Source organism: Pholis gunnellus (assembly GCF_910591455.1).
Source record: "Pholis gunnellus genome assembly, chromosome: 17".
Classification (NCBI taxonomy): domain Eukaryota; kingdom Metazoa; phylum Chordata; class Actinopteri; order Perciformes; family Pholidae; genus Pholis; species Pholis gunnellus.
The window spans coordinates 19129472-19271410 of NC_136544.1; the positions used below are offsets into that span (position 1 = coordinate 19129472).

General features: G+C 44.9%; 8 protein-coding genes and 2 long non-coding RNA genes across 18 annotated transcripts; 5 read left to right on the forward strand and 5 right to left on the reverse strand.

Moving 5' to 3' along the window:
* Window positions 1-14809: 14809 nt before the first annotated feature.
* On the forward strand, window positions 14810-17128 carry b9d1 (B9 protein domain 1). Its single transcript, XM_079177901.1, has 7 exons — window positions 14810-14949; window positions 15035-15103; window positions 15331-15442; window positions 15657-15753; window positions 15906-15968; window positions 16417-16484; window positions 16863-17128. Exons 1-7 carry the CDS (start codon window positions 14887-14889, stop codon window positions 17015-17017), a joined length of 627 nt encoding a protein of 208 aa, XP_079034027.1. The 5' UTR covers window positions 14810-14886; the 3' UTR covers window positions 17018-17128.
* A 210-nt stretch (window positions 17129-17338) lies between these two features.
* On the reverse strand, window positions 17339-72908 carry epn2 (epsin 2). Of its 3 annotated transcripts, none has more exons than XM_079177560.1 (10): window positions 72783-72908; window positions 29027-29772; window positions 28224-28378; window positions 24508-24620; window positions 23965-24069; window positions 23507-23633; window positions 22959-23111; window positions 22499-22591; window positions 21157-21390; window positions 17339-20804 (listed from the first exon to the last, which is right to left on the reverse strand). In XM_079177560.1, exons 2-10 carry the CDS (start codon window positions 29455-29457, stop codon window positions 20503-20505), a joined length of 1713 nt encoding a protein of 570 aa, XP_079033686.1. In that variant the 5' UTR covers window positions 29458-29772; window positions 72783-72908; the 3' UTR covers window positions 17339-20502. The 3 variants fall into 3 exon arrangements, with proteins under 3 accessions (XP_079033686.1, XP_079033687.1, XP_079033685.1); XM_079177561.1 differs by lacking the exon at window positions 72783-72908 and adding an exon at window positions 35705-35850 and having other exon boundaries at window positions 22562-22591; XM_079177559.1 differs by lacking the exon at window positions 72783-72908 and adding an exon at window positions 35705-35850.
* grapa (GRB2 related adaptor protein a) lies at window positions 42364-68915 on the forward strand. Of its 4 annotated transcripts, none has more exons than XR_013767464.1 (6): window positions 42364-42640; window positions 48201-48298; window positions 49354-49473; window positions 60307-60475; window positions 67664-68553; window positions 68592-68915. XR_013767464.1 is itself a non-coding variant. In XM_079176897.1 (5 exons), exons 1-5 carry the CDS (start codon window positions 42563-42565, stop codon window positions 67847-67849), a joined length of 651 nt encoding a protein of 216 aa, XP_079033023.1. In that variant the 5' UTR covers window positions 42364-42562; the 3' UTR covers window positions 67850-68915. The 4 variants fall into 4 exon arrangements, 2 of the variants coding, with proteins under 2 accessions (XP_079033023.1, XP_079033024.1); XR_013767465.1 differs by having other exon boundaries at window positions 67664-68561; window positions 68592-68620; XM_079176897.1 differs by having other exon boundaries at window positions 67664-68915.
* A 188-nt stretch (window positions 72909-73096) lies between the features above and the next one.
* LOC306709427 (uncharacterized protein) lies at window positions 73097-85896 on the forward strand. The gene is made up of 5 exons (XM_079177558.1): window positions 73097-73570; window positions 74773-74940; window positions 79191-79315; window positions 79576-82714; window positions 84522-85896. The coding sequence occupies exons 1-5, from the start codon at window positions 73115-73117 to the stop codon at window positions 85065-85067; spliced, it is 4434 nt and encodes a 1477-aa protein (XP_079033684.1). The 5' UTR covers window positions 73097-73114; the 3' UTR covers window positions 85068-85896.
* Window positions 85897-98656: 12760 nt separating this feature from the next.
* On the reverse strand, window positions 98657-110336 carry sphk1 (sphingosine kinase 1; the record flags this gene model as incomplete). The annotated part of the gene is made up of 5 exons (XM_079177331.1): window positions 98657-99566; window positions 100149-100264; window positions 100474-100568; window positions 103385-103534; window positions 109916-110336. 5 exons carry the CDS (start codon window positions 110334-110336, stop codon window positions 98657-98659), a joined length of 1692 nt encoding a protein of 563 aa, XP_079033457.1.
* A 1181-nt stretch (window positions 110337-111517) lies between these two features.
* On the forward strand, window positions 111518-112820 carry LOC306709715. The gene is made up of 5 exons (XR_013767484.1): window positions 111518-111644; window positions 111831-111892; window positions 112081-112133; window positions 112326-112390; window positions 112562-112820. It is a non-coding gene; the product is annotated as an uncharacterized lncRNA (long non-coding RNA).
* A 15-nt stretch (window positions 112821-112835) lies between these two features.
* Window positions 112836-122099, reverse strand: fbf1 (Fas binding factor 1). Of its 3 annotated transcripts, XM_079177974.1 has the most exons (32): window positions 121939-122099; window positions 121740-121767; window positions 121464-121511; window positions 121316-121361; window positions 121170-121236; window positions 121040-121090; window positions 120810-120951; window positions 120615-120695; window positions 120456-120503; window positions 119856-119999; window positions 119627-119753; window positions 119254-119408; window positions 119065-119146; window positions 118514-118981; window positions 118376-118429; window positions 118216-118283; window positions 117651-117818; window positions 117494-117540; window positions 117357-117404; window positions 117133-117267; window positions 116922-117022; window positions 116549-116755; window positions 116091-116198; window positions 115448-115587; window positions 115191-115309; window positions 114947-115069; window positions 114679-114855; window positions 114366-114542; window positions 114139-114276; window positions 113949-114048; window positions 113729-113859; window positions 112836-112969 (listed from the first exon to the last, which is right to left on the reverse strand). In XM_079177974.1, the coding sequence occupies exons 1-32, from the start codon at window positions 121939-121941 to the stop codon at window positions 112886-112888; spliced, it is 3615 nt and encodes a 1204-aa protein (XP_079034100.1). In that variant the 5' UTR covers window positions 121942-122099; the 3' UTR covers window positions 112836-112885. The 3 variants fall into 3 exon arrangements, with proteins under 3 accessions (XP_079034100.1, XP_079034101.1, XP_079034102.1); XM_079177975.1 differs by lacking the exon at window positions 120456-120503; XM_079177976.1 differs by lacking the exon at window positions 117651-117818.
* A 1448-nt stretch (window positions 122100-123547) lies between these two features.
* Window positions 123548-124906, reverse strand: LOC306708883. Its single transcript, XR_013767463.1, has 3 exons — window positions 124836-124906; window positions 123822-123852; window positions 123548-123734 (listed from the first exon to the last, which is right to left on the reverse strand). It is a non-coding gene; the product is annotated as an uncharacterized lncRNA (long non-coding RNA).
* A 1310-nt stretch (window positions 124907-126216) lies between these two features.
* On the reverse strand, window positions 126217-131300 carry LOC306709967 (cytoglobin-1-like). Of its 2 annotated transcripts, XM_079178303.1 has the most exons (5): window positions 131257-131300; window positions 131099-131137; window positions 130778-130920; window positions 127227-127458; window positions 126217-126940 (listed from the first exon to the last, which is right to left on the reverse strand). In XM_079178303.1, the coding sequence occupies exons 3-5, from the start codon at window positions 130918-130920 to the stop codon at window positions 126776-126778; spliced, it is 540 nt and encodes a 179-aa protein (XP_079034429.1). In that variant the 5' UTR covers window positions 131099-131137; window positions 131257-131300; the 3' UTR covers window positions 126217-126775. The 2 variants fall into 2 exon arrangements, with proteins under 2 accessions (XP_079034429.1, XP_079034430.1); XM_079178304.1 differs by lacking the exons at window positions 131099-131137; window positions 131257-131300 and adding an exon at window positions 131014-131078.
* A 1636-nt stretch (window positions 131301-132936) lies between these two features.
* On the forward strand, window positions 132937-139358 carry tbc1d17 (TBC1 domain family, member 17). Its single transcript, XM_079176846.1, has 17 exons — window positions 132937-133020; window positions 133742-133837; window positions 133916-133993; window positions 134084-134195; window positions 134288-134471; window positions 134583-134694; window positions 134901-135071; window positions 135198-135323; window positions 135450-135553; window positions 136022-136116; window positions 136215-136331; window positions 136729-136829; window positions 137156-137255; window positions 137596-137693; window positions 138189-138305; window positions 138404-138490; window positions 138635-139358. Exons 1-17 carry the CDS (start codon window positions 132994-132996, stop codon window positions 138797-138799), a joined length of 1890 nt encoding a protein of 629 aa, XP_079032972.1. The 5' UTR covers window positions 132937-132993; the 3' UTR covers window positions 138800-139358.
* Window positions 139359-141939: the final 2581 nt, after the last annotated feature.

Sequence of the window (141939 nt, forward strand, 5' to 3'; positions counted from 1 at the left end):
CTTTCTGTAAACAGCCTCCACGAAACAAGGTTTGGACAGATGTTCGGCTCAAAAGAGCCAACACGCGCTTAAAAATAGCTCCGGCATAACAAACCGAGCTGTGGTCAAACGGCCACCTGCACTGATTCTCAGCTGCTTTCTTCCCGTGTTTAACTGGACTGAACACGCAGCTTCTCTATGTTTCACTAAACTCACATTTAATTTAAATCTCATCACCACAAAGAATGTCTTAACCTGGGAGCTGAGTTATCAATCCATGTGAATTTAGTTTCCAAAAACCTGGTTAAACACAAAACAATAAGAGGAATTCAACTTTTAGAAGGCCTACGTTCACTCTGCATTGATTGATTTTTCTTTTTTAGCACAACAAGCTGCAAATGCAACATTGACATATTGTCGCCTTATAAAGTTGATATTGCTAATGAGCTGCCAATGACTAAAACAATGAGCTGAAAGGTGCTAAAGTGCTCCGTAGGACTGTATCCAATGTTTATTCAAGAAATATTGGAGGCTACAGCTTTTAAGATTCACAATATGAGAATATTCATTTAGAAAAGCAGAAAATCTATGAAATAACATGTCAAACGGATTTTAGAACGTTTTTTTTTTTACTAAAAACAGCTGCATCAACTTAAATGAAAGCAGTGGAAGTGGACCAAAACTGTGAAGTTGTGGTAAAGAACACAATAAAGCGACTGAGTCGGGTGATAATACTCACTATGTGGGACACCTTTCACATACAAGTAGTTCAGCAATTCATTGTAGATTATAGCCGCTTCAAGTCACTCATTAAATAAAGCGCCAAACACCGGCTGCTCCGGCTGCTATCAGCATTAGCTGAAGATGTTACGGTCTTTGGGACAGTTTGAGTTATTACGTCGCTATGTTCTCCACAGTGGGAAAGGCTCCACATCAGAAACATAACGAAATATAATCATGACGCCCAAACGTATACGCTGAGTCATTAAAACAAAGAAGGTGTCGTAAAGTGCCTTTTATCTAATGCGCCTGAATGCATGCAGAGCAGCGTGGCGGACGGTATTAGCGTCCCACCAATCCCGCTTCCTCTGGCAGGATTAAACTTTTTATTAATGTTTGGATTTCTGGGTCATAACCAGCGCTCTGCTGGCTGCACAGTGAGATACCGTATTACAATCAGGTTTATCCAAATCCCATCTTCTCATATTGTTCAATGCATAAAACTGGGCACACACTGCCACAGCCAACGGGGGGACATTCCCTCACACACACACACACACACACACACACACACACACACACACACACACAGTGTCACATCTGTAAACGCACAATTACACCAACAGATAAGCCTAATCTGGAACCACTGTTGTGTGGGTTTGCCGCTCTGAACGGTGTCACGATTACTGTTCAATATGGAGATGATGCCTCCGGGCTGCATGTGTCACACTCACACACACACACACACACACACACACACACACACACACACACACACACACACACACACACACACACACACACACACACACACACACACATCCATACATCAGGGCGGTATCTTATCCCGGTGACGGCAGCAATAGCACCACATCAGGAGGCTATTACGGCACTCAAGTGCATGATAAAACGCAGTTTTACAGCATCTGTTAGCACAGTGAATTATCCGTACTACTTCAGCTGCAGGGGCAAATGATAAAGTTCTGCATATTTCTCTATCTAGGCCAGAGGGGGGGGGGGGGCGGGGGGGGGGGGGGGGGGGGGGGGGGTGATGTGATTGTCAAGACATGCAGAATTCCCACTTTGCTATCCAAGCAGAGAGAGAGAGAGAGAGAGAGAGGTAAAAGAGGGGATGAGGGGATGAAGGGAGAGAAAGAAAGCTGAAGATGAGCGGGGCAGACTTTAAAGCCTTCACTGATATTCACAGTAAAAAGAAAACACATCAATATTCAGCCACATTAGGGCTGCAGGCCTCTCTCTCCATCCATGATGCTGCAGAGCTGGGAGGAGGACTCCATCCTCTCTCTTCCTCTTTCATGTGTGGAATCCATAGATAACAGGCGCACACACACACACACACACACACGCACACACACGCACACGCATGAATGACGCGGTGTCGTTTTAAGCGGGGCGGCGCACTCCAGAGGTGAGACGTGTGAAAGAATGTTTTCAGGTTACTCTGTAGTTCAAACGCTCACGCGGAAGAAGGAGGGGGGGGGGGGGGGGGGGGGCTGTTGCTATGCGACCAGACTGCGCCGTTTGAGAGCATAACCATCCACGCTGCGATGAGTTCATGCATGCCCGCACGGCAACACACACACACACACACAGATGCATGCACCCACGCACATGCAGGAACGGTGGGAATCCGCAGTGACAGACACAAACACTCCCGCTGAGTGTTCAGACGCATCTATTGGACGTGTGTGTGCTCGCGTCTCTCTCTCTCTAGTTGTTGTATTAATCTCTCTGAATGTGTCTGTAAGAAATGACGTGTTTTGCGCTGCCGCCCATCCTCAGAGGGATCCCTCCCTGAGGTCTCTTCCTTTTTAAAGTTGTTTTTTTTGGGGGGGGAGTTATTCCTTTTCCGAAGCGAGGCTCCAGAAACAGAGGATCTCGTATATGTTCAGTGTGCTACATACCTTGATTGATCCCCCCAAAAGTCCCCCCTTGGCACCCTTGTGAAGCCCTCTCGGGCAAATGTTGTATTTGTGATATTTGGCTATAAAAACCCAAGTGAATTGAATCCATATTCATGTTCATGCTCCTGCCTTCACTGGCTGGTTGACTGATTGGTAATCATGGACGGGGTCCCTGCTGAAAGCACTCAGAATAATGCCCCTTTCATGTGGCGTGATAGGATGTCCCTCCAGAGATAAAATAAAAGTCCTAAAGCGTATCATTCAGCAAGGCCGTCATCCCGCTCTCTTGTGACCCAACAGGACAAATCATAGAAATGCATGAATACCTCGTATTATTCATTTCTATACCGCGATACCCCGACTTTGCATATTTGAAAGAGTCTCATTGTCGCTGCTCAAACATCCACACGAGCTCATGAAGTTATTCATGTATGCGGTATTATGAAATGTTTTGACAACTAAACATGGAGCAAACCCAACACCGGAAGAAAAATCAAAGGTCAACTATAGTCGGAATGGATGTGAATCACACTGTTTAACATCAAGCTGTGTCTGGAATGTTTTCGTGGTCCGCTCTGATACTTCTTACATGCAGCTTTCACATAATCTGATATTGACATGAGTAAAACTAATCATCCATACACTTCTAAAGAGTAAATCAACACCAAGGCTGGAAAGCAGCTTCGCAGCTCTCTGTGGTTGAAAGCAGAAGAGAGAGAGAGAGAAATCTGAAGAGTGAATCAATGTTGAAGTGTCCTAAACTTACACTCTCTCTACTGACCAGCAGGGGGCGGCGACTCTGAGAAAATGACCCGACTTCTCTCTTGATTTATTCAAAGTGAGAAGTGACAAACGAGAGAGTGACGGACAAAATGCCAAACCTTCAAATGACCGAAGTCCACAAACCAACGGGTGACGTCACGCCGACTATACGCCCACTTCAGGTCACAGCCCGTTCACCTCTAACCACTGCTGAGGTGGGGTCAGGGTCAGGGTCGGGGTCAGGGTCAGGGTCCTGGAGTCCACCTGTGCGTCACTGCAGCAGAATAAAAAGGTCAAACCACTGGAGGTCAGCAAAGGTAAGACTTGCACAAGGCGGTGAGTCACTCATACAGCAAGGACAACATGGTGACGTCCACTAATACTTTAACGACACCTGTGCAGAGGTAATGTTTGAGAACATTAACTCCAACAAAGACAGACGCTGATAATACAACGCGCATATTAACAACCAGGAACTGTATCAGCTCAATAAACACCCGTTTCATGTGATATTTACTACTAGTACTAAAACGATACTGCAGGTCCTCGTGTCAACATTCTGACTGACGGACTGAAGTCACAGGTCAGCTTCCAATATCTGCATTGACATTTTAAACACTTACAATACTTCACACTTTCTATTTTCAGTGGTGATAAAAACCCTGTGACTGCTGCACAGGACGGAGGAAGAGTCAGTGTGTTACTGTAGGAAGTACAGCGTGATGACTAAGGCACGAGGCATCAGGGCGGACCATAAAAGGAAGGAGTTAGCTATCACCGCGTCACATCAGAGCGCACATTAATCCCCAAGAGTTTGTTTATTGAGCTCCTATTTGATTATTTGTGCCGCTTGTAATGAGTCTCGTGTTCACAGCGCTGGATTAAAGAACGTTCCGGGACAAAGAGACAGTAAACTTCAGTAAACCCTGGATGTGATCTGAGCCCTCGTTATAGTGAGTCAAGCGGGGATCTGTAGACGATGAAGGGGCCAGTCAATACATGAAGCATAATGTCCGTTTAATCGCTCTAATAATTTGCTGAACGATCACGTGAAGGTTTTTCTTTTCAGCTGCGTTGCTTCAGCAGCACTTCCTCTTCACAAAATGTGTCATATTCCCCCAGTCCATCTCTTCCCCTCCAGTCCTTGGCCTCTACTTCCAACCTCCTCTCCCCCGTCTCCCCCCTCTCCCCCCCCTCTCACTCCCATCACTCTCACTCCGGTCTTCAAAGCAGCTCTGCAGCTCTTGAAATATAGATTGTATTGCCGGTGGGACGTTGTCTTGCTGCTCTGTACATTTCTGACGCAAAAAAACCCCACATACACTCACAGTGATACAGCCGTGCACACCTTTTCTCACACACACACACACACACACACACACACACACACACACACACACACACACACACACACACACACACACACACACACACACACACACACACACACACACACACACACACACACACACACACACTCACAATGTTCCTCCATATGTCGTTCTGTAATACAGTTTGTACTCTTGCAGAGTTCGGCTTTATGAGCCCATCTCTGAGGAATGAACTGCAACCTTTACCAATATCTCTCTCGCCTCCTCCGCACTTCTGTATCAGGTCTCTAACACTCTCACTGCTGCTGACTGTCTGTCGGCTCGCTATGTAATTATCTGTTAAATTAAAATGTCCACCTGATGATGGGGGGGCTAGATTAATATCATCTTTTTTTCACCACCATCCTCAAACATAATGTCAACCGTAATGTAATTGCTGGCCGTCCCGATTGGAAATATACATTATAAATACATTATTTCACTCATTTGAAGTGATGCATGGCAAAAATAACACACGATGGAAATTATTACATTTTTAATTAGCCTACATTTACATATTCATTGATTTTTTTCATATCACATGCATTCAAATCATAAAAACAGACGGAGGGGCCAAGAGTGTGGTTACTGTTTTTCTATTTTTTTTAATTTTTCATTGTCCCTGATATAGATATCTATATATATAGATATATATATATATCTATATATATATATATATATATCTATATATATATTTTGGTCCCTGAGACGACAGGACGCCGTCCAGTTCCAGCCCTGATTCCTGGTCTGGGAACGATTAACATGTGAAATATTCCATTAGTCCATCAAACACTTGTTGAGATGTTTGAGTCTGGACCCAAGTGGTGGACGGACCGACGGACCGACGGACCGATATTTAGTGAGATATAAACATTTACAACTCATCCTTTCTTACCAGTTATAGGCCGCCGCCAATCAGCCAAAGTCAATACGTCTCGACAAAAACAAAACTGACCTTTTTGCTAATGAGTGGAGGATGTGTATTCCCTGCATAGACAAGAATGAATCGATAGTTCAAGCAAAGTCAGTGAAAGATGCTGCTGCTCTCTGAGCGGTGGGAACAAGCTCCATTTGGTTCTGATTGGCCAATAAAGATTTGGAAAGTCTCTGATTTTTAAAATCACAGAGCGGGAGAAGCACAGAAAATGGTTGCAGCAGAAACTTTGACTTTCTTTTTTTGTGAAAAAGTTTATTCATGTTCTCCGCCTACTTTATTGCAGCTGTTAGTCTGGATAATTATTCCCTCTCTTCACTACTCTACTTTTTCTCTTTCTACATCCTCGCTCCTGTCACTTTAGATCCATTTGACCCGAACTTACAGTAAATACGAGCGAAGTCACAAACACATCTTAAGCACTTCTCTGTCGACTCCTAATGGAACAGATCGTCTTACCACAGAGATGCTTTTCGGTATAAAATGGGCCTGTATAAGTCCATTGTTGGAAACAACTCTCGAGGGAGGCTCTCTCTCCCTCTCCCTCTCCCCCTCTCTCTCTCTCTCTCTGTCTGTCTCTCGTTTTCAGCCACATCGTCGTTTCCCCTCCAGTCTTTCTCACTCGTTCTGAGCTCTTTCCTTCACTTCCCATCATCCCTTCTTTCATTATTGATCAGGTCAAAAAAAACCTCTCAGATCCCAAAGAGTAGCGCCGCCCAAGCTGAGCGAGTGTGTGTGTGTGTGTGTGTGTGTGTGTGAGACTTCGGCCTCCACTTTGCTTCGTTGACATCAGCGGTTGCCGGGTGTGTTCATAACTATGGGGACCCTGTTGTCTGGGCGACCGCCATTATGTTGTCACGGAGGCACTCAGGCTAATGGAGGAGCCCTATAAATGATGGTGCGCTGTCCCTCCACGCTCTCTTGCTTCTATTCCTCTGCACACGCATACAGATGTATGCACACATTACTAATGGGCTCCCATAATAAATGGCTTCCTCGTTCCTCAGACGCCAGCCATAAATCGATGACACTCTCACCTGACCTGCTTTCCTCCGCTCGCTGACGCTCTGTTTACCCGAGTCATTTCAACCATCGATTCAAGTTTTTATCGAGGCCAGTCGTCATCTGTAAACACAAAGATGCCGACGTCTGCCATTTTGACAGACGATGATCTGTGACACACACACACACACACACACATGCACACACATGCACACACATGCACACACATGCACACACATGCACACACATGCACAGAGCAGATGGAGGTGGTTATCAGTCATAGCATGATTTTTCTCTCCGTCAGGGAAATGCTGCCAGAGACACATGCTAAAAAGATGACAGTAAAGAGCAGCCGTGTTTGTATATTTGGGCGAGGCATGTGTGTGTGTGTGTGTGTGTGTGTGTGTGTGTGCTCACATATTTGTTCCTGATTGCGGGTACCAGTACAAGTGTGTGTGCGTGCCTGTGCTTGAGTCTGCCTGGCTGGAGGTAACAGCTGAGTATGTACGTGTTTGTTCTCACGTTGTGTGGCTAAATGGATTCAGCTACTCAGCAGGTAGTGTCCCTGTGTGTGTGTGTGTGTGTGTGTGTGTGTTATAAACCAGTTAAACTGCATTAGGTCTGTGATACACAGGTGACCCCGAACAGCGGTCTAGAAAATGCAGAACACACAGCAGCACGTGGCTTCGTACAAACTCTTTTGTTTCCAGAACACATCTGCTTTAAGAAGCATGTCTGCTGTTCAGACGCCGCTGCCTTTGGGCTCTCCAGACTCTCCTAAATCATCCAACAAGCATCTCTCCAGACCTCTCTGCTCCTGTAACTGAATGTGGGCCGTGACTGTAAATGAGAACGGGTCTTTAAACGGCTTGTCTGGTTAAATGAAGGTCAAAACAAACCCACTGTGGCTTTTAGAGTCCCAGAGTAGAGCAGAGCTACAGGGGAACGGGTAAACTACACAACCCATCGCTTCCCATTAAGCTTCAATGATGTTTGGATCAGGTGGCTGGGGAAGCACCTGCAGTCATTTGAAACCACTTGCATCAGTTTAGCGGTGCGTTTTAGGGCGTTATTGCCTCAGAGTACGGGACGGGACCGTCTGCGTTCCCACTGTGGTGTAAAACGATCTTGTAGTACTTGGCTGTTTCAGAAGGACCCTGAGCGTAACGTAATCTAATGATTTCCTCAAGACGGCACGGACAGCTGAGAACACACGCGGGCTGAAAATGGTCATTCAGGCCATTTATCCCACCGTCTCCTGTCAGCTGCTTGTGTTCAGGGTCAGAGGGGGCGGGGAGGCCAAACACCGCTTTAGTTTTGTATTGCTCAGGCCTGCAGCTTGGCTATCCTTACACTAGCTTTGTGTTAGCATGGACTGGGCTTTAACACTGAAGGCGATCTTTCAGCCAGCAGGCAGCTGTTTGATCCGCATGTGAAGCGAGAAGTCACCGTTTATGTTTCTTGTCACTTTCCTAATGAGTAACAGGACTTCCGTGGTTATTTCAGCCCCAAACGACCATCTTTTCCTGAACCGAACTAAGTAGTGATGTCACACGCTAGTGTGCACTTTGACACAAAAGCACACAAGCTGGTGTTGCTCTTCATTTTTTCATATTTCCTGCTCTCCCTTCTATTGCAAATTTCCCAAAAATAAGAGTCCCAATGCCGGATGCGTGCCTTTTCTAAATTGTTCAGATCTCCTGAGCTGCGGATGTGATGGAGTGTCTTTACATACACGCAATACTGCCCAAGTGTACTGGAGTTATGACTTTAAGCTCATAAGGACGGCGCTAGCAAAGCTCTAAATAATACATCAAAGTCAGTGATCATTACATATGATCATTACATATGATGGCTACATCCAGTGACCGCTAATGATGTTGGAACTGTACACATCTTTATCTTAACGCCTCCTGAGACCTCAAACCTCCCCAGACCTACACATTGTCAAGCAGATGCAGAAGTTAGTAGATCGGCTCAGTGTCTTTGATAACGCTGAGACACGTATCAGTGAGGATCAATGTGCCTCCTGGTCTCCGGTCCTCTTCTGGTCCCTGACCAATTAATGTTCAAACCAAATGTCACGACGATCAAACTATAATTCATGCTTTTCTTTTCTCACAGTTGGACTGTTGTAATGGTGTTTTAATCAGTACGAAGCAGAAATTAATGAACGGAATCCAAACCGTGCAAAGGAGAAAATAGAACACAAATATTGTTTTAATAGCAGGACACATGCTGCCCATCTGTTTCAGGAGGATTAGATTTGACTCAGAATACGTGTGTGACCTGGTGTGTGACCTGGTGTGTGACCTGGTGTGTGACCTGGTGTGTGACCTGGTGTGTGACCTGGTGTGTGACCTGGTGTGTGACCTGCCGTCCCGTCACCGAGGTGCTCGGGCAGCTCTGAGCGTTCCTCACACTCACAGCCCGGAGGAGGCCGAGCGTTAGATGTTTGAACTCTGGATGGCTTCATCTCTGACTTTATTCTCTTTATCAAAAGACAACTTTTAGATATTCTTTTTTTTCATAATTTCTCCTTTAATTAGAAGTATAGTTTTTTTCATATTAAACTACCGAGTTATGTTGTACTTTATTCTTGACGTTGAGAGTAAAGTACAATGCAATCAAGTATTGCTTTTAAGTTTATTCCTCTTTTTATTAAGCTTGTCTGATAATTCAATATTATTTTGATTGTATTGCTGTGTTTTATGCGTTTGTTGTGAAGGTTTTGATAAGTAGCGATACTAAAAAACTAGAATTATTATTGTGATTCTATCACACTTTCGTGGAGCAACACAGATCTAGAAAAAGCTTTGATCCTAGATCAGCCACATCACAAGAGGACGAGTATTGAAAAGAAGCTTCAGCGTGATCAAGTATCAGTGCTCGTAAAGATCCAGAGGAGATTCATTATGTACATTAAACCAATGTGACGCAGAGTACACACGCTCCTATCTGACAGGCTGCAACAGATCAAAAGCTCTCCCTGGTAGCCTGAACCAGAACCAGAGCCACCAGCGTGATGACTTATTGCTCCAGCAGCGGGGAGCTCAGTAGACCAGGCTGACCTTAAACACTCACTCCGGTGATGAATGTATAAATAACCTCCCCTCCGAGTTCTTCAAACCTATCGCTCTATCGTTCTCTATCCCCCTCGTCTGCTGCAGGATGTTATCCCCCCATCGCCCAGTCCTTAATGGTATTCCTAAAAAAAAAAAAGAAACTAAAAGAAATATAGCTTCCTCCTTTAACTGTCCTACCACCTCGTCCCCTCCCCCTCCCCCTCCCTCCCCCTCCCTCCCCCTGCCATGTCTGTCTCGGTGAAGGACTGCGGAGGTTACAGTGGTGCGTGGCGGGCAGGAGAAGCTCTCAGCGCAGGAAGAGGAGGTCGATGCTGCCCGGGAAACGTCGGGGCCTCTCTCACCAGCCGCGTGCCCACCGAGCCCCTAATAGCTGATTTTTAACGTCCGCTAAATGCATAGTGAGATTTGTGGTGAAGCAGGGCGGCCTGGTGATTAGACAATGGATGTCATTTTATCCACTCAAGAGGCAAAGACGACTGTTAGATGGGTTTCCTGTTTACTAACAATCAAGGATGAGAGTGCAGCTGAGGGGAGAAAACTCATTTCCACAAAGTCTCGACAGCTCATATGTGGAATGGACTTTCAGTATCCCATCGGGAAACAATGAAACTTCTTGGAAACAAGTACAAAAAAATAAGCTCTGAACAAGACACATATTGCGGTGAGAAATGGCAGCTTGGAGCAGTGATAACAATAACAGAGTGCACAACGTCAGATCTACAGGCAGTGAGAAATAACTCCATAAAAGCAGTTCATGCTTCAGGTTTCTGTGGATACAACGTGTTCATTTGGGAGATTTAAGGGGCTAGCAGGCAGATTTGGTTACAAGCTAGCTGTTTCCAGCATTCATGCTAAGCTAAGCTAGCTGCCCGCTGGCTGTAGATTCAGATTTAGTGGTCGGATATTACATCAGTATTAATCTTTTCATCCAACTCTCAGCAAAGAAGTAATGTGTGATCATTTCCCAAAATGTCGAACACGTTCCTTTAGAAGGCTAAAACTTGTTGACTTGAGAGCGAATGAAGTCTGTTCTCTACTGGAGAAGCGTCTTAACGATCACGACTGTCAAAACAAGACCAGAACCGGTTCTGGACAGATGGGCCCCCGGGAGCCAAGAGGACTCTGAGGGATCGAGAGGCAGAAAGACATGTGGGGAGAGATCGGTTTAAAAATATGATGTGGAGTTTTGGTGCCTCTCCCAGAGGGAAACAGAGATTCAAACTGGGCCAGAGACACACACACACACACACACACACACACACACACACCTCCATGCATGCACCCGACTGTATTCAGCCCAATAGAAAGCCGTCCAGGTTAGGCAGACAAGAAGACGACTTGGACAAGAAACTTCTGCAGACAGTTTAGCAAGAAACAGAGAGAGACAGACTCCACAGAGGAGACAGCCGGGGGAACAGCTCATTAAACTGAATGTGAAGGGTTGCAACAGACAGGCTGAATGTCTCAACTGTTGCAGGTGTCATTACACAGATAGTTGTCCTCATAAAGCCCCGGAGACCGGCTGCTGATTAAAAGGACCGCTTCAATAGAAGTTTAGTTTAGAAAAAACAAACAGCATGTTGGTATCAGCAGCAATGCGATGCTCAGGGAATATTTCTGCTCATCATGATTCCTTGTGGCGCTGCGATCATAGACCGTGTATAAGCGTAGTTTATGGACTGATGTGTTGAAGTCTCCAGTTCGGCGATTTGGCCGTCGCCATCTTGGCTTTTTGCAACCAATGAAAGAAAATGACCATATTTGGACTGCGGAGGAGTGACGTAGAGACGTCGTATACGACTCTGGTAGCAGCAACCTGTCAATCACAGTAGCCCCGCCCTAAAGCATCCCCTGCTTTATGGTCTGTTTGACTCTAAATGGACCATCATTTACTAAATGAACATCATTCTGTATTGAAGAAGACTTGAAACTAGAGATTGAGACCATAAACTCATGTTTACAATGTTTACTGAGGTAATAAATCAAGAGAGAAGTAGAGTCATTTTCTCATAGACTTCTATACAACCAGAGGAGTCGCCCCCTGGTGGTCAGTAGAGAGAATGCAGGTTTTAAGGCACTTCTGCATTGGCTTCAGTCAGAACCGGAGGTTGCTGCCTGGCTGTAAACCAGTTTAGTAATCCAGTGTGATAATAGTGGGCCGGCACGCACAATACCAGAGCTGTGACACTGAAGCAGCTAAAGGGCATTCAGCCTTCATTCATTTGATCATTTCCACCCGACAGATGCAACAAAGTGAAAAGGAACGTGAGGAAAATGTCAATCAAGTGCCGTCCTGAGAGCGACGCCTCCTTTTCTGCCAGTTTACAAACCAACTAGAAAAACACTTTCCGTACTTCATCTGTTGCTCTTCCGCTTCTTCCGCGTCCCTAATGTTGTTATTTATTCCCCAGCTGACTCCGTCTGCAGGTTAAGTGTCGGGGTTTTCTCTTAGGAGCACAGATCTGTGAACCAGTGGTCACGGACCATTAGTCACACACAGTTTGAGACATTAACCTCCATCAGCTCATCTCACTTCTAGCATAAGCCTATTCTGTGTGTGTGTGTGTGTGTGTGTGTCTGTGTGTGTGTGTGTCCAGCCATTTGTAAACTAGATACATAGGACTCACAGAATGATGCTTGTCATACATAATGTCTTGTGATTCTGTGTATGAGCGGAGTCTGTGTTCTTGGTGAATCACTTACCCAGGAGACACCTGTGAAGGACACTTCAGCGAGACGTCTCCTCCAAGAAGCCGCCGCCTCCAGCACAACGAGATCATTATGAGCTCTGTGACATAAGAATGACATAATAAAGGACACATGTAGTGTCTCTTTCAATCACACAGGGAGCTGTGAAGGGCACTGGAGTGTGTTCTCGTGTTCTGTGATTAACAAACAATCCCATTAAGGGTGTTCTGCCTCCCATAGAAGCTTCCAGACAGGAAAAATAAGATGTAACATTTGACAGGATGACGCCTGATTTGTGGGTTTCTGTTTGGAAACAGGTTTTCATGATTTGTGTGAGTTTTCAGGTAAAAAAAAAGTCCAGAGAAAATGAGATCCCAGATGACCGCTTTTGGACCGGCCGCTCTCGAGCGGCTTTAAATGGGCCGCGAGTCGTGAGGCTGTCTGACTCTAAATCAGGCGTTTGGCAGAGAGAAGCAGGGCTCACGGAGACGGAAGAGGAAACTAAAAAGGGGGTCAGAAAATTGAGGGGGGGGGGGGGGGGGGGGGGGAGAGACAGGAAGGACGTGGGAGGAGGAGATGAGACGAGTGAATGAGAAGGAGATAGGAGAGGAACAAAGAGGGAGGAATGTTACGATGTTAAATTGAGGAGAAGGAGACGGGGAGTCGGTTGTGAGGAGGAGGAGGATGAGAAGAAGAGAAAATAGCCAGGACGTTGGGGAGAAAGAGGCGCGAGATGCTGGCGAGAGGAGAAAAAAAAAGAAAAAGGGAGGCGAGTGAAGATGAAAACGGGACGGGGGGGATTGGGGGAGAGAGGTGGAGAAACAAAAAGACACTAAATTGGCAGGTGGAGAGGGTGGGGGGGGCGGTGAAGTGCTGGGAGGGAGAGAGGGAGATGGTGGGATGGAGATCAAAAGTGATGGGGTGGTAGGGGAGGGAGGGGGAGAGAGGAAAGAGATGAGAGAGAGAGAGGGGGGGAGCTGAGGGAGTCAAAAGGGGGCGAAGGGAGGAGCTGGAGGAGGGAGTAAAGAATCAGTGAGAGGAGGAGAGGTGTCATAGAATCACACTTATTATATAACATGAATATCTCTGAGACACTGAGACTTTAGGATGGCTGCCGTCTGTCTGCTGACAGTGTAATGGTGGCCTGTTCACTACTACTACTACTAATAATAATAATAATAAGTCATTTCTTCCCAGACTTTATTGTGGAAGGAGAGGACGAGTCAGGATAAGAGAGACGGGGCTAAAAAAATAATAACGTTACAAGCTTTGAGGAAGCAAATGAGCAGCGTAGTTAAAAAAAGATGGAGGACGGAAAGAGAGCTGTTTGGGCAGAAGTAAAAGGTCAGAGGGGGGGGGGGGGATTACTGGTGTGTGTGTGTGTGTGCGAGTGTGACAGAGCTGGTAGAAACAGTTGATTTCTAAAACATAATTATCCGAACAAAGGCAGTAAATGGATACGCAGCCTAATCACCCTTAAGTGTATGTTATTTAGAGCTTCCTTTATAAGAGACCTCCCTCCTCTCAGCAGGGCGGCGGTGGGCCTTGTGGGACATCACACTGTAATTATTGTTTGCTACAGAGCAGGTCACAAAGATGTCTCAAAGATACTGTGGAATATAAAAACACCAACTCTTACTGGTTCTCCTCAATGGTTCACAGCATTGGACAGAGTTATCCAAAGTGCATCTAGTTTATTTAACTTTATTTGGTTATTTTGGGGACTTGAGGATATGTGTAGCTTTGAGTGTCATACTAGTGAAGATGCAAATATTAGTTGCAAATAAAAATGTTATGCCAGCTTTATAAAATCAAAACTTTGTATGATAACATGATTGAGTTGCATTAACAATGTGACAGAAGCAGCAAAGAGACTGTAACCAGTAAAGAAAGTGTCTTATTGTCAGTGTTAGCGGACTGTTACCTCTCCTATCATTGCATGACAAAACACCTCAACATAAGGTCTACTTACGGTGTTGTTTCTGAAGCTTTCAACCACATTTCGTGGCCTTCTTCAGAGGGCGGAGTTGCTCCGTTGTCATGCAATTTGATTAATAAAGAGCTCGTCATGACGTTTCTATCTGAAGTCACGTTGGTTTTGATTGAAGTAGCCATCTGTAACAATGATGAACACCGTGTGGACGTTAGCTTCCGGTCCAGGTGGAGGCATCATTTGCTTCAGGTACGATTGAACCCTGAACAGCGTGGGTTGTGGTTACTTGCTACACTGTTGCCATCTTGCGGATTACTTCGCTAACCGCTTCGGCGCTTTCCGTTCGACATGAGCCTCGCAGGGAGCCGTAGGGAGCAGCAGCCGTCGCCCTAGCAACAGATAGGGTTTGGGTTGTTTGCTGTCAGGATTCTTCTAAACTGGCTTCAATTTGACAACTTAAATCTCCAGGTTGCCGACAGAAGCCGCGATGGCTACGAGCAACCCGTCCGTGTTTCTTCTAACGGTTAACGGACAGATTGAGGGAGCAAACGTGAGTGTTAGCCTAGCCTAGCAGCTAATTTAGCCTAGCATAGCAGCTAATTCCAACCATATAAAGGCATTGTTTTTTGTTTCAGTTTCCAGAGTACGACAACTTGTACTGCAAATATTGTTTTGTCTACGGACACGACTGGGCTCCCACCTCGGTGAGTAGAGGCTTCTTTATATCAGGAATGATTATGTTCAGAGTCACTGAAGTATTCTCAAGTTTAAAGTCTACTTTAACTTCTCTACATACCGCTGGTTAGTGTATTAAACTCATGTAGAAGCTCCTCTGCAGAGCAACAAACTACGTATTATCTCTGAATTATACTTCATAACTTCATGTCTGGTTATCATCCTTCTGCTGTTTACTGTGACTGTTTCTCTGCAGGGGTTGGAGGAAGGCATCACTCAAATCACATGTAAAGGCAGTCAGTCTTCACACAAGTTAATATGGAACTTCCCACTGGAGACAACGTTTAAGAGCACGAACCCCTCTGGATGTGAGACACACACACACACACACACACACACACACACACACACACACACACACACACACACACACACACACACACACACACACACACACACACACACACACACACACACAAGGCTGTTTGGAAGCTGTCTCCTTTATTCACAATGAGGGACCTTTAGATATCATATTATGTATAGATTACGCTCTGAATATATGACTTCTCTTTTATTCCCCAGGGCCTCAGCTGGTGGTGAGTGTGTACGGTCCAGATGTGTTTGGCAACGACGTGGTCAGAGGCTATGGAGCAACACACATCCCCTTCACACCTGGACAGTCAGTATTACCTGCACCACTTATCTTTATCTTCTTTTTTTTTAACGGACGCAGACCCAAGACACATATTTCAGTCGGACTAGTTTTGCATTAAAGTGGCTGGAACTTGTCTACTGTCCGTTTTGAGAAGAACCTGTCATTTTATTTCTCAGACACAGGCGGACCGTCCCCATGTTTGTCCCAGAGCCCACGTGGAGACTTCAGAAATTCACGAGGTACGATGAGTGGACCGTTTTGTGTTTGTGTTCACTTTCCTTGTTTCCATCACAGCCGCTGTGGCGCTGCAGCTGATGAGTTGTGCCTGCTGGGAGGAAGCAGCCGGTATCTGAGCATTAGCAAATATTTACAGAGTCTTACTCAGGATATAGTCTTATCCACATTAGTGTGTGTTGTATTCCCACTGCGGTTATCAGTGTTTTGAGACACACACACACAAAAAGGTATTCACGGCTCCTTTCAACTCCCACCAATAGACTGCTATTAGAGGCAAAGGTGCACATCTGGACCTTTGGATTTCCAATTTAGATGCAGATGTTGTATTTGATCAGTGAAAGTGTTACAAGTTGATGTGGGTGGCGCTCTCTGGCTCATGCACTCTTCCTAGTTGTACTCACACATACATTAACACTATAGGACTAATACTTCTCTCTCTCTCTCGTGTAGCTGGCTGTTGGGGCGGCGGCCTGAGTACACAGACCCTAAAGTGGTGGCCCAGGGTGAAGGCAGAGAAGGTTTGTTGTGCATTTCTCTCGTCTGTATTTATTATTTTTACATTGTTGACAGTGACTTACAAGTTCCACAGGAGATCTCGGCTCCTCGGAGAAACACATGTTTGAACGTGCTCCTTGAAGCAGACATTTTTAAAATGAGTCACTCAAAAGACGATGGGTTACTTTTAAGCTAATTTGGACCAGTACAACATAAATACCTGTAGTGGTGGTCTGAAAGCAGACCTGCTCTAATAAATAGCTGTGGATGTATATATGATAATGTAAAGTATATTTACGCTACAAAGATAGTACTTACAGCACATCAGGTTCAAATTGTTTCTATCTTTTCACGTAGTTAAAATAAACATGAACTTGCCCTACTTTCTTGGTGTGTTGCAGTGACGCGGGTTCGTTCCCAGGGCTTCGTCACCGTCTCCTTCCACATCATCACTAAAGACATGAAGAAGCTGGGCTACGACACCGGACCGTCGAGTCCCACCAACACACCGTCCGCCACATCTGGCTGGTCGACAGAAGAACCGCACAACGTGTAATAACACGAGAGACTAAGAGACAAATAAGTGGTGCATTTTGGGATGTTTAGCCTCCACCGATACTCATGTTACACGTTAAATGACTCTGGTCCGAGGGGCAGCTCTGACCAATCAGAACACACACAGTGAGTCCTTTAAAGGTTTGTTTTTAGCCATAATAAGTGTATTTGAATATTTCTTTTGATGTATTTTCTGATTTTGTACTTTTTTAAATAAATACACTACCTCTGACGTGTTCGTGTTTGAATGCACTGAGCCTTGTACATTGTCTGGACATGTGCTTCAAAGGAATACACGACGCAGACACTGGAGTGACGGAGCTGAAGTGATACACATTTTATTTTTGCAGCTACAGTCGTCCTCATCCCGCTGCGCTCGGTTGTTTAGATGCCGTTAAAATACCACGGTGACTTTTCCTACAAAAACCCATTACACAGAATAATAAGGTATACAGAGGAACAGTATGTTACAATAGTACAAATGATAAATTATATTATACAGTTATAATGCCAACAGGTTGAGCACGTATCCGATAAAAAAAAACAAAAAAGCAGCCTGCTCCCAGTACTATGTGAAGGGTAAATAGACAGACATGGAAAAGGTTAAAGGAGGCTGTTTATGCATATAAAGACAGTCAGTTACTCCTCTTGATAAAAGCATAGTGAATACATAGTAACACACAGAGGAGCTCGCTACACAGCCCGCATGTTCACTGCACCAGAGCCACGACTGTGAAACTGCTGCCGGGGACCGAGAGACAAAGTGTTCCACCGCAGTGACGTCCGACCGTTCTCAGGAGTGCTGAACTTGTTTAAAAAGACAGGAAAGTTCTCTTTTTGTTGTTGTTTCATTGCATCCATAACGACCTATTTCACAACCGCTGCAGTAACGTTTAAAAGGTCAGGCCGCAGTGAAATCAAGGCCGGTGAGAGTGACACGTCTCAGCTAGAATATCATAGGAGCATTTCAATAAACAAGACTTTATTAGCAAAACACATCAAGTCTTCTCATGTTTTTTTTTTTTTACTTTTTCAACTCCCAATTTTTGCATATATTTAGTCGAGATTAAAAACGTTTGCTGGTCTGCAAGGAAGTGTCACATGCATTCATTCAGGACCCCCAAGCATAGAAGTCACCACCACCACCCTTCAGCATCCTCGTCCTCTTTAAAAAGCATACACACGGGTGGGGCTGCCCCTCCTTTTGCCTGAGAGAAATGACGGTCTGTGTTCAGTGGATACACCAAAAGGGTCCTGCGGTGTCGCTATCATACCACAGCAGACCAGGAGGGGGCGCCAACTCCCACCACAGAAACAAAAACACCTTCCACAGTAATAACACTGGCAGTGATATCAACAGAACCGGAGAGAAGGAGAACAAGTGACCTAAAGAGGAGAAGTGTCGCAATTCATCAGATAGATTTCACCAACCAATAGAAGACACGGAGACGCTCGGCTCGCTGTCGGTAAATGTGCCGATATTCAGCCAACAGTAACACTTTCTTACACAAACTCCTGAACAAACTGTAAAATAGCTCTGAAATATAAAATGTTATAACAATGGATCCATAAACAGAAAAATAAAACATCAGTGAAGTGTGACCCTACTGTTCAAACCCTCAGAAATCACAGTCGCTAGGACTTTGGTAACAGTTGTGCTTCTAAGAGAAGAGTTACATCGCCTACCCATAGGGTGAACAAAACAACTACAATGACAGAAAACAGACAAAAGAGAATGAAGATGATACACGGCTCCAAAAACTCTGAAAGGCTCGGCTATGGATTTACATCCAACGAGAAAATAACAAGAAAAATGTACTGCTGTTTACACGTCTCACTGCTGTTTGCTGCGGGACTCCCTGTGCTATCAATAGACCCATCCTGGAACAACCCTCTGTGTGTGTGTGTGTGTGTGTGTCCGTCCACCAGGTGATGTTCTTGTGGGTAGATTAGCAGTAAATCCACTCGGGAGGTAAACTCTCTTCAGGATGCCGAGTGGCTGACATGCTCTTTAAAACCAGGAAAACCCTCCTTGATATGTGGTTGCGCGCACACACACTCTCACACTCTCACACACTCTCTTAAGGCTACATTACCCCCCAGTTTTGACTTAAATCTTCAGAAACTACATTTTTTCTAAGTTTCCACTTCGCTGAGTGAGAAATGGAAGAAAACAAACCGTGCTCATTAAAAGTACACTTGGAAGCTAAACGTATCTCTCATGCAAACACACAAACACACACACGCCCCACCTGCTTCCCTTTGATCCTAGAAACAAACTAAAAATAGAAGAAAAAAAAAAAAAACTGTCCCATGATGCCTCACTGCATCCATATGTTCAGATAGCAAAATACTGATGCCATCACAGCTCATGTCTTTTTCTTTAAAACACAGTGGGGGAGATTTAGTGACAGTTACATTAACATGTGGCTGTTAGTATCCGAGCAGTAACAGTACACCTGCGTGTGAGCGCACACACACACACACACGTACAGACAAAAAAAATTGCAGTTACGCATCTTTTCAAACCCCCGTAGGACAAGTGTTCATTGTTAGTCCCGTGACCCCTGGAGGTCAAAGTTCACGTGGAGGGTCGGGGGGGGGGGGGGGATAGGAAGTGACCAGACGAGAGTTGTGACTGAGTGGTACCGAAAGACGAGGCAGTGTGTGGTGTGAGCCTCCCTCCCTTAGCTAAGGTGTAACGGTGAGCCCAACAGTCGCAGACAGAAGACGGAAAAAAAGACAAAAAGTTGTGCAAAATCCCTGCTTAGTAACACACACACACACACACACACACAGACACACAGACACACGCACACACAGACAGAGTACAAACACATCTGACCATCGCTCATCCGTACTCCAGTGTGTATAAGTAAAACCCACTGGAATATACACAGTGTAAAAGTACTGAGATGTGCACACATAGACAGACACAGACACACACGCACGCACTCACACACCGGCTGACAGGGCTTATAAAAGATTAGCTCTAGTGAAGAGATAAGATCCTGGCGTTAGTATGGTCAGGACTGTCTCGTCACTCCACCACAGAAGAAGAATAAAAAGAGCAGGAGTGAGGGAGGAGGAGGAGAGTGAACACGAGAGGAGGACAAGAGGGGGGGACTGGCTCCTGGCTCCTGGCTCCTGTCCCGCCTCTGTGGAAAAACCTGTAAACACCACGGCTACTCTGAGTCTGATGACATCAACATCATCGTCAGATCAGTATGGAACACGGGACTAGGCAGCTTGTAGCACTGAGACAAAGAGACGAGGGAGGGAGGAGTAAAGGAGTGTGTTAAGGTGGGGGGGGGGGGTCAGGCTGGGACTACGACCTGGCTGGGAGTTGGTTATGAAGGGATAAATGGGATAAGACATCTCCTTGTTCATTTTGAAGCTTCTTAAGGAGCCAAAGTGAAAGAGAGAGAGAGGGAGGGAGGGAGGGAGGGGTTACTCTGGGGCAAGTCGTCCCCCCGTCACCCCCCCTCACAAAAGGAAAGGGTTGGTGGTTCCGCCGGGCTGCGCCCCGGCCTGGGGTGGCATGCTCATCAGGGGCTGTGGGATGGACATGGAGGACGGGATCGTATTCATCCCAACGCCTCCGATCCCCATTCCGGGCATCGAGCGGACCAAACCCGCGACGGGCTGAGCCGGCACCGAGGAGACGGGCTCCACCAGGCCGAAGCCGGAGGGCATGGGGCTGACCCGCATCTGGTTGAGGGTGGGCGGTGCTGGCTGGGTCACCTGGAAGGGGTTGGCGTGGGCTGCCGGAGCCGGAGCAGAGCCGCCTGAACGAAAAGGAAGACAGCTGAAGTCACTGAGCTCACAGAGTACTTTGTTACTGCTCACTAACATACAGTTTAAACACCGTGCTGCTGCTGCTGCTGCTATACTGACATTTTATGACTTCAGCTATGACTCATCCCTCTGCCCTCAGTGTTCACCGGTATAGACGGGGCCGGGTAAATGATTCAGCATTGAACTACGTGGCTGGGCGTGTTCACGCCTGCACGTCCACGTCTACCCGGCTTAGCGACTACACTTCCTGGCTAATTACACACAATCTGCCGTCTATTCAGTCTGATTAACCCGTGTGTTGTGCCGTTTGTACGTGAACATAAAATAACTTATTCCTCCCACCTGTTGAAGCTAAGAACGGGTTGACGACAGGCGGCGGCTGGGCTGGTTTGGTCACCAGAGAGTCCAGATTGACCAGGGCCGCATTGGGACCCAGGAAGGACTCCGGAGTCTTTCTGGTCGGGTTCGTCATGCCGGACATGGACATGGAGCTGGGCAGCGGGTCGAAGAGGTCCAGGCTGCCGCTGCTGGCGAGACTGGCCTGGGAGGGGATAGAGGAGGCCACGCCCCCGTCGCCTGGGAAAACAGACAGCAGTTGTGTTGATGAAGAACTGTTACTGAACGTCTCTTTGCGGAACAAAAACATGATAACACAACGCTGAGGCATCAGGAAGAGAATGTTTATCTTCTGACTCAAGGCTGGTATGAGAAAGGGTTGTTTATATTTGTGATAATGAAACTAAGTACACTCACATTTTGAAATCTAAGAGGTCAAATGGACTATTCCTATTCTTGCCTTGAGTAAACTCTCTCACTCGTCACCGGCTTGTACACTAAACCGGGTTGATGCAGTAAAATGATGAGAAGATGCTTTCATGTGAGGTTTGTTTCTTCACAGCAGTGGAGACGTTCATTAATGCACTCACACACACGAGCACGCCAGCAGCAACATACACAAGAGGAAAATGTCAAAGATGAAAACTGTCTCCTCAGAACAGAATAGCAGAGCAGAGCCTGAGAAAGCCCCGTACATCCTGCAGATTGCAGCTGATTCAAACAGCGACTGGAGTCCGTGTCCTCTTCACACCGTGTGGTGTGGATTGTGTTTGTGTTCCCTCTCACCTTGTCCTTGACGGTATCAGAGGCGTTTGTGTGTTGAGCTGGAGCAAAAAGTTAAGATGCCAATGTCACCCTCCCACACCCACAGACAGCATGACCACGTGGTTACAACAACACACACACTCAAGACCAGAACCAAACCGTTCACTGGAACCCTCTCACACCAACCTGAATGGAGTTGTGGATGTTGTATTTTAGAGTATCTGTTGTTGGTTCAGATGACAGCAGATCTAAAAAAAGGGATTCCATGAAGTGGATGGCACCGGTCTAATAATGCATTTAGCCACAAAAACATAAAAGCTGCATCACATTTCACCACAGTGAGAGGAGGACCAGACCAGACCGGAGCAAACAGCGATTCTTTCCACCATTTGATACGATTACGGCAACATTTGATCGCATTTTTGCTCCGGCCTGGTGATGTTTACACAAAAAGACAAGACATGTGTGTGTGTGTCTGTCTGTGCCCCCGCAGAGATAATGTATCTGCAGACAGGCGGCATCATTTCAGACACCGACAACACAGACTCTGTGTCATTAGAGAGACGAAGACAAGGGTGAGTACCAGTGGGGACAGAGGAGGAAGAGCGCAGGCTGTCAAACTCTGAGAAGTCCTCTTTAGACGTACCGTTGGATGCATTGAACAGGTCAAAGCTACCTGAAAGGGGACAACACACACAATCACACACACAAACACACACACACACACACACACACACACACAGATGGAAACACAACACACAAGTATGAATGAGTATGGATAATTGGGTAAACTTATGGAGAAAAATAACCACAATAAGCAAGTGAAAGCATGCAGATGTGCTTTTTGACACTGCAAGTGTTCGAGACACGAGTCAGCTGTTTATTAGACAGAACTCAAAGAGTGCCAATGAATACTTAATTAACAAATCTCCAAATATCTTTCAGACTCACAATCCTAATTCGCAGACAAACTAAGTGGCCAAACAGAGTTCCAGCTGGCTGGTGGATGTCGTGAATGTCCTGGTGACTGAAGCGACGCTCACCTGGGTTGGAAGTCTTAGGGCGGGTGGCTGCGGAGCTCCAGGGGTCGGCGACGGGAGTGGAGTTCGATGCCCAGGGATCACTGCTCTTCATGGGCGGGACAGAAGGAGTGGCCCCCCACGGGTCCACTGGGGCTGCTGGCTTAGGTGCAGACCCTGGGGACAGGTTCACAGTGGGGGGGTCAGACAAAGCATGCAAGACGTAAGGGTACATTAGAGGAAGAAGAGGAGGAGGGACTAGAATAAGATAAGTGGTTTAAAAACTACTGCTCATCTATCCACACCCTCCTTTCTCCGTCTACCTGTCCTTCCACACTCCTTTCCTTCACTCCCTCCTCCCTCTAACATTCCCCCCCCCCCTCCCCTGCAGTAATGCCGCTGAGCCAGTGGAGCAGCATTCCTACTTAACAAAGAGTCACAGTCCTGTGAGCTGCAGGTGGAGAGCAGAGACTCGTCACACGAATACTTCTCAACGACCAATATCAGTGTTTAGATGTCATGTCATGTGATCATCCCCAGTGCAGAGTGCATGTGTGTGTGTGTGTATATACCGTAAGACTGCCAGGGGTCCTCTGGTGTTGCGGCGGCGGCGGCCCCGGCTCTGGCCCCCGCACCCCAGGGGTCAGCAGTGGCACCAGGCTCTGGGACGTTCATCAGATCCATCAGAGAGGACTGAGGCTAGAAAAGAGACGGAGAGAGTGACCAAGAGACGGGAGACAGAAAGAAGAACAAAGAAGGCAGACAGGAAGACGAACGGGACGAGTTAGGATAGAGAGAGAGCCATTACAACATGAGCCGTACTTCTTCACTTTAGCACCGAGCGCCCTCAAACTCCAGCCGGCCGGCTATTCGGCCAGAATAATGATGAGTAAACTAGCTCGTCTGCTGCCAGTTTCGTTACTGCTCATGAAGCAGCAGACAGTTTCAGGCAGAGAAATAGAGGATGTGGAGAGACCGTGATAATGGAACAACTGAGTTGCTCTGTCTCCATGTTCCTGTGTGTTTTTACCTCTCTCTTCTTCTTGGCCAGTTTTGCTGATTCTGGACCTCCTTTCTTACTCTCCTCCAAGGCCATCTGTAGTCGCAGGTCGTCCCCTCTGCGTATACGGTCCTCCTAAACACACACACACACACACACACCCACAGAGCACAGTTGGCATAAAGCAACACGTGCAAATTCTCACAAAAGATCACGACAGGCACGGCTTCACGCTCTGACCGTGTTAGCGCGTGTTAGCGCGTGTTTCTGCGTCCGTGTGTTGGCTTTTCTGCGTGTTGGTGTTTCTGCGTCCGCGTGTTGGTGTTTCTGCGTGTTCGTGTTGGTGTTTCTGCGTGTTCGTGTTCCTGCGTGTTTGTGTTCCTGTTCCTGCGTGTTAGCGTTCCTGCTCCTGCGTGTTCGCTTTACTGTGTGTTCGTGTTGGTGTTTCTGCGTGTTCGCGTTCCTCTTCCTGCGTGTTGGTGTTTCTGCGTGTTCGCGTTCGTGTTCCTTTTCCTGCGTGTTCGCGTTCCTGCGTGTTCGCGTTTCTGCGTGTTCGTGTGTTGGTGTTCGTACCTGATCTGCGGCCTCTCGGCTCATGGCCAGAGCCAGCTGCAGCTGCAGCTCCTCCTCTCCGCTGGTCTGGGGTCTGGCCTGCTCCAGTTCTGAGCCCGCGTTGGGAGACGTGGCTGACGAGACACATTCAGAAACACATGTTAACATCGCCGCCACACGAGACTCCATCACACACTGTGTGAAATACAGTTGTGCCGAAAACCTCGGGATGGAAATTCTATGTGTTAATACTCCAAAAGCAAGTTCTGGTGGGAAACATTTGAACTGTATAGAAAATAAAGTGAGTGTGTGTTTGTTGTGTGTGTGTGTGATTAGAGGCCTTCTGTGAGCCTATAAGGGACGACAGGTCCATTCAGCTTATTGGATTAGACCGGGCCATGTGGCAGGGGAAGAAAACACACGTGGCGCACACAATCTGTTCAGGAGAAAGACGCTCAGAAGCCAACAGTTGAGGTTCATTAAGAGAGAAATTTTAAGTGTGACCATGCGTCTTTGAGTTCGGAAAGACCGTAATGTTGTTCTGGTTCTGTTATTTAAATAATAAACAGAGCGTTTCTCTCTAGCCGGCCCCACATATATACATTTCTTTGCGTCTCTGACCAGTCATGACGTGCCCCGCTGCCGACGGGGACGCTCCCAAACACTCACTCAGATACTCATCACACCACGCTGACCTCGTGTGTAACGTTCCATCCAACGGGTAGAGAAAGACACAAATTCAGCAGAGACAGACAACAACAACAGTGACACAGATGTGACTCGGGGAAACACTCATGGTTAGTTTCACTATTTGACACAATTAACTTTGACGAACATCCTCCTGCCTTCTCAGGAAGCACACGTCACATCAGCAGTTCTCTACAAACAATACAGAGTCACTTCAAATCAGATGTTTCCGTGATGAGGTAATGGTACAAATTCTTTGTAAAAAGGAACATTTCCTTTTCAGTTAAAAAGGTTCGGCCTTCCTCGAAATGTCTGCCAACTAAATACTTCATCATTTGGGGGATATGCAGGTTTAATAACAGCATACTGAGTCTATTATGTGATGATTAAGCAACAGCGTTCCAGCATCATTTCTGCATTTCTCAATACTTAATTCACTGCTTCTGTCTTGCAGCTCCGGCCTCAGATCTGAGTCGGCCTCCTCTCCTCCCTCCTTGACTCCTTGCTCACTACTTATCTGCCATGTCTCCAAAACTCTGTGTCCAGACTGTGCGTCTCCGGGGGAAAGTGACCGGAGGAACAAGGGGTGAAGGTGTGTTTGGTTAGCTGGTGGGACGGCTACATGTCTGCCCTAAATGGAGAGTGAACCCAGTGGTACTGGAGCCTACGCAGAGACAACGTAACGCTGTAAAATAGGATGAAATCATATCGTATTAGTGACATCAAACCGCAAGGCACCAAATGTGTACTACTGCACCGTTTAGCAGCAGAAGGTCCATTTAGTCACTCATTTCTGACACAAAGTAGGGATGGATGATGTGGCCATCTTGTTATTACGACATGTATATCTTCAGATGATTGATGTCAATTATCAGGATGTATTAAATAATAATCATGCGTTACAGTTTTAAGAGTATTCTCCTTAGGACAGAATAGCCCTACGACATAGTGATGTCTTTCTTACACAGTTGTCAATATCAAAGCTAAAGAGCGCTCGTACAACAGTTTTCCACTAAGTCAAAACCAACACAACAACACACGGCACAACACTTTTTAGAAGCGAGTCAGAAAGACAAATAAACTGAACTCAAAGCCAACTAAAACACAGCAGTTTGTCGCCCAGCACTGTGGGAATGGACCATATATGGATGATCATTATGTCTTGGCATTCCTCACAGACACTCTGCCTGCTCGTAGAAAAACGCATTTCAAAAGTTCATTCTTCTCCCGTGTGAGTCGGCTGTTTGGTCCAGTTGTTTGTGTTTTCATCTTAAATCACTGTGCTGCTACGTGGAGAACACAATTCAAGCTCTGAACGGAGAGTTTAGGAGAAGAGCACTGGTGTCAGCTGTGCTGGAGTTATGTGGTGATTATGAGGGTTAAATCCCACAGTGTCAGCCAGACACACAAGAATGAAGTGAAACCTGATGAGGAAGGCAGGTTCTTAAATGTGGTTTCTCATATTCTTCAAACACTTTCAAGACATGTTGTGTTAAACTGTGAAAATGTACATTTTCCCGACCTTTGTGGGAAGCTCCTCGGGCAGGAAAGCACCGTCAGGAAGAGGAGACGACTGAACTAAACACATCTCCTGTACTCACACTTTGGTGCTCAACGGAGAACATACTCCACTCAGATTAGACCAAACACACACACACACAAAGTGTTCATTTGGAGTAACTGAACTGCTGAACATTCGATGAACTTGAATCAACTCATGCTGATCTAAATGGCATCACTGAACTAGAAAGAAGAAAAAGAGCAAAAGCTGATTTCACTACTCGCTCGTTAACCTCGGGGATCTACAGCCGTAGCATATGTTCAGGGTCTGTCAACGCACATAGACACAGAGGTGTGTGTGTGTGTGTGTGTGATGAAAAGGTAGATATAAGTTTTAAATAACTAAATGTAATCACATGGCAGTGAATCAGGACACTTTGAGGCCTCGATCCAGCACATATCAGATACTGTGGGGGCTGATGGGGGATATTCTAGGTGAACACCGTTCCTTCACACCCCGTCCGGACAACAATACTGGGAAAAGAGTTCGACTGGAATCCCAAAAATCCCACAGCGGCGAGCCCCCCCCGCCTCGCTCCCATTGGCCCGTCTCTCCTTCAGGTTTCTCAAGTGATGACTCAGCAGCTGGAGCTCCCGCCTCTGAGCCACAAACACAACGCACATGCAGGAATGTGATGAACACACACTCCGTGCAACACGTAGGATCCACGCAGGCTGAAGCACACACACACACACACACACCCTGCTGTGCACAAAGGACTGGGGGGGGGGGTCAGAGGATAAAAAGGATAAGAGGCCGAGGTTCACTCTTTCATTTAAACTTCTCCATTCTTCTCCTCCATCCCTCGACACGTTACCCCACTTCCTGACCCGGATTTCTGTTTCTTTTCAGCTCCTCCCTCCCTTCACGTGAACTTTAATTTAGTTTGAATGGGCTGGAAGACATGAGCACCGAGAACAGAAACGGGAGTGAAGACTTATCACTTGGTGAAGATATGTTCTACAAACGCACATTATTTCTGCTGAATAGACTGATAAGCATTCATGAACAAAGAACAGACAGGTCATCTGTTCCCTCGTATATTAATGGAAGGTCAGTCTGGTTTCCATGTCATGGATCTCTTCTTCATCTGTCCACGTCTCTCCCTCACCGTGACTCTGGAGGAGCGAGCGTACCATTGAAAAGAGGAGCAGATTCCTCCGTCATGTGGATGATAGAAGCTGGAGGGGGGTGGGGGGGTGAACTCTGCTTCCTCTTCTGTCTGTCTGTCTGTCTGTCTGTGTGTCTGTCTGTCTGTCTGTCTGTCTGTGTCTGTGTGTGTGTGTCTGTGTGTGCGCTGAGGAATGCAGCCCTACTGCGGGACTGCAAGCCAGAGACAGAACAGGGGGAGGGGCAGGTTTTTCAGGATGTAGGCCAAAGTTACACCAACTGGGACACAATACAGTATATTCTGTACCACGTATGGAGCTTAAATATATGCAATGAGCTGTGTGTGTGTAGCCTATGTGGACAGTAAGATAATACTCACAGCCGTGGTAGGAGGCGGGTGAGCCCTCCGACCTGCCGTACTCTTCGCTGTAGGAGGTGGAGAGGTTTGGCTGAGACGAGCCTCGGCCAAAGCCCATCTGACTGCTCCCTGTGGACACCTGGGCCATTCGCTCTTTGGTCTTCAACGCCTGAGACCTGGTAGGACAGAGAAAATATAACGGCATGTGATCAGTCATCTTGACTCAAGTCACGATTCTTATCATCGTTAGAGTGACGTCCAAAAGCACAACATAAGCATGAGGTTGAAAATAAAAAAAGGGCAACTGGTCTACGGAGACCTAGAACGAAAAATAATGAGATGAAGTCTATTTCAAAAAAACACCCTGAGAACGGAGCTTTTAAATGGTTTCCAGTTCGAAAATACCAGAGCAGAAGCATTCATTAGAATTCTACATGCTGCCAAACAAACGAGGAAGCCCCCCCCCCCCCCCCTTTGCATAATGTGGAAATGATGCAATGCTCTGATTTAAAATCAGAAAAAGAAAGATGGATGAACAAAAACACAAACTAAATAAAAGTAGGAGAGCATCTTATTCACTTTCTAAAGTCAGTTATTCAGCAACATCTTCAAGTGCAGTAGAGGAAGTGGTGCCCGGGTCTGGTGTGGTTCGGTCAAAAGTCATTAACATTCAGGCCACTTGCTGTCTGCGTGTGTGTGTGTACGGGCCATCTGTCTCTCTTTAAAGTCACGATGTTGGACGGCGGCGTCGTTAAGCGGCCCAACCCTAACATGCATAAACACAAGGTGACCCCTCAGACGATGCTGTGCATCTGTTCTCTTACCGCTCTCCTTTGAGGCGCTCCTCGTCTTTGAGGAGGACCACCAGCTGCTTGCTCTTCTCTCTGACGTTGATGCCCTGGTCCTTGCCGTCCCGGTCGATGTACTGGAAGTCCTTCAGGGTCTGGATGGCGAAGATGTTCTCCTTGCACTGCAGCGCCACGCGCTCTGAGCCCGTCTTGATCAGGTAGTCGAGCAGCGTGAGCGCCTTGTAGACGTGGCGCCAGTTCTTGCCGTGGTCGTTGAGCCGCTTCCAGATCATGCTCATGATCTCGCTGAAGGCGACCACGTTGTAGGTGAGGTCGGCGATCTCGGACATGAGCGAGGACGACGGACCCCATGGGTCGTTGGAGGTGGACTCCCGGACTTTCTTCTCGGCGTCGGAGTAGTTGTTCACCATGTTCTTCATCTGCCGGCGGATAGTGGAGCTCGGCATGGTGGCGGTGAGGATGGAGCAGAGCTAGGGACGTTTTGGGTGGAAAGGCTGACACACAGAGAGGGTGTGTATGTGTCTGCGCTTCAGGGGAAGCTAGTGCTATGTGCGCCCGTGTCCTTTCTCAAGGCACGGCGGTGGCGGATTGTGTGTAAATCTTTTAGTGTACAGGTGTGTGTGTGTGTGTTGTGTACGTGTGTGTGCTTGTTTATGAGGCTTCTCCAGGCCAGTGCAGTGTTCCTGAGTCCTCCAGAACGGCGTCTGTTAAAACCATCTCCACACACACAGTGCTGGCTGCACACATGACCGCGCCATCACCTGGGACAGACAGACAGACAACAGGTTAGTGGCAGGAAGAGAAGAAGAAAGGCACATTTTAGGGGAAAGGGAACAGAAGAAGAACAGCAGCCAAACAGAGAGCAAACGCCACAACGCTTCCTTGTTGGAGTGCCCACATGTGAATACGCCAACAGCTCAGTATTCCTTTTAGCACCGAGATAACATCACTAACCCAACTCAACTAATTCCTTTCCCCGAGTAGTCACTGTTGAAGAAAATAAAACAACTTTTCACTCGTGAGACATTGCAGAAATAAATCAAATTACATTTTAGACGCTGTTTTGACCTACCACGAAAACATCTGGCAGCGTCGCGGGTCTAATCAGATTTACTTTGTTAAACGTGTTTTTGTAATCCTGATTTCCACACCTAAACAATAAGACTGAGAAGATGAATTTGTATTTATAGGAGCAGCTGCAGTGCCTTCCCTTTTGAAACTAGACAAAACAACATGTTTCATACTTTCATGCTGAGATAAGTCGTTTCCATTCGCTGACAGAGAGCCGGCCTCCTCATTATGCAGGGCCACGGTGTGACCAAGAACTGTGTTTCCACTTCTGTGTTCTCGCTTGAGTTTACAGTAACCCGACTCATTTGCTAATTAAGTGTGTGTGGCGGTAACGTTGTGTATGTTGGGTGGGCTTGAAATAGAAGAACAAAAAACGCTCACAGCAAACGCAAGATCAGTGGGAACCCATTAGAAGATCCATGCCAGGAAAAACGGCTAAATGCTAATCAATAAGACACAATCTATTTTAAGAAGGTACGACCCGTGTCTCACAGGATGACAGTGTCCTGGTCACAGTCTTTCACTGCATCACAAAGGTCTACAATACTCTACCAACAGGATGCTTTTTAATAACTGGCTTCAAAGGATGTTTTGTTGTTGTCGGCTTTGTGGATAAATGCCCCAAATGTAAGACTGCTCCGATCAATCAGCCACCGACAGTTATCTGAGGATATTTACTCTAAATAGGTTGATCCATTGTCTCTATTAGTGTTGTCCAAAATAGCGATAAGAGCCGAATCGGCGTTCGTGTAAAAAGGGAACACGTCGGGCCAGCATGCATCTTAACAAGAGAGCGTGGAATATGTCGTACATGGTGCCTTCCAATAAATAAACGGTTGCCAATTCATGATACTTTATAATCTCATAATTTCAACATTTAACATACAATGTTAAGATATAAAATACATAATGCTGTGATAAATAGAAGGCTTCAAATGACATCGGTCATCGGCCAACACTGCTTCAGGAGATCGGCTTCAAAAAACGTGATGGAGGCGCCGTAGCACAAACTCTCTGTTCCATTAGATCTTACTCAAATCTCAAAACAATGTGGGTCTGCAGGAGCACCTACTTATTATGTATTTCCCAAAATGACAACTTCTGCAGAGATATGTTCCGTACCAAAGTAGCACACAAACAGCAGCTAATTTTAGCAGAATTTCAGATTGATTTGAGCATCATTCTCAAACACTTTACATGTTACCGCAGCGTTGGTACGGTAGGCCGGTATTCCTGTGAGGGAAGCCAGAACAATGAGTAATGACGTGTTTCCACCCTCTGGTGGGTGGCAGAGGAGACGAACCATTTCCAGTCTGAAGATGACTACAGGAGGGACCGATGACTCCTCTGTCCTGTTTCTAACAGCCCAGCTGTTCATCACTTCCTGACACACACAAGTATGGAAAGTGTGTGCAGACACACGGCTGTGTGCTTTTCACATCTATAACTACATGCAAAAAGTCACTTTAGTGTGTGAACTTACGTTATGAAACAGCCATTTACCGTTAATTTGCCTTCTGTTTACCAAGTAGTGTCTTTATTATGTTTATGTGCTCGAGCTGCTTGGAAGGAAAAGTCGATTTCAACGAAATACGATCTCGTGAAACGGTTTGAGCTCAGATGCAATCAGACCTCAGAAGGATGTCCTCGGCTTGATCATTCAGACAGATTATTACATTGATTTATCCACACAACATTTCCTGAGGGTGCACACACTCTTACCCCCCCCCTTACTGTCAGTCAACACATTGGCATCAACTGCAAACTTACTAAATTGTATTTGAAAAGTTGTTCTGGTAATAAATAGCAGCTTAGATGTTCCTCTGGGGAGCCCCAGGATGACTTATTCAGTAATCCGATCCGTGCACCGAGCGTGCACCGACATGCCCCACAACCTAATGCCTTCACCAACAGAGGGGGAGTGTTACAACTGATCAGCAGTCTGTGCAGGACTCTGTGTTCAATGCAACAGTTCAACTGTTTCACTTAAAAAAGAAGCGAGATTGTACTTTTACCGATGCGTTGGTATGAGTTTGTCTCCTGCCTAGCAATGCCATGGAAAGACAGCTGGGAGGGCGCGAATGTGAGTGTATGTGTCGGGCGGGGGGGGCAACTTGGCACATCCCCTAAATTTAGTAAACGCAAATGAAATGCGAGTCTTTTGGAGCATGAACCCCCCCCAAAAGGTTCCCTCCTCACCCTGCATCCCCATGAATGCAGCTCAGACCTAATGACACATCTGCTGCTATAATCACCTATTCACCAATGGCAGACAGGAGGAAGAGAGGAGAGTCTGTCTTGTCCATCCCATCCCATCCCATCCCCCCCCCCACACACACACACACACACACCTCCTTCACACCCCGGAACAACCCCCACCACAAGACACCACTGGCCCGCCTTTCTTCAGCCCGTCTGTGCTTCTATCACTCGAAGCTCCAAGGCCCAGAAGAGATGACACACAAGACTTGTGTGTGTGTGTGTAGAGATATATATTCATGTGTCAACGCAGGTTCATTATGTCTGAGTGACTGTCCATCTTGTCAAATTGCCACGATGCCTCGTAATTGCTAGAATAGAGGGATAACTAATAAAATACGTCAGTCTAGGGTCTACCTCTTGCAGCTTCAGACGAACTCACACGCTTATTAAACTATCCACGGCCACCTTTACAGCCACCTCGTCTGTCTGTCTGTCTGTCTGTCTGTCTGGCGGTTAAAGAAAATGTTGTAAAATGTAAAGAAATGAACACTGGTTAAATAACGGCATCGACTCATTCCAGTCCTCTTCTCCTCATTTATAATAATACTCTTTATAACTCAATCAGTGGTCCTGCTCATGAATTATACTTGTAGATATTTTTGCAATAATGGCAATCCTGGATTCACACTGGCTTTCATTCAACAGGATGGATTTACACTACATCCTCCACCAGCATCAGCAGAAACCCGACGGTGCCCACACAGAAGAGTTGGGCTCAGTCAGAAGTCAGTCAGAGTTATTCTGAATGTGTAAGAGAAGAGAAACTACCTCGGAGACAGACGTCATTACAAAACATCAACCGCGTAATCTGCTCAGTGGATTAAGACGACACAGCTACGTGCATCAGAACATGCAAAGTCAGAACGTTCAAACTAAGCCCAACGGTGGAACCGACATTATCATCAGATCTGTGCCTCTCTGGGAATGGATTGTAGCCACAACAAAAAGCAAGACAATTTCACGTTGTGATGTTTACAATTCAAAAAATAACTTTAAAAGTAGCTGCAGGAAAAAAATATATATATGGCTGATTACTGCAAAATGCCAATTTTACTCTACATGAAAAAGAAAAGTGATCTAATCTGCTATGCAAACCTTCTAGCAGCAGTAGTCACTCTCTATTAGAAAGTGAATAAAAGAGTATGAAACATTATTATTTTAAGCATATAATGAATGCATGGAACAGACCATCTAATATTGTGGTGTTGCTGCTCATCAACAGGTGAAACTCCTGGTCAATCAATTCCTTTTATTTATTTACAACAAAACCCGATCTGCAGGATTGTTATTGGGGCGGATCGCAGCGTTCTTTCCCCGCCTGTACTTGTATAAAGCGCTGGAACCTCACAGCGAGGTGAACGCATTACCTGCGCATGAACTGTAGAGCACACAAATAGTCGATGATATGACCGTCAGCAACTATACAAAAACACTAATCATATCCGGGTCTGTGGAAAAGCATGAATGTGGCTGAGCAGAGGACTCTCAGCAGCTGCTGTTGTGCTGGTTTCAAAGTGCTGCCAGGATAGAAAGAATGTAAAAGAGACTGAGAAAGAGAAAGCGATGCCATAACATACAGGAGTTTGTCAAACACCCCAAAGGCAAGAACACAACAAGTCAAACCTACTCAGCATGTGCCGGTATCTGGGTGTGTCTTGGCTAAACATAAGTAAACTGTGATTAGCATTAAGGGTTGAGCAGCAGCACACTGAGAACAGGTCTACCTTGCCAGGCCCACACAGGAGTAAAGCTGATCTGTCTGGAGATAGAAGGCTTGCACAACAAGGTGCCTGACAATATCTGTGTGTGTGTGTGTGTGTGTGTGTGTGTGTGTGAGAGAAAGAGAGAGGGAGGAGGAAGCATGTCCAACAGTGTGACATCAAGTTATCCAGCCAGTTCCTTCACCGTCCACTTCTATTGAGCTCCATTTGAGTGTAACCACCAGCAAACTATACCAGTGATTAATCCTCAACCACTCAGCTACTCTGGGATTAAGATCCTTTAAACCAAACTAACAATCATATCGACCCAGAGAAAATAAAAGCACAACACACATCTTCCAAAAAGTCTTTAAATGACCGTGAGAGGACGGTTACGATGAGGAAAAGACACCTTCTGGAGGGGCACGTCACCACTGTCTTTTGTCTCCTCCCTGACCGCCTAGGAGACAAAGACAAGTCAAGGAAAGGGAGGAGGACGGTGAGGATGCATCTGTCACCCACTGTGACTGACAAACCATCCTGACAATAGACAAAGGCCACGTTTATATGAGCTCAGTGCGGCTCTGACTGCAAAGCTAACATCTTAACACCACGATACTACTCCGAGGTTATACCCAATAAAATAGATACACCCACCCTACCACTGATCAGTGTCTGTCAGTAGAGGGTTTGAGCCTGCCTACGAGGAAACAGACAGCGCCCACACTGTGGAGATTTTCCCTAAAAATCTCAATAAGTAAAAGGACGTCAAGTTTGAGCCGCGATGACTCACAATAGTATGATCTCATTGAGCAGTCTCCACCTTCAAAGCATGTTATATTGATAAAAGGAAATAATTAAGTTGCTCCTCAAAAACAAAAGAACAAATCACGGCGTTTCATTGAATTGATAGCACATGAGCTAAAGTAGCTTTAGCTAACATTAGTGAGGTAAACTGCCGTTTTGAATTGCGAAATAATGTACTGGGTGTAGTAGAGATCTAAGTTTGCGCACGTCACTTTAATACATCTTGGTTGAATAGCCTACTTGCTACTAACGGCTACTAACGGTTGCCGCTAACGTTAGCAAGTTGAGTGCAAACTTGCGGCAAAGAAGTTGTCATTAGCTAGCTAACACAAGCTAGCGAACAACGTTAACTTGCTTACGTTAATTTATAGTTGACTTCGACGGTTGGAAAAGTGTACAACCCATCTTGTAAAGTGTGTTTTTATTGCATATTATGTAACACTTGGTTATGTCTCTGATTTTGATTTTTGCGCTCCTAAATACAACCGCTGACTAAAAGTTCCCATTTCGGATACGAGATCAAAACTTAGCTTTAAAAAAAAGTTGGATGAAGGCTAGCAAAGCTTATGTTGGGATAGCCAGTGGCAGATAAATAAAACAGGAAAAATCAACTGTTGAATACGAAGCTTGCCATTTATTGGAGCCACAGCTTATACGCAACTATTCCGGTCGGCTCCCAAAACGTCTTTTCAGTGCTAAGACGGCCAACTAGCATGCTAAGCTAGTTAGCTAGTTAGCGGTCCTTTAAGCTAGCAGCCGAGACGGGTGCTCGGTGGAGACATCACTGGATTAACAGGACAACCATGGAAAAACAAAACAACTCGTCTGTCTTTGAAAGCCGACGTTAACTTACCATATCTTTCGGGCTAACGTTACGTCGGGTTCAACTGTTAATCCAGCGGTACAAACACATACACGAGTTTTCCAAGGGGGGGACAAATCAAGACAAGAGTACTTATTTTTTGGCGTTCGGGGAGCTTGTTGCGCCTCCGCCTATAGCTAAGTGTTGCTAATGCTAAGCCAGCTACAGCCAGGCTACACGTATCTCCTCCTCCAGAACATGGCGGGCAGAGCGGGAGGGGGGGGGGGGGGGGGGGGTGAAGGGTGTGACCAAGGCGGGCAGAAAGACCAAAACTATATGCCTTGTCATGTCACTCATTAAGTCATAAATGTACATTTACAGCAACAGACCAAGAGTCACCATCATGATAATTCATATGTTTGATCCCAAGTTTTAACAGTACATGCAACAGGGTGGGCCGTATTTCTGGGAGAGTGGGTTTATAAAATATATCACAGTGCTGGTTCAATGTCTTTTTTAGGATTGCAAATTACAAAGACAATCCTGTTTTCAGACAGAGTCCCTGTCTCTTTTGATTTAGCTGTTTGATGTCCGTCTGAACTGACCTCTCAAGGCCACCACTTGTGTAATTTACTTCCTTTTTAATGCAAGTTGTATCAGCAACAGGGAATAAAATGCTCAGGCTCAGTATCATGACATGCAAGTGCAAACATAGTCAAACATAGCCTGATGTGTGTGTGTGTGTGTGTGTGTGTGTGTGTGTGTGTGTGTGTGTGTGTGTGTGTGTGTGTGTTACAGGTGTGTCCCTACAAGCCTTAAACATTGCAGGACAGCATTCCATCACTCAAGACTTTTCCACTGTGTCTGTGCAACCGCCTCATCATTTAAAGACAGGTGGGGCATACACGCATCATTTGTTCATTCAAATTCGGCTCTATGAATAGAAAAGACTCCTCGGAAAGTGTACAGTGCGCTATGAATAGACGTCTACATGTGTAGATGGGGAGTGCGATGCTTAAAAATAGAGGTAGGGATTAAAACGTCACAGTCTTACAGCACAGGTGGCAAAAGAAAAGTTGATGTCTGTAAACTTTATTTTGGCTCACTATGAATATGCTGTACCTCCTGGCTGGCAGGGACATTTTATTTTGGTATTTCTCTTCTTTCATCATCTCACATGGAGCTTCACTCTCTCTAGGCTTTGTTCAGAGCACAGGATGAGCTGAAGAGAGCCTAAGCCAATTGTGTCGGCCTCTGCGTGAGAGAGAGAGAAAGAAAGAGAAAGAAAGATGGACTTGGACATCACGGTGCAAACAGACACACAAGTTTTATAGCTTGACATAGATTAGAGCCGACATTTGCAAGCCAAGATGCAACCAAAACACTGATTACTGATTATTAACTATTCAGACCTTTACCAAATATTATTTCTATACTGTTTTTTGAATACTGATATAACCCAAAACCTTTTCACTAATGGATCATCTTTTTGTTTTTTTTCGGTATGAATTCAGTTGACTGTTTTTCCAGGAATCTGACTCATCATCGTAGACTTAAAAGCCTCCGCGTTAACAGCACAACTCCTGAAACACACGGAAAGTCAATATTTAGCTCGGATACGATCCTGTTCAGAAGAGGATATGAACCAAAGCTGGTTTCTCCAACAACACCAGAGGTGACATTGTGTCTACAAAAAAAATAATACAAAAAACAACTGGAATTTGTTAAAACAAGTGTGATAAAAAGCTTTCCTGTGATCACAGATGACCCTGACTGTGAGGTTTAAGAGTGGGTCAGATCTTTTATTTTAGCAAACACGTAAAAAACAAAATCAGCATCCAAAAGTTTCTCATTAACACACAAAATAATTTACCATTTCCTGACATCACCTTGTTTCATAGTGCTTTGTTATCACATGTCCCCTTAAGGGCTTTATGGTTCAAGCTAGTGCAAACCTGGACTGTGCTTATTCCGCTGAAGACAACATATTTGAAATTGCCAGTGAGTGCAGTGATGGTCAGCTATGTCTGCCAGTGTGTTGGTGCCTCCTGCAGACCGGATGACATCACTCCTCTGCAGGTTTCATGTCAGCCAATAGAGGTCAGCAGCGTGCTACTCTTTTATTATAAGCGGTGAGATCATATTGTAGCGTGAAAGTAACTCGGGAGGTCCTGGCAGCTGATCCCCTGCAGCCATGTACGTCCTTTAATATGTAATTAGCGCCTTAGCTTGAAAATTCATTAAAGCTAATTAACATTAAACACTGCAGCCTGCCTGCTTTCATATAATTACCCCCATTCACAACACTCGTACCCTATTAGAGACTCATTGGGCCTTTAGCTTTGTTGTGTGCATCCTCGGGTCCAATGACTTGGTAGTGGCTATTCCTGGTCGTAGTACAGTCAGTTACATGAACACCAGCACAGAGTTACAAGGGAAGCAAGAAGCATGAGGTTATCTGATAAGCAACTCTGCAATATCCACAGCATTACATATCTTTATTACTGTTATTATATTACCATTGTTATTCACTGATAAAACCTCGTCGTTATTAAATTATACATCGTTTTATCACACGTCGGCATTTCAGGCCCAGACCGCAGAAAATCTCAGCTGCAAAGGCGGCGAACACATGTGAGTCATGTCTATTTGAATACCATTCAGCATGCATGTGTGAACTGTTCACATAAGGAAAAACAAAACCTTCCCTGGTAGTCGCCGCATTAATTACTGGTGCTTTTCAGTTTTCAAAAACCTGCAAAGTTATGTAATTTGGGAAAAAAAGGGGGGAAAGACTGGCAGAATTCAGTGTGTGGCCTGCGGCGGAACACGTGGTTCCAGACGGAGCCGAAATCAGCAGAAGAAGAAGACAGAAAGCGTGAAACAGGATGATGTGTAATACCTGCCACTCCTGCCAGCTTATTAGCTGAATCTTTACAGACGTGCAAATGGTGTTATGCTTGCTGAGGGCTGGTGTAAAATCCACCTGTGAGCAAGAAGAACAGCTTTTTTTTTTTACATTTGCACATTCGACGCAAGATCACCTCTGTGAGTTTAACTTGAACCTTTTAGTCACCAATCAGCGTCCATGTTGACAACTCTGATGAGGGAAAACAGACCAAATTACATCTTTAAATCTATAATTCAGGCACTCTGGGAATCGCTCTGCCTTTTTGTTTGCACGCCACGTTGTCGTTTCCAGCCTATCGCTGTTGTTAACCGGCTCTCTGGTGGGTTTCACCATTCATCACAAACTTAATGTGAACCAACAGTTACAGAGGAAAACATTAATAATAGACTGTGTTAATCTTACTCAGCTGCAAAGAGTCGTATCAACTCAAACACTGACGGCTGTTTTCTCTGCACAACTGGAGGCAAAATAGAATTTTTTAATTCACTAGAAATCCTGATAGATTTGCACCCGACATGGTTTGAACATCACCGCTGACACTTTTAAACTTGTGAACCTGCTGATGCAGATATCAAGAGGTTTCCACATTAACACAAACCACTGATCTTATCCACGGGCTGTGAGTAATTGAGGTTTTACTTCGTTTTACTCTCGCATCACATTTGAATGAAAATTCCTTCTCTTTCTCTCCTCATTATGTTGACTCACTGATGAAATATGTCACTCAAACATGAGCAGAAGAGCGGGCATCTGCTCCATCTGCTCATTGTTAGAGGAAATCCAAAGGTTTCTCACCGAGTTCACAGCATTTCTTTTCAAGCCAATTTACGACACCGACGGATTTCTTACAGAAGCAATGAGAGAAGTGCAGAGAAAAGGGGTGAGATAAAAGAGAGAAATGGGAGGAGAATGAGAGGGGGAGATAATCACTGGACACAGGGGACAGATATTTCTTTTCTCAGAGCGTGGAACAAACTAATGAGAAGCTGGGCCTTCAGAGTTTTCGTTGTCTTTGAAGGGAAGTTGAGAGACTTTGTGCCCACCTGCTTTTCCGCCGTTGCCCACTTGCTTCCGCTGACACACACACAAACACACACACACAAACCTACACACACACACACGCCGCCCTCTGCATCAGTGCCCCCGACAGGAAGAAGTGTTTTCATCACTCAAGCAGAAAAGCTCGAGCTCGCATACTAGGTGAGCCTGTGTGTTGCTGGTGACACAAATGCACCACAACTGAAGGATAGTTTCACACAGACGGTGAAGTGTAAGTTTCACAGTTCACCCATTAGTTCATGTGAGGATCATAAAGTAAAAATAAATCATCAGTAATATCACAAGACGTGTCACTGGGCAATTTGATGCATTGCGACGATAACAAAAGCCACTTGGCTCAAAACATCCGGGCGCTGCCTTGCACTGGAAATGGACACAGGAAGTGATGTCAGTGCATCAGCTGAGTGAGCTGAACAGAAGGAAAGGGTCTGAACGCTGTGAGTGGCTGAGTAGACAAAGAATAGAACCACCTACGTACAGAAAATCCAACTTGACGAACAGAACAACAATCAACAACAAACAAAAGTAGCGCCCACGCTGTTTGTTTGAGAAGCGCCACACAGAAACACAACGGCGATGACCAAATAGCACCAATTAGCTTCACAAGCTAACAGGCCGGACGCCCATCTGTGGATGTTGCGTTGCTTTCTAAATCCTCTAATGCTCAGTGATCTTCTACTTACACGTGCATGGCTTTGATCCTGTTCAGCATTTATATATCTATGCAAAAACAAATGTATGCCATACATGCCCTCGTGGGAAATCATCACAAACACAAGAAGGGGGGGGGGGGGGGGGGGGGAGATTGTGCTTTTGGCCCTTGAGCTGAAAGGCAGTTCCACTTCCTCTTCCCCTCTTCCTCTTCTATTCTTCCAGCAGCCCTCCTCTCTTCCTCCTGCAGTCCCCCTTCTCAAGGCTGAGTCAAGAGACCAGCTGACTGGGGACTTCCTGGACAGGTCATGCTATTGAAACCGCAGTCCGTCCATGACTTCCTGCTGTTCTGCTTTGTCCAGGTCTCATTTAGCTGTTTGTTTTTTTAACTATTCATCTCGCAATTTTTCTCACAACATGTTGGTTTTAAATGACATAAGAGAAAAAGAAAAGTTGCATAGAGAGAGTCAAGAATATCCACACTTTATCCTGCACTGCAGCATCATTTCATGAAGAATAAGCAAGAACACATTGGCGAGGATTCCAAAGAGCCGGAGACAGCAGCAACATTTCTCATGACATATTCTGACGAGGCAAAAGGGCAAAAGCTCTCTCATTCTGTGACAGCTCGTGGCCTCAGCGTGCCGCTGAAATGCATACGTTGTCTCTTACACCAGGAAGAGAAGCCGTTGTAGAGCATCGTATTTGATGTCAGTGCTGATGCAACTGTTGGTGCAATATTCTGCAGTTTGCATAGCAAGCATCAGTGACCTTTTAGGCTAACATCTGAGGCCATGACTGAACATGGGACCGTTGTGTGTTGTGCATGTATTTACGTTCCGTTGTTCATGTGTTTGCAGTGGAAATGGCTTAAATAAGACAAGCCTTATTGAAGACTGTTAGGAATCACAGTGTGTGCTGTCTCCACGTTGACTTGACGTAACAGTTGGAGACCTTTAATGTACTTTGACAATATAACCATCAACATATGTTCTTTATATTCTGATCAGCATTTGTCCTTGAAACCGATGGGTCACCCATGCATTACCTCACTGGAAGAGAGATTTCAAGTTTTCTCTCAAAGCTGCAGACTTTCTGTTTTGGTGAGATCTTACAGGGGAAGAGTTGCATTTAAGCTTCATTTACACCCACAGTGTGTCAGTGTGATTGTCTGCCTTCACTACTGAAATGAAAAGCTCTTCCCTGTTTTCTACTGCCCACTATTTCCAACTTTACTCCAGGGCACTTTTGGCAACAGTGAATGCAACTTGGAAAAATGAAGTTGGGATATATGTTGCTGCTGTCAACGCTGGATATATCCTCCATCCTTTTTTCTTACACTTGCAAAGGTTCATCCAGCTGCCCAATTACCCTTTCTGCCATGCTGGTTGTGTGACTGGAAGACACAGAAACACTCTGTTGCTGTTCCACATGCGCTCCTGGACGCCTCGCGATTCTTGACCGCAACCAACGTTAGTACAAGGCAGTTTAACAAGAGGGAGAAATCAAGCCCTACTGGCTGCTGGCCCAACAACTACACATTGAAACTGAAATATGTAATCTTGCATGAATGCCAATGAATAATTCAAACGCTTTTCATTTTTGGACAACATCTTCCTTTTTTCTTCTCAACCTGTAATGTAAGTTTTCAGTCTTTAAAGGTAAACGTGGGACGGCAAACATGAGGTGACTTTTCACCTCGAAGGTGTGAAACTGAAGCTGGTTCGCACGGAGTAGCGACAAACCACACATGCATACAGTCGAGTGATTGAAGAAACACACACACACACACACACACACACACACACACACACACACACACACACACAGAATCCACACCAACCGTGTGAGACAAATATATACACAGGAAGTGCCTCCCACTCCCTCGCCCCTACTTGCTGTCTCTCTCTCTCTCTCTCTCTCTCTGAACGTTACTCATCGTGGTGTGTTGCTGAGCAGCAGCCAGTCGTGTTTCTCCCCTCGCCGAGCTCTCTCTCTCTCTCTCTCTCTCTCTCTCTCTCTCTCTCATCCTCTGCTCTGACTCTCTTGCGCGCTCTCTGGCTCAGCGGACGGACGGACGAGACCTCTCCTCTCTTTCTACTCTCTCTCTCTCTCCTCGTTCCTGTCTTGTTATTTCATTGCCTCCTTTTTCCTTCACCTGTTTTATTTTAAACATTTCTCCCTCCCCTCCTCCCCCCCTGCCCCCCCTTGTGCCAGGGGCATTAGTGGGGGTCCCAGATTGTGGAGTGTGTATGTGAGTGTGAGTGAGTGTGTTGGGAGGTTTCGGCATGGAAGCAGTGGCACTGTATACGTTTCGTGCCACAGAGGGTGATGAACTCAGTTTCAACAAGGGGGACTTGCTCAAGGTAAGAAATAATTGTTTTCTCCACTATCTATCTATCCATCCATCCATCCATCCATCTATCTATCTACAAACATACAGCACATGCCTCAGAACAGAGTGATGGTTCTCTCTCTCTGCCTCCACTGTGATAATTACAACAATTATAAGTTTATCGGTATCCAGGTGCTGCTGTTGCTAAAAAAAAGAAGGAACTGTATGAGAACCCAGCCAATCGACGGCCTGAACTTGCGTTGAATGTTACAGACATTTCTGACTGAGAAAGGGATCGGCACGCTAAGAACTCTGGACAGGAAAATGTTATTTAAACTTCCACGATAAAGGAATACACTTATTTTCTAGTTTCTTAACGAGCAGAGTTACACTTATGTCTGTGTGCTGAATAAGTAGTCAGCTATCTTAGCTTAGCATCAAGAAAGAGCTAAACTGGCTTCATCTAAGGCTAACAAAACCCACCTACCTGCACAACTAAAGCCCGCTGAATGAACGTAAACTATAGTGACTTGAGGTTGTCTGCCTCCTCCAACCAGTCAAGTGGCAGTTTGCTCATGTAATATATGTGTATATAATATATAGTGCACGCTTTGAAGAAATTTACAATAAAAGGTGTATTTTTTGGTGAAATGGAAGGTATCAAACTGACATGTACGATTCCAGAGAATCATGTCTTCCCTGAGAGACTGTTGTTAAAGAGGCGTGCAGAGGACTGATAGAGAGCTTCGTCATCACCTGAAGCTGTCCTGGTGGTCGTTCAGGGAGAGGAAGCGAAGCGGGTGGACTCATTCAAGTATACCTCGCGGTGCAAAATGTGTTCACATGCTTGGCCAATAACGTTGATTGTGATAGAGCACAAAATGGCAGACGATGCTTCAAATATGGATGTTGCTGCAAATAAGCTAGACATTCTAAAACTTGGATGCTTTCACACATTTTCAACCGAAGTTCTAAACAATGAGTCTACACCAGAGATTCAGCAGCTGTCCAAATGTGAAACATGGTCATAATCTCCCCTTCTGTTCCTGAGTTATGGTGTTGAATTATGGCCAAAAAAGTGATTTTGCAGAAAACAAAAATGACCCAAAGAAGTCGGCCTTTTGGATATAAAATGTCATCACTTCATCATGTTATCCAATTAGACATTTGTGTGTCTAAATTAGCAAATTAATTATCGAGTTAGGACAAAATCGAATCAATACATTTCAGAGTCCAAGTGGACGTTTGTGCCACATTTAAATAAAATTCCCTCCAGACGTCCCTGAGATATCCCATCCACAGCTGTCCCATGAATACGTGAAGGACCGTTTCTTAGCCGTCATCAGTCACTTCCTGGAGTTTCTGGTCTGTCGTTTCCATGCTAAGCTAAGCTAACAGCTGCTTGCTGTAGCTTCATATTTAGTGGTCTCAATAATCTCATACAACTCTTGGCGCAACAACAAAAACAGAAGTAAGGGTATTTTCTAAAAATGACAAACTGTTCCTTTAAACTGGTCTCATCTCTGATCGGATGCGAAACAAACATTCTCTTAAAGCTACAGCTGTTGTGTCTTTCTAATGGATAACAGGCCAAATGCAGCGCTGAGATAGTTCCTGCACAGCTGGAAATCACTGTAGTAGAAAATTGTCCCTCTAAGACAATCAGCAGCAAACCTCAGAATTAAAGAGCAAGAGCTTCTCTCTAGACTTACGCTATACGGCACCAGCTGTTCCACGTCCACGTACAGCGCTCGGACAAAGACACGGAGATACATTTCTCCAACGGGGTTCAGCCTCAGTAGACCAGAGAGTAGTGCTGCTGCAGAACAAGTTTCAGGAGCGGCTGTTGCTCTCATTGTGGTATTGCTTTTGGCCACTTGCATATATATTATTAGTTTGTGAAAGGCATGCTGAGAAAAGGTTTGGAAGGTAGAAATAGTTGAGCCAGGTGGAGGGAAAGACGTCGTCACGAAATAACCCCGTGACATGTATTTGAATATGTCAAAGATGATAATAACGCCTGCGGGTCATTTTATGCAGCAGACGGGTATATTATTCAACCCAGACGCACTCTTGTTACAATATTAGACGACACACGAATGAAGCAGCATCTCATTCCTGCTGAGTCAATGTATGATGCAGTCAACATGAGGTGGCATCATGTTTTTCTTTGTCTGAGCCTTCTCAGAGTGAATACATGTGATTCTTAACTTGCTGTAGTATTTATGTGCAGATATCAGTCTTTGGGTGTTATGAACCTTCCTGTAAATCATGATGTGATTAGTTGTTTTCTTTGGTGGGTGAACTGTGACACAACACTGTATATATCTTGCAGCATCACACTGAACTCTTTTCTCCTTCCCACTGGGACACAACTGCTGTTTAGTCTCCAGACAAACAGCTCCGGTTCAGACTTGGGTCAAGCGGTACTTTTAAATAATTCCTCACATTTGTTCATTCCCGCTGGCGGCGCCAGATGGTCGGAGCGTTGAAACTTCACCACGACTCGTACGGCATCACGCAAAATGCCCATCATCTAAAACAGCTCATAATTGAGTCCACGTCACTTACTGGTGGTTTTGTCCCCAATCATTCTATTGGGGAACATCTGGAAACGGATCTATCAGGCTGACTAGAGTGTAGACTCCTAATGAAATGATAAAAATAGCTTCAGAGTTAGATAAAACAATTTGGAGTTTAAATCCTCCGTCACTGGCAGTGACTCATATCATAGGGGACTGCCGGGTGCTAAAGGGCGACTATTTCATTTGTTCACTTCCTGGTGTGACACAAGGCCTGTTGAATGAAGGCTGGAACGCGGTCTTGGGCTATGGGGGGGTATGACCAGTGTGCGAAACACAGGGGGGGGTCTTGCTGGGTCCCAGACCCCTTGATTAACACTTGAGACCCCCTGAAAGCCTTAATAGCTAAATTGCGGGGGGTCAGACAGTTATTTGTCACTTGCAATTAACACTAGAATGTCTTACTAATGCCCAGCAGTTTTCAGTGGAGCTGCGATGTTGGAGAGTTACAGCAGAAGGTGCTAGAAATGAAAGGGATGGCGTCTGCTCAGATGCTCTTTGGGTTCTTTCTGACAGAACATTTTGATTTTGCTTGAATGGATGGTAGCGGAAGTTTTTTTTATTAAATAGAAACATTTGTTAATGGTCTTTTGCGATAGATATTTTCTATAATTGCAGAATTGTAATTCTCACCAATTAAGTAGGCTTTCATGAAAACCTCCCTGCGGACGCCTCGCATGTGTTGTGCCTCAGGTGGAAAGCTCCGGTTCTCAAGAGTGAAGTCAAAGCAGAAGTGTCTTAAAACCTGCATTCTCTCTACTGACCACCAGGGGGCGACTCCTCTGGTTGTATAGAAGTCTATGAGAAAATGACTCTACTTCTCTCTTGATTTATTACCTCAGTAAACATTGTAAACATGAGTTTATGGTCTCAATCTCTAGTTTCAAGTCTTCTTCAATACATCATGATGTTCATCTAGTAAATGATGGTCCATTTAGAGTCAAACAGACCATAAAGCAGGGGATGATTTAGGGTGGGCTTACTGTGATTGACAGGTCTCTACCGCTGTTCACTGGTTGCAAAAAAACCGAGATGGCAACGGCCATATTCCAAGATGGCGCTGAACTCGAGGCTTCATAACGGCAGTCCACAAACCAATGGGTGACGTCTTGGTGAATACGTACTTCTCATATCCAGTCTATGGTTGTACACCAACGGTATGCCGTGAATTCTCCTGTTTTAACCCTCCTTGGAGTGACAAAGAAGACCCAAGCCCAGAAAGGCTGTCTTTCTGAGTGCCTGACTAGGGGCCTCGAGGCCAAAGGGAATCACCTGACCTGTTTAAGCCTCGTTGATTGTCTTCAGATATTTACACTCTGGTGCAGATGTTCCCGTTGGAGATGTATTTTTCATTGATGCATTAAGGGCTTATAGCATAATAGTTATTTTAAGGGTTCATTATGTAAATGTTAAATCCATCGGTATGGGGAGCTCAGTCAGTCACAGCTGATTCGGTGGGGGTGGTCGTGGATGAACATCCTATACATATACATCCCAAACACACATGGGGAGGAAATAAATGAATAATGGATTAAACTGAGCTCAGAAGCTTTTCGACTGAGTTCTTTCACAAGAAGCAAATACAAAAATTATGCTGTTTATTGTTGAGTTAATAAACAATCGGGCAGCGATGAAGCAGAATAACAAGAATAAGGAGGAGAGAAGCTGATTTTAATGCAAATTCAAGAGCTGTCGATGCATCTGTAAACCGGCAAAGTGTAACCGCAGCAAGGAAACGAGAGGGAGGAGATACTTTTCAATTCAGATTTTGGTTTAGAAAAGACGACGTCTAACGGAGCCCTGAGCCGGGCGGTGTGATTACGGTCGTCTTGTGACAGTCAGACATGTTTTAACCCTGCAATAAATAGTTTGAAATATAGCAAGAGATTCGTTCAGATGGATTTCTTCTTATTCGAATGAAACGTAGTCTGGCCGGCACTGAAACCACCAGCTGAGTGAAAGGGCAATCATTCAGTTCTGTGATTGAACAATGATTGATGCTAAGAGCAGTTAATCACTCCACAGCCTGCAACACATTTTACAATGCACGTACGATCGTGCACACCATTAAAGCAGGCGGTGCATGAAATGAAGTTCCTAAAGGCAGACAGGGGACAGGACAACTTTTTGGGAGACTTTTACCTTTTATCAGGGCCGGATACATTTCAGTTGTACATGTTTAACTGTATTTCACGCTCTGCTTGCTGTCAGTTTTAATGTCTGTGATTTAGTTTATTTGAGTTTGACTGATAAAACACAGCAGCACTGTGATAAAAAAATAAAAAAGTGCCGAAGCTTAGCTCTGTAGGGGAGATCAAATAATAAAATAAGGGGTTTATAAAGCACTGCACACGGAGCAGAGCAAACAACAGCTTAAAAAATCTAAATGTCAAGGAATGTCACAGCCGGATTAGAATACTGAATATAAAAAATGACAGCAGAGCAGAAACAAAACAGCTACAAGACCAAAGAGAGACAGCAGCATAGAACAGGTAAACATTAAAGCAGTCAAACTGGAGCATATCAGGTGAGAGCGTGTCTCTCACAATTAAAGGCTGGCCTCATCACCCTGCTGTTTCTACACCCTAAAGTCATTAATTAAACACCACCGGCCTCTTGTTTGACTGCAAATGAAGCTGAGGAGTTATTGTGCAGCAGCAGCAGCAGCAGCGAGGGTTAAAGCAGTTCAGATCTGTCTGCCTGCCCCTCATGTGTGTGTGTAGTCATGAAGGGCTTCATGTGGCATTTTGAACTCGCCAATAAAGCGCGTGCCTCGGACGTTTGAGTGAGCGGACGGCCTCGCTTAACACATCGACGGATGAAAGCCACTGTAGCGGATAATAGAGGGAGAGAGGCCCGGGCCCGGGAGACGGACGCACAGGCCAATGAGAGAGAAACGATAGTGGCCTTTCACCCGATAGTAATAGGCTGCGTCACATCATTATGGACAATATTTCATCCATCCGTGTGTGTGTGTGTGTGTGTGTGTGTGTGTGTGTTTGCTCATAGATCACCAACATGGAGGATGATCCTAACTGGTACACAGCTGAGCTCCACAACAGGAAAGGCTTTGTGCCAAAAAACTACATCAACCTGCGACCACACGCGTAAGTACACACACACACACACACACATACACACACATACACACTTCTTCAACTTTATTTTTGACACACATTTTTACACGTCAAGCACTGGTCTATCTAAACAGCTCATGAGTAAGTGTGTGCCGCTCTGGGCGTTTTCTGCTCTGCTTTGGACATCTGCACTCATAACGGCATAAGGCAGCCTCCCCAAAGGGACACACTCACTCGCCGGCTTACGTAATCACACACACGATACAGCCGTGTGTGTGTGTGTGTTTACAGTGAAGCTGCTGGTACACCCCGTATCTCCATCAGATGGTCATACACCAGCTGGGCTCTACTTTTCACTGCGACAAACACACCAAACCGGCAGCACAGCCACTGATGCAGCTCTGGCTCGTTAATGAACACGGGCGCATGTGGTCCAGTCGGAGCCGTTAAGTTAAGTTTGTGCTCAGCGTGAGAAGTCGTGAGTGATGTTTTTTTTTCCTCCTCCACGTTTCTTCGCAGAGCTAGAATTCTTGACCCCGTGACCTTAACCGCGATAAGAGTCCCATCATGCCGCCTCCGTACCGGATGTGCTCTCCTCTCATTTGAGCCATCAGTCTGAGTGCAGAGCGCAGACCTCCTGCAAACCTTGCTTCCAAACAAACTGCTCGACTAAGCGAGACTAATGAGCAAGAAAAAAGAAAGAAAGAAAATGGCCCTGTTAATTACGCTCCACAGCTGACAACTGACTGTTTTTTTGTTTTCGCGTGCATATTTAGCAGTGTTTTTTAAAAATAACTTCACAAATGTGCTAATTTTACTTTTTCCTCCAACTCCACCTCTGTTTTATGTCACTGTCAGCATTGATCTGTACAGTTCAGAGCTGCTTTTTTCTTTTAAAGTCTCATCATTTCCACTGAAAATAGAAACATCAAAAGTTATGAGACACCCAAATGAATAATTCAATGTGTGTAAAATTGTTTCGTAGCTGCACAGACCCCCCAGAACAACCCGGTTCACACGCGTAAAAGAGCAAAATTAATGACTTCTTTCTTATTTGCTCCTTGTTTTTCTTTTCCTGCTTCCAGCTGGTTTGCCGGTCGTATATCTCGCGGTGTGGCAGAAAGTCGACTCCGACACAGGGAGTGCGGGGCCTTTCTGGTCCGAGAGAGTGAGAGCGCCCCTGGAGAGTTCTCCATGTCCGTCAGGTAGGAGGCACAGGACTCTTCAAGGGTCCAAAACTTGATCTCTAAACACTATTAGATTCCTATTCTCCATGCATCCTCCCATGACTGCAGCAGCCCTGTTTCTCCACAGGGATCATTAAAGTGTCTCATCTCTTCTAATGCAATCTAATTCAATTAGCAGATCTGTGCAAACATATACTGTGTGCACACGTCCCCTGCTCACGCAGCGTTGTCGTCCCTCGTTGGATCGTTAATTAAATGTTGAGTGGAAGCTTTACGTTGGTGGCGGGGGATCTGAGGACCTCCTGCAGAAGAGGAGAGGGTTAGAGGAGGTTGGTGTGGGGAGGAGGGTAAGAGGATCTGCAGCCCCTCTGGCCTGATGTGAGCTAATCCCGTCTGGCACACCACGGCATCTGGAGCTGCTGATGGGGCCGATCGGTTGTCTTGTCGGGGGGATGGCGGTCAGGGATGCAGCTGAGGCTCTGTGTTGTGCTCCTGGGGGGGGGGGGAGTAAGGGTGGGCTCTTCTCTGGTTCTGCAGAGGCTGTATGAGTACGAGTTGGATTTGTGGCTTGTTTTGGGCATGATACCTCTCTCCCAGTGGATTTAAGACAGGCCTTTGGAAGCATTAAGGCAGGAAAAGGAAGGAAGTTGCCGGCATTAAGGGAATCGAGAGGGGGGAAAAGAAGGAAGGAAGAGCAGGGAGGTGCTGTATGTAACAGGTCTGCCAAGAGAGAGGCAGGATTTTGATGCTTCTTGTTTTTTTGGTCTTTTTGTTGATTCCTCTCTGGCTGCTGTTGTTGGATGGTGTTACAGCTCGGAAATTGGGTCAGGTGTGTGTGTGTAAGTGTGTGTGTGTGTGTGCGGTCGTTGTGTGCTGACAGTTCTCCCGTCTGAGGAGACGTCCTGACAGCGGCAACTGTGGGAGCTCGGCTCGGTCCGGCTTTGACGTCAGACCGTGAAAATGTGATCCACTTTCACAGCCACCAATGGAGCCAAAAAAGGGACTTCTTTTTCCTAATTCTACAGAAAACCCTGTTAAGAGATCATGCAACACTGTGAAGGTTAAAATATAAAGTTGTGATGTTTTAATTGAATTAAATATCAGGGTCAGTTTCACCTCCATGTTTTATTACTTGGATAATTTGGCTGTGATGCAAAGTTTTAATTGTCACTTTAATGTCAAGGAGAGGCACCATGGTTCACAGAATGCACCTTTTAATCACCTTAGTCCATCATGGAAGTATTTCACGGTCTTAAAGTCTAGGATTGGGTGTCACCATGACATGTTGTTGTTGTGATAGCTAATTATATTAGTACAAAATTAATAAATAATCAACCCTGTTACCTCTTTTATGTTCATTTGTTCCAGCGTTGCATTTCCAGCTAACGGGTTATTGAGCATAGCGTTGTTCTTCAATCCAATCCTATCATGAAGAAATGCACAGTGGGGACCACAGGGCTTTCAAAATACTGATGTCATGGTGACGATGCACATAATCAGCTAATTAATAGGTTTGAAGAGCTTGATTCAGCCAAGAAGGAACAGCTAAACATGCTATCTACGAGACTGGGAGCTTTTGTTTGCCTCTCAACGGCTCTCAACATGGCGACGGCTGAGCCGGCGGCTCGCAGCTAACGGTGCTAGCGGCGCTAACATTGCACGGCCGGCTATGTCAGCAAAGCAAGGAGAAGCTCCAATAACAGCACACAGAGGGAGAGCGACTTCATTCTCTGCTGAGGTAGACGTTACTCGTCTATATCTTTACAGAGATAATAGCTGTTGTCTGCTTTAGTAACGCTTTAAATGTTAAATATAGCTCCTTTAATCCTTGACTTTATTCAGCCAATGAAGATACATTACATGGCTCTCATTGGACAGCAATAGAATCAAATCAATCTTTTATTTGTTTATGTGTATATCTTATGTAGGCCTTGATATATTGAGTGTACAAGAATATACTGAAACTCGCCGGTAAAACATTCGACATTGCAGAATGTGAATTTCCCGGAGGTATCTGAAACCTTCAGGTAAATAACAAGGACTAAACCGCAGAGTCCTCAACAGTGATTCAGACCGGGGGAGCTTGAAGGTGATCAGTCTTCATTGGGAATAAAAGCTTTTTGTGGTCTGAATTAGAGAGTTATCGTTCGCAGACGGACCGGAGGGGCTCCTGTTTAAGTGCAGCCTCCGTTCAGAATACTTTGTCAAAGGTGGTTATGAAAGAATGCGTGGCTGGGGACCAGCTTCAGACTATGCCAGTGAAACTGTCCCAATGGGTTATTTAGTAGCTTATTTTTGGAAAGTGGAGCAAAGTGATGCCAACCTAGACTTTTATAGAGAAGAGATGAGGAATCCATTTTGCTTAGCTAGGCTTTCAAGGTTCAGCAGATTCCACCTAAGATGTGTCTCCTCTGAGTCTGAGCCTTCCACAATGCTCTAATATAGATCCAGTTTAAAAAAGAACAAGAGCTGAGGTATATCAACATAGATAAAAGGCAGCATTTGGTATTTTTTAGACTCTCGCTGACAAGGGACATAACTTTAATTTTCTCTCAAATGGAAAATCTCACTTCCTTCCTCACGCTCGGCCACAATCGTCGATATCAGTCCTTCCACCTACACGCAAAAACCCACGGCTGAACGTAACGACGACCCGTCTCTGCCAGTCATCAAATGACACTCTAGGACAGGGGTGGCCAACCCGCGGCTCGCGAGCCGCATGCGGCTCTTTGCCCGGTTTCATGCGGCTCTTACGTTCATATCGAAGTTTGTATTTGTGTTTTTTTAATGTTCGTGTTCGCTTCGCTTGAGTTAAATACGGTATTTTCGTCAAACGCGCATGTGCGGCCACAGATTACGTTCCTCGTCGACCCATTTAACGCCGAGACGGACTGTTTGAAAGCCCCGCTTTAAGTAAAAATGTAAAAGTCGGACAATTTACAAATATCCGTTGTATCGCGCAAGGCGGAGCTCCTCCCCGATCCGCACGCGCCGCGCACACCTCCACCAGCGTATGTGACAGCAGCAGCAGCACCCGCCCCCCCGCCGACAACCGGCCCTTTGGGGGCAACCATGATGCTGATGTGGCCCCAGAGCGACAATGAGTTTGACACCCCTGGTGTACACAATGTTCATTGTTGAAAATGACTGGCCTGTGGTCTTAGGAGTCAATTTCTGTCATTATCATATTGGTGTGTGACATTTACAATAAATCTGGCTGAGCAAAGGTATGTGTGTGTGTGAGGAAAGGATAGGGTGATGTTCATGTGTGCCCATGTGTATGATGTTGCTCTTTGCGGTAACACAGTAAAAAATGTGGCTCTTGGTCTCTGACTGGTTGGCCACCCCTGCTCTAGGAAATCAGTATAGCTGAAGCGAAAGCAGACGGAGAACATGCGGGGCAGACTGGAGAATAACGCAAGACACACGCACACATGGCTTTCCTGTTGCCTTTGTCTTTTTCCAAATGTCTGTCAGAAACTTTGTGTGTACAATAGTTTAAGCATATAAATAACTAGTGTGACGATGAATATGATATCACTGCAGGTATATTTGAAACGTATATGTCACCCAGCTATGAGAAGGGAAAACGGAGGTCTGTTGCTTGCGCTGCCGTTTGTCTGTCGAAGCACTTCATCGCGGAACGTGGACTCAGATATCACCGACTCATGCTCCCAGTGGCTGATGGCTCTTACAGCAAAGTGCTGAATTGGGCCGTTCATTCAGCTTCCTTGTCATAATTAGTCTCTTATCGGGGTCATTACTCCAAAGAGGAACCATAAAGGGGCCCGACTCTTTCGGCGATACGCTTATTTTACAGCTACATGATCTCCTTTGAGCTTAAAATAAGTGCATGGCAGGGTGAAGAAGTGAGCCAGTAAAGTTATGCAACAAAACATTTTTTATATTTTAGCAAGTTCACTGATTAACACGCTGTGTCTTATAGGTTTGTTACCTTTAGACAAAACCAGGCTAGCTGCTTCCCCCTGTTTCCAGTCTTTGTGCTAAGCTAAGCTAACCGGCTGCTGTTCTGTAGCTTCATAGTCACCGTATAGGCTTTCATCATTGCTTCTACGTTTAGAACCAAAAGAAAAGTGCACCGGTCTCCTTTTTTTATTTTGTATTAACTGTCAGGCTTTCACAGCTTACACCACAGCTCAGTGGCACCGATTGAATAGCACAGTTCAGCGACCAAAACACAATTGAGAGAGACTGCGACTGCAGATAAAATAGGCAGGAGACGGGAGAGCTAATAGCAGGTGGAGGTGCATGATTTAACTTTTGGATTCCACTGTTTTCTCATATTGACAGAGCTGAAGTAAGACCAGCCAGACCCTCTGGGAGATAAACCCTCCAGAGGGTCTCCTCCTTCCCTCCTCACAGCAGAAATAAGAGCTAAGCTGATGAAACCCAGAAACAACTAGAAGAGTGAAGTCAGCAGAGAGCAGATCTCCTCCAGGTGTATCTCCCTCTCATCTCCCAAACAGTCAAGATTTATTCATCTCGGGTGTGGATGGTTCAAATTGAGACCAAACTTTTCTGAAATGTGGCCTGTAAAACACTGTGTGAGGCTTGTTTTTAGACAAGCCGATTAAAGCTGTTGTTGATCACTTGGCCGGTTAAACCGACCAAATTTCACATTTCAAAATATATGTCATGTAGACTTATAAACACACAGATAACTTAAAGGGTCAGTTAAGGCTGTAACTAACAATTACTTCCACTATCAGCACATCTGGTGATTATTTTCTCCAATAAATAATTGAATTGCCCTCTGGTTGTGGTTCAGGTCAATAAAGAGCACACAGGAAACACAACAGACTCATTAAATGAACACGCAAAGTGACAGAAGTCTGGTGAACGAACAGCAGCGTTCACTTACATTTAAAACAGTATTCAGAGAGAAGTAGAATTACCGCCTTGCGGTCGTATGCCAGGTGGATACTTAATATATTTAAAGACATTTAGCTAACTAGCGTAACCAAAAACGCTGCGGGCTGGTTCGGCTAGTCTGAACTTTGAAAGTCAGCGTGGCAGGATAAGTGAGGTAGAACATGTTCATTTTGCGAGGTTGAACGAGACTGAAAAAGTTCTTCAAGTCATTTTTGTTTTCCTGGCTTAAATAATTTACCCCTATAGCTTTAGACTAGCCTGAGGGTTTGCTAGCTTAGCGTTACTTAGCGGTGGCTCTGTTGAGATTTAACTAAACCGATTATGTCTTTCCTTGAAGCATCTCTGGCTCGGAGAAACAATTACATAACCACTCAAAACTATATTTATCACAGGAATTCCTTTTGCCATGTTGCTAATTCCTGCTTCCTGTATCTCAACCAATGACAGCGGTCTGAAACCAACCCCATCAGTTTGTCCCAACACAAACGGCTTCATGGTTCAAATTCGCAGCATATGGAGTTGAAAAAGTTATCTTTTCAAAAGCAAAAAACACAGTTCTGCTTTTCTAGGTGTCATCCCTGTTTGTTTAGGTCGCTGGTCGTCTTATTTATGATGATCACCGGAGACTCTCCCTCTCTCTCAGGCCAAATATCATCTCCGTCTGAAAGGCTCCTCATTGAACCGCCATCACACTTACGGCTAAATTGCCACATCCACCAAACATCTTTTATCAACCTTCCCCTCGTTCGCTCCATCCTAGCACCCTCACACACACACACACTTCCTCCCTCTCTCCTCATCCATCTATCGCATCTAACAGTTGATGACGAATATTTATTGATGCTGCAGGAGGAGATGAACCTCTCACTCAATCACTCACGTGCACACTACACGCTCGGCTTGTGAAACACGAGATAACGGACACACACACACACACACACACGCACACGGGCTGACACACACTCTGATAACCCCTTGACACGACCATCAGTTACTGACACACACACACACACACACACACGCACAGTCACAGAGTTAAATTGACAGCTGGAGGTGTGAGCGTGGCTGTGTGAAGTATTCCAGACATCTGCAGTGGTTTAGAAACCGAACAGCAGATTAGAGATACGGGTGAGAGGGGGGGGGGGGGGTGAGAGACAGAGAAAACAAGGAAGTGAGAATAGATTGATGGAGAGAAAGTCGAGAGAAAGATGGACGGATGACCTTCATGCGTCTTGAATTGTGCTGGCGCGGAGCAAAAGTTTTATAAATAACTTCTGTCCTCATCTACTCTCTCTCTCTCTCTCATCTACTCTCTCTCTCTCTCTCTCTCTCTCTCTCTGTGCGCTCTGTCCATTTAATTTTCTCTCTTTCAATCTTTCTCATTCTCTCTTAATCTCTCTCTCTCTCGCCCGTTTCCTTTTAGAAAAAGAAAATAATCTCTCTATCGCTGTGGGCCTTAATTACACTGGATCAGGGAGATGAGAGGGCACTTGGAGTGTGTGTGTGTGTGTGTGGAGTGTGTGTGTGATCAAGTTGAGACAGATGCTCTCGGTGTGATGCACTCTGGCTCTCTGATGTCTCTAATTAAATTGAAATGAAAGAGTGACTGCACACTTTTAAAATGTTCTTTTTAATCTATAAAACAAGCGATATGACTGAACTGTGATAAAACAGCAATGCTCGTGTTAATATTGACATTTTTTTACCAAATGTATAAAAAAATCGGCATTTCATGGATGAAAACGTCATCTAATGTTTTAAATCAGACCCAGTCTTGCGAGGTCAGTCCTGAGCCCGCCGTTCAGGACTAATAATCTGAATCTGTGTTAATGACTGATTATCTGGCGATTATCAAAATAAGTGCCCCCATTCCATAATGCTATTTTTCATGCTACTGCTGCTAGCTGTCACATTCGAGGCGTTCGTCATACGTGTTGGCGCCGTTTCATCTCTTGCTCACTGTTGGTAATTGTTAGTATAAATGTATCCTCATATGATATCCTAGGAAAAGTTACCCCTCATTTTTGCTTAGTTTAGTTTAGATTCAGGACTACATTGTGAAATACTTAGTATAGGTCAGGGCAAAAATAGGTTGAAGAAAAGATCGTAGTTTGGGTTTAATTAACTACGGGTGTGCCGTTACTGAAGTATGCAAATTACGTGACAAAAACATCAACGTTGAACTGCGGGTCTTCTGGCTGGAAGAGGGCTGTTTGCTGGACCCATCCCCCTCATACTCCCGCCCCTTGTGTGATTTAACGGTCCTTTATACGTCCTCCTTCAAGATTACGTGGATAATATAAAGAGAAAACATTCATCTATGAATTACAGCACATGATTTATATAGATATTACTACGAGACCAGCCTGGTTCACCACACTGTGTTCGTTGTCCTCTCAGTGAGTTTGTAAAATCATCATACACTTTCCATTGTTTATATGACCTGATAACAGCGTGTAGGAGGTGATTCATGATCTAGATCCTGTGAATTTACATGTAGCAGTTTATCTCCGCCTGAGAAGGATTTCAGTGTGATGAGGCTCAGATAGTAGCAGTGTAGTCGGGTGTTTTCTACCATTTCCCCGTGTCTAAATATCAAAGTGCATTAGTTTACTCGCGGTGCAGAGGTGGGGTTGTGTTTTGCACTGCAGGACAAATTGAGCGTGAAGATGTTGTAGTTTAAGTGTTGCTCAATAAATATTTGAAGCGATTCTGGTCAGCTGTGCAGAGACACGACAGGAAATGTTGTTTACTGTTGACACTACATGCAGAACTGATATGCAAGATTCAGGATTACACATTTTGGATTGCTTTTTTTGTCTCATGTCTTAAAGCAATGTTTAAAGAGTAACTAAACCACAGAAATCTGGCGTTATGTTTCTGACTCAGAGCTAACTGCTAACTTAAGCGTGTAGCTGTTTTGCTAGCTAACTATTTAATGGAGAGCCGTCAAACGCTCACCTGCCCAACATGTGCCAACCTAATGTTAGTCCTCGCAGGAACGGGGAGACATTAGTAACTATGTAACAAGGTAACTTCTTATCCTGAATGATGCATGTTAGCTAAACGTAAAAAAGCTTTGTTTACAAGACCAACAGGAAGGTAGCTTTGCATATTCTTAACAAAATGTGTAGAATTGAAATAATTTGCACTAAAATGTGGACCTGAATCCATTAACAACGGTTCTAAATATCCATATACGTCAGTTTTCAGCTGAAAAACATGGCTTGATGGTTGAGTTACTCTTTAACAGACAGGTACCCAAACATTCACTGTCATTATAGTATCTGTAATAAAATGTTCGCGTAAATTTCAAGACACGTTGAATGTGTTTTTTTGTTATATTGTGTTTTGTTTAATACAGTAACACCTCTAGCTGCCAGTCTAATGGTAGCCTGTGCAGAGTTTCAATGGTGTTCCTATTAATAACTGGTATTAGTTTACAACAGATCTGTCCATTTTATGGAGAAACTTTCCTTTTTTTTGCACCGTGTGAAAACCAACTCGTACAAATTTGAAAACAGCAACAAAATCCATCTTTCTATCTTTCTCTGTCATCTTTATCGCATCGCACATTGAGTGAAGTTAGAGTTTTCATAGCAGAGATTGTGGTCGCATGCATTATGTTATTAAAAGTTAACTGGAGGATTTGGAAATATCTATCAAGAAATAGGGCTAACCCCCTGTTAAACACATACATATAAATATAAGCTAGGCTTGTTTTGTTACACTTGGAAATTTGTTATACTTTAAAATTGATGCCAAACATACAAAATCTACATGTTTCAGGTTCATTTCAGTGCAACAAAAGAGTTGCAGGAAATGCAAAGTAGATGTGGTGAACAGGCTGCAGCACAACTTAATAGAAGTGTTGCTTCCCTTTTCCTTCCTCCCAAGCGTTTGATGTGTTTTGTTCTACTTTACACTGTCGTAGATCACCTAAAGGGAGAGCACCTGACCTATCTGCATCCTGTCTATAATCTACACCTCCACAGAATTGAAATCCCCTTTCATTTTTTTCTCTGCTTTGTGTCACATTTGGACAAACAGCTGCACAGCTGGTGGCAGTAACAAAGCCCAGCCAGTAGGGCGCAGCAGACGGCGTCAGTGACGGGGGGGCTGGTAGAGATCGTTCACGGAGAAGATCTCAGTGGAGGGGACGAGGAGACGAGGAGACGAGTCAAGAGAGGCGATGGAGACGGAGTGCAGCAGATAACAAGAGAGAGCGAGATAAGGAAGGAAAAGTTAGATAGAAGTCAGATATCAGAGAGGGAATACAGACCCAGAGGCAGAGACAGACAGATAGCACGGCTGCTCTCACAGAATGAGTTCATGTTCAAAGGCGGGCACCGTGTCAACAACAACTTACATTTGGCTTGAATTCATTTTTTTTTTCATCTAAAAAGCATCCTCTATTTTCTTTACAATTCATCACACTTTCATAGTTGTTGTTTTTCTGGGGGGGGGGGGGGGGGACGACGACTATGTGAGGGCGAGAAGAGGCAAACGAGGACACAGAAGTGGTAAAACATTGGAAAAGGCAGAGAAAGAAGGGTGGAGGTGGAGGTGGAGGTGCAGCTGAATGCCATCCAGTCATCGGGGAGTCAGCCCCGCTGGTTCATATAGAGCTCAGCGTCTGAACAGAGAAAAAAGATATTCTGCCAAAAAAAACAAGCCGAAGCTCATTCACTTTCTCTCCGAGTCTGGAGCAGAGCCAGTCGGACGAGATCGAGGAGGAGTTCAACGAGGATACATTGTGTTCATTCTAGCAGGAAGGGCTCGTCATTTATGGGAATCTGATACAGCTTAACACCAACGGTGTCACAATAAACGATGAGAACGCCGTTCCTCTTTTCTCCAAACAGGGGATATGATATTTTAACCATCATTAACTCACAAGCCCTACACACACACACCTACTCATGTGATGTGTTAAGAAATACGGGGGAGTTGCGTTGACTTCCGCCGCATATTGTATGCAGTTACATAACCGTATGATCACGGCGAGGTGTCCAGATTTTCTAAAGATAAGCTGGCAAGTTACTTAGCAACCACCGCGGAGCCGGATAGGGGAGCAGGTGTGATTGCCAATGAACACCGGCCAAACTCTTTTAATCATGACGCCGAGCCATGCACTCCAGCACTGGGGCTATTTTTGTTTCCTGCCACCGGCTTTATGTCATTATCGTTTGGAGCTCGGCCCTAGTATCCATCAATAATATGACGTGAAATATATTACGCTGTGTGACAAATGATTCTCGGGCTAAATGGGTGTTTTGTTCGACATCATCTGCGTTGCACAGACTCCCTTATAGACTCACAGAGTAACCCATAAATGTCATGAGCTGCTCTTTAATTCCAAAATATTACAAACACACTCAATCTGTCCACTCCTGTGTTGTTTTATCTGTTCTGGTGTCGTCTCATCATCTGTTTTCACTCTGGACTTTGTGCAATTGGTCAAAATGTAAAAAGAAAATTTAAAAAAAAGGAAATAAGCTGCTCTCTTGTGTGTTTTTTGAGGAGTCAAACAAACAGGAATGCATGCCGGGCCCCAGCAGCTGACAGCTGTGCGAGTTAAAGGGGCGGCGTTGAGCACTGAAGGCCAAGACTGTCGGTATCGACCCGAAGCCGGTCCAAATTTACTGTGGTGCAAAAAAAAAAAAAAAAGCAGTGACCCGGGGACGACCAGATTATGTCCGTCCGTCTGTCCGTCTCCGCTGTTGTTACACATCGTGACGTTGCATGAAGAGCGCGCTCAAGATCTCCTCACCGCACGACATGGCACATGTGCTTCTGAGAGTAAATGGCTGATGCAGTGGCCGAGTTATTTTCCATTTTACACGGTCAAACATCCATGATGAACTGAATCATATAGTTCCATATCAACCCACCCTAGATGCTCATTTAAGATGAGAAATCATTCTTAACTTCTCGTTCTGTTCCTTTTTTTTGCAGTTATGGGGACCACGTTCAGCACTTCAAGGTGCTGCAGGACCGCTGCTCTCAGTACTACGTGTGGGAGGAGGTCTTCTCCTCCCTCAACGAGCTGGTGGAGTTCTACCACAGCAACAGCATCGCCAAGGAGAGGACGGTCTTCCTGAGAGACCCCGAGCACTTCGCCAGGGTGAGCACGTGACTCTTTAGTTCTTTCATGCATTTCTACTGCCTCAAACTAGTCTCCAAAGCAACGAGCACAAACGTGTTATCAAAAGACAATTTAATCGGTACTTTAACAGAGTTTAAAGTCCTTCCTGTGTGAGTAGTTCATGCAGGTTCACAAAGAAAATATAATTTCTTTTAAATGTGAATATATTGATGATTTTGATTTAGAACATGTAGTTTACGATAATAGAATACATGTTTAATATTTGGAACATTACTCTGTAGACAGCGTCAAGTGTTGTTGCCCCCTTAAATATTTCAAATTTGAGGAAGTTTTAACTGTTTAGAATTTAGAGAAATTAGTTTTTTACACAAAATCACATCAGCATAACGTGTTTCTCTGTTTCCGTCTCTCTTCCCCCCCAAAAAAATCCACCTAAGTCCACAGCATCTCTTATGCAATAACAATTTCCAATCTCCTCCCGAACCCATTTAAAATGCATCTGTTGTCATCACTCTCCGTCTACTTCATCTTCCCTCTCGTATCTGATGAGACTTTTTCCACACGGTCGACCTGTTGTGTGTGTGTGTTTTATACAGACATAAGCTACCCAGGTGTTCACTTCTCCGTGGCTTTGACGTGCTACCAGTGTTGTGTTTTTTTTGTTGTTGTCATTGCTATGGGAAAATGTATGGGTCTGTGACTGTGGCCGCAGGGTTTGACGTAGAGGTGCAGCTCGCAATGAAAGATCACAGGACTGCCGTCGGTTTGGAGCAGAACCAAATCAGTCATCTCAGGCAGCGAGCCAGAGGGAGCGAGCGCCGCAGCTCCATAGAAAACAGATTTTTGTGATTGCCACATATCATATAAGTTAGCTGTGTTTCGTCCACAGTGCTTTACACTCCTAATGAGCCGGGTTGAGGTTTCTACTCTCATCTACGACATTTATGACCTTTTCAAGTCAAGTCAAAGCGTCTTCTTTCATACAGCTGCATATCAAAAATGTGTCTCAAGGGGCTTTACATTCTGTACAGCATACAACACCCTCTATCATGTTTTCAATGTAAGGTGAAAGAAGGCGTGTTACCCAAAGGCGTATCCCAAACTTCAGTCAGGATTAGTGAGATCAAAATCTAAATGACAGGTATTTTCCATGATGTTGCCGCCGGGGGAGAAGCCGTTGTTGTGGCCTACTGAGAAGTCATTATGCAGACGCGTATGGCGTCGCATGTTAAGTGCTCCCTGGGAGCGGGAGGCGATCCCGCAGGCGATCCCGCTCGCTGTGGAGGGATGTGATCCACAGCGATGCTGACATGACAAGCATGTTCGCATCACAGTAACACAAGCCGCATGCTAATACTCATCACATCATGTTTTGTTTAGTGTCTTTCTGCTTCTGAAGCACCTGATAATATAGGCCGTCAGTCATCGGGGAGCAGAACGTGCAGGTTGATGTGTGTGGTTAGTAATGAAATAGCTGAACAAACTATTTGATGGATTGCCTTGAAACTTGGTATGAACATTTATGCCCCTCATCAGGATGACTTGTATTGATTGAGAATACGCTATTATGAATATATAATGACTTGAACTTTTTTGTGTTAAAGTTTTAAACACTTTATGCTTTGTCCAATTCAAGTCGCAAGTCTTTGATGAACAAGTCCAAGTCAAGTCTCAAGTGTTTGAGCGACAAGTCCAAATCCAGTCGCAAGTCTTTGAGCGACAAGTCCAAGTCAAGTAACAAGTCTTTGAGCGACAAGTCCAAATCTAGTCTCGATTCTTTGAGCAACAAGTCCAAGTCAAGTCTCAATTCTTTGAGCGACAAGTCCAAGTCAAGTAACAAGTCTTTGAGCGACAAGTCCAAATCCAGTCTCAAGTCTTTGAGCGACAAGTCCAAGTCAAGTAGCAAGTCTTTGATTGACAAGTCCGAATGAAGTCTCAAGTCTTTGAACGACAAGTCCAAGTCAAGTAACAAGTCTTTGAGCGACAAGTCCAAATCCAGTCTCAAGTCTTTGAGCGACAAGTCCAAGTCAAGTAGCAAGTCTTTAAGCGACAAGTCCAAATCCAGTCTCAAGTCTTTGAGCGACAAGTCCAAGTCAAGTAACAAGTCTTTGAGAAACAAGTCCAAGTTAAGTCTCAAGTCTTTGAGAGACAAGTTCCAAGTCACTCCTTTATCTATTAACAGTATCTATGATACAGAATCATCATTGATTAGCTGTTTGGTTTATAATCACTTTAAACAAGCGACTGCAATGTAATAGGTATTCCCGGGAGTCATGGAAAAGGAAAATATATTCTAAAAGCAGAGCTGCTTATTCAAATGAAGAAAAAAACAGTTACCAAGTTGCTTTCGGTGTTTGTCTTCCGTTAAAAGTGTGGAGCCATTTTAATGAGTATAGAAGAATGTTAACACCCTCGTTCAGAAGGCATCAGCCTGAAGCAACTGATGAGCACAACTTCCAGATTTTGCTGCCACCTGTTTTTGCACACGATCCCTGCAGATTGGCTCTATTTGTCACCATTTTGGTTCATTTTGCTGGAAATTCAGACCTTGCTCTTAACTATCAGCTCGCTGCACAGCGTGTAAATAAAAAGCAGTGAAGAGGCATTGACATCTGAGGTGCTGGCCCTGCAGACAGCCAGCCACTGCTGCTTTGTGGTTTTTCTGAGGTGATCAGATAAGATGTGAGAGAGTGTAGAGGTCGATGCTTTTAATAGAACTAAACTGAGGGAGGAAACAACAGCGAAACACACATACACATACATCCTCCTGTGTTTATGACATCATCCAGGAGGTATTCTTTAAACATTTCAAACAGACAGAGGTGGTATTCTGAAAAGGCAGCACATTGGAATACTCGTGCATTTCAAAGAATGAAATACAAAAAGAGTGAATGCATAGATCAAAAGGGTTAGGATTTAAAAACATATATAGCAAAATATCAATATAGTTCAATATTTTCACGGCCACATCATCAGCGCACGCTTGAAGAAAATCTGAAAACCTGAAATGTGTTGAGCCCGTACTGAATCGTATTTAGAAGAGGATCCACACGTATCGATCTCTGTGATGTGTGAGCTTGACTTCAATAAGTCTGCTCCGTCTCACCCCTCTCTTCTTCTGCTTGCTGTTGTATAAGCGTGCTGGAGTAAAGCGTGGCGGATAAGTCAGCAGCATTTGGTCGTCTCGCCGACTCATTTTTTCGAGAGAAAAAAAACTATTTTGAAAACTGGGGTTATTGCAATAAAACGAAGGCCTGGTCTTTTTCTCATAATCGCGATTTATTCGGGGACGGTTGGCTGAGCAGCCAGACTGCTGCAGTAATTCACCTGGCGGAGCGGGAGACTTTCAGATGAGGACGACAGGTTCTTGATCCTAAAAATAGCCTTTTATTTCACCAAGCAGCGCCTCGCTTTGAGTTCTTGCTTTGGTAACATCCGGCCTCACACCTAAACAGTCTCATGCACAAATGCAGCTGGAGCAGGTGCGATTTAACAATTTTGCTTCGGGGCGTTGTGATGGCAGTTAAACGGGAGATAACGACGGCGGTCCTACGGGAGGATGAAAATCTGTGCGACCTAAATACTGTCGCAGTCTGAATCTCTTTAATGTGAGCAGCTAAAATACAGTAGCTCTTTCTCAGCATTTGGATTTTTTAAATATTCATACAGTAGCTTCTGTTGGTGCACCACCAACATCTGTCTTCTGTTCTCGACTGAGAAGCTGGTGTCATGACCTCCGCGTACAGTAATAACAGCATTATAACAATAACCGCTCACAATGCTAATTCATCCAACTCATCCTCTCCACTACTAACACTGGATCTATCGCTCTGCTATGATTTCTGAAGAAGTAAACATTGTAACACTTGTAAGAAGTGTGAATACGGGAAACAGAATTCAGACAGATGTTGCACTCTTTTCCTGTTTATTGCTGTTATAAAGCAGATTTAAGACCACGACAGAATGTCTGTGCTTGTTAATTTCATTGCTGTTTTATACTTCATTTATTCTCTCGATTACATTTTAATGTGATGCCGCACCAAGTTAGTGAATTAGCCCCGGCACTCTGGATGAATTACCAGGTATTAGCGGTCACTGGTGCCTCTTCATACCATATCTCAACGTCTGGTGTTCCTCTGTAGCGGTACTCAGCAGCCCACCCACATCCTCACAGCTGCTCTTTCTGTGTTCTCACAAGTCTGCGTCTAATCGCTCCATTATAGTAATAACACTCAGCACGTAACATGCTGGAATAACTGCTCTAAATGTGCTTTAATGCTTTGCAGTCGGTAACAAAGTGATGTGAAAATGAAAACAATACATGTAGAGCGTCAGTGACATGTCCGTTGAAGTCTCCTCAGCGGAATTATTTCCGTATTGGACTCCTGACAAAATGAATTACTGCACTGCTACTCAGCGTAAAGGCGCACCTTTAGTAACAGATCATTTTCCTTTTTGTGGTTCATGATATTCATCCCATCACCCTGTGATGTGACAGGTCCCACATCAAAACAACTCTCTTTATATCATGAAATGGAATTTACCTCAGCTCAGAAATAAAGATGTTACATCAGGAACATCAGAGTGATTTATAGTCTTCAGGTCTGCACAATGTGGTCAAAGGTCCCCCTTGCTCTTCTATATTCATTTAGAAATCTAATACGGGTTGCTTGCCAAGTTGGCATGATGATATACAGTCTTAAAAACTGCACTGAATGTCCATTGTTGGGTTGCAAATCTTGTAATCTGGATTTGGCCACGGTCATCTATATATATTCCAACATCAGCATGCAGACTGTGACTTTTCCTGTACTTGTAGGTCAGCGTGCTGCTCGGTCACGGCCTCGAGGTGAAGTGCATCTGCATCACAACGCGCCCCATAGCCGAGGGCGCCAAGTTCACCTGCACGGCTTTGTAGCCTTAAAATACATCCGTCATTCCACATCACATCTCATGTTAGTCATACCTTTATATCTGTAGCCTCGTTCACTCTGCAGCTGTGTTAATAACCGTTTTAAGGGGTAAATCGAGTCTATTTTAACAATACAAATAAAGAATGATTGAGCAAAGGCAAAGCTCTATTTGATGATGTCACAATCTTTTGGTTTGGAGATCTAAATCTTCATCTTTTTGCAGCTAATTTAGATACTAAGACTAATCTAGATCTTTAATGAAATAGATTGTGTTTTTAATTTCACCTGAATGTGTTGCAACAGGCTTTTTAAATCTTTATCTTCAGTCTGGCAGCAGAGCAAAGAGACAACATCGTACAAACATCCTACATTTACTTCACGCTTGCAGCCAGTGGTCTTTATTCCGCTGTAGGTATGTCTGCAGATTAGAAACAGCATATTTAGCTTGGATCCAAACTGTCATTTTATATAAAGTCATAGTCAGCTGGTCTTTGTATCTGTGGGGCTTCGTCATGAATGTCTCTCACTGAACACAGTCCTCACCCCATTATGTTTCACTCACACACATTACGGCGCCAGACAAATAACAAGACATTATTTTCTAAATGCATATAACCTTTTCTCACCTCGTACGTTCCTAACTTCCGTGACTTTGCAGCCTTGCAGTGTATGCTCTACGTCTATCTAAAATATTAACAGTGCGGCCATTTCTTCCGTTACAAGCACGCCACTTCATCTCCGCTTCACACAAGTGTCAGGCAGCGACACTAACAGCAGACAAACTAGGAAAAACGACTTCTTGCATCGCTCCCTTCAGACCTTTAGATTATTAAATGAAGGCATTAAAAAACAGGGTTACAGAGAAACTATCTTGACTTCAACCCCGTGTGCTGTGAACGTTTCACAGAAATATTATATGACACATTTAAATAAATAGTTTTTGACTATATGGGTCAGTTTCAAAGAGACAAACTTAAAAACTTAATCTGAGTCCATGCATCTGGGTGTGTTGTTCCTCTTATGGTATGGTTGGTCTAGTATATATATATATATATATATATATATATATATACAGTATATATATATAGTCTGTACATGCTAAACTTTGAACTCTTTTTGACACCTTGTCATTTGGAAACAGGCCTTATAGACCTCGTTTGTGTGTGTGCAGAGACAGATCTACTACAGAGCTGTAGTCCATCGGTGTTACGGAGTCATTTGTTCCCGCTGACGAGGACGCTGATCACAAGGCAGCGGAGCGCAGCGTGATACCGGCGGACCGCATTTCTCCCCCCAGACCTGCCGCTCCTCACGAGCTGGCGTGGAAAAATGAATGGGTTTTCCCCAGTGCTGTCACACACACACACACACACACACACACACACACACACACACACACACACCGGAGCAAATAGAGGCCTGCACGCACATGCTCACAGCATCCAAGTACGGAGGAAGAGGGTGCATAGAAACTAATAAGACGTCTAGACGAGATCAGCAGAACAATAAAGGATAAGTCTGTGAGGATTTTATAGATTTGTGGGATTTACACATTGTGTCTGTGTCTCACGCTCTTAATCCTGCTGTCTGGTTAGTGTGTGTGTGTGACTGTACGCCCTTATATTGGGCCTCTAACACAAAGCAGTCCACGGCAATAAAGCCCAGAATTGCAACATAGATACCCACACACACACACACACACAACAAAAAAATACAATATTGCTCTCACTCCCCGTTCATATCGCTTCCACTTTTCTCTGTGGGAGTGCAGCTGACAGCTGAGAGGTTAGTTAAGTTCAAGACGCTCTCCTTAAAATAGACGCTTTTATTCTGCTCTTAAAACTGCTTTTGCTTCGCGAGTCATCAGAGATCAGAGGAGGCCGGCTATCAGGGGAGAAGAAAGGCTCTACTGTAGTGAACGCAAAGAAAAACACAGAGGCAGAGAAAAGCAGAGCATCTGCCGGTCGAGTTGGAAGCAATTCACCCTGCAATGAATCGCCGTAAAGCATCACACTTCATACAGAGTGCTGTGTTTAGTCTGTGTGTGTGTGTGTGTGTTATTGGGTTTATAACGTTCCACAGCACAGGGGTTGGTAACCACTGACCTCACGTATTATTTTGTGTATGTACCATTAAGTTATGTTGCAAAAAAAGCAATGAGACCATTTTGAAGTGAGCGTTGTTCCCCTTTAAGTGAAGAGTTCGGCTGTTATAACATGGACTGTGTGTGAAACTTGTGAAGGAAACTTTTCATTAACTGTCTCTTCCCCCCCCCCCCCTCCTCCTCCCACAGCGTCCCCATCACGCCCACGCTCTCTTCGACTTCACCCCCCACCATCCATCCCAGCTACGCTTCCTGCGCGGTGACGTCATCGAGCTCATGGACTGCTCCGATTCGCTGCGCTGGAGGGGCCGCTGCCACGGACACGTGGGCTACTTCCCCCCCGAGTACGTCCAGCCCATTTACCACTGCCCATGACCTGTCACTCAGAAAACACGGCCACGCCCACTGGCTCATCAACGAGCCGCCTTGACCCCGCCCCCCTCTCACTGCTCCCCTGCTGTGCACTCGCCCCATTCACTTTTGGAGAACTGACGGAGCCGCAACCGAACTGCTCATCGTGTAACTGACTCCTCCCATTACCCCTCGTGGTGCCACCTGTCAATCACAAGCCTTGTCCAATCAGCTGCTGAAGACTAGTCAATCGCTTCCACCTGATCCCACAACTCCACTTTCTCTTTAATCATGTAAAGAATAGACAGATATGGACCTACACACTGTGGAGAACTCAAGCCTACACACACATTTATTAAGAGCGTATCAGCACCGGTGCTGCTACATAAAAGCAACACACACACACCTGACAGTGTGTGGCCCACGGGAGGATGTGGAGGATGTTATCTCCGCTGAAGACGAGTTTTGCCGCCGCTTCCACGAAGAGATCTGCTGAGCTGAGAGACACAGAGAGCCATTGTGTTGACACAGCAGATTCCTCTCTCGCCGGGCGGGTGTGTGTGTGTGTGTGTGTGTGTGTGTGTTGAGGGGGTTTGTGTGTAAAAGGTGGGTCTGAACACATGTAAACCTGCAAAATTTATTTATGTGTATTTGTGTGCTAAAGGAACCTGAATGCATGTGTGTGTGTGTGTGTGTGTGTGTGTGTGTGTGTGTGTGTCTGTGTGTGTGTGTGTGTGTGTGTGTGTGTGTGTGTGTGTGTGTGCAGCCTCGTGCTCTGTGGACCAGTAAAGGAGATCACTGTGTTAAAGTGACCAGTGAGATGAACTTTGTTTTAAAAATACAGCGTAAAATGTAATATCCTCAACTAAATTTGTTTGTTTGTTTGTTTCCATGTATTTATTCTTATTCATGTGTAATCCTAGAATACATATATTACAAGTAAGATACAACATTGTAAAAAGGTTTTGTTCCTGTTGCAACAAATAGTCTAAGAAAGCCACATCTGATGTGTTACGGTAAGAGCTTGGACCAGTCTTCCTCCACATGTAACGACCAATCATTTAAATAAAGTGATACATTTACCGCTTTCACATTATTCACATCTTTGCTAAGTATTTGTCTGTAGAAATGTACCACCAATATACGAGAGTACACAAAATAATATGAACACATCAGCTGTGAAAATAATACGTAAACGACGAGAAACAGTGGCTACGTTTACGTGCAGAATAACACGAGTGTGCATGTAAACATAGCCACTGGAACAAAGGTTTATTAAGAGTGAGCCTCTCTGTATGTCAGATATACAGGGAGTCCATTGTGTTCCTACATTTCAAATTAAGGTCACTGTTCCTCCGTGTCTGCCAAAAAGTTGCAGATTTGCACTTTGTGACACATTGTGCAATGAAGTCCGTTTTGTGCTCGTCTTTGCCAACGATGTCACGGAATGAAATTTCATGCACAAACAACCTTTTCATTTAATGTGTAAAATGCTATTTCAAGACATTTTCCATGATCTTTGTGCAACAAATAGTTAATCACGCAGAATGAATTCTATGCATTTTGTGCATTCAAGGCGTAGAAAGTCAATAAAAAAGTGGACGAAGTCACCGTGACGTCACTCGTTGGTTTGTGCGCTGACGTTATGAAGCCTCGAGTTCGAGGATTTCGCCGTCGCTATCTTGGATTACAGACGTCGCCGTGTTGTTGTTTTTCGCAAACCAATAAACGTAAGTTACCATATTTGGAATCAGCATACCTTAGGGTCTGTTTGACTGTGAATGGACCGTCATTTATTAAACGAACATCATGCTGTATTGAAGATCCATAAACTCATTATTCGCAAATTGCAGTTCGGAGAGCAGGGCCGTCCTTCCATCAGAGGGTCAGCGGTTCGATCCCCGGCTCCGGCTCCACTAGTCGCATGTCAATGTGTCCTTGAGCAAGACACTTAACCCCAAATTGCTCCCGTACCTGTGCCTACTGTGTATAGATAGATACTGAATTGTAATTGCTAAATGACTATAATGTAATAAATACAAATAGTGATTTCAGCTTTACACAAACTGTCACTGAAGTCAATTCAATACTATGTTACTATAGCAAAACAGTAATAATGTCACACACTACTTGTGTGTGACAACCTGATTGTAAATGACATGGTGTCTTATGGAGAGATCTCTTCGGCATGCCATTCTACTCGTCAACAAAAGGTATTGCGTGTGTGTGTCTGAACAGCATCGATGACACAATGTGGGCTCAGTGTGCGCTGACAGTCCACTGGTGCTATGAGAGGAATGCAGCGCTGCCTCTCAGCAGGATGTAACAGCCTGAAATGAAGCAGGAAACTGGGTCACATCCCGTAAATCACCTGTTCTCTTTTCTTTCACTCTTTTGTTTTTTTTTAAAACAAACCACTTCTTTTATCCTCGCTCTGACTTGTCAATGACAGTCAGTCAATAAACCAGCGGCGTCCAGCAGAGGAGGGGAAGAAAGACGTTAAAAATAGTCACCAGAAATAGTGACCAACTCATCTTTTTCTAAGAAAACGGTTGAGTCGCTTTGAAGTGTGCGTGCTGTGTGATACAGACACACATTCACCGTGACATATTTGTGACATACACTGGAAGTGAGACAACATAAGAATGCTAAACGTCTGCCACTGAAGGAAGAAGTAACAGATGAGAGAAAGAACGTGAGACGGAGACAGCAGATATAGATATAGATATAGAGATTATGAAACGTTAAAAAGGTGAAAAAACAGAGAGGAAGGAGCCGAAGATACTAATGAAAGATGGAGGGCAGGGTGTCACTATGCGAATGAAAGTGACAGTCACAGAGCAAGCGAGCGGGAGGAGGGGGGGGGCTGTGACGTCGATGATATTCAAAGGCGTTGGATGCAAATACAGTAGAAACAGATGAACCAGTTTAACGGACGGCCTCTGGCTGTTGAGGCCCTGAAAAGAAGACGTGAAAACAATCGGCCCGTAAACCAGTCTGACACCCGGTGAACCGGCACAACGCTTCTTCAGATAATTAGTCCCGTTATGCCAAATCAACCACACGATATATCAACAGATGAGACTACCGATGAGTCAGCGAGACACCAGCGTGTGATTCATCCATCAGTTCACTAAAACATGTGACCACGCAAGACGGCGAGACGGAGAGGAGGCTTGAAATATTTAAGGGTGCCTCAAGTAACGCTGCCCATCAAAGGAGGCCCAAACCAAGACATGTCCCTTCACTCCGCCCTCTACTCGTCAGGTCTGGAAGGCTTTGTCACCTTATCTGAAGAGAAGGGCGCACGCAACCTGTTTCTTGTGTTTAGTCGCTCTGGTGTGCAGCTACTGACTGAATACGTTAGTGTTGAGAAAAAACACTTTGCACAAAAGGCCAGTTTGCGTAACATGTAGGTGGGTAAATTGTAGAATTTACACTTTTGTGTCGTTCTGTTTCTTCCGTCTGCGACAAACATTTACCAAGAATCAAGTCATAATATGAGAAGAAAGAGAATTGAAAAGAAAAAGTTATTAGTTATATTGGGAGATGAAGTTGAAATTTGTCCAGAGAACCTGGATTAGAGCAGGACATTGTCTCCTTCGCTGATATCTCTTTTCCCCTCACTGGTTTATGGAGCATCTTGGTTTTGATGACATGTAATTACATCACTCGTAACCTGCTGGGATCAACGCAGCCTGCGTCATGTGACTGTAATGAGCTGATAATCAAGTGAGTTAAAGTTCATGTTAAAATATGTTATTTGACCTTGAGGCTGTGTGTTTGATTCTTGAGAAGACTTGTCTATTGTGAATGGTTGTGTAAATGTTTCTGTGTATACCTTCTTTGTATTTTCAAGTTTGGGGATTTTTAGTTGAAGTTCGTTTGAGGCACGTCGACTGTTCCTCGGTTCCAATCACAGACTGTATGTGAGAAGTGGGCGCAGTCGTCGTGAGGTCACCCGTTGGTTTGTGGACTGATGTTCTGAGGCCTCAAGTTCCGTCGCCATCTTGGATTAAGGCCGTCGCCATGTTGTTGTTTTTTTTCGCAAACCAATGAACAGAAGTGACCATATTTTGAATGCGGAGGAGAGACGTAGAGACGCGTATACGTCTCTGGTAGTGGCAACGACTGAACGACCTGTCAATCACTGTTTAGCCCCGCCCTAAAGCATCCCCTGCTTTATGGTCTGTTTGACTCTAAATGGACCATCATTTACTAAATGAACATCATGCTGTATTGAAGAAGACTTTAAACTAGAGATAGAGACCATAAACTCATGTTTACAATGTTTACTGAGGTAATAAATCAAGAGAGAAGTAGAGTCATTTTCTCATAGACTTCTATACAACCAGAGGAGTCGCCCCCTGCTGGTCAGTAGAGAGGATGCAGGTTTAAGACACTTCCTCCTCGGCTTCACTCGGCAGAACCGGAGGTTGCCGCCTGGTTCCCACAGAACATCAAACTAATACTAAAGAGTTTAAAGGTCAGCTATGGTGCCCTGGGTATGTGAACATGTAGATTTGGGTTTAAGACACTGGTCTTACTTTTAAGAAAATAAAACATAGATGCTCTGTTACCTCCAGTTAATTTCTTTTAGATCCCACTACTCCAATCCTAATCTCTTCATCTTGTTCTTTTAAATGAAGCGTCTCATTTTTGGGCTCTCCCGTCCTATAGCAGCATGTGTTAACATGACAGAACAGGTAAAACGACATCGCTGAGCTCTGTATGATCCGCAGAGGTGTCATCATGATGTGAAACTGGCAGCTTAATGATTTGATGGGGTTTATGAAAAAGGGAGGGATTGCCTCATTAATTACTCAAGTTACTAAGGCTTTTATCCCTACAATTACGCACACTTTCCAACAGAAAGCCTACAGGTCACGTGACAAAGGTGCGCATATTTCTGTGTGTGTGTGTGTGTGTGTGTGTGTGTGTGTGTGTTGGGTCACACCTGTCGGGCGGTGCCTCCAGCGGGGTGTCAGTCTCTCACTCTCACTCTCTCTCTCTACCGGCTAAGTTGGGAGGCTTTGAACCTGGGGAGAATGGCGGAGTGTTGATGCTCCATGGCCGGTCAAAGGACTTCCAAGGCAGACCGACGAAGGGGACGACATGAAGTTTATGTGCAACAAGTCTGGAGCTAAACTGAACAGCTGTTTAAACCCCAGAGGAGCACTTTTACGCAGCTTTCTCTCCCCAACGCGTGGAGACGTTTAGGAGCGGAGCCCTGAAACTTTTTGCGGATTTGTAAAGTTTAGTGTTGTTTTTTCTTTAGGAGCCCGAGACATGGCTCTCTCCCAGATCCAGTGCCTGGACGATAACCACGTGAACCCGCGGAATCACGAGTCCAAACCGGAGTTCCTGTACTGCGAAAACCAGCGGCTCGCGCTGGAGGCGTTATTGCGGGACGGTCGCGAGGAATTTGTGAAGTACCTGGGCGCTCACGACCTGCGCGGCTTCCTCTCGGACCCGGAGTTGGAAACCCTCGCCGAGGCCGTGGAGCCCTACGACCCGGGCTCGGAGCTCTTTTCCCCGGAGAATGTCGAGGATGACGAGCCGCCGCTGTCGCTGCAGTACTGGCCCGAGCTGTCGGACACGTCCATCCCGCAGATGGACCTGAGCTGGCTGGAAAACATCTCTTACCGCGGGGTGACGCGCACGAGCGTGTACACGCAGCCGCCTCTGGAGGGTCAGGTGCCCATCAAAGAGGTTGTCAGGAAAATGATTGCGCAGGCGCAAAAGGTATGTTGGGCCAGAAAGGCTTCTTATATAGTCTGTGGTTTTAAGGTATTTTAGCCTTTAAACCCTATTTTAACTTTGAAATCAAATTAGCTATGACCTCAAATTAAACATGTAAAATACAAGAGGTGGAGGGTTTGTGCCTTATTGGAAATACTTGTTATTAGTGCTGGACGATAAGGAGAAAATATAATACCACAACATGTATCGCGTTATTGTAGGGTTGACTATTGATGCTTTACAAAGTATTTCCTCAGTGAGGTTTTTTGATAAATATTCATCAGTATTGTGGATATAATGACTAAGTAGGTCTCGTTAAATAATAGTGAAATAAAAGTTCAGAAACGACATTACTTTACTGAAATGCAGCCTTTAAAACCAGGAAAAGACACTATCTAGTCTCATATCACAGTATCCATATATTCCCCATCCCTACTTGTTTATGAAAATGTCACTCTCTGCTTAGCGCTGTCTGGTTTGTATTAGACCTATAGTCAGTATTCATCTTTACACCTGTATCTGTTCTCCTGTGTCGGTGGATGTCTGGGCTGTCGGTCTCCAGCCGGCTGTCTGACCTGCTGTTCAAAAGATCAACTGCAGCTTTGACATAAACGTTGCCGGCTCTCAGTCAGCGTGAGGTCAGAGTACAGACGGATGACCAACTGAGACAAAGAGTAAAGTGCAACTTGATTAAGCTGCTTTATCAGCGGCTAAAAGAAGCGCTGCGCGCTGTAACACGGGAGAATTATGTTATAAGTTGGACATTTGCATGATTATGTGCTTTTACGACCGGGCTGCATGTATATGTGCGCTTCTGTCTGCTCAGCTGACTCGTGTGAAGTTCATCTGAGGCGTTTTGTTTCTCAGTGACGTGAGTTACATGACGGATCCTGCGGGCATCTTCCTGAAGGAAATATGGGTCATATAAGCACGGAGTAAATGCATACATTTCCTTTATTATTAGCTTCACAATTTTCTTGCGCAAAGGAAAACTCGTCGGATCATATTTTACTCAAACCTGTGGAGCAACTTGAATCGTATTTGTCGTACGAAAAGAGTAAACACTAACGTTTCAACGCCTGAGGCCTGATCCACAGAGTTGTATTAAAGTGCTTGAATTTCCCTACATACATGCAGAAACTATGCATGTATGCATGAGTATGTCCCGTGTGTGTGTGATGTAGGCTGTGTGTGTTTGTCTCCAGGTAATAGCAGTGGTGATGGATGTGTTCACCGATGTCGACATCTTCAGAGATCTGCTGGATGCTGGTTTCAGGAGGAAGGTTTCCGTCTACATCCTGTTGGAACGCACAACTCTACCTCACTTCCAGTCCATGTGTCAGAGGGCCAACATGCATGCCGGGCACCTCAAGGTGAGTCAGTGCGCTGACGTCTTAGCATCAACGAACAAGATCCGAGGGAAGTCAAATCCACCAATTATGCATCCGTGGAGTCAATATGTGCTCAGTAAAATCAATTGTCATTTTCTAATTAGATATTAATTCATATTTTTAAGTGGAAAGGATACGCATACCCACATTTCACAGCGATCCCATCAGATTTTGCTCCAGACCACAATGTTGGACAGAATGCCTCGATAACCAGAAGCTGACAAAAAGCAGAAGTTCATTATTCACTTTGTAAGAATTGAGATGTGACCGTGTAGAGAGTAAATGTTTCACTAAGAGTGAATCTTTGACCTGATAGCGTTAGGGGATTTCCAGATGTTCAGAAATCTCCCTTCGAGACTGAGATACATCTGTAAGTTATACTTTGACAGAAAGACGAGGAATTGAAGTCATGAGGTTTTCGCTATGCATGGATAAATGAAAGCACATGCCATCTCTCCCTCTCTCTCTCTCTCTCTCTCACCCACCGGAGCTTAAATAACAAGCAGCCAACGCTCTCAGCTGGAGCTGTATCATCGATTCATCTTTTACTTTGCCGTCTACTTTGTGTGTTTTTAATTGAGAGATTCACATGAAAATCACACCTCACAAAACACGTTTTAGTCATGCTGCGACACGTAGAAGTAAGTTACAGGGAACAAAGAACTCTTTTCAGTGAATTGTTTTCTTGAGACATAAATCTTTCCTTCGAGCTGCCAACTTATCAGAATATCTCTGAATGATGGGCCTTTAATGGCAGCACCTATGTCAACTATGTCACCTAATCTGTTAGGTCACTTGCTTGCCTCAGTGCTGCTGCGTTGCTCCTCCTTTCTACAGAGGGATCATTTAGATATTCCCACATACAGTAGAAGCGAGGCTGGATACATTTCCACAAAGGCTCCCAATGTGCTGAGCTAATTATGTTCCAGGTGATACGAGGTGAACGGTGCTTTAGATCAGTATTTGGCAGGCAGAAGTGAGACACTGAAGATGCAGAAAGCTGTGTTCAGGAGACCACAAGAGAACACACACATGCAACACAAAAGCACATTATGCATGTGTGGACAGACATGTGGACCCTCACACATACATATCCTGCAGATATACAGATCTATTTCTGGCCAGGATGATGGTGACATGAAATGTTCATGCACGTTATCTGTCCCATGTGGCAGATTGTATTTTATAAACATATGTTTTAGCTCAGCTGGATTTCCAAACTGTTTTTTTAATCTCATGGCAACAGCTTGCTTTTTGAAACATGTAGCATTTTGTTGTTTTGAATTATTCTCTAGGGATGTCACGTTTTTTTGGCCCAAAATCCGAGTGCAATGTGCAAACCAGACAGTAATACAGCAGCACGGTGCACACTGAGCCTCAAGCCCTCCATTTAAATGAGCCCGTGTCACAGCTTCCCTTGAACGGTTTTCCATTTCGTAGAATAGAAACCGCTCAGGCCTGGTACGCCGGGGAAATGTTGCAGAAACACACGCGAAGCGATTGTTATTTTAACTCAAACCGACTCTGCTGGCAGCACATGTTGACACTCGTTGTCTGAGCAAATATCATTAATGGAGACAGACGGCTGATTTTCTTTTTCTGTGTGGTTCACTGGCACCCAACGCTGAGTCCTAAACAGATTGAGTGTTTGTAACGGTGCTCAGTGAGGTGTGTTTGACAGCTGGCACAAGTATTTTATGTATCTGGGTTATATACTGTGTCTCTGCTGGGATCTGCCCTTTAAGTGGTCCTGTATCCTTCAATGTACGTCTCTGACAGAATCACCTCAGTTACTGTGTGGCGTTACAGACTATTCGAGTCAGGCTACAGCTGTACGAGTGGCAACTGTGACCGGGAACAGTAATGAGCAGCAAATGCAACACAAACTGCCAGTCTGAGCGACATGATGACTGGCAGGAAGGGTAGCGGACAGATGTGACAGCTTGTTGGCAGCTTGAGGGGCGGAAGGACGGGATGGGAGGAGGAGCGGAGGAGCGCGGAAGCAAAGAGGTGTCGGATTCGTCGTCTGAGGGAGTTTCTGGACATTTTAACAATGTAACAGTGACAGTCATTCCCAAAGAATCCCTCAGGTTGGTCGCTAGAGATTTTATCAGAGTCGGCAAATAAATTAGCAGAATATCTTCCGTACATTTATGCTGATATTGCACTGATAATTGTAACAGTGGATCTAATATGAAAAGGCTAGCGTACATTCTGTTTGCTTTACCGATGATAGGAAAAGAAAACAAGAGCCTGTTGGCCTTTGTTCTCATTTATAAAGTATTTAACGTGTGTGTATGTATAAATCAGAGTTGTGATTTATCAAACAAATATATCGTTTATGTATTCAAGACAATATAAAGTGACGTGGAAGTGGCAGTAAGGAAGGAACGCTCATTTATCGTGATTCATTACTAATTGGGTTCGCGATGGTTTGTCACATATAAAACGTTGGGAAACACTCTTCTACGGTTTGGAGCTGAATACCAGCAGAGAGAAATGCAATCTGATGATTGTATTAAACCAGTTAGCCAAAGGAATGTTCTGAGAGAAAGTTCAGGGGCGTGGGGCCAAAGGAGGGAGGAAAGTGAGACAAGCCACACCCAAACCATGTCAGGAATCTTCTGCTGCGTCAAGGCAACTGCTTCCATCATTTCTTTGGCTGCGTGCCAGTGCAGGAGTCGGTCTCTCTGACGGACTTTGAAGTCTCTCAGAGGACCCAAGGGCCTAAATCTAAACTCACAACAACTAAAGTGGTGGTGGTAGTAAAAGTCAAATCAGCCGAAGAGCTGAAAATCTACCACCAAACAAGTCGGACAGACAACTGTCACGCTGAAGCTGGGACTTTGCATTTCACAAAAATTATATTTTGTTGGACAGATTGTGATCTCAGTGACAAAAGTAACCCCATATTTAAACGTGGTGTTTCCGTCTGTGTCCACGTTTACAAGGACCGCCTCAACACTCAAATACCATGTTGGTCAAACAACGGAAATATAAGCTACAATTCAAAAAAAGGGCTGCATATGCATAAATTAGGATGTAGTTTTTGTAGTTTCCTTAAGTACAAATGTTGGTCAACATGTGTGTCCTAAAGAAAGACAGAAAGAAAGAAGGGAGGACAGAAGACAGAAAGGAAGTGAGTCACAGTGAGAGAAACTTGATGAAATGATTTAGCTGGAGGTTCCTTTCATGTGTAACGTGTTATCTGAACTGTTGTTACAGTCTTTTATGACAGCACCATATACTGTACCACCCATTTATGATCATGAACATTAGCCCTCATTGACTGTACGGTCACACCCGTCGGCCTGTCACATTGCCCGTGTTTACATGTGCACAAAATAAAAGCACACGCACTAAACTACTTGACTGTATGACATTGAGATTGTGTTGTTAATGTTCAAAAAGCAACCTCACCTGGCTGAGCTAAACAACATTCAAGAAGTACAGGAAACATCTTAGAAAGGCAGCGGACTGAGAACTGAGCCCTGCGGGACGCCACATTTTCTTTACAGCATACGTGCCTTGCTTTTCAGACGAGCAAAGCGGGCAAGTCCCAACAGAGACTAGCAAAGTTGGTCAAGATAGGGGTGAGGTATAAAATCATGGTAATTACCACGGTTTAAGATTTAATCACAGTATTTACATCGGTGTAATCATTTGCCTAAATTAAAGGGCAGGACGCAGTACATGACTGGTCCTATTGACCATGTATATCTTTATTTAGTCATGTAAATACTATAGTTTATTTAAACTTCTAATTTATAGGGTTAGATGTGACAATAGAGACACTTGTCTTGCATACGGTGCTTTCCTGATGTTATTGTGAGCGTGCTTTAATCACATTACAGGAGTTAGAGGATGGTGCTGGTGAAACCATGTGGATTAAACCTGTTCGTTTGTGTTGTATTTACATGTAACCTGGCCGTCAATCAGCCAATAGATATTCAAAAAGGGAGATAAGGTCACCTCATAAAATCATGAAAATAACTTTTGTCCATTGTATGCTCGACACTTTCCGGTTAATTTTCCTCTCTTCTTAGTTTAAAATAAAGAATTCCACAATGTAACATGAACGTCATCGCTGTCGTTTTGCAGCTTTACTTCACACAGATCTCATGTTATAAAGTTAGCTCTGAATCTGGAGGAGATATGACATCTATCCTCTCTCTGTGTGTGTGTGTGTGTCTGTGTGTGTGTGTGTGTGTGTGTGTGTGTGTGTGTTACAGAACCTCCGTGTCCGCTGCACAGATGGAGCAGAGTTCTACACCCGGTCCTGCACAAAGGTCAGAGGGCAAATGGGACACAGATTCATGTTCATCGATGGAGACAAAGCTGTGTCTGGATCATACAGGTCAGTGCACTTTTATGTGTGTGTGTGTGTCAGTTAGAGAGTGTGAGAACTGGATAAAGACAGTGACTGTGAGAGAAACAGGTTATCTCCGTGTGCTCCACCTGTCTTTGTTTCTGTGAGATGCGATTAAGTTACTTAATAATAATTGCTGTTTAACTTGGCCGACATACTGTACACGTATGCAGTATAACAGGTGTTTATTTTGTCATGTCTTGCTGTACTTTAAAAGTAGTCTTAACTTTTTGCTGCGTGTTCTGTAGCTTCACCTGGACGTCATCGCGGCTGGACAAAAATCTCATCACGGTGGTGACGGGCCAGGCAGTGGAGGCCTTCGACAGGCTGTTCTGCGTCCTCTACGCCACTTCCAGCTCGGTTGACCTCCGGCAGGTCGCCATCGAGATCGAACCTGAAGTGGAGCCCCTCCCACAGCCGGTCCCGGTGACCAGTTCTGCCGATATGGCTCGGAAACTGTACAGCCCCAAATATGCCATGTTGGGTTTAGTCAACCCCAGCCCTTCTGCTGGCCCCAAAGAGACCGAAAAAGCACAGAACTCCAAGAACCCAGAAACCAAGAAGGAGAGGCGGAAGAGGGTGAGTAAAGAAGCCATACAGGAGGATCCTCCGATCCACCCCGGTCTCACCAATCTAGAGAAAGTATGTATGATGTCATACCTGCCCACCTGGCCAGAGCCTGACCCCTCAAGTGACATAATCGGGTTCATCAACATTCGTGATCCCACAAAACCGAATCAAGTCCATCTCCAGAGATCTGAGATGTTTGGAACCAGCCAAGCGGTCCGGTTCAGCAGTCCGTTCAGCATGCCTAAGGAAATCCTGCCGGATGTCGCTACGCTCAGACAGGTTCCAGCCAAACACGAGGAGACGAATAAACTCCAACCAGCACAAGATGAAATCAAGACCGAAGAGTCGGTGGTGGACGGAGTTCAGCCAACACAGCTCAACACAGCAGTGCCTGCTGACGTCAAAAGTAAAGCAGAGGCAACTGGACAGAAATCACCTGCATCCGGACCAAAGAGTGACACTACCAAGACCCTCAACACCGAGAACAAACAGCATTCAAACAGCATTCAAAACACACCCACCGAGCAAGATGCGCACAAACCTCGCCAACCCAGCAGCAAGGCGTGCACTCCCGACACCGGGAGCCCTTCGCACAGCACACGACCCCTCCCGGGATCAAACGCTGGTAGAGAAGCGGAAACTAATTCAAACACACAGCGCGATGTCTCGAACGGCACGCGAGCGCCGTACCTGCATCCCCCCACCGACTCAGACACGGAACGGCAGGCACAAACAAAGACGGTGCCGCCGTGCACAGATTCAGCCGTTAACGCGCAGCCACGGAACTCATGTGAAATGACTCCTAACGCAGAGTCTCCCACCGCCAACAGCCACACGTCGTCGTCTTCTTCTACTTCTGTCAGTTCCTCCTCGCATTCAGAAAACAGCCACGTCTCCACCACTACAAGCAGGACTATCGGTTCCTCTTCTCCTTTGTCATCTTCCTCCATTCCTCCTACAACTCCCAATCCTCCCCTCCCTTCCTCCTCGGCAGGCCCATCGTCGGCCTCGACCCCTCCCATCCCTAAGCCTCGTACTGTCCAGCTGGTTTTCAAAGGTACCAGCGATGGCCAGAAGCTGCCGGAGTTCAGTGTTGTCAGGAAGCCCGAGACGAGCACAGGGGTCCACGATGAGCCCGCTGTGGTGCACACTTCACCAGAAAACGTGCCCGAGATCGTCCCAGAACTGCAGAGAGACAACGGAGGCAAAACGGGATCACAGAAAGATGTCGGAGAAGCTCCACAGCACAAGCCGAGCGGGACCTCCAGAGAGACAAAGACCGAGGAGGCAGATGGACGACATGCAATGCAGTTGGCCGCTGGAAACAAAGCCAAGTCAGATGTTTTGATTACTGATGCGCCAAAGGCAGAGAGCGTGAATATTCAAGAAATAATTCCGACAGATGTCGAGCCCAAGACTTCGACGTCGACAGACTGCCAATTAACCCAGCAGATAGAGTGTGTAGCCACAGTACGGACGGAGATAAAGGCCCCGGAAAGTTCGGAAGTGCCAAATGAAACAAGTCAGAGTGCGTCAGAACGTAAAACATACCTTGCGAGAGCACATGTACCTCAGAGAATATCATATAGTGAGTTGACTCCACATGATGTAGATGTACCACAGATTGTGGACTCTTTAAAAGCTCCAACACACACTGTTTTTACCACACACACATCCAAGTACAGTACAGACGCACAAAGTCCACGAGGAGATCTAGGTTTTACACCGGCCTGCGTCACAGACGGCGTGCCAAAAGCTGCAAAACACAACACACACGGCACCTTCCCAGAACAAATCCCTAAAGCGCAGGCGAGCACTCACACACCTGCGAGACCTCTGCACTTACATCTCTCCTACACACACGAGACAGACTTTCGTTCGCCGACGCCGGAGAGAGAGTCGCGGTCTCTCTCTGCTCTCCTGCGCACTCCAACTCCGGATGGATTTCTCCCACGCACGCCCACCCCGGACTCACGCACGCACACGCCGGATCCGCGCACTCCAACTCCGGACGGATTTCTCCCACGCACGCCCACCCCGGACTCACGCACGCACACGCCGGATCTGCGCACTCCAGATTTTCAAACGCCGATGTTCGACGGGTACAACTCACCGAGGACGGACTCGGCTCTCTCCACCGCCTCAGAGGAGTATTACGAGTGTAACAACTCTCCTTTACACGAGCCAGTTTTTGACCGAGCAGCTTTCCGCAACCACGGGACGACAGACGACCACGTTGGCTTCACGCACGCAAATACTCCCAACGCCACAACCATCACTCGGGCTGCTACTTCACGCATAGCAGACAGGAGTACCTCTATCAGTGAAACAGAGAGTTTGTCTGGGCCTGCTAGCGGCTCCTCTTCGTCTTCTTTAAAAGAGAAAATGGGGGAGCGAAATGTAGAAAATGGGAGAGAAGAGGATGAAAGTGGCGAGAGGATGACAGAGGGAGATTACCAGGCGACAGAGAGGAGAGGCAGCGAGGACGTAAAGAGAACAGCCGACCATTTTAAACACGGTAAAGATTCAACGGGGACAGAAGAGGAAAACAAGGAGGCTCAATCCCCGAAGAGAAAGAGGGTGCTGAGCCAATCAGCAGCGGGGAAACCGGTCGACGCGGGAGTGACTCCAGCAGAATTAGCCAATGAGAGGACAGACCCGTGGCGATTGTCCACAGGTGACCTTCAGCTAAAGAAGTCTCCTTCTCAGAGGAGGAGACCAGACATGGAGAAGGCGGCGGACCGGGCGGCATTAGGACCCAGCGGCGCGGAGAGGAGAGACAGGCCCCCGTTAACCGGAGACACTGACGGACAGAAGGTAAGAACAGTGAGCACAGTTCACCCACTTTATGAGGGGACATCTTCACAACTATATCTCATGAAAAGTGGTTGTGGAAGTAGTTTTACTGAGTTAAAAGAAGAGAATGTTTGATATCTTTGTAGTTTGTTATATTTTCTTGTTGGCAGTGACAGTTGAGATGTGTAAATATGAATACTCATCGATTCTGCTTATTGTTTCGGTTCCTTATCGATTATATTGTGAGAAAAAAAGACAATTAATTAATTAATAAAGAAAAGAATCAACATTGCTTTATTATTCTTGAATTTATACAAATAGCCTTTCTTGAGCAGCAATACGAGAAGTTCCAAAATCTTTAAAATACATTCTCAGCTAAACAATTAGCTTAGCGATTAGCTTTCATTTAATAACGTATTCTTATCATCAAACTCCGTATGGCATCGCTAACGTTACCTGCAGTGGCCGAGGATGGACAGTCCGACTGAGCGTTTGTGCAGATTGATGTTCTGCTTGTTGGTCACATGTTGTGATGAACTGCTGCTGTTTCCTCCCTGACTTGTGAGGGTTTTATGACACAGGCTGGAAACAGAAAGCCTGTCTCTGTCTAGAGGTAACAAGATTCTACCAGCACCTCTTTAAATCACAAATGTCCCCCCCCCCCCCCCTGTTTTTGTGCTAAGCTAAATTAGCCAACTTGTCACGGACAAGGACCCAAATGGGGACTCGGAGGAAGGCAGATGCAATCAACACACTTTGATAAAGAAAACAGACTTCCAGCAGGAGATGTCAGAAGGCAGGCAGGTAACAAGCAGGTAACAGAAGCTCCAAGATTGGAGGAAGAAACAAAGGGAACAGAGCAAGACTAACGAGACTAACACAACCCAGGTGATACACAGAAACAAGGAAGCAGAACCCAGAAAAACAGGAAGTCAAACAAACACAAGAGGCAGGTTCAATGTTTCTCAAATGATCAAACTTGTCCTTTAATGAACCTCTTTTTTTTATCGCTTCATAAAAATGAACCTTGAGGGTTTTTCATCACATAAGTGACAAGTTAGACCCATGTTGTACATAATTTAAAATGTAATATTTAATCATTTGAGTAACACTAGCTTCACTGTATTTACCCAAATTACATTATGCTAAAAAGACAAAGCCAGTACAATATCAGCAGTTGGTTTGTACAAAATTAAATGACCTGTTGCAAAATTATATATATATATATACAGTATATCTATCTAACACTAGCTTACCATTTCGGTTCGTGTGTGTGTGTGTGTGTGTGTGTGTGTGTGTGTGTGTGTGTGTGTGTGTGTGTGTGTGTGTCTAGTCCTGTTGAGTATGCACCAGCGGAGCCGAAACACCCGACACTTGTTCATTATTGAACAAGGAGACTGTGCACCGAATTAAAGTCACATACTTTTAATGAAGCGCCGCGTGTGTTCACAACGATGCAATATTGATGAATCGGTGAAAGATTGATGGTTTCACTTTTATTACCGCAGTTTAACTTGCTTACCGTCGAGCCGATGCTTCTTTATCTCGCAATAGTCCTTTTAAGTCAGTGAGGTGTTTTTACTCAGTCCTGTCATGTTATATTAACTCGAGTGACAAAAACGGATCTCACATGAGCACCCAAGTACCTGTCTTTTCCATTTGCAACAAAGCTTTTATGACACTCGGCACTGGAGCTGCATTTGTGAGAAATGTTGTATCTGCATTGTAGACAAGTTTCCAGGAAATACAATACAATATGAGGAATTGGTGTGATAATAAACCCTACTGATGGCTCATTATGCACACATTATTCTCCTCTCCTCCCTAGATTCTGCATACTCCTCTCAAAACTTCCCGAGGACAGCAGCGAGACATCAGAGCGCCGTCCCCTTCCCGACAATCCAGACCTCCTCAAACCCTCACATTCAACCAGGCTTTGGGGCTTCGACCCCGGGGAAGCCGTCATCTGAACCAGGCGGAAAGCAAGGTGCTCCCCGGCAGTGTCCAGAGTGCGAATAACACCTCGTCCCCTCGCAGATCGCCGTCCAGAACGCCTCCTCCGGCGAGAGCGGGTGATGTCTGGTTACCGGCCGGGCGGGAGCGCGCCGAAGCATTCCGACAGCCTCCGCAGGGCAGGACGAGAGCCGGACCGGCGCAGAATCAACATCCTCCCCCAAAACCCGAGGCCTCCCAGAACCAGACGGCATCACCGCAGGAAGCCCACCGGAAGGAAGACGGGAAGGCCGCTTTTAGCTTAACTTTTAGCAAACTGTACAGCCTGAAGGACCTGAAGGAGAAGATGGGCAAGCTGCCAGTGCAGAGCAAGACAGACAGCGCCAGCGCTCACGTGCAGGGACGTAAGAGCTCCAGCTAGTCTGATGCCGTCGTCCTGGCATCCGTGTTAATGTCACTCCAACACATCAAGCCAAAGAAAAGGCAAGTTAAGAGAAAGATTTAAGAGAAAAACTTGACTTCACCCACTGTGAAAGAAATGCCAAAAAAAAGCCACCCTTCTCACCCGCGGGTAACTCATCGCTGACCGTTTTAGTGAATGTCTGAACTTTGACCTTTGACCTGTGACTTGTGGTTCTTGCCGGCTCCCTTCTCGCCTGCTGGAGGACGCACATTGAGTTGTTTTTCCACGCGGCGACTTGAAACTGCTCCCCGTGCATGATGGCTTCTCCTTCACATGGCTGCATCTTAAATGTTTTAAAATTCTGACGCTTTCAGTGGCCTGGTCGTCTGGAGTTGAACCAGCGGCCTCTCCTAAAGATTTATGGGTTTTCTTGTTGCCGTTTCAACTGAATAATAGAGACGTTTATACTGTTTTCCACATGAAAAATGTTTAAATTGTTTGTATGACCAAAGAAAATGAACACATCATATACTGTATATACACCAAGAAGTTTCCCTTTCACACACTGCACATTAGTCAAGCTGCAGTGACCTCGATCAACTCTACACACACTGAGGATCCAGCGAAAACAAAAGCAGTTGCTTCCTGGAGTCACCGTGATTCATTTTTAGTGAAATATCTTAAAGTCACTTCCTCTCTGTTTTGTTTTAGATTATTTGCTGACAGTAGTTGGGTATCTCCGGATGGTGCCATGTGAATGTGAATTTCTGCTTCCAGTTTTAAAAGAGGGGTACTATCAAAAATGTCAAAATGTAGTGTATTTACTTGAGGTACTGTATTTTGTGCACACTCAGCAAACCCGAAAAAACCACTGAACGTCACAGAATTCTTCTTCTAACACGGAGATTCCCTCTTCTTCTCCACCACGATACATTCTGTGCGCAACAATAAGCAAATGTTCAAATGACCAACCTCATGACAGTGGCTGTTTATATGGTGTTTATGTGAGCCGAGTGGGAGCAGTCGTCCCACTTCTGTACTTTAACAACAAGCCTCTTCTGTGCATTTAGGTGTCGAACGCTACAGCCGATGATGCTAAATCTTTTAGTTTTTTTCTTTTTGTCTCAGAGCTTTTATTGTGGTTATTTTGTATTCGTCCGTTGGGTGCTGTACATCAAAAGACTAAAGGGTGTCAGGTAATTGATCTGTTCTTTGTTTACACCAAATCCCATTTACATTCATAATGCATTCAGAGCGACTGTGCCCAAACAAAGCGCGAGTTATCTGCAGACGAGCGCGGGGCAGACAGAGGTACAGATGTCCTGCAGATTATAACAGCAGCGTACAAGGTGGTGCCCTCTGAAGGAAGGTGAGAGGAAATGTGCCCGACGTGCTGTCTGCATGACAAAAAAACTCATGGATGACATCAATGAAATGGCTGATGTGAACATAATTTATGTGTAAGACAATAAACAACCGTCTTGTCTTGGAATGAGAAAAGCTCCAGTCTGTCATCTTGTTTGTGGGACACAGACAATGAATCTGTGCTCTAGCTGAGTGTTTGTTTGCGTCTTTACTTCTAAAGCAGAACTAGATTTCCCAATCTGGTCCTAAGGGAGTTGTTCAGATGACATTTTGTTGTCTCCCAGTGAAAACTAGGGATTGAATTCTGTCATGAAATATAGATTATGAATCATGGATGGCTGCCCTTTGGAGCCGCGAAAGGCAGCTCTGCATGAGATGTACTGAACATCTGATTTATGTCTTTTCTTCAAGCTTCACTTCTGTCAACAACAACAACAAAAAAGTCAGAAAGTATAGCGAGCTGAGGTCCTGTGCAGTCCCCACGATGCCTCTGTGGTGAGAAGCTTCAGTCGACTTTCACAGCACGTCGCAAATTCTGCAAATATCATTTGTAATCCACGTCAGAGACGGTTGTGAGTAGACCACACTTCCAAAAGTAAATATCACATTGGAGACGGTCCCAGAGGATCGTTTTTATCCGATGTTGTCTAATATTCAGACGTGCAGCACAGAAGCTCCTCCCGGTGAAGGCGTGTGAGCAGCATGACAACCTGCAGCAGGAGCGTGATGATTTATTTTCACAGTAAAAGACACTCGTAGAGCTTCAATGTGTGAAATGACTGACTTTGATTTGCTTTAAGTTGTCTGCGTAAAAGCTGACGTCCAAGCCAGCAGGGACATGTGATACACACCCGGCGGCTGACTGACTCACCTGTATTTGCATGTTTAGGTAACGAGAGGAAGAGAACTTGAAGATCTCTTCATTGGGTAGGATGCGGTGTGTTAAACAGGGGCGAGATAGAATAATGAAACAATTTATAGTTGGAAGTGCTGCTACAAAGGTTAATCATTGTTGTATTATGGAATAGTTCATTTATAGTTAGTGGAGAGAGGATTGATACCACTGTCATGTCTGTACAGTACATATGAAGCACCAGCCGGCTGAAATCCACCTACAAGCTTTAAATGAAGCTCCCCAAATAACATGTTATGTCCTGTTCGTTTTATCCAGGAACAGCTGCCGGGGACACAGTGAAGATTCCAGGAATTTACCAGTACAAATCACAATTTGCCCTTTTATGGGATGGCTTTGGGCTTCAGTAACTTCCTGGAATTGCTGAATGTTGCTCAGAGCAAAGAAATAACCCCACACTTCAGTTTTCATTTCAGTGGAATGAACAAGAACTAACTTTTAACGACCGGGCTAGCTGTTTCCTGTCTTTGCGCTAAGCTAGGCTAACTGTCGCTCTGTATTTGTCGCTGCCTACAGACATGAGAGAGATATCGATCTTCTCATCTCAGCAACGAAGCCATTAAACCATTTATTTAAATACCATTTGACAGCATTTGTTGGCCATAAAAGAGGTCTGACAATCAGCATTTTGAAGTTAAAAGATTACAAAACGAAATGAAACAGTGCTCCAAAGAGACCGAAAAACTGCAAAAGTTATATTTTAGATTATATATTTTGTATATGCAAAAATGCCACAATGCTATATGAGAATTGCATCACCAAAGAAGTAACACAAGAGTGGCAGATGGTGAAACAAAAACTGAATTCATAAAGTCATAAAGACATGAGATGAAATACGCTTTATGAATAGAATATTTTTCTGGGTCATACAGATTTAGAATGAGTCAGACACTGTCAAACACACACACACACACACACACAGAGAATAGGGGGGGGGGGGGGGGGGGGCAGTGATTGAGATGCAGAAAGCAGAGAGATGGAGGAGAGAGAGAAACAGAAAATCCCTTCTTATCTGAATGGACTGAGATGGCAAAAGGCCCGGAACAGAAAGAAACTGCGAATAAAGAATGAGGCAGGGGGAAGATGGAGAGAAAGAGATACACAGCAAGAGACACAGAGACGTGAAATCTGACTGTTGACTTCAGCATCTAGCGACCGGCTTCTTCACAAGTTTAGTTTCCAGCTCATCTATTTAAGTGTGCCATGCAGCAATCTACGAGTACATCTCACAGTACGTTCACTGCCTGTGAGACTTCCATCTCCTCTGGTTCCTGCTGAAAAGGGCTCAAACGTTTCCTTCATTTATGGTAATGAAAGTCACAATTTATTCCTTGTTTTTGGAGAAACATGGAACTTACCGCTGACTGTCACAAATAGTAAAAGATTTACATGTTTATGGATTTTACATATTAGTTTTTAGATGATTTGGAAACCGGAGGTCTTAAAAATCTTTGAGAAAATCTTTTTGCAGCCAAATCAAACTTCAAACTTTACATTTATTTATTGATTGATTGATTTATGCATTTTATTGATTAATAAAATGCATAGTTGCAATGGCTCCTCTGCATTGCACAGATTGATTTCAGACACCGTATATAAGCTTGTTGTTACATCTTCTTGATTCTTCACAGTACCTTTCGTTTGTATGCACTCTGGGAGTTTGACGATTAACACAACGAACAGCACTTAAACGCCTGTGTTTAAATGTGCGTTGTTTAAGGTTTGCCTGCATCTAGCGGTGAGGTTGAAGTGGAGGAGAACTACGGCGAACATCTAGAGTCAGTGTTTGGTTTGTCCGTTCTGGGCTACTGTAGAAACATGGCCGCCAGCTGCGTGAAGAGGACCCGCTCACTCTGTAGATAGCAAAATTCACAAACAACATTTTCAGATTGTTAAGAAAGACGCACGTAACCACCGTCATATCACCTGTTGTGAAGCTATGTTTCCATTCCTGGAGTTTGATTGCAGATACTTCATCTAATCTCGGTATTATCTGAGGTGGAGCCTGGATGGTATTCAGGTGGAACAGACAAGCAGCAACACGAAAGAAAGAAATAACACAAAGCCATCTGTAGTGTGAATATGTGCCAGACACACAGGTAACCTATTACGTTAACCGGAACTCAGCAGCCACACGCTGCGTGGCTTAATTTCCTCACCATCTCAAACATCTGAGCCAGACACACACACACACACACACACACACAGTATTCATCATAGAGGTCTTGTGATGATGGTTTTTTCGAGGATGATTGGAACGCATGATAGTGGTGGCTCCATCCCAGAATAGCACACCATACACATACAAACACTCACATTTAAATAGAAACCATCCCCTCTCCCTCAGGCCATTTATATGGAGATGAGAGACCAGGCGGACGGACACACAGACACACACACACACACACACAAAGTGGCTCATAGGGCTCATCGTAACATCATCTCATTGGAGCTGAGCCCTCCAAGCTCATCATAAATGATAATGCCAGACTTCCACTCAGCCTCAGGAGTAGCAATACAGATAAAGATGACACAATGGGCTCACACACACACACACACACACACACACACACACACACACAAACACAAAGCGGTGACTCAGCCCTCTTTTGGGTCTCTCTGCTTTTTGAACAGCCTTTTGGGTCCTTAGCTCACAAACAAACACATACGCACGTAAATATAGACACTGGTTGCCTTGCAGATGCACAGATATGAGAGAGAGGCCTGCGGGCTACGTGTGTGTGCGTGTGTGTGCGTGCGTGTGCGTGCGTGTGTGTGCGTGTGTGTGTGTGTGTGTGTGTGTGTGTGTGTGTGTGCAGGAAGGTGGAGGTGAACTGGGGTTTAGTCAAGACATCCTCTGATGTCAAGGATTTATGACACAAGACGTGAGTCATTCTTTAATTAGCACGTTTTCCTGCTCACTCCTCCCATTAGCCTGCTTGGACTTGATTAAAGACACACACACACATTCGTCCTTTCACTTTTCTTTTCTTTTCATGTGACACTTGTAGATGATGGACGATGACGATGTTTAAGTGTTCGCGTCCGACTCGTCTCTGTGTTTAACTAGCGAAGCGTCACTCGCGTTCCTCACCGAAGAGGAACGAAAAGCTGTGGTCCTCTAAACAGCCGGGGAACAGCTACTCTTCATGTTTCTGAAGTCTGAGAATAAAGTCAAGTAGAACTTTCCTATTGTTTCTGACAGAAATACAGGTTTAGGCGGAGCAACAACAACTTTCTTTACTGGTCAAAGCAGTTCATATCAGGCTAGACAGATATTTTCCCTCTTGTCACAACAAACCTACAGGAAGTAGTCCGATGATCCCTTCTGTGAACATTTGCCAGTTATGATTCCAGAAGTTCCACATGATTTATTGCATCGTAAAAGTTATTGGTGAAACCCAGGCTTTGGTTTTTACGACTGCATGACTAACACGTCTGAATGAAGACACGTTGTTGACACACCTGGTTTTAGAGGATAGACCTTAACTCTCACACTAGCTCAGGGCTAACTGGCACATTGTCAAAGGACACTTGAGATCATATTGTTGTTTTATTGACAGTGTGACGCTCTCAGATGATATTTTCAGACTCTCGAGTCTCCCAGCAGATGGGACATCCAAGCTCCACCGGCTGCCCTGCAACCAGTCAGGGAGACGCAGATTTAGGATCTGTTGAGGCAGAGCAGCAGGGAGGGTCCTGTTAGAGAGAAGAAGGAAAAAAAAACACAGTTTAAGGTCACACATCCACTCCCTCCTCTGGCATGCAGCTGATCGTTGGAGTGGCATTTAATTAATCCTGGCAGGAAAGGTTATGGAACAGAAGTAAGGAGGGAAAGAACAAAATTAAAGACTTTGACGGAGGGAGGGACTCTGTAAGGCTCCTTATTTCCCAAATAAAAAAAACACAATTTCACGAAAGCAGTTTAGCTTCGCTCTGAATGTGTCTGCCTGAACACTGATGCGGCTTCAATCAAACTGTGTTTTGCAAGCCAAAGACGAAGGTCAGTGTAAGGGATAAAGGTGTTACAAGCTTTCACATCTGCAGCATGTTATTAAAAGTCAACAGTAATTTGCAGCATCCACGTTTGTTAGCGCTCATCACAGTTCAACGCTCTACGTCCAAATCCAGGCGGTGAACCACTAACGTGAATCCCCTTTTTGCTGTTATCAAGCCCTTGAGCAATGCATTCAACCCCTGCAGGAGGAGACTTGTTGAGGGTGTGAACGTTATGTAAGCTGCTCCTGCCCAGTGAATGAATGAGACCCAACTGAACATCCTCAACACGGACTCCTTTACATAAGTACGGGAGGTTACACGAGGAGACACTTTGCTGACATGGCTCTTTTTCCACAGAGGTTTTTACTGTATCTGCAGGTCATTGATTTCTTTCTGTGAAAAAGACATTTTGCCTTTGACGAGACGAAACATGAATGATAAAGCCGTATTGCTTTAGTTGCATTGTGATATAGAACCTCTTCTGAGGGATCTGTGCTCTAATGATCCAGCTCCTCTTTACTGTGAAGATAAAATGTGTTGGAGGAGCAGAAACGCTTTCACCAAATCCGGCAGGTTACGTTATTATAGCATTCATTATATCACAGCTGTTAAGCTGCAAATTGAATAACTTTTACTGTAAGTATTGTATACAATAAAGTCACGTCTCGCTCTGCAGCTTCTGCTCGATCAGCTCCATACTTTCAACCTGAAGCCGATCATATCGTCTCCGTCAAACTTTAAAGAGCTCTTCTCCTCTCCTGCTGCCACTTTTGTCATTTCAGTACGAACCGATCTTCATCACGTCGAGGTTCCTTCCGCTGAGCTCAGCAGAAGTCCCGCTCCACATCCCATCATCCGTCAGCCCACCTCACCACCACCACCATGTCTAGACACAAGGGGGGGGGGGGGGGGGGGGGGGGGGTCAAATACTCTGCACAAGTCTAACTTTATTGTGCTCAAATGTAATGAATGAATTAGTTCACTGTAAATGAAGTCTCTCCTAAATGAACTTCATGCTTCTTTCTCTCCTGTTTGTCTCAGCTCTCGTATTTTATTCCGATTACCAAATTTGCGTTCATAAGAAGTCTGCTTTTGAACAACTCCTTCAGTGTATGCCTCCCAAATGTATTCATATCTATTCACAGACTGTGTGGGTTAAAATACACAAGAAGCCTTTCCAATAAATAAATTACCACATGTTTACAATCAGATTATCACATTCAAATCTGCAATAATTAGGATCACTGTCGGTGCAATGGTGGCGTTAGAATGTGAGAGAGGAGCCAAAATTGGGCTTTTTGCGGAGGAACATAGCTGTCTGTCTGGAGGCTTAGCATGGTTTAATAAAGCCACAGTCTGTCTGTACGTGTTGGGAGATAGTTTGGGATAAAAACATAAAACAGTGCACGTTAGAGCTTACAGCCCTAATGAACGCTGGTATTAGCATTAGTAATGGGTCATCTCTTAATGCCCCAACATTCAGAGAGCAGTCTGGGACCGGGGCCTGCCTGTACTTCATCCTCTTTATGCATTGAAACAGTTGCGACACGAGCAGCTTTGGACTCGGTCTGTGTGACTCATGTTTGTGGCTGTCAGGAGTCAGACGCAGAGAGCGCAGAGCGCCACAGCCGAGACAAAGACAGGACACGCCACAACGATCTGTGGCTTCCTGTGGAACAATACTTCTGCAGCCTCTCTAACAAACTGCTCAGTCCCTAAACTAAATACACACACACGCACACACACACACACACACACACACACACACACACACACACACACACACACACACACACACACACACACACACACAAACACACACACACACACGAATCCCTGTTCTCCCCTGCTCACATTGAAAGCTATTACTAGACTATATTGCCATCTGCAGGCCATAACATTTAATGGGTTCTTAGAGCAGTAATACATATTTAGTGGCCAGTTTATGGAGAAATATTTCATGCTTGTAAAATAGTCCTGCAATAAATCCTTCATGGATGTTTGAAGGTTCAATTTTGAAGTATCATAAAAAGAGAGATATTTGTTTCTACTTTGAGGTTCATTTGATGGCTGCTGTTTAACTGCACCGCAAAACCACAGCGTCCAACATTTTAAGAGACCCGCACAGAGCTAAGTTTGACATTCAGGCTCCTAAATATAAAGTGAAGAAGTAAATAATAGTGCACAGCACAAGATAGGAAATTAGGAGTTCAGACACGGTCTCTGTCTCCCTCTGGTGGATGAAATGATGCGCCACAGGTTCTCTGTCTGCAGGACGCACCTCTGCTCACAGGTAGGAGCTCACACACGGACACTCTTTGGATTCATTGGACCTGATTCCTCAGCGCCACCAGTCAGTTATTGACCTGATTAGGATTTACAATATTTGAACTAAAGTCAGAATGTCTCTTTCTTTTAGATATTATGTGGTCTGTTTGAATAAAGAGTCTCGCTGGAAAGAAGTGTCTCTCTAGTTATCAACTACTGTCTAGAAGTGTGTGTTACAATATTAGATATAGATCCACTATAAGTATACAAAGCCCCTTAATAGTAATAACCACTTTTCCTTCATAGGATCGTATCAATATAGTAACATCATCATCATTTGTGTTTCCATAAACTATATAGATCAACTGTTTAATTTGACAGAAATCTAATACCAAAGCTCAGATATAACTCCAGATATATTTGGATCATATTTCCTCTCCAGAAAACATTTCTAGTTCTCCAAATCAAACCGTTGTCATTTTTCCATCCGTCCACCTTGATGGCCTCAGACGTCCCGTCCTCTCCCCGTCACCTGATAGCCACGCCCATCCACACACCTGTTCCCACTTCCCTCATCAGCTCTGTCCTTCTGCACACCTGCATCTCATTCCCTCTTCAGCCACTCTCCACGTACACCGGCCCACCTCCTTTGATCCATTGGGAGTTTATTCGAGGTGCAACGTTGTTTTCTGGGCCAATCTCAATGTCCGTCCCCCCCCCCCCCCCCCCCCCCTAAAACCTGAACCTCTTAACTGACGTTACCTGTTAAATGCAAAGCCTAAACATGGTGCAAATACGAATGGGAGAGCACTTTCCTGCGACACACACAGTGTAGGTATTTATTTTATACTTTTTACTCCCTGATTTGAACGTCTTCCAGGTTCTTGTCTTCCATGATGAGAGGAAAATGTCAAATAATGTATTTACTCGTCTCTGCTTGCATTGCTCTGCTTTCGTGTGTTTTTATGTTCCATCATTGATCTTTAATGTGTCTGAGTATATTTAATATGCCAGGCTAAACACCCGTGTGACACGTCACATTGCTATGAATTGTGGGTAATTCTCTTTGGGCAAAGTTTCCTGCAGACTTAAGGAAAGTGCTCATAAAGTGCTCAAAATGTCTGCGAGGAAACCCCAAAAACACTCGAAGATTTGACAGTGACCCTCACAGACTTTGGGGGAATGCGCCTCAAAGTCCGTGATTATTATCTGCGCCTGCATTACAGGTGAACAGCGGTTGGACCTAAACGCAGACATTTATAGACAGCAGGATGACTTTCAGTGATTTATGCAGGTGTGCAGAAGGCCAGGCTGAGCTGATTAGGGAACAGGAATAAATAATAATCAGCACAAACAGGAAGCCATTTTTCTATATGAATATGTTTATTAGTCTTTTTAAAAAAAGAAGTCTTTAAATAAAAAGAATTCCAAGAAAACAGAAGGAGATGAGGAATACCTGGTTTTCAACAGCCAGTTCACTGAATGTAATAACAAGGACCCGTCGACCCATCGACCCACTGACCCTTCTCCCAGGAAGCTTCACAGATCAGAATCAGTGTATATACTCTGCGTTTGTGTTGTTACACTGATGCACACCAGTGAACCTTCACAAAGCTAAAATGTGTTAAAGAATTCCTTGTTTTCTTTCTTTTTTTCTGTGCACCACCTTCTGCTGTCTTGGGTAAAAGCTAAGGCACTCTCTGGAGAAACTGTGTTTTCCCCATTTGCACTTACTTCAAAGTGAAAAGCTGCAAATACGCGGCACGCAATTACTTTCTTTTTCTTTTTCTTTTTTTGGGACAGAACAACACATTCAACCATATCACGTGGATCCCCTGATCTACTGCCATCTATCACCACATTAAACAAGAACACAATGAACAAAAACATTCAGCACCAAAATCATGTTATTATTTCAGGCTTTTGATAAGTGTGGACACAACAAACGGGTCTCATTTCAGTTCTGTGACACAACTTTCTCAACTCATTTATAAAATGCCATGAGAGTATTGACAAAGTCTTTTCAAACTTACATTAAAGCAGCCAGTGGAATAAACCATTTAACAGTATAGTACCATAAGTTTAACAGCAGTGTAGCAACGCCCTACAACCGACATGTTGACACTGATTATTATTATTATTTGCAGCAGTGTTTCTATAAGTTACAATAAGATGGATGTTGGCTTCTGTTATCGAAGACATTGCATGAAGAGTGAAATGTCTCCTGCAGCAGAAACACTACACTAATCCATCCACGACTGTAAATGTGAGGAGCAGGAAAGAGGTGACCGCTGAAGAGACTGCATGGTCTGACATAAAGATATTCTTCAGGTTTGTTCGATGGGTGGTCCAGCAGAGGGCCCCCTCACTCCAGACGGCTGCAGCCGTGACGAGGCGTTTGCATAGCTTATCTCGGCCCTAATGAGATGTACTTCATACATTTAGTGATGAACAGTGCATGCGCCCTGCAGAACATGACAATGCGTTCAAAGCACCTGGAGAACTTGGCTGAGGATACCGTTGCGGTAGAAGGAACAGTATGTTGTTGCAATGACGAGCGCACAAGTATACATGTAAATGTCTCAGAATGTAAAATCAAGTAATAGGCAACAAATCGGCACTGCAGTAAAGATGGAGGATGGAAGAGGTCAACTTCAAGTTATGGTTCATTTGTACAAAACAATGAAATTGCACACAGTGAGTCATAATGATGCATTTTTCCATATGTGGAAGAAAAAGTATCTTTGTGTCTTCTTTCCTCGACACAATCGACTCGTAGTTAACAGGGTTGGGATGACAGTGTTGAGGGGCTGATGATGATGATGATCTATACGGTGATGAGGGGCTGAGTCATTTTTCACAGGCCAACAGCAGCTCACCTTCCAAATACCAGCAGCAATACTACAGTTAAGTTAAATGCGTTGCAGGGCTTGGCGATAGGAAGGTTTTTTGTGTGTAAAATGCATGATTTGCTAAAAATGTTATAGTTTTTTTGTATCTGCATAAATAATTCAGTCCGTCTTTACCTGCTGGGCGACTAACGATGGATTACATGTCTGCAGACATCATGCGTCAAACAAACATCAGGAGGAGAATGAGTCTGCAGATGTTTCTGGTCTATTTCTGCTGGAACTCATATAGTCTGTCTGCTCCATGGGGATAACCTGTATCTATCTTTTGAATGTGCATAATGCAGGTGGTGCAGGATTGTATTATCAAAGCTCAACTATCTTGAAGTCCTAAAAAATATATTTCATTCAAAAAAAGAATTTACTTTTTGTCCATATCTTCTGCCTGAAGCCACCTTCCTTCTGTTTGCATTATGGGGAGAGATTTGAATATTTACGCTCCTTCCAGCGGAGCGCAAACACGTCTCTTCTTTCACAAGCTCCAGAAAAAAGCAGCAGGAAAACAATCGGCTCGTTGCACTTATGACAGCGATGAACTCATCAAAAAGCCCAGTAAAGCTCATAATCAGCATGTCTTTGAACCCCATTAACCTGTCAACACTCTACTTTTTAACTCGCAGCATGAGAGGTGATTTAGTTGTTAGCGTCCGCATTCGCACCGTGATGTCTCATTTACCAGTTTTTCTGTTTTATAGTTGAAGAACATGATGTGTTTTCGAGCTGATATTCATCCTGCTGCGTACCTGTGGGTCCAACGGTTCTGGTACGGTCGTCGAGACCTGAAATAAACTGGAGTGTGAATGTATGGGGCTGGGTAGAGGAGGGGGGGGCATGTTAACTGATGAAAATGTGAACATTTGCACTCTCCTCTGCTCCGGTTCACTAACGCTCACCGCCGCAGCACTAGCAACCAGAGGGGGGGGGGAAGGCCACACAGGGGAGCAGAGCACTTGACTCGGTCCAGCTCACATCGATCGCCTGCCTCTCAATACACAAATGCTGACTGACCCTGCTCTCTCCACTGTGTTGAGATGCAACCGGTCTAATAAATGTTGAGCGCTCAAAAAATCTCTTTCGTGTGATTGAAAAGCAAACTTGTGCACGCTGCTGCAGGCGCTTCGTATTAAGGACACATTAGGTGCTGATGGCTCATTAACCAGAGGGAGGGAGAGTACAATCTTAATATAGCTAGAAGGAGAAGGGATCATATGCACAGTAGACCATAACCCCTCCCCCCCCCCACTAAGTGCTGCAGAGATGCAAGGGAATGTGTATGTGTGTGAGGAGCTGTGCATAGGAGGAGGAGGAGGAGGAGGAGGAGGAGGAGGAGGAGGGGGGGATGGGGCAAAGAAAGTGTGAGTGGAGGCGGTTCCTACAGTTTGATGATGGTTGCAGATGAAGCAGGGTAGGAGAACGCACAGGACAGGAAGTGGTTGGAGGTGTAACCTCAGCGGGCCAGGTTGTTGAACTCACTGCTTCGTGTGACTGGATCTGGCTTTGTTGGAGTTTATATAAGCTATGCCAAGATTAAAGATTTTTCAGCATCAAATCCCCTCGGAGGGGAGGGGGGGGGGGGGGATTTATATCTACTCTCTACCAGGCTGAGAGGGGGGGGGGGGGGGATGCTGTCAGAGCGGTTGCCCAGGAGGGTCAACGTCGACCTGGGGCGGTACAGCGGGACCAGGGGCGTGGTTTCTCTCGGGGAGCCTCCCAGGACGGGAAAATGTGCTTCTCTTCACGTGTGTCATGCTTATGAGTTCTGACAGCAGAGTGCACAATGCACTCCTCAGCCACTGCACTGCTATGTGCCAAAGCTCCTCTCACACACACACACACACACATAAAGATCTCTTTAGGTTATACACGCACACACACACACTGCACTATCCATTTCTCTAAGCTGGGACCAGCCAGCAGCAAGAACAACCATCCATGGCTTTGACCCTGAATGAAACATTGAGAGAAAGAGGAGGAGGGGGGGCTCCATAAAAACAGGACAAGTTGTTTCTGTAGAAAAATAGAGGAATTTCCAGAGGCTGATAAAATGTCTTTGGCACTTCTGAAAACACAGCATACAAAGAGAGAAATCCACACTGAGGATAAAAAAGGCCGAAAGCCTTACTGCCAGAAAAACAGATTAAAATAATCCGCGTTCATCCACAAATGAGTCTGGCCAGTCCCGGGTGGATCTGAGCCTGAACGGGCCCGTACTCCACCATCTCCCCGTCCACGGTGATCATGCCTTGCGGAGAGACGGGCTCCAGCCGCAGGGCCTTCACCTTCTCGTACACCAGGTGGGGGCAGCCGCACGCCAGGTGGCCGCCCTTCTCCATGGCGAGGAAAAGGCGCAGGAGCGCCGGACGGGAGATTCCCGCCGTCACGTAGAAGAGATGGATCACCCCGTCGTCTGCCATCGCGCCAGGGACCGTCCACAGGTCCTCGGCCAGGTGGGACTGGTAAATAGCCAGCACCAAGACAAAGTCCTCCTCCCTGACCACTGTCCAGCTCTCTGGGACCGGCTGGTCCAGGCCAGGGAGCAGGGAGTCCTCCTGTGCTCTGAGCTTGCTTTCACACTGAGTCTCCGGCCTCTTGGTGGTGATTGCGTTGTTGGAGGAGTTGGTGATGGTGTAGCGGTTTGAATTCGTGCTGTTGTGATTGTGGCGAGAGTTCTGGTTCGGGGAGGTGTTGGGTATGAGCCGGCAGGGGAGGGAGGAGCAGAGTGAGGGGTGCTGAGGCGTGGAGGGAGGGTGATGAGCCTTGACGCTCCCTTTGGGAAGCTTTGGCGCCTCAATCACAGGCAGATACGCTAGCCTGCCCTGGTAGACTCTGAGGGAAGCCAGACGCACCAGGGTGCCCATCAGGAAGCGGATCGCTCCGACGTGGCGGTACTTCTCGCTCTCCATGTCGACGTCGGCCACGAAGCCCCAGGCCAGAGAGAGGAAGGAGAAGAGGCGCTGCCGAGAGGCCAGGTGGATCGACACCAGGTCCATGGAGCCCACCAGACCTTTGCACAGCATGAAGCCACAGCTCAACAAAAGCTCCTCATTCCACGCTGGAGGCGACCTGAGAGAGGGTCAGGCACATTAAGAGAACAGATGAAAGAGACGTGTCTTTACAGAATGTCTTGACCCATAATCTAGTAAACTTTGATTGGTTAGTATTTGTTTACAGGCGTGTTAGTTAGGACACTTGGACACATGACCGTAGCATTAAAAAATCCTGTCTTCAAATCCTGTCCACACCTGCAGCTTGAAGGAGAGCTCAGGTGACACATATAGTCCTGTTTTCATTTTTTTTCTTTGATGTTGTGCCCACAGCCAACCAGCAGATGGAGACGACACCCTGGACGTGTGCTGGGTCGACTTGGTCCCACCTGCACTGTGGACCATAATCACTCATAATGTGGAAGTTTCTAAACCCATTACATCACTCCTCTGAGAGTTATCAGCAGTCCGGAATGACCTCTGCTGCACAGCGAAGCAGTTCCAGGCCGCTCCGCTGTCTCTCCGATGTGCCCAGTCAGCCTTTGGCATAATTACACCGAAAGGAGATAAATCGTTCTTTTTTTTTTTTAAGGCTGAGAAAGGTCCTTCTCCTGTGCTGTTGGTCCATGCATTTAAATGACTCATTAATGGACAGACTTACTGTGAGTAGTGGTGGACAGAGGCAGCCAGGGCGTTGCCTGAGCCCCCTGGTAGAATACCCAGAGGGGTCTGGATGGCCTCTTGCCAGTCTTCTCGCTCCATCAGACCGTTTATCACCTGAATCAACAACAGCAAATACAAAAACAGAGTACGAAGAAAATAAAGTGAAATACAATATGTATAGTTGTATGTATTTCCTGTGCATTAACTGTATTTTAATATGTTAGATCACAGGGGATACATATAACAATGCATATTGTATTGCGCTTTATTTTGTTGTTGTTAAATCTTCTACATTGCTGGACATGTCACAATAGGCTAAGCACCTCAAACAGCAGCCCGTCTCCAGACATGATAACCAGGGCGTCCCACTGCGACAGGTCCGCCTTCCTCACCAGCTCCCGTGCGTGGTTCTGGTGCTCTGAGGGCAAACGGAAAGAGAAAAGAGACAAAAACACAACATTTGTAGGACAAACTGATAAAAAACACACCAAAAAAAAATACAAGGGCAGAGAAAGAGGCGTGCTGCCTTCACCGCCGGCCTCTGGGGTAGGATCAGGGAGATTAGGCAGAAAAGAGATTCAATTTCCCCTTTTGAGGCCAAACATATCACATTAGCCCATCCAGCGGCTACTCAACAGCTCCGAGGCAGCTTAGCCGCCCTGCAAACATCTGTGACAGACAAATATCTGCATGTGTGTGCATGATGCATGTGTTCAGTATGTGTGTGTGTGTGTTTGTTAATGCGCCCGGCGGAGGACTGAGCCATTTGTTCAGCCTAGTTTTATTGGCAGCGTCCTTGAGTGGGTCCCTCTGCAGAGGCTCTCTGTGGGCTCATCCCGCCAGCATTAAAGTCTACAGTCCTACCAGCCGAGACTCCCCAGAGTAGTGGTGTGTGTGTATGTGTGTGTGTGTGTGTGTGTGTGTGTGTGTGTGTGTGTGTGTGTGTGTGTGTGTGTGTGTGTGTGTGTGTGTGTGTGTGTGTGGAAGAGGGAGAGAGAGGAAGGCAGACAGCAAAGAAGTTAGCAAAGTATTGATGCACTGCCATCATTACGGAAATATTTTTCCGCTTGAGTATTGATCGAGGGCAGAAGTGAAATAAAAAACAACTGCCCTCTCCTTCCCTTTCACTTTGCTCAACCTCTACCTGTCCTCCCCCCTCTCTCCTCCTCTCCTGGTCCTCTCTCTCTCTCTCTCTCTCTCTCCCCCACGGTGCTCCCAGTGTTGCTGCTGTTTGTTCGCCGTGTGCTTGGGAGGCCGGAGGCGGTGATGCAGTGCCATGTTGACAGGCAGAAGGCAGTTAGGGAGTAACTGCACTGCACAGCTGACTCAGCTCTTGAGAACCTGCCGGGGCTCAGGGTTGATGCTTCACTTCCCGGCCACTTCCTTATTCAAGCGTTCACCAAACACACACACATCCAGGTAACACAATCCACCTCTCGGCACCTCTAAAGCTCACTAATGAACTTGTTATATCTCTCTGATTAATCCAGAAGCAGCCAGTCTGGCAGATAAGTCCCATAAAAGGTCAAATTGTCTTTTTTTCCAATTACGGGCTAAACAAATGAGATGTTACTTGTTAAGGTGAGCTTAAATGCGTTGGTAGGCAGAGTTTGTTTCCATTGGACGGAGCCAGGTCAGCTGTGTCCCCCCCTGTTTCCACTCTCTATGCTAAGCTAAGATCCCTGGATGCTAGCTACATATTTACTGTACAAACAACAGAGTGGTGTCCAGTTTGTCATGTCCGCCGTTGATTCTTCTTTGAGCTGCACAGATCACAGCTAAATAATTACACTCTGATATAGGCAATAAAGATCTGGGGCGAATTCCAGATGTTGTCGCTTTAAATGAGCCACTTTCCTCTGCGTGCCTCGCTCTACCGCCTTCCTCTGAGGTTAACCTGGGTGAGGATGAAGCCGGGTACACTGGATGCTTCATACAGTATGTAAAAGGTACACGCTGACACAAGAGGCGCCTCCACTGGTACGTGTCCTTCCTCGGGCGAAGGCTGTGCGATACATTCATCAAGGAGCTGCGTGCCGGGGTAAATGGGTTGTGCCAGTTAATCCACTCATGGTCGCTTCTGACTGGCTACCGTATCCGACCACTGAAGGCCCTCAGCGACCCATATCCCCCCCCACCCCCCCCTCCATCCTGTTCTGCTCAGCCTCGGTCGCCGTCAGTAATTACTCTGTCTTTTTTCATCGCCATCCAGCTGCTGACCTTCCTTTAAGTCCCAGGAGTCGGCACAAAGAGCCTGCATGAGCTTCAGCACTCTTTCTCAAATACACAAACGCACACAAGCACAGTTTCTTTTCCTGCTTTTCCTCCGTCTTCATTATCATGTTCAATCTTCACGTTGAGCTGTATCAGATCAGGTCTCAGGGTGGAGGCTGGCTGAGAGGGAAAGGCCAAATGATGCACATGTTTTTTTTGTTGTCCCGGCATTACAACCTGTCCCAGTTTGCAGCTCTTTGCTATTCAGAGAGAGGTCACATGAAGTTCAGAGCCTCTGATGACAGAAACCAACACATGACGCTGTTTAAGGTCACAAAAAGCCACTCAGAATGTGGAGCAGCTGGGGCGACTGAAACGAGAACTAAATCAGTATCAGTGTGCCTGCAGATTCGGCCTGTGAATATGACAGATAAGATAAGTTAAGATGAGATAAGATGAGATAACATAACATAACATAAGACAAGATAAGATGAGACAGAACTTTATTCATCCCAAAGGAAATTATTTGAGTTTGATCAAAGAATACAACAGAAGAGTAACAAACACTAAGTGTAAAATAAGTAATACTGGCACAAATGTAAAAAAGAATAGAGGAGCAATAAAGGGTAAGGAGGAAAGTACACAAATTGATTAAATACAAGAATACAAATATAAAGTGTAATGCCTAATAGAAACTAAAATAGATAAGTAATACTGAGCATTATACTCATAATGATATTGTAAAGTAGCAAACAATGTGAAAAAAAGTAATTTTGCACATGTGTTTATAATTATTGCTATTTGATTGTTGTTGCGACCACACGAACAATCAAAATGATGCATCGTAACATGCAGAGTGTGTGTGTGTGTGTGTGTCTGTGTGTGTGTTTGTGTGTGTGTGTGTGAGAGAGCTCTCATCGTAATTGTCCCACGCTGGAGGTTGAAGGTGTAATCCCTGTTTGACGTCGGTGTGACCGTGAGAACAGAATAAAGGTCAGCGAGTGCGTGAACGCCACTGACCTGTGATGACGAGTGTGTAGGGAACAGCGGCCTCGGTGAGCATGCCCTGTACGTGGCCAGTGAAGAGCTGGAGAGCCTGGCCTCGCCCGCTGTGAGGGTTCACCAGAATCATGACTCTGCAGGGCCGACGCACCTCCGCGTACACCACACCTGAGACAAAGAGAGAGAGAGAGAGGTGGATGTGAGCGAAGGCGAGGCTGGAGACGACACACGAGGTCTTCTTATGCATTATCAAATATTCAAAAGAATGTATAAGGACAGGCTCGTCCCTGAGGGGAGAATACGAGCATGAAACAGTAATGTCCGAGGCTGTGACAGCGTTCAGATGATGGACGAGGATAAACGTTAATGTGACGTTTCCTTCAAGGAGAGACGGCTTACAGGTGCTTCTCATTCGGGATCCGACCGATTATTTATTGCAATTCTGTGACATTTAATTAATCCCTATGAGGAACTCCTGTTGCTTCATGTCAAAAGATGCCAAGAGAGAGAAAGGGGGGAGGGGGAGTCTATGTGTGTGTCAGGAATAGTTTGACATTTTGGAAAATATTTGCTTTCTTGCAGAGAGTTGAGAACATAGACTGTATAAAATAAGAGGACGTAGTCATCATGACGTCACCTGTTGGTTTGTGGACCTTGAGTAGAGCGATTTGTCCGTCGCCATCTTGGTTTTTTGCAGCCAGTTAACGGTTATTAATTGACTATATTTGGACTGTGGAGGGGTGACGTAGAGACGCAGTCTACGGCTCTGGTGCCTAAAGCATCCCCCTGCTTTATGGTCTGTTTGACTCTAAATGGACCATAGTTTACTAAATGAACATCATGCTGTATTGAAGAAGACTTGAAACTAGAGATTGAGACCATAAACTCATGTTTACAATGTTTACTGCGATATCACTCTCACGTCTGTATTCTGTATATAAGAAAAAGTAAGTTCAATATTCTACACATTGGTAGCTGTGTTGTAATCTTGATTTGACATTAGGCGCTCTTAATCACGTTCACTCTCCTTTTAAACTGCTGTGCGGACTAAATCTGTCCATCAGTTCCCTTACTGGAAAAGTTGGAAAGGACAAATGAGCAGATTCACGTTTTTGTCACACACATGATAAAGAATTTCCAAAGAGACACATTTTTGGTCGAGTCATCCTTTAAAGGACGTCTCTGGTTACAAAATGCAGCCCAAGCCTCGTCTGCGCCCTGCAACATGCACCAACCGCTTTATCCCAGTCCGGCACTAACTCCCGGGGTTGGCCTGTAAAAATACGTCATCTATACAGCACTCATGACGTTTGCCTTAATGAGTCAGGAGTTATTTGTTCCACCTCATAATGTTCCACTTCTATTTGACTCCATAGTTATGTGTGAAGATCAGGTTTAGCAGATAAACTGAAACACTGGAAAGCAAATTCAGAGAGAAGCCTCGTCTGGAAAATACGATCCATCTCGGGGACAGAAACTCATCAGTGTCACTTTCCTCCGTAATCATTTGGCTGCAGGTGGCGCCGACTTTGGTATCAGCAGACAAAATGACCAGAAGCACAAAATGTGATGGCTGGTTAAATCCCACCACCTCTTGCATATCATGTAAATGAATCAAAAGAGAGGCCAGGTGTCTCGTTGCAACGCTCTGTCCTTGTCTGAGTCTTTCATTTCCAGAATTTGTGACCTGTGCTGCATTGACGCTGTCGCCCCCACCCTCTACCTCATTCGGCCCGCGGTGATAAGACTCAGCGGAGGTACAAAAATAACTCAGAGAAAGAGGTGTAAAACCCGACGGGAAGAGTGAGGAGAGGGTGCGAAAACACACAGCCACATGCCAAACTCTGCCTCCATTCACACACACACACACACGCACAGGGTGACCGTTGTGTTTTTGTTTTTTTATCAGAGCACAATGCAGCTGTCAGACACAAAAGGTCCTCTCTGCACTTCCAGAATATTGTAGAAACTGTCTTTTTTGACGGTGAAAGAGCTTTAGAATCAAGGTTTTGCCCTCAAGAGTGCTGAGCTGAATCGCATAACGCGTAACAGACGCACTTGAAAAAGGTCGAAGCTAAACAAATGCAGATCAACATCCTCCTCTGGAAACTTTGACGCTGAAATTCACGAGGCCTTAAAGGCCGGATGGAGGTGGAGAAATGTGTCCACCACCTCCAGCAGCCTGCACGTCTCCAGGTCTGTGAATCACTGCACACGTCTGTGATGATGTCAGAGATTCAAACTGAATAATGAATGATGAAACTGAAGAGAAACGGTAATTCAGTCAGATTCATCATGCTTCACCTTCAGACCCAGGCTGCTTTATTCTGAAGGGCTGCTTGAAAACACTTGTCATGCAATGGAATCTACTTATTAAATAATATGATAGATTTTAAAACACTTTAAAACATGGTTACACAGAGTTTCAGTATTTAGATCAAATTGAATTAATTAAGTAGTCAATCGACAGAATACTTATTGGCAACTACTTTGATAATTGATTAATCGTCAAATCGTCAGTTTTCAAGCAAAACATTTTTTGTCTTATGTGGTTATAAAGAAAATATTCACTATTACATTTTATTTTAGACCAAGAAATTAATTAATTAATCCACGATAATAATCATGAGTGAGCAACCCTCGCGTAAAAATTCTTAATCGACTAAGAATCATTTACCAGAATCTCTGTTAAACACAAGGTTTAAAGTGCTGCTTTTGGATTATTCTTTGTGGAGAAACTCAGTTTCACAGATCTGTCAATTAAATCAACTAATGGATTATTATGGATATATATTACTGATACCTGAGTTGTAATTCTGCACAAAGGCTGCATTTATTTGAGACGTTGTAATGTAAATGTTCCGATCCATTTATCTGGATGGATGATTATTAAATGCCGATTGTGGAATCAGTCCAGTTTTATTATGTGCAATAAAACAGATGGACTATACATCCGGTCTTTATGTAGCACTGAGACATGTTTCTAAATATTAAGTCTACCCAGTGATAAGTGTAAATGTTACTAAATGTCATTGCAATCAATGTTCTCCATTGTAAAGCATAAAGGCAATAAATATATATATCTGGGGATTATTAATGATAATTCATTTTGCAAAGGACTTTAATCAGGAGACGACCTGGTTTGATTTACTCTCCTGTGACTTTATAATCAGGTTTAGACAGCACACTGGTTCCCAAAGTGGGGGTTAAGACCCCAATACGGGGTCATGAAATAGATCCAAGGGGTCACGAGGTTATTTGCATAAACTCATGTTTCTGCAGCACAACATTGTACATGTATACTTTAAAAGGTTCCTCTAATCTTTCCCCCTTTTTTCTATGGAATTGCTAAATCAGTTTTCGTCTCCAGAGTCTCTAAAAATGAAATAATAAATACATGCCACCACCAGCGAGGGGTCACAAGTAGACACTGCATTGTTTTAGGGTATTACAAGCCAAAATAAGTAAATTACTTTGAAGTCGATTGAACCTAAAAGATTTAAAATCAGCTCAACACTACACTGATAAACTTAATATGCATTGTCTGTTATTTTTCAATGTGCTGCCCTAAATTTCTGTCTCTAAGAATGTTTTTTTTCTCCAGACATTCCTCCTGGGCTCTGTGTGTGTGTGTGTGTGTGTGTGTGTGTGTGTGTGTGTGTGTGTGTGTGTGTGTGTGTGTGTGTGTGTGTGTGTCTGTGTCTGTGTCTGTGTCTGTGTGTGTGTGTGTGAGATAGAAAGAGACAGGGAGATAGATGCAGGGTATGAGGGTGAATGTGAAATCAGTCTGCAATGTGAAGGGAAAATACCTGATACCAGATCCTGCCCATCACACCGGCAAGCAAACCTTCAACTGCAGTCGGCTTCTGTGTGTGTGTTTTTTTTTGTGTGTGTGTATGTGTCTATTTCACAGGTACAAGTGTGCAAACAAACACTCACACAGGCAGCCAGGTGACAGGCAGACTGGATGTGACAGTGCTGAGCTGCTAGTGTCATCATGCCGTTGCCACAAGTGCATCTGACTTTTCATGAAGTGCTGAATAAAGATGCGATGTGCCTTCGGCGTGTCTCATACCGCGACACCATTTGGTGAATTCAGTGTAAAGCCGTCTTGTTTGGGAGCAGCACTGTAAACCCAGACTGGACTGACGTGTCTGCAAACAAGCTGCATTCCGAGGTTGGGCGAGTGTTTGCTTGAGAGGAGGGGAGAAGGTCCTTAGGGTATAAACACAACTGCCCACTGAGGCATCACCGAGGGGGGGGGGGGGGGTTGACAGGCCATCACAGCCGTGTGTCACAGAGCAGGAGACGAAGGCTCCGGAGGGACCGAGATGTTGGCCGGGGTTAAAGGTCGTCTGGTGACACATTTTAGCTTTTCGCCCTCTTCACTGAGGAGTTCCGTGCGACTGCTTCAGCTGACAGACACACACTTGACCCCGAAAAACAGTCGCTTTTGTGGGAGTCGGACAGACTGCAGCCCTTCCCTTCTTTGCATTTACCCCCAACGGCTGAAATCACATTTTGCACTGGAACAGCTCGTAGAAATTTCCCTTTTTTAAGAGGTCAGACAGAGAAGTTTGGGGAAAAATCAACAATGTCATCGTAGCACAAACTGGATCATAAGAATGTAAAATTCGACAATGAATGCACGTTAAATCTGTCACTGGTCCTCTACCAGCTGTTTGTAAAGCAGAGAAGGATGGACCGGTTTGGTATGACGGCAGCCACGAGTAGAAAAAGTCAAAGCGAGTAACAGTCATCTCATACCTTAGCATGCAATCTCACTGTGGCTCCTCTAAGCAGGGGACAGAGTGTAGCAGGCCATTAGTGTGTGCGGGACTGTATCATAGCCTATGCACTTCATTATTTACGGCTCATTCATACCAGGGAACCTGCAGTGAGAGTAAAAACCCTCTGAGAGTATTGGAGCCATCACACACAAATAAATAAACTAGAGTTAAATTAGGAACCTCATCGCAACCTGTACACGTTAAATTCCAAGTTTATCCACTTTATTTTTCGGCAAAAGTGCGTCACACCTTTACATCTGCAATACCAGATGAGATGACACGCAATTAACTTAGAGGCGGTAAATACACTATCAGAGATTAGTGAATCAACTGACCTTCACACTCTCCCTTCTACCACAACATTACAAATTTAACTCGCATATCATATTCTGTTAAATACTGTATTATTGGCTGGCCTGGATCTGGAATGCTAAAACAAGCTCATAAATTAATGATATGATCACATCATCACTGAGACGCTGTGTTCAAAAGAGGCGAAAAAAAATTATAATTCTGGGACGAGAGACCACGTTGGAAAGTGGTTAGATGTCTGAAGCGGCTCATTAGTATGTGTGATTTGAAAAAGAAGCTCCCAACCTGGAGCTCTTTGATGAGTCCAGTGAGAGAGGGCAGTGATATAGCTGTACAGCTCTCAGGTTACCATCTGCCTGCACGCCTGGCATACAGGGCTGAAACCCAAACTCCTGCTGGGATGCAGACCATGGAGAGAGGTGATGTTCCCCATCACAAAGAAGCCAGTGTCTCTCTCTCTCTCTCTCTCTTTATATTTGCAGTGTACACTTTGTGGCTTATTCCTCATCCCGCCCCGCTAACACTTGCCTCCATCTTTGGCAAACCAACATTCCAAATTAGTCACTGTCAAGTCAAATATCCTCTTCCTCTTTGATCTGCTGGGGTTGGCCCGGGAGAACAAGGCTGCTTTATATTTCAAACTGCTAAATATTTCCATACGAGTGGAAGGATATCATTCTGAACTTGTTACCCATCCTGGGACCCAAACAGCTTTGTCTCACCATCAGCGAGTATCGCCAACTTCCTCCCAAATGAGTGACGAGGGGGGGTGGGGGGGTGATTAGCTGCATAAACACTTCTCATATAGTATTCATGTTAATTACGGCGCTCACGGTGTACCAGGATGGAGCACAGAGAAGCTAATGAGATTGGGAGACAAAGGAAACCATGAGGACAGTGTGCATTTTAAACAGAGCGAGACGTAATGAGACGAAGCTGCTGCAAAAGCAGGATGAAAAAAATAAACTGCCTTTGTTTTGATGTGATTTTTTTTTTTTTCACCCGTCAACAATAAACTCTCAGTGGAGATCTACTGAGGAGGAATAATGAAGCCTGATCAGCAGCTACTGCTGACAGAGGATCAGTAGAAATCTAACTAGTGATCAGTGTGTGTGTGCGTGTGTGTGCACATCCAGAAGCATCCCTCTCATGAATGAATGGAGCAGCTGTATAATTGCTGCTGGAACATCTGGATCACCTTTCACAGCAGGTGGAGCATGTTACTGAGAGCAGAGTGTGTGCATCCTGTCTGCTGCTGAACCCGTGTTTATCAATATGGTTGATGTTTCATGCAGCTTCAGTTGGTCCCTCACTTTAAGACTTTTGTTATTAAAAAAAGAAAATGACCGAGCTCGTTGCACACGTGATGGTGTTTTATCATCACATTAAAATAATATTTCACAGCCTTCTCGTGTATTATTTCTCATATAAAGTTCATTTTTCTCACCGTCTCTCCGGGGCGCCTGCAGCACGGAGGCGTCTCTGATGGCACGCGCCCACCTCTCCGCCTCCTGGAGGTTGGCGAGCGGGTCCTGGACCAGCGCGACCCGAAAGCGCTGCTCCACCTTCTGCCGGGCCACGCCGGCGCTCATCCAGCGCCTCTTGAACGGGTAGAAGTAGGCTGTGAAGTAGGCGCCGACGTCCGCGCCGTCCGGCCCTCGGTGCGCCCGGCATCCGACGCAGTCGGTCAAGTTAAAAACCACCTTCGTGCGGCCGGGCGACGAGGAGACCCTCTGGACGGTCAGGGTGCTCTCCGTCAAGCTCACCGAGTACCGGACACTGTCGTTGAGCGCGTCGGTGAACTCCCCGTACAGCACGCCCACGACCCCGTTCCGCTGGCGGGATGGGTCCGGTTCAGAGTTCTCCATCCCGGCGCGGAGAGACAGAGAAAGAGAGAGCGACGCGTCCCGCAGGCCGGTGTGGCGGATTGCGGCGCGGCTGCAGACTCCGCTCTTCGGTATCAGCACCGCTGTGGGACCCTCCGAGTGTGATGGTGAGAACAGCGGCTCTCCTAGTTCACAGTCTCTCCCTAGTGACCGAAAGAGGGAACGGCAGTGATGGAGCCGGAGGAGCGAGCAGCTGACTGACCTCCGTCTGCAAGCGAGGAAACCGGATCAGCTAACCTGATAGTCAATTTCAAGCCTTATAGGCCTATTTGCAATTATGTGGAGAACAATTCACCAAACAGGACTATACAATGTACTTATCAATTCAAATTGGAACTTTATTATCTTAAAATCGAGATTTATTTGATTTGACTCCCTTAAATGTCCTTGAATGTTTAATTGCAGGATAACCATCCAGCTTTATCTTAAATAAGGTGATGAAAATATCAAGAAGCTCGGAGAAAAGGGTGAAAACTATATTATCTTGTATCCAGAGTTGCTTCATAAATACAATAGTGAAACTGAAGAGGTGCCTTTGACTTATCTCTTATTTGTGAAATGAATTAATTCCACTATATTGTTTTGCACAGGCTAGAATCTCTATCAATTTTTCCATCAAATAATCTATTAAGTCTATTAAATATTTAGAGACACTCCCAAAAACGTCCGCTAAATGTCCTCCGGTAGAGATGTTCTAATGACTTGTTGAATGTGATCCAATCATCAGCCTCATATCAACATCATATCGACATTACTTGATTTAGGCACGTGGAGCAATGGAATAAAAAACCCATGCAATCCGAATTAATCTCTTCAATTTTATGTATTATTTTTCTTTTTGACACATCTCACCTCATATTCATAACATTTCAAATTAGTAAGGTTGGAATTATAAAATGTTGAAACAGCTGTGAGAAGAACTGCTACTTCCGTTGCATGGATAACAACAGTTTTTACAATAATGTATATCATCTATATTACAAATGATTAAATCTTATCTAAATTAGTATTGAGTCCAGTTTCCATTTAAGGAATACTAGTCTACTTTTTTGCAGACAGATTGAACACAAATTGAACTTTGACCACACCCAGTCAGTGATCACGTGGGATGTGACGTTTACAACGTATAAAAGCGTCATCACGCAAGACTTCCGTCCTTCTTTCTCTTTCCTCAGCGCTGTGTGGGACACGAGAGGAGAAGCTCCAGCTCTCCCAACATGCAGCTCTCACGAGTTACGATGATTTTACTTCGAACTACGAGGTTTCCTGCAGATGAGCCGCCGTGAACAGGTAATACTCATTGGATAGTGAACTAGACTTTAAGTGTGCGGAAGTATGGAGGCTTGTTTCATGTGAGTTGTGCTAGCTGTTAGCTGTTAGCTAGGCCAACACGTGGAGGAAGACCATGCTGGGCAAAAGGACCAGCGGACATGCATTAAATCCACATGTCTGATTGATTTAATATTTCTTTTACAGGACTCTTTGAGTGCAGAGTGAGGCTCATCCTGCCGACACGGTCAAATTCAACACAATGAAAGGTAAAACTGACTCTAAATGGTTTTATTTAATCTATATTCCTGATTCTCTGCAGTTCACGTGATGATTCTGTTATCCCTGTCTGAAATAAGTGTTGAAGTAAATGGTATCTGACTAGCTGCAGACCTCGCGTGTGGAGTCACGTGGTGCTGCTGAACTATCACTAACGAAACGTCTCCTTACGTCACAGGTCTGTGGTTCATCTGTCCCTCTTGACTGAGAGCGAGGATTCCTGGTGAACAGGTGTGTACCACGCGCCCCTCTAGTGATCCACGTTCTCGTGTTCAGGGATGAAAAGTGCTGCATAGGAAGTGCCGTCTTATACGATAACTGACGATGGAAATAGCTGTTCTGAGAAACACCGTCAAGCTGTTGTCTTATAGTGTTAATAATCTGAACACTTGATGATCTAGATGTACATTTTCACCCCTACAGGACGTGACCATCTGCAACACATGACTGTACAGGACGACACATAAGACCCGATGGAAGTTAACAAGGTAAATGTGAGACTGAAGCCCGATGGTCAACGTCAAGCCAGTGATGATACAAGTTATCCCTGTCTGAATTTAAGTGATGAGTCATGGTAATCTGAGGCTTGACTGTAAAGGACCAGTGGATCTTTTGATAAAGTCTGTCCATCGTTGTAAACGTTTTTCTCCAACTTGCAGATTACATCATTGGTGAAGTGGACAAACCAGCTGGAGTTGATCCAGAAGTCTGATGCCACAGTATGATGGAGGGATGTGTGAATACGCACATTAAAAAGTTTGCTCTGAAACATGTTTAATGAAAAATATGTTTATTAAAAGTGTACAACACATTTAGAAACTGATGGCACGTTTGAAATACTCTGAATGTTCCGTCTGCTTTACTTGATGGACGGTCTGATGACTGAAATGTATTTCTAAATAAAGTTAATTGCAAGTAAAAAAAAAGTGTGATTCTTCTACACATTATACAAAAACATTACTGGGAACACTGGCATGTGTTGGTCAATCTGTGTTAAAAGATGATCTGTATGATTTCTTCTTCAAATTCTCCAAGAAGATCTGCTCCTCCTGGAGGTATTCACGGTCCTGAGGGGAGGAGGAAGTAATAAAGTTTAAAATGTATTTACGTATAAGTCATTACGGCGAACTAAATGTGACAGAGGGTGGGCCAGACCAGTTAGCGTCACGTTAACCTACGTGAGGACTCAGTCTAAAAAAAACACTTTCAGTTAGTTATTCACTGAAGATCAAAATAGTCACGTGACCAAGTTACTAGTCCTGATGTGGCCGAATCTTAATGCCCTGGAACCCTGAACCCTCAGACTTCACCTGTTAAATGTTTAAGTGAGGCTGTAAGGGCTTGATATGGTGTAAATACAAAGGGCACAGCCCTTTACTGCATCACATCACCATGAACACTAACATGTTATTCATATTTCTTACTCCTGATCTGAACGTCTTCCAGGCTCTCCTAAGAGAGGAAAATGTCAAATCTATTTAAACCGCTTCAATGACTAAATTAAGTGTTTGAAGAATAAATCCTTGCAATAGTCTCATAGCATTACTCTTTTCATGTTCCATCTTTAATCCATAATGTTTTTGAGTAATATTAAAATGCCAGGCTGATAACCCAGTGTTGAACGTCACATTGCTATGAATTGTGGGCAATTCCCTGAGGCACAGTCTGCAGAAATGGGGTCTAATGTGTCGAAGGGCTCAAGATGTCTGAAACACCACGATGTGACAGTGGGACCGCCCCCTAAACCCCCACAGACTGAGTGTGGCGGTTGGGGAATTGGGCCTGCGACAGGATTTCCTAAACTCTCAGCAGGAAGTGTGCGTTACCTTCTCTGCCGTGTACTTCCACAGAGCCAGACTCGCCTGAAGAGCCGTGGACTGAGAGCTGGCTAACGAGGCCGGAGGGGGAATGTTCAGGGTCGATGTCAGCTCAGGATTTGGCGACACTGAAACTGCATCTACAGATAAAGATAACAAAATCATGTTATATACTTGATTGAGTAACTACTCTTTGTTGAATGACGGTCATTAACAGAATTGACCTCACCTGGTACGGTGGTTAGAATCGTCTGAGGTAACGAGGTGATTGGAGCGTTTTGTCTCCGCCTCTCTGTGTCCTTCTGCAGATGACTCAACCTCATTCGCTCCTGTAATAAGAAGGTTTTAGGTTTCTAACACTAAGTTATGTCATGTGCATTGAAGCCCGATCTGAAGTATATCTGAAGTGACTCACGCACCTGAAGGATTCGTTGTTCTTGCTGCCTCAGCCGCTCCGTCTGTGTGTGGATATTTCGGAGCCTTGCCTCGTGCTCCGCCTCCACACGCTTCGCCTCCTGCAGCGCTCGTTCTCCCTCCTCGTACTTCTCTGCAGCGAGCTGCAAAGAGCGTTAACGCGGTCAGAGCTCAGATGTCACACAGGCGACTGCGCTAACACGTAAGGGTCCTGCTGTGGTGTGGAAGTTACCTCGCTAAAGGCCTCCACCTCGTGGGCTCGTGTCTTGAGTCTCAAGGCCGTGCTGCTTATTCTCTCTTTCTCTCTGTCCAGTTCTTCTCTCAGTCGCTCCAGAGTCTCTCTCTCTTGCACCACAGCCATCTCCTTTTGTTTCAGCTCTGCAGTGTGGAGCTTGAAGTCAGCTTGTTCCTACAATAAAAACAGAAGATAAATTACATTTATTATGTCCTCTGTGTGTCCCGTGGAGCGAAACGAAATGTAGTAATTTAAAAGTCACAACATAGCTTTTACGAGGCCCCTCTTTTTTCTCTTTGGTGAAGCTCACCTGTGCCAGACTGATGATGGAGCCCTCTCTCTTCTCCAAGAGACTGCTGGCCTCCCGCTCAGCCCTCTCATGCCTCTGCTTCTCCAGGCTGTGAAAGTGGGCCCAGTCGGCAGCCAGCTTCCTCCTCTCCTCCGCACAATGCTGCATCACCGACTTCTGCTCCTCCAGCAGTGCACTCTGGTGAGAAAGGGAGACGGGGCGGGAGAGGTAAGGGGGGGGGGCGCGTACGGACGCAGATACAGCAGATGTGGATGTCCATCTGGCTCACCTTGGCTCTCTCCAGCTCCTCTCTTTCCATGTTGATCTGCAAACTGAGGGCATGTCGCTCTCCCTCCAGGCCTCTTTGGGTCGACTCGGCCTTGGCCTGCTCTGCTGTCATCTTCCAGCGCTCCTGAGGTAGATAAAAAAAAAAAGGGTACCATCAGTCTTTGTATGTATGCACTTGTGGTGTGCTGCTACAAACAAAGCAAATGCATGAGTCTATTTTTAAAAAGTCAGATTTGACCCCGGACCTTCTCAAGCTGTCTCTGCTGCTCGTTGAGCTGAGTGTCCATCCTGGAAATGATTTCCTTGAGGTAAGCTCTCTCCTCCACCGTGGCTTTCTGCTGCTGGGCCAGACGGTCCTGCATCACTGAGAGGTGCATTTAGAGAACAACCATAACCCATTTACAATGTGACGCCGACTTCCAGCACACTATTAGACAAACTTGTATCTTGACCTATTTGTGCAAAGTAAGCACATCTATGTGTGTGTGTGTTTCTGAGGTACTTCGAAGCTGCTCGTCTCTGTGCCGTGCTCCTTGCTCCAGGCCGTGAGCCGTGTGTTCATGTGTGCTCTCCACCCGAGAAGAAAGATCCCCGAGCCGAGAGGAGAACTGCTCCATCTGCTCAATCACCACCGTAAGAGACCTGGAGGAGAAATAAAATCAAACATACGAGTAGCTATTTAATAAAATAATCACAGAGATCCTGACCTAGATTGGTTGGTCAGTGTGGAAAATCTGTTAAAGTAGAACAAAAGCATCCTGTTCTGGTTTGCTCTTGCTACATTCCGTCTATCATGGAAAATATCAGCACTGAAACTATTTCACACAAAAACAGATATTATTTATATCAACTGCTGCTGTTTTAAGTTGTCATCATTTCTGTTCTAACGTCTGCTATCATTGGTGCTGCTACTGTCATTACTACTCTCACTATCGGTATCATTTCTGTCTTATGCATTAACTATGTTGTCATTCTATTATGTTCATTCTGAACACATGACATCTCTTGCACTTCTTCGTATGTTAAAGCCCTCTGAGGCAAGTCTGGGGTTTGTGATATTGTGCTATGCAAACAAAAACATGCATTCAATTATAATTACTAGTGTAATTGCACATTGGGACTGGTGTCCTCTGATGACCTCTAACCTCGTCTGAGACGTTGCGCTTGTGACTGCATCGATCTCCTCGTCCTTTAATTTCTTCAGCCTCCTGACCTGGTCCTCGTGGTCTTTCTTCATCTCCAAGATAGACTTCCTAGACGGCGACGAAGGACAAATACACCAATATATGGTCAACTTCAAGCTCATTTATTTATCATTAACTATATATACTATTTATTTCACATCAGTCCATGTTCCAGATTTGAGGGGCTTCTGGGTATTATTCTGTGCCTCTTGAATCAGACTCCAGATGTGCGGAAAGAATAAACAGCATTTTAGAAAAGAAAGATTAAGCCGTTTTATTTATTGTTCATTCTTATAAAGCGAAGCAGACTAGCTTTACTGATTCAGCACGTGTTCATAATTGTGTTGAATGTCTTACTACCGTACTTGCTATAGTTATAGACTCAATCAGTCTTTATAGAAAAGGCTTTCCTGGTGTACCTCTGGAGGTCTCTGAGTCTCTCAACCTCCCGGTCTCTGTCTTGCTGGGCCTGTGCCACTTTGCGCTGGTACTGAGCCTGCAGCTCTGAGCGTTCCTGCTCTGCTGATCGCGTTACTGCGGCGAGACGCTCCATTAGGTCTTCACACTCCTTCCGCGCCTGCGTCTCCCTCTGGGCCGCCGAGTCCTCGAGCAGCTTCACGCGACCTCTGGAGGTGCACAAAAGTACGTAAGGCGTTTGCTGAGCATACAGACACACACAAGCTGCTTCAGGTGCAGGGAATTATGCATAATGTATGTTAAGCATGCACACAGGCGATGCACATCTGTGCGAGGTGTGTGTGTGTGTGTGTGTGTGTGAGAAGAATAAACTACTTGTGCGCGTTCTCCATCAGTTCCATGTCCTGTTTATGCCGATGCTGGACACTCTCTAGCAACATCTGGCTTTGCTCTCGCTCCAGCTGCAGAGTCTTCACCTGGACAGTAACACGGAGGAGTTGTGTAGGTGCATGGAGGCAACATAGAAAAGGGAATTCAGGGCAACAGGGGAGGTTATTCTTCGTTTCCCTCAGCAGCGTTGATGTACCTGTCCCTCCAGTTGGATGACGCGAGCCTGTAGCGCTTGGTAATCTCCAGGGTGCTGCTCTCTCTCTTTGAGTCTCTGCAGGACCACTGGATCCACCACCATGCTCCCTAGACCCAGCATCTGAGAGTGCATCATCTGCAAGAGAAGAGCAGGCGAGTCGAGAACAAACCCGGTGATAAATGCATCTTTACATTTTGAAATGAATCGAAAAGTAGAGACCCAACCTGCTGCTGTAGAAGCAGCTGCTGCAGACCGTCCGCTGAAAGCGTCACCTTTTCAGAAGAAACGGACGGGATTAAAACAAACGGATTAAAAGGATTGGCCCAATCATGACAACCTGAATACAGAGAAGCATAAATACCTGTTGTTGGACAGCAGTTGGTGTATTTTGGTTTGGCTGCTGAACAGCTGGAAAGAAAAAAACAACCATGAGTAATGACTTTTGATGACCTGCTCACGTTTATAGATTAATGTTGAATACTGAATCTAGAACTACTTCAGATCCCAAGATCACCTACACCACAACGGAGGCTGTTGCAGGGTTTCATCCGAAGCCTGACTGGGCCCTCTTAGCTCCCTGGGTCCCCTATGGGATGGCGGGTGGTGGGGTTGGGGCTGTGGCTGTTGTTGGGTGTGGCTAACGCTAGCAGCAGAGACCGGCAAAGGACCAGCAAGAGGAGGACAATCTGAGTGATGAGACAAATTTAGAGTTTGTCCGAGGTCTACTTTAGCATGGGGAGCGGTTGCTGAGGAGGATGTTAAGGTGGAGGTGAGGTGAGGCTGGTGGGTGGGTGTACACCCTGTGACAAAAGGAGGGGATTGTGTGGGAGTCGAGGGGCGAGCGGCGATGGTGTCTGTACGAGAGGAGGAGCAGAATGTGAGCTCAGCGTGACGCGATACAACGTAGCGCGTGGCATCAGACGCTCCTGTACGTGCGTTCCACGCTGTGTGCTGCGATTACTTTGTCAGAATCTCGTCCGCTTCTACTGTAAATGAGCAGAGTTGCCGGGGAGGGACATGGCTTTGAAAAGTCACCGTTATATCAGTAAAATGTAATCGAAGAGTAAATATTCGGATGATTACCTCGCTTGGTCGTCTCTCTGACGGGAGTGGAGTGAGCGGTGGGGCTGGGCTGTCCGAGAAAAGTGCTGCTGCACAACACAAAAGGAGAGCGACAAAAATAGCTAAAGAATCTCACCTAACAGTTGGTGGGTTTGATGGATTCACAGAACAAAAATCTTACCTAGTTTCCTTGACAGATGTAAGAGTGTCCTCTCGGCCTCTGGGAGCTGTTTTACTGAAAACAAGAGCAGCTTATCGTTCACAAGTGAAAAACAAGCTTCTTCTATCAGCGTATGTGTCTTTATTCTTTGTTGTGTACCTAACAGTCGACTCCAGATCCATTTCTTCTCCCAGGCCTGAAGGGTCTGTCTGCTTGGATGTTTTTGCCTCAGAGGTCGACGTTGACAGAGCCTTCTTCCTGCTCAGAGCTCCTGCTAACCAGTCATCCTCCTCCTCCTCCTCCTCCTCCTCCTCTTCCTCTCTCTGCTGGCCTTTAGAGACCTCTGGCTTGGCTTGTTTGGGGATATTATCGGTTACGGCTGCCGTGGACATGGCAGGACTACCAGTCAGGGAGGCTCTTCTCTCTAAAGAGGGGGATGAAGGAGCCTTTGGAGACTCTGTGAAGGTCTTGGCCTCTTCGGCATCCCCCAGTAGGAAGCTGCGGTCCTCGTTCGTCTTGAGGCCCAGCCAGTCGGCTGAGCTGCGTTGTCGGGTGGGGGTGGAGGTGGGGGTGGCGGGTTTTGGTTTCTTCTCCGGAGTCGAGGGACTGACGTCCTCTGTGGAAAACCTGACGATGAGACAAAAATCTAGGGTTCAGTTTACGACGGCAGGCAAAGAGCCACAGAGATTGGAGTTCACACACACACACACCTGACAGACTGTCGGCGGGACTGGCGCCCCTCAGGCGTGGATCCCAGGGTGGGCTGATACGAGCCAAATGTGAGGTCATCTTCTAAAAGCGGTTCAGGTAAATGGGAACAGAATTAGCGTTCAAATATTTGGTCCTTTTTAAAAAAACGCTACTTGTGCTGAGCAGAGGACCGCGGCGCTCTTTACCACCTCTCCCGCTGGAGGTCCTCTCGTGTTGCTGCTTCTCTTGAGACGGAGGCGGGTCCTTCCTCTCGCCTGTCGGAGGTCGCTCCAGAAGGCGAGGGGAAGTCAAACTCTCCAGAATCTCATCGAGTTTGGTTCGTGGTCTCTGATGGGTCTCACTCCTGAGGGAAGGAGGACGCAACAGGACAAAAGAGACCACGTTAAGAGACAAACGAAGGCAGGGAAACTTGGCCTTTTTGATGTTGCTTCGTAAAACACTGTCAATGTTTGTCTTTGTGTATAGCAGCATCCCCAAAGCCCAGAGCACTACAGCAGTAATTATTTATCGTTTGAGCACTATAAATAAGGAGAACAATGAGAGTGAGAACAGAGCTGTTACCTTTCCGTGTTGGACCAAAGCGCAGTCTCTTTTTTCTTGGGTTTGTTTTTATCGCTGTCAAATCCCAGCGCGTCCATGAGGTCATCCTTATCCTCATCAAATGTGAGACCGCTTTGTTTTTTTGCTGCTGATGAACAAAGAATACACACACACACACATGTGCTGTACTCTAGTATTTGTTGGTTTGAAGTTTGAAAATAAAGACATGGGGACTCATTTGAAGGCTCACATGTTTCAGTCTTTAGGATGGGAGATGCTAAAGGAGACGGAGCTGATTTTTCCGGCTTGGCCGGCTGTACTCTGGGTTTAGGTTTGGGCTTCGTTTCATCTGGAAGCAAGTCATCAAGTAGATCCGCCAGAGGGTCGTCCAGATCTGCAGAGGGATTTACATTCTTTACACTTTTGCATACTTTTATTTTTGCGCACCAGACTGCAGTAAATAAAGAATCATCATATGTTTTTATTAAACGTAACTACTATGTACACATATGTTCCAATCTATCTAAATTATGAGTTTAACTGAGCATGTACACTATGATTTGTTACACTGATACACTTATTAGGCAGTCCTTTGTGCACCAATACAATAATTAGTGATGGCGTTGTATTGCATTCATTGAAAAGCATTTTTTATATAATGAGTATAGGATTTATTGGAGGGCTGTTGCATCGATTGTACGGGTGAACCAAAGACACTGTAACACACATAAACTTCTCTATCTCCAGAAGTGTACATTGGTGTGAGATAACCAACCATCATCACACAGACACACACTGATGTTATTCAACTACAGTGAAAAAAGGCCCAAACACAGAGACACTGATGTACCTGTAGTGCAAGGCTTCTGACCAAGACCTTCATCATCGTCGCCACTGTCTAAATGAATGCAGCAGTTTGAGAGGAACAAAGCAAAGCTGCACGTAAAACAACCGCTGAGTAACGTGAAGCTCGTCGTCAGAGGAGGATGCATCAGGGAGGCTCACTCACCAGAGAAGGTGAACTTCTTGTAGGTATGCGCTGTAGACGCGGGGGCAGAGTTTGGCTTCCTCCCTGCTGCGGTGGGTTCATCTGAGAGCGGAGGGGGGGAGACACAGCTCTCTCTGATTGCTGCTATTAATGCAAACTTCAAAGCTGGTAATAATGAGAGAATAATGTATGCAAGAACGCGCCGCACTGGATTACCTGCTCCCTCTGGTTTTACTTTACTTTCCAAGGTGGAGGAGTCTTTCTTTGGCCCTTCATTACCAGACGGCTTTGTTTGTGCAGGAGCTGAGCTGGGCTTTTTCTTTGATGCAAAAAGGTCAGCATCCATATCATCCATGTCCTGTACGAAGGAGACAGAAAAATCAATGTGCCGACAGCCACAAAGCTGAACTCTGTCCCCGCTTATTACACAGTTTATAATGACCTACCTTCATGTTCTTCAGGATGTCATCGGGGTCTGCTGCTGAGACATCAGAGTCCTGGACAAAAAAACAGAAAATAGTAACAAAGAGATAATGAAAGTATAAAACTGTGAACATGTATCTTTTCACAGCATACCTCGGTGTCCCCGTCCCTCTTCACCTCATCTGCGAGCATGCTGAAGATGTTATCAGTGGCAGAAGTGCTGGAGAAGAAAACAACAACGACTCACGACATGATTATGATTCATAATCGTGTGTAACTCTTTGATTCCTCCAGCTTACCGAGTTAAAGGTCCACTGCGGGTTGCTTTTCCCCTCACTGGGAGTTCTGGTGAGTGAATCGTTAAAAAGGAAATATCATAACGCATTAAACACTCACAGTGATGCTACAATAATAATGATAATTCTGTCTGGTGAAATGCTCACTTACTTGTATCATCATATAAGCTGTCAAGCAAAGCTTCTTCTCTAAGTGAACCTAGGAAAACCGTATGATACACTATATTAGTACACTTTGTCGCCTTGGCCTTTAAGAGTATATCCATTCTGATTGTACGGCCACCACCAGATATGTGTTGGTTATTCCGCAATCTTAAATACTTGTTTGTAAATGTATTTCTGTTTCTCTGACACAATAAGAACACAGTAAGCCAAACAATAAATGGGGTAACGTTACAGAAATCAACTTACACTTATGAGAACTTACTTTTGGATTGTTTGCCCTTCTTTGCAGCCTATAACGTCACACAACAGTGAATATAGTGAGATATTTTACAGCTGTAAACACTCATGTATATGCACACCAAGAGATTTAAAACACGAGTTTGTTTATTTTATTTTTTAGGAATCCTGTAAACACTGATACGTTATTACAATGTTGACACTAGAAAACCAACTTGACTCACCATTTTTTTAAATTTCTCCAGCTAACGTTAGCTTAGCGTAAAACGTTAGAGTAGCTAGCTAGCTAATGTAGCTAACCTAGCTAAATCTGATTACGCGTCTCCGGTCTCCATTGGTAACCACTATGGCGCGTTCATGTTAACAACCCTAAAGCACGCTCGTGGTATTTGAATATGAAAACGCGTCACATCGTTTGCGTGCTTTAATACAACCGTGTGTAGCCAGTGAGCTTCTTTAAAACAGCCCAGATAACGTTGCTTCAAGTTAACATTGAAACGAAACGCACCGCCGCTACAGCTGTAGGTAAGTCCCAGACGCTTCCTGTTTACAGTTCGCAGTGCATTGTGGGTATTGTAGTTTTTTAATAGCACCCTTTAAGGAAACACATTTCAGATTAAGGTGTTTGTTTTGGGCTGCGTTTACATGATGAAGGTGCTTGTTGTGGACTTCCTCTGACTTCTTCGCCTGCTTGTTTACTTGGTGAAGCCAATCAAACGCTTTGACCACCAGGTGGCGTCAGAGTGTAGAAAATGAGTTAAAATAAATCAGTTTCAACAAAACTGAAGAGCTGAATAATTTATATTCTGAAGCCTATGTTTAATTCAGTAAGGTCTAGGCCTGATGTTGCCTTAATCAGCACAACGATAACCAGTGAGCATGTTGCTCAAAGTTCGTCTCATAACATTGTTTTTCTCCAGAGTTGGGATGGTTTGGATTAGACGTGCATGCCAACGTCACGTGATTTAGTTTTGATCATTCTGTCAAAACACAGAGATTTGTAACATGAGCATCGCAAACAAGCACACACCCTCTGTTCAAAATGTCTGGCCATGCATGCAGGGATATGTTTTGTAGATAACGGTGATGATGGAGGGGTTTGTTGCTTCATGCTCCATATCAATATTTAGGAATTTCTGCACCGTTGAGTGCACTGAAGATTTCAAAACAGGAAATTCCTCCTATTACTCGGTCAAGGCTGAAAATCACACATTTTTAGAGATGATAATTGATTGTGAGGCAAATGTGCAGGCAGAATGAATGGTTATGACTGTAACCAAATGTGAATTATCAAGAAAACAATACCAGTTCCAACTACGGAAGCCTGTAGTGATGAGGAAAATAAATGCTTCCCTGATGTTATTATAAGAAAAAGCACCTTTTTGATAAATTACCAGCAAATTAAACACAGTTGTTCTAAATGCATGTGAGGGACACCATTCAGAAGAACACAAAGGCATTTCATTGTTCTTTTTTTTAATCAGTGGGCTTCTACAACACAAACCTTTAAGAGACTCACATACTGGACATATCTGCCATTTACAACACAACACATGACTTCAGCCCCGTTTTCTAAAGAAATGATAGGTCACTTATGAGATCTTAAAAGCAGCTACTCTTTAAATGCATCCACTCAAAGCTCATCCTGTCCTCATACATACATTTAACACTAATCATTACCTGTTTTAAAACAAAACAGGAAATAACTATTGCTTGTTTTTATGCAGAGGCACACAATTTATCATGTTTCTACCCTGATCAATATTAGTATTGTGCAATATTGTAAATTCAGTTTTTATGATGACTATGCAGCATTTGTCACTCAGTTGGCGTTTCCTGTTCCAGTGATGAGAGCGCCTGCAGGACAGACAGAGGGAGCCATGATCAAAACAGGCCTCGTCGATCGTGAAGTCTGGCGGAAGCCTCGGCGACAGCTCTCAGGTGCATTAAATCAAAATATGACCAATGAGAGAAAGTTTACAGGAAACCTCAGGGGAATACGTGTTGATAGCAGAGGTCCCTGAGAAAAGAAGACGAAACTAATGCTTTTTGTTTTCTTGTTTATTCTTAAAATGTATTAAAATGACAGCGATCACCGGACGCTCACCTGACTTGATGATAGCCGACTCTGGTCACATCTGTAGGTGAGAGGGGAAACACAAGAGAAGTCAAAGCCGACACGCAAAGTCGTGTTTATGTCAGGAAATAATCATTCATAAAGAAGTTATCACTCTGGCTCAGCTGAATGAGTGAGCCACCAGACAATGATTCAGATTGAAAAAAGAAAGATAACACATCATGTGGTCTGCAAGAAACCTCCGTGCAATGGTGACTTAGTTCAGTTCATTATATTTAGATCTTTTCAGCTGCATTAAGCGTTGTGGTTGTAAGGAGGTAATGTACTTATAATAATAATAATAACTCTCCGAAGAGATGATGGATTGTTGTTCTGCCTCTGAATCATTTAGTATTAGCAGTGTAGCAGTGAATGCTTAAAAGCTAAATGTGGGGCAGGCGTCTTCGCTCTTTATGCATCTGTGCCTCTGTAACATGCTCCACTGCTCCACTTTCTCCCCTTGTCTGGAGCCCCCACTGTAAACCACACAAACACACAAACAAGCAAACTAGTTCCACATGACTGTCAGCGTCTCTTTGTCCGTCTGTTTTCCTGTCTCTTTGTCAAGCACTTTGTTTTGGCAGTTGATTTATTTTGAATTTACAACTTCATTCAATTCAACGAGCTATTTCTTTTTAAAAACGGTTAATTTAAATTTAGCATGAGCCCAATTTTCTTGCTAAAATACTACACTGCTGCCCTCAAATAATTTTGTCCAAGGTGAAGTGCAAAGTTTGTATTCTTTACATCAACGTTGGACAGTTCCGTACCTCACCGTTCACCTTCAATCACAAACTTTCAGTACTTAGGCAGGAAGCAGCGTGCGCCTTAGATTCACCCAATAATAGCGGTCCTGTCTGACGATGCGGTTATCTCAGCTTGGACTTGGAGACTTTAAACTATAAACCATGAAGCTGTAACACTTTTCACTTTTTAGCCCCTGTGGACAGACAGTACACATCCTCAGTCAGTTTTCATTGACTTGATGGTTTTGGTGTCTCTTACTCTGACGCTCACTGTTGTCTTTTTGGGGTTTCTGCTGCTCCGTTGCTCTTCATGTATGGCACGTCTTTCTCACCGGTGTCTCTCTGCCTGTGATACAGAACAATAATACTCAAAAATGACATGCCTCGTATAAATCATCACACACACACTGATCTGGAAACACTTTGGTAAAGAAACTCATTAAAATAACGGAGGTTTAGCTTGTTTATTAGCTCATAATTGTGTGAGCGAGCTGTTGCCATGATCCATGGTGCTGTAGCCTCCCGGTATTGTTTGCCATCGCTGTGTGAATGGCTGAGCAGGGCCGGGGGGGGCAGAGAAGATTGCACTTTGAGTCAATTAGCAGCCATGAGCTGCAGAGCTCTGATGCTTTTCCCTCCATTCTTCTCTCCGTTAGAGGAAAACCCTGGAATACACTGTTGTTATGTATCGAGCCATGTCTGCACACTGTTGCTCAAGGCGAACCCTAAAATAATCACTGGAGAGATTTCAAATCATAGATAAGCCTTCCCCTCACTACCCCACACATGCACTCGTGTGTGTTCACACTTGTAGTATGGGTGGAAGTATTTTAGTAGTATTTAATGATTTTACTCACAAGCCTCAAGCTGTTTTTTTTTTGTCAGGCACTTAACAGCGCAGTGTGAATCCAGATCTTGACAAATATAATAGTTTCTTCTTTCAGAATTTAAAACACAGACAGATCTTCTAACGACCTGCTGAACATCCAAAGAGTTCACGATCGGTACTCACGGTCTGATCTTGTTGGAGAATCTCTGCCGCAGGATGAGAGCGATGGTGGTGAGGACCATCATAGTGGTGCACATGGTCCTACCGCCAAGGATCCCCCCCCGCCTCGGGGCCGAGGATGGTTCACAGCACCGAGGCTTCTCGTCCCATTGAAAGGCTTGAATGGTTGAAAGGCAGAATTTTGTCGTGTAACAGTCTGACTATTTCAGTCTGCTGGCTCTCACTCGTGACTGGGGAGATTAGCTCAGAGGATTAGCTTGGATCAAGGATCTAGGAGGTAAACAGAGCATGCTGTGTGTTTCTGTTCCCGAAAACAACCCCACTTCGTCACCACGTCGTCAACGCAGCGAGATTAATGTCTGTCTCTGTTAAGAAATGGCAACGTTTTGTGATTCACCGTGGGCCGAGTGCAGTGTTCCTAGAATATGTAATGAAAAGAGAGAGCGTATAGTGGGATAAGTGAGGGTGTGAATAGGGACTTCCAGCAGCTTATACTTAGCACTGCTGACTCAAGCAGAGAATAAGGGAGCAGTAGGGCGAGCAGGAGAGAGAAAGGTCTAATTATGTCACACTTAATGCAATAATGAATCAGATATTCAAAGGATCCAACGTTGAGGCAGTGGGTTTTTTCTTTGTCTTTTTTATTTCAAAGTTGTGTTGAATACAGATAGAAAGGTGAGTCATAATGAAAAAAAATGACAACCATCACAATTAACCGTTAGAAAATGTAAAAATGTCCCATAAAGCAAACACAAGTAGACCCAGGCTGATAAAGGGAAACATCACATGATATGATATATACACAGCAGTATTTTGTTGTTGATTTTTTTTTTAGATATACACATTCGGTAGAAGGCACGTCCAAGTCAAATGTGACCTCTTGTCCACTGTTAGGTTTGCAGTTTTTTCCCTTTTGCTCTACCTCTCTCTCTCTCTCTCACACACACACACACACACACACACACACACACACACACACAGCCACCCATACCATCCCGTACATGTTTATATTTAGAGTACATGTCCCATAGCCCACGATTATCTAAGACTACATTAAACAGTTTTCCTCGTATTGGTCCCCAGATACATTGCTTCCCGTCATTCAGTACAGTTGAGTAATCCCCCTCTTATGAGGCCATTTGCCAAACATTAAAAGTCCCTCATGGTTCGATAAACCCAGACTAAAAGCTTCACCCGGTTGAGGTTGACAGCTCGGTCCAGCCCACTTCCTCATAGATGGCTGTGATGTTGCAGTAGATCGTGGCAAAGAGTTTGGTCCACGCCACGGCCACCTCAGCCGTCACCACCGCTGGAAACTCTTCTCCCAGGACCTCCAGTATCACGCCACTCAGGATCTGGACCAGACACAGCATACATGTACTTAGTTGTGACTCTCTGAGGTTCCATTAAAGGAGTAGTTTGTATCCTCAGACAACGGTTCGTATGATATTTTACAGAAAGTTACTCCTCAATTGCCGCTTGTTACCTGCTTACAATCTTTTCAAAATTAAACTTCCGTCTTCACATAAAGCTCAGTTAGGTTTAGGCAACAAAACTACTTATTTAGGTTTGCAACCAATGAACAGAGGTTATTGGTTAAGCATTGAAGTTGATTAATCTGTGTCTTCTTTTATTATTTACCTTAAAGTACACAGGCTCCACCTTGTGCCGCACCGCGTGCGCCTTGCCCACCAGCTTGAGCACCGAGGCCATCTTGTCTGAGTTGTCGATGCTCTCCACCAGCGTGTTGATGGCGCCCATCACTCTGCCAGCGTGCTTCCTCAGCTGGCTGCTCCTCTCCAGCTCCTCCGGCTCCTCGATGTCCTTGAACTGGCTGAAGAACTGCTTGGACGAGGGGAAGTTCACAAACAGCCTGCGAAGGAAGGAGAGCAAACGAGAGATGTGAGCGTGAGCAGCTGCTGCGAAGCTCGGCTAATCTCGTCGCCCTACAGCCAGCACCAGCTCGATCCTGCAAAAACACGTTCATTTTGGGTTTTCCAGCTGGCAAGATACCCTGAGTAAATACCAGCACTGACATGAGAGAGCTGCATATTTTCCCTTTTAGATGTTTGCTTTAACTACTATCAAAGTACTGCAAAGGTACAAAGGTGCATGGTACAAAGGAAGAAACATTCATCTGTAGAGAGAACATGACAGAACACTACAGGTGATTATATAATAATATGTACATTAGTTTCCTTTAGTTACTCTCATTTCACATTATAGAAATACATTTTGCAGCATCAGTTTATCATGAAGGTTGATCCAGTTCTAATAGTGCTTTGTTTTATATCCGTTTGTCTTTTCCCGATGTATTGTCAGAGTTTGTATGTTGGTAGACGTCCAATTCACAAGCAAATAAAGCAGATATAGAAAAATAACATCCTTCGCACTTTTTGTAAATTATTTTTGTGTTACAGGACTGGGTGTTACCCCGGTGTACTATTAATGTAAATGTCGTTGTAAATTAAGGTTTGAAGAACCAATCATTTCTTACCTGTATTTATTTGTGGTTATCACGCCCTCATAGCATATCTCACACCAGAAAACCAACGTTTCTTCATTTCATTTGGCACGAATGTTATTTTCGGTTCCGGTACTAATATTTCTTGGCACATCCTGCTTTCTTTCCAAGAACAAATAGTCAGTTCAACGAAACTTTCTTTGGTTTATGTCCCCGTTTGACCCCAAGAAGTATCACAGAGAATTAGAAAAGACGAACCTAAAAACACCCCCTCCCACAGTCTGGGAAGAGGGCCAAAGCATCTGGTTGCTGACCTGGCGACACACCTCCCACTGTCTCTGCAACAGCTAACAAAGAACCAAACATTCCTCTGATAGCTCTGAAGAATATAGCTGGATATAAGTTTCATGTGTGAACTTGAGTGTCTGAGAGCGTCTCAGCTCTGGGAGGAGGGTCTTGTGATTCCAGTTTCACCGCAACCTAATGAGGAGCTGCGGTGTTTAATCTCTCTCTCTCTTGTAATTGCATTACTGTGGCTGCATTTAAATAGCCTCATTAGTATTTTATATGATCATTGGACCCTTAATTCTTCCTTGGCTGTTTTCTGGAAGAGCTGAATCGACAGCGTCCTAATTTGATACTTTGGATCTTCTACCCTGAAGACTTTTCGTTTGGAGGATTCAAGTTGAGCCTAAGGTTCAGGAGGGTGACAGTGATTTGCTTTCACTGCTGAAGGGAGAATTTACGACGGTCATGCTTATCGATCAATCCCCATTCCTCAAATTCCTGAGGCTGGTGGGGTGCTTGTGAAGGAATGCGCAGAAAAAAAACAGAAGAAATTGAGCTAAATTAATTTCTATTTCCACATGTTTATCATAAAAGGAAGAAGAGCAGGATTTGTTTTGTTAAAGTGCTGCAGCTTAATCCCTAATAGTCAGCAATCTGTAAAAAAACAACAGTATCTTACTGATGAGTCTGTACAAGTCGCGACCTGCTTTTTCGCTGACCTCCTTCTCAACTTTCACCTCCTGCAATCATAAAAGATTAGGAGGGCGTGATGTGCCACGCAGGGAATCTCGTCACACGCGAAAGACCCTCTAAGCCATCATGTCAACGCTTTTTCCCATTCAGAGGTTTTGTTTTTTTTGCAGTTCCAGTGGAGTGTTTGAATGCCCCTCCTGTAGTGATGCCTGGGCAGCGAAAAGAGTCTGGCAGCAGTCCGGCTTCCAGTGATGATGGAAACACATTCTTCAAGGTGCCGAGCCTTCTATAAATCATATGAAGCATGAAAGGGAGCCATTGAAGTGCCAACGCTGTCTGATTAACGGATTACCATGTTTAAACATTGTCTCTACGATTTGATGAACGGCATAAACAAGAAGGTGAGGTGAGGTGTGGTGAGGTGAAGTGAGGTGAAGTGAGGTGAAGTGAGGTGAGAGTATTACGTTGCAAAAATATGAGCTCCTTTGGACAGATTTGCAAACTTCTAAAGTCAACAAGATCATTTGAATTTAGCAGCTGCATTCGGTGGGAGGATAATCCCACAAGTCTGGGTTCAAGTTGATGGCAGAAAAGCATCAGTGGAGCTTTTACTCCAGGCGCGGTGAACTGATTAAAGTTGCGGGAAATGAGGAGAAATTATGAAAAGTCCCCAAATGGGAATTAGATACTATGCACACAGTTTTGTGTTGGCCCCGTCATCAGTGCGTACCATCCATGTTTCTATCCGGGTCGTAGGGGCAGCAGGCTTAGGAAGGTATTCCAGATGTTGCTCCCCACAGCTACAGCTCTTCCTGGGGAACCCTGAGGAGTTCCCAGGTCAGACTAGATCTACAATCCCTCCAGCGTTTTCTGGGTCTACCCCCGGGGGGCCTCTGACCAGTCAGACATGCCCAGCAAACCTCTACAGGGAGGAATCATTTTGGCCGCTTGTATCCACGACTTCATTCTTTCTGTTACAAGCTCGTGACCATAGGTGAGGGTTGGAGACTAGCTGGACCAGTAAATCAAGAGCTGTGCCTTCTGGCCCAGCTCCCTCTTCACCACAAACGGTTTGGTACAACGCCTCCCTCGCATCACTGCTGAGGCCGCACCGAAACCGCCCCACAAGACCCAGAGATACTTGAGCTCCCTCGCTCGGTGAGGCAGCAACTTGCTCCCGAAAACCCGGAGGCGTGCGATCCAGCGCAGAGAACCACGGCCTCACACTTGGAGGTTCTGACTCTCATCCCAACCGCTTCCCACTTCAAACCGACTCCAGTGCGTGCTGAAGGTCACACTGTGTGATGATGATGGAGCCAACAGAACCACATCATCTATAGAGCAGAGACGCAACTCTGAGGTCCCCAAACCAAAGACGCTCTCCTCTCCCTGCTGCGCCTTACTTTTATCATAAACTAAGAAACGTTCACATTGACACCACCTTTAGGATGTTTTATTCTCGCTTTATTGATTCTGTTTTAACATCTGTTGTTTTGCGTCATTTATCTTGAAAGACACAAACAAGACCCTGTCTATCATTGCCGTCAGTTGAATAACATTATGTGAATTGTTCTTGTGTTGACTGATTGGGATAATAGAGAATACCTCACATTTGTGTGACATGCAACCGCTGAACAAGCCTCTCACTTCTAATTACACTGTCAGAATAATTGAAATATCTTCCTAACTCTGTGCGTCAATGATTCCAAGCTTCATACAGGAGATTAAAACTAAGAAAAAGCAATACCTGACTAGTATGGCCACCCCAACGTCATCACAGTTCTGGTAGACCTTTGCCCAGGAGTCCTGGACCATCAGCCTCTCCTTGTCGGTCAGTGGGATCGGTCTCTCCAGGGGGTCGCCCTCTCCCTCTCCCTGCATCCTCTCCATCTGGAAACACAGTTGTGCAAAGCTGAGCACGTGCAGAAGGCAACGCTGATGACAGTAACCCCTCCCAGAAGAAGATAAACACTATATTTCTACCTTCTTTTTTTCTTGTTTGTGTCTCTTTCTTGGCGAGAGAGGAAGAAAAATCAGTGTCCCTTCCCTCCCCCCCTTTTGCTCTCACCTCTGAATCTCTGCTGAGCGAGTGTGAGTGAAGAACAGGCTGCAAAAACACAAGAAACACACGCAGCGAATGAGGAGGAGCCTCTCTACTCTCTCTTTTACACTCTCCCTCCCCTCCCTCTCCCTTTCTCCCTCTCTCTCTGTCTCCCTCCACCTCACCTTTGTAGGTGGCTTTTGATTAAAACATGATGAGATGGGAAACAAATCCGTCGTTAGAGAGTCAGACGTGTAATTCATGCGAGGGGCGAACGCGGATGTAATGTAAGATTATGATGTTGAAATAAGATAACGGAGCACTCTGACCTTTTACCTCCATTGTCACCATTCCTGACTAACCAGGAGATTAAACTGTAATATTGAATTTCTCGCAAAGCCGACGTAAATGTAGAGGCACAAAATGAAACAGCATGACGTCCATCAGAATTAGGGCAGGCGTCTATTCGTTTTAGTTTGTTGTTCTGTGCTTCTGACAAGATACAGATTATACGAGCGTGTCCTCGGTCCATTTGTTCATGACTCTACTGTTCAATATCTGCACAGACCCTCAAGAGAGCCACACAGCTCTCATTTGCACTTCTTTTTTTTAAATGTGTACATTGTCCACTGTGTGTTTTGACAGGGGTTATCAGTGGGAATTCATATATTGCATGCAGTGTAACAGCTGAAAACTTGAGAATGTTCTTAGTTAAGCATTTAAGTGAGGTAAGCGGGTTCAAGTTTCCAAGGATATGGGCGTCAGCCGCCAAAGGAGAACAAACATGGAAGCAGAGAGAAGACATCAGATTTTTCAATAATCGTCTGAGGGGATATTTGCGGCCTGACTGTGGAGGTGCCAGCAATGAACGGACACGTGTGAAACATTGACAGAGTCCTTGAGAGTTTACTATTAACAATAAAGTTAGTGTGTGTGTGTGGTTAAAGTTGACACACACGTCATATTTCTGGGATTGCTGTGCCTCAGATATCTCAGAATTCATAAATGTCCTGCGTATGATTATCAAACTGGCTTGTTAAGGATTAGCTGAGGTCGGCTTGAATCGTTATGGATCAGACAAACAAATAGACTTCTTGGTGAATGATTGATGAGCAACACCCTCTGCTTGCACCACTTCATTATTACACAGAGGAAGTCTGATACATTTGTCAATGCTTTGTAATTACTTCACCGTCTCCACCCATACCGGAACATTCAGACTAGTTTTTGATAAGAACGATGGTGTACCTTGAACCCGTTCTCTCTAATCATCTCGTTCTGTTACACTCTGACATAGCTCCACTCAGTAGATCCAGGGCTAATGGATAATGACATCTAGTGGACAGTTGGAGTGGTTCTGCTTCTCAGGCACTGACCACATTTTATATTTGAGATGGGTTTATGTAAATAATTCATAGAAAAAGTTAATATTTGGGTATCTGTGAGAAATAAAATCTAAAGGCAGAAATAATGTAAATAAATTTGTTTTTTTATCTAATGATTAGCTGCCTGATTGTATACTATCATCCTTGACATTTTACATGTTTCCAGTGAGATAATAATGACTTTATGTCTGAACATAAATGTATTAAGAAGTTTTTTTAAATTCTAAAAAGCATTTATTAAGTTATGAAAAAGAACAGTTCTGTACAGATTTATACCAATATCTACCATTCAAATTGGCCGCTAAGTGCTTCACGGTAACTAGCTACGTGAATCACGTGACGATAAGGCATTTTCAACTTTCGTTGACGCGACTCTCTCTTCACACGGCTCCGCTTCGTTTCGCTCGCTTCCACGATTGGTCGGCGTTCCCACCGTGACGTCACTTCTGAGGGGGGCGGGGCTCTCCTTAAACAGGAAGTATGACGTAACGTTTATTTTGGAAAAAACGAAGTGGAGGCAGAGGTTGACGGGGAAAAATGGAGCAAAACGTTGAAGATTATAAGGTATTTTTTTTAAGTTTCACAATACGTCGCTGTCTGTATTTTAAAACGTTTGAGTTGGTGACGACTTTTCTTCCTCTTCGACTGCGACATTTCACGATGAAACTCCTCGAGCGTGTTGTCGTTATTAGCTTATTGTTGATAGTACATGCTAGCTGTCGGCTCTGATGTCAGCACACCTGACAGCGACATATTGTCATTAGGCTGGATAAAATATGTCGGACTCTGCTGTGTGTCTATAACCAGTTAGACCTGCCTGCAGAGCCAGTCGATACTGGTTCATAATGGTGAAGACTACCAATGTGTCGCTCTCTGTTTCATTAGACAGACCTGTAGTCACGTGATGTGCTTCATGTGGTTATGTGAGCAGTAACGTAAACATGTCCTGATTTCATTTGTTCACTACTTAGACAGTAGTAAACATCACTAATACCATTGTAATAATCTATTTTGATAATTGGTCGATATATTTTAGCTTCACAAATGTGGAGCTTTTGTGTTGTTGCTTTTCTTTTCTATTTTTTGTCATATATGATAATACTCGTCATACATTTGGTTGATAAAACAAGCAATTTGTAGCGTCATAATCAGCAGATTGATAGATAATCAACGTTTACCAAACATGATCTGCAATCTGGCACAACCTGAACACAAGCTGCTCTTCATTTTCATCTCACATTTTATGATTTATATCCTCGACGCTGTTTCTGTTTTTTTTTCTCAGCTGATATTTGAGAAGGAGGGAGTTTACCTCCACACAAATGCCAAGAGGAGTAACCAGGACACAACCATCCCCGGGTTCATCCGCATTGTGGAGCGGGTAAGCTGAGTAGTCAGGACACGAAGCGGAGGAAATCAAAAGAAACGCTGTGATTGTTAAACGTGCGTTTGTTTTTAGGCCGGAGTGCCAGCTTTAGAGTGGAGCCCACTGGAGGATGAAGGCCGCAGCGCCCCCGCTGTACTCTACACCAAAAAGGTCAGTAATAATCCGCTTGCTACAAATGAGGAATTTAATTTAATTTCATCTCTGCTATAACTGCCAATCTACCCACTTCTTTCTCCTTAGGATGGAGAAGGAGGAGAGGAGGATACAAACTTCGACCCTGGGTACGAGCCAGACTGGGCCATAATCAGCACGGTGAAGAAAGAACGAGAACCGGTCCCCGTCAAAGACTCAGGTGCCGTTCACACGTCTGTCACTTTTAGACCAACAGTTATATTATAGAAAAGGCTGCATTCAAAACTAAATGTTGCCTATTTTCGCCCGCAGGTCAGTGGTCGTTCTCGCTGCCTCTCTCAGAGCTGTACTCTCTCCGGAGGGCTCGGTTCTCTTTGGGGCGAAACTTCCTGGTGCTGACGAGTAGAGGCGGCCACCCGCTGCCGGCTCTGCACTTCCACAGAGGAGGAACCAGGGAGCTGTTTAGGGCCCTGCAGCGTTACATCATGCTGGACCAGTAAGTGTCCTCATCCTGATTCCTCTCAAGACAGCTGACGTACAGTTCCAGCCCTACGGAGCTGTTCACATCTGTGTTTGCTGATCACACGGTGTCTGTTATCATCACCAGGTCACCGGTGGACGGGCGGCTCTTCCTTGCCTACCCTCACGACCCGGGCGCTCTCTCTCAGTCCTTCGATAAGCTGCAACTGTTCGACGACGGAGGCTCTGATCTTGTTTCGGTGATTTGCTTTAATTTTTTTATCATAAAATCATTATTATCAATACCAATGACTCACTGATCAAAGTCCCGTATGCTCAGTAATGAAGCTTGTGACTTCTGTGTCACTCTGTCTAAAGTGGGAGTAGATGAACTCTGTCACGCTTGTTGCAATTCTCACTCAAAGTAAACATAACCCCCGTCTGTTCTCGTTGTGATCCCGTTCAGAGATTCATCCAGGACCCGTATGCCACCACGTTTGGGGGATTCTCCAAAGTCACCAATTTCTTCAAAGCTGCCCTTAAACCTCCGGGTTCCCCCGCCCACTTCCGCACTGCTCGGGACCCTAGTTTGCCCCCCCACCCCGATGAAGAGCCGGGCTTCGAACTCATCAACTGTGTAAGAGAAGGAAATTAAAAAAAGGAGCAAATTTAGAGCACACAGTCGAGTCTTAACGAACAGAGACTACAGCTTGTTGTTGAGAGAATCTTAATCGGTTGTTAACGGTTGTGTCTTTCCATTAAGGGCGTAGAGCTCGGTCCCAGACCAGACGTGACCAGAGGACAACCTTTGAACAAATGGGACGAGTTTCTGGACCGAGAGGGACGAGTGAAGAACCCGGAGAAGATCAAAGAGCTCGTGTTCAGAGGGGTGAGGCAGTAAAAACAGTGACAGCGTGTCTCCTATGTAGAAGACGCAGTGTTTACTCTGTCAACCTTCTATCCGCCTGATGTGTGTGTGTGTGTGTTGTTTTTGTTCCGTTCTGGTCCATCGCAGGGCGTCACACCGTCCCTGAGGAAGGAGGTATGGAAGTTCCTCCTGGGCTTTTATCCGTGGGACAGCACGGTGAAGGAGAGAGAGGACATTCTGCGGTTCAAAACGTGAGTGTTGTTACTGAGCATCAGCTCGTTTTAATGGTTCCACATTCGGTTAAATGAGGCCAAGAAATAGTCTCGCACAAACCACACGTCGTCAAACAATTTATAATGTGTTAATGAGTGAACTTTAAGCTAACCGGCTTCTGGTTGTAGCTTCATATTTGTTTTGAATAGAGCGAGAGTGAGAGTCCATCTTCTCCTCTAACGCTGGTGTTTCAAATTCCCAATGTTAGAATAAAATCCTGAAAGTTTAGTTTATTTCGTCTGTGACCATAACCTCTGTGTTTATGACACATTATCTGTAGACGTCAGAGGGTGGCAGACTTTAGTCTTTTAAAAATCTCTTCAAAGTCTTCCAGTGTTCGGGAAGCATATCGACAAGAAAGCAAATGAGCATATTTCCCAAAATGTCAAACTCTTCCGCCTCTTTGACGCCTTTCTCCGCCTTTCTCCGCCTTTCTCCGTCTGCAGGGACGAGTACTTCAGAATGAAGGTGCAGTGGAAGTCGGTTAGTGAAGAGCAGGAGATGAGGAACTCCCTCCTCAGAGGATACAGGAGCCTGATAGGTCAGTCCCGCTGTCCGTCATGAAACAGAAGATCTGTTCACGGAGCCAGTCGGCCGTAGATCTCTGTTGTTTGAACTGTCTTTGTTCTGTCGCGGCAGAGAGAGACGTCAGCCGGACAGACAGACACAATACCTTCTTCTCCGGGAACGACAACCCAGGACTGACTCTGCTGCACGATGTGCTGATGACGTACTGCATGTACAACTTTGATCTTGGTACGTACGAAAACACTTACCAATAAAATGTAACAAAAAGGAACTAGAAAGTTGCAATAAAGCCGTGGACAGACACAGAGGTGCACACTCACGGACGCACGCAGTACACGTGAGCGATCTCATGATTCTCCTGGAGGAGATAATGATATTTATTCATTTATTATAAATGAGTTACTGGAACAAGAGCAACGCATGTCTTTAGCCATTATCGGTCAGGCTATGTGCTTACTGAGTAACCTTCATCATTATTAATTAACATTTTTTGACAAAAAGCTACATAAAACATTGGGAGATGAAATAGAATTATACACTTTTATATAATTAAAGGGATGCTTAAGATGATTATTCAGGCAGACACATCCATGTCACCCTGACACTTGTGCTTCCATCCGTCCAGGTTACGTCCAGGGGATGAGCGACCTCCTGTCTCCTCTCCTCTTCGTCACCCAGAACGAGGTGGAGTCCTTCTGGTGTCTGACGGGCTTCATGGAGCTGGTGGTCAGTAGAAACGTCTCCCTTTCCCTTCAGAAACCAGTTCAGTTTTACTTCCATTGTACAGTGAACAGCCTACAGCTCAGCAGCGACACAAACTAAAACAGAACGTTTATTGTGGCTGCTTTTGTGATTCCTGTGTGGTGACTTAATGCTTCATCAGTAGTTCTGATTGGAATGAATTTAAATGACGTTTGTAGCGGTTTCATTGTGGTTTGGATGTCTTCCACTGTGTTCTTTGTTCAGGTTTCAGACTTAATAGCTCATATAAAAACACAGTAATTGAATGTATGCATTGACTTAACTTAAGTCTTTCCTTGTTTCCTCCGCAGCACCAGAACTTTGAGGAGTCTCAGGAGGCCATGAAGCAGCAGCTCCTTCAGCTCAGCATCCTGCTGAAGGCTCTGGACCCGGAGCTGTGCGACTTCCTGGGTCAGTCCGCCGATAACTCACCCAGTCCGACTAAAGTCAAGTTATTAGGATGACGCAACAAAAAAGTCCGTCAGAAACAAGAACGGCTGCAGAACGGGTGCACTCCGTGTTGATATGCATGATGATAATGCAAACGTGTGCTGCAAAATGAATTTACAGGGAACAGAAAATGTAAAACAACTCTCAATAAATCTTAAAAATCAGATTCCTAAGCTGGTACAGTAGGCGGAGACACTTTTGTCCAAACATTTGTCCATTAAGTTTGCTGTTATTCTCTATTGACGGAGCCGGTTGTAGACGGGGCTGTTTTGAGAATGAAACCTCTTTTCTTCTCCATCAGACTCTCAGGACAGCGGCTCTCTGTGCTTCTGTTTCCGCTGGCTGCTCATCTGGTTCAAGAGAGAGTTTTCCTTCGAGGACATCCTAATAATGTGGGAGGTGAGAGCACCAGAGCTGCATCTGTTTATCTACATGAATATTTATGTGATGCTGAAGGACTCAGCTTCACTCCTTTAAACCTTCTCCATGCTTCATATTAGGGTGTGACGAGTGACATCGCTTCGTGTTAACAGAGTTGGTACAAAGTTTAGAAAATGTTCTTGATTACCTTGACCATAATCTAGAGTTTTTATGTTCACAATCACTCAAGTAAAGCAAAAGTCATTACATGGAAGCTTTGAGAAGGAGGCGAGGAGAAACCCACACAGAGTAAAAACGATCCAAACGTTTCCTCGTCACGATTCCACGTCAGCTCACGTCTGTGCGGAAGATATAAGAGACGTAAACGAGAGAGAGAAATAAGTGAACTAGTTCCCACGAGCACTAAACTTTTCTAAAGTAAATATTCAGATCGTTTTGTTTCAACTGATGTGTATCTTAAGTAGCAAAATGACTTCCAGAGTCTTGTTTCTTAACCTCCTCCTCCTCCCTCAGGTCGCCTGGTCTGGTCTGCCGTGCGACAATTTCCACCTGCTGATCGCCTGTTCGATCCTGGAGTCCCAGAGAGGCGAGCTGATCGGCTCAGACCACGACTTCAACACCATTCTGAAAGTGAGTACCGAGTGTTTGTTTGTGTTGCGTGAGACAGGCGAGGAGTCACTTTGTCCATAACTTAACGCTCTGCTCGTCACATTGTGAATGCTCTCCAGCACATTAACGAGCTGACGATGAAGTTGGACCTGCAGAGCGTCCTGCGAGGAGCGGAGGCCATCTACCTGCAGCTGACTCAGTGCAAGGTAAGAGCCAATGAGGTTCAGTCTCAGTGGTCATAATAAAGAGCAAAGGCCTGTACCTGTATTATATAAAGCTAAACCTGAGTGTTCTAGAAGCTGTGGGGTCAGCGGTTCCTGACCTCCCGTCTCTGCTCTGTCCTCCCTCAGGAGCTTCCCCTGAAGGTGCAGCAGGTCCTGGGTCTCTACGTCCCGTCCAGCTCCGAGGAGGACAGCCCGGACTCCCAGGCCAGCGACACGCAACAACGCCTCCTCGACGAGTCCCAGGAAGGAGCCGCTTCTTCTAGTGCAGCACGCGTTCCCACCTATCCTTAAATCTGCAGGTCAGCTAAGGGAATGAAATAAATGGACGATCTTTATAATAAAAAATAAGATATATATATAAGACTGTATATGATCAAATGAGATGGAATGAAGAATGTTGTTACTATTTGTCGGAGGCAGGGGGCGTTGTTGAGGCTTTGTTTCTGTTATGAATGTCACAATTCAAGATGTTCTAGAAACACTATTGAGCTCGTTTTCTTCGTGTGTCGTCCTCCTTTTCCATCTCAGCCTCTTGTTTAAGTGTCCCGTGTCTTTCTCCTCCTCCTCCTCCTCCTCCTCTACCTCTTGACACCTTATTTAATGCTCATCTCTGCCTGTCACTTGTGATGCTTTCAGTGCATTTTGTGTTTTGCGTCCCCTCGCCACCGTTCCTTTAAGAAGTGAAGAAGATGAAGGATACCTTGTTAGTGTGATGCCATTCCTGCCCTATGCAAAGCTGACTGCATGCCTTATAGTTTCCACACGTGTGGCGTGGTAATGTTTTAACCTTTGTAATTATCTACATCATGTCATAACGTTTTCATCCGCTGATTATTTCCAAATAAATCATTTAAAGAAACATTTTACGGTTGTTTCCTCTCAGTTACCGGTCTGCAGATCTTCTCACATGGTTTCTTTATTTACAGGTTCGTAGCACAGACTCATAAAAACAGCCTCAACAATGACCATAACATTCAATCAACAGCTCTTTACAACCGTTTCAACAAGAACTGAACATTAAAACATTCATGAGGGAAGTGTTTTAGTTTCAGCGAGGTGTACCTAATAAACTGGCAGCAGAGTGTGAAGCCGAAGCTAGTTTGCAATGCAAGTCCCTGGATGGGCCTTTATACAGAGACCTAATACACCACAACAGTCAAGAAATGATTATAACATAAGAAAAAGTGTCAAAAACAGCACAAAATTACACAAAACGCAACAAGAAAGCATTAAAAACAGCAAAAATCAACGAAAAAATGCACAGAAAACACAAGAAACTGACCATAAACTCAAAGACAAGCAGCTGATCTTTCATGACTGATCCCTCTTTATTCTCTCTTCTACCTTGAGTCTAAAATGATCCCAGTAATGATCCACTCTGAGGTCTGTGGACAGAGACTCAAGTTCATCACATTGATGCTCTTAACAGAGAAAGTCGTCTGTACAGAGAGAGGGCCGAGACGATCCACCATGAACCTGCTATTTACATTTATCACACATTTATGTGTGAGTTCAATACGAGCAACTTATAGTGTGACACTTAATGTTAAACACCTAATAAGCAAACTGCACACACTATATCCTGTAAGTGTTTCATCGTCAGCAACTATAACTCCTGTGAAGCATCCACAGCTGGTATAATAACACATAATATGTGACGACATAACAGTTGTAATAATATAGAATGTGTCTTCAAAGGAGAAGTTATAATTGTTCAAACTAGTGTATGTTAAAAAAACTCTTATAATGTCATTATATCGACTAATAGCTAGATTATAATGTTACTGCTTAGATCAGCGGGGGTGAAACGTTTTGGATTGTGGGCCGTATCACGGGACAAACAATAAAATGTGTATTTTTTCAGCAGGAAATTCTGTATTTGTAGACCAGGAACGCCCGTGTGTTATAGAAAATTAATTTCATATCAAAATAACTACTAAGAAGTTCAACATTTGACATTAAAGTAGTTTATTGGTGTGTCCACATTTGACCAAAAGTACTTCAGTATCTGCTGCTCTTAAATCTACTTTGAATAAGTTCAATAGTTTTTAACTAATACAGCGCATGGTGTCTACTTTAAATGTTAAGATGTTCTGTGTAAATATGTAAATCACTTAAGTTCAGGCAGACAGAAATTGCCAAATATTGGTTTCTGTTTGATGTAAATGAAAGATGTGAATCTGTGTAATATTTAGGTACAAACAGAACCGGCACAAACAGTGTAATGTACAAACGTACTGTATTAGAAATAGATTATATTTAAAAAATCCCCACGGGCAGCGTGCTCCCCTCCAGGCTTCTAGATGATAAATAGCAGATCAAACTCTGAAGATGAGTTATCCAGCGTAACAGTAACTATTTGTTTAAGCGGTGTCTTAACTTGTGAACTGGTTAAACTCTGCCCCCCCCCCCTCCCCCTGTCTCCTCCCCCTCCGGCCAGCAGGTGTCTGTGTGAGGTGAATGGGACCTCTGTTCTCCACTGTCCCGGGAAATGAGCTGGAAAATGAGGGGCGGGGGAACCACGCCCCCTTTTCTCAGGACCTCCTTTTGGCTCATCGCTGTCTCCGTCCCCCTCCGGGCCGCGTTGTTTGAATACAGCTGCGACGTATGAATTTAGCAGGGCGCTTAAACAGGCCGCCGATCTGTCCCCCTGCTTCTCTTTCCTCCCCTCCGTCCAACCCCAACCTGACCTCCAGAGACAAACTCACTCAGCCCCTCATTCAAACTCAATCTGCTTTCAGCCCCTCTCAAAGCCTGTTTTATGAGTCCGAGGCCTTGTCGACAGCTTTAAACCCCATATTCTCTCACTAATGCTACAATCGACTACGTGTTAGTGGATTAGGGTCTCTTCATGTTGTCATTATGCTCCGTGTCTTAGAAGTCGATGATGTGGCTCAAGAGCTGCCCTCTAAGCTCTAAAACCCACGAGTGTGACCCTTTAAATATCTGGAGGTGTGTTTCTGTGTGGTGGGGTTTCTTTAGTCCCTAGTCATCTCTTATTCAGCTTGAATTGAACATAAAGAGGTCTGTACACGAGCCTGAATGATGTTTGTTACCTCGTGTTTTCATCTGCAGAGGAGAGTTCATCCTAACGTCCTCGGGCAGCGAGATTATCGGTGAGCGGCCGTCCGACAAGAAAACATGTTCTTGCAGAAGGTAAACTAGTTTCCACTGATACTCTTTAATAAAGAGTCTGAGCTGCTTCCTCTCCAGGGTCCAAAGATAAATCCTTAATTTGCACGTAAACTATTTATTTATCCCCAGTTTGTTTTTCTTATTTGCTGGTTTTAGAGTTTTTTATTTGTATTTATTGCTGCAGGACAATAAAGTCGAGTAAAGTCAAACTCTGCACATATCCATGAAGACGTGATGTCTAAATGTCGTCAGGTGGTGCTTGTTGGACTTTGAGTCCTTTTGTTTCAGACAGATTG

What these genes read in the sequence shown, in the direction of transcription:
- fbf1 (XM_079177974.1), bottom strand. An exon ending in GATCTGGAGTCGACTGTTAG is followed by an intron (nt 118,430 to 118,513) that starts GTACACAACAAA and finishes TCTTGTTTTCAG; the next exon opens with TAAAACAGCTCCCAGAGGCC. An exon ending in GATTCTAACCACCGTACCAG is followed by an intron (nt 113,860 to 113,948) that starts GTGAGGTCAATT and finishes CTTTATCTGTAG; the next exon opens with ATGCAGTTTCAGTGTCGCCA.
- b9d1 (XM_079177901.1), top strand. Translation starts at nt 14,887, where the DNA reads ATGGCTACGAGCAACCCGTCCGTGTTTCTTCTAACGGTTAACGGACAG. An exon ending in GACAGATTGAGGGAGCAAAC is followed by an intron (nt 14,950 to 15,034) that starts GTGAGTGTTAGC and finishes TTTTTGTTTCAG; the next exon opens with TTTCCAGAGTACGACAACTT. An exon ending in ATCCCCTTCACACCTGGACA is followed by an intron (nt 15,754 to 15,905) that starts GTCAGTATTACC and finishes TTTATTTCTCAG; the next exon opens with ACACAGGCGGACCGTCCCCA.
- tbc1d17 (XM_079176846.1), top strand. Translation starts at nt 132,994, where the DNA reads ATGGAGCAAAACGTTGAAGATTATAAG. An exon ending in AGGATACAGGAGCCTGATAG is followed by an intron (nt 136,117 to 136,214) that starts GTCAGTCCCGCT and finishes CTGTCGCGGCAG; the next exon opens with AGAGAGACGTCAGCCGGACA. An exon ending in GGAGCTGTGCGACTTCCTGG is followed by an intron (nt 137,256 to 137,595) that starts GTCAGTCCGCCG and finishes CTTCTCCATCAG; the next exon opens with ACTCTCAGGACAGCGGCTCT.
- epn2 (XM_079177560.1), bottom strand. Translation starts at nt 29,457, where the DNA reads ATGCCGAGCTCCACTATCCGCCGGCAGATGAAGAACATGGTGAACAAC. An exon ending in ACCCGCCTCCTACCACGGCT is followed by an intron (nt 24,621 to 28,223) that starts GTGAGTATTATC and finishes GTGTCTCGTCAG; the next exon opens with CCACGTCTCCCAACGCGGGC. An exon ending in TGGCCAAGAAGAAGAGAGAG is followed by an intron (nt 23,634 to 23,964) that starts GTAAAAACACAC and finishes TCTCTTTTCTAG; the next exon opens with CCTCAGTCCTCTCTGATGGA.
- LOC306709427 (XM_079177558.1), top strand. Translation starts at nt 73,115, where the DNA reads ATGGCTCTCTCCCAGATCCAGTGCCTGGACGATAACCACGTGAACCCG. An exon ending in TGATTGCGCAGGCGCAAAAG is followed by an intron (nt 73,571 to 74,772) that starts GTATGTTGGGCC and finishes GTTTGTCTCCAG; the next exon opens with GTAATAGCAGTGGTGATGGA. An exon ending in GAGACACTGACGGACAGAAG is followed by an intron (nt 82,715 to 84,521) that starts GTAAGAACAGTG and finishes TCTCCTCCCTAG; the next exon opens with ATTCTGCATACTCCTCTCAA.
- grapa (XM_079176897.1), top strand. Translation starts at nt 42,563, where the DNA reads ATGGAAGCAGTGGCACTGTATACGTTTCGTGCCACAGAGGGTGATGAA. An exon ending in ATCAACCTGCGACCACACGC is followed by an intron (nt 48,299 to 49,353) that starts GTAAGTACACAC and finishes TCCTGCTTCCAG; the next exon opens with CTGGTTTGCCGGTCGTATAT. An exon ending in ACCCCGAGCACTTCGCCAGG is followed by an intron (nt 60,476 to 67,663) that starts GTGAGCACGTGA and finishes CTCCTCCCACAG; the next exon opens with CGTCCCCATCACGCCCACGC.
- LOC306709967 (XM_079178303.1), bottom strand. Translation starts at nt 130,920, where the DNA reads ATGGAGAGGATGCAGGGAGAGGGAGAGGGCGACCCCCTGGAGAGACCG. An exon ending in GGGGTGGCCATACTAGTCAG is followed by an intron (nt 127,459 to 130,777) that starts GTATTGCTTTTT and finishes CTTCCTTCGCAG; the next exon opens with GCTGTTTGTGAACTTCCCCT. An exon ending in TGGAGCCTGTGTACTTTAAG is followed by an intron (nt 126,941 to 127,226) that starts GTAAATAATAAA and finishes TGTCTGGTCCAG; the next exon opens with ATCCTGAGTGGCGTGATACT.